The sequence below is a fragment of the Rhinoraja longicauda genome, chromosome 6, assembly GCF_053455715.1.
Source record: "Rhinoraja longicauda isolate Sanriku21f chromosome 6, sRhiLon1.1, whole genome shotgun sequence".
NCBI lineage: Eukaryota > Metazoa > Chordata > Chondrichthyes > Rajiformes > Arhynchobatidae > Rhinoraja > Rhinoraja longicauda.
Window position 1 is genome coordinate 39,077,080 of NC_135958.1, and position 118,062 is coordinate 39,195,141.

General features: G+C 42.0%; 2 protein-coding genes across 3 annotated transcripts; both read right to left on the minus strand.

Annotated features, from left to right (window-relative positions):
• Nucleotides 1–8,558: 8,558 nt before the first annotated feature.
• LOC144594399 (mitochondrial inner membrane m-AAA protease component AFG3L2-like) lies at nucleotides 8,559–50,240 on the minus strand. The gene is made up of 17 exons (XM_078400841.1): nucleotides 49,927–50,240; nucleotides 44,640–44,724; nucleotides 41,744–41,806; nucleotides 41,047–41,150; nucleotides 38,653–38,802; nucleotides 32,566–32,637; nucleotides 29,537–29,661; nucleotides 27,789–28,059; nucleotides 24,452–24,589; nucleotides 23,175–23,328; nucleotides 21,763–21,870; nucleotides 20,453–20,578; nucleotides 19,299–19,409; nucleotides 15,742–15,857; nucleotides 13,182–13,382; nucleotides 11,478–11,672; nucleotides 8,559–9,915 (listed from the first exon to the last, which is right to left on the minus strand). The coding sequence occupies exons 1-17, from the start codon at nucleotides 50,005–50,007 to the stop codon at nucleotides 9,700–9,702; spliced, it is 2,316 nt and encodes a 771-aa protein (XP_078256967.1). The 5' UTR covers nucleotides 50,008–50,240; the 3' UTR covers nucleotides 8,559–9,699.
• Nucleotides 50,241–52,096: 1,856 nt separating this feature from the next.
• def8 (differentially expressed in FDCP 8 homolog) lies at nucleotides 52,097–93,399 on the minus strand. Of its 2 annotated transcripts, XM_078400842.1 has the most exons (12): nucleotides 93,118–93,393; nucleotides 90,278–90,406; nucleotides 86,362–86,456; nucleotides 81,100–81,249; nucleotides 72,895–73,036; nucleotides 70,558–70,722; nucleotides 64,651–64,778; nucleotides 62,619–62,732; nucleotides 59,643–59,723; nucleotides 59,338–59,478; nucleotides 56,760–56,869; nucleotides 52,097–54,887 (listed from the first exon to the last, which is right to left on the minus strand). In XM_078400842.1, exons 2-12 carry the CDS (start codon nucleotides 90,393–90,395, stop codon nucleotides 54,794–54,796), a joined length of 1,338 nt encoding a protein of 445 aa, XP_078256968.1. In that variant the 5' UTR covers nucleotides 90,396–90,406; nucleotides 93,118–93,393; the 3' UTR covers nucleotides 52,097–54,793. The 2 variants fall into 2 exon arrangements, with proteins under 2 accessions (XP_078256968.1, XP_078256969.1); XM_078400843.1 differs by lacking the exon at nucleotides 90,278–90,406 and having other exon boundaries at nucleotides 93,118–93,399.
• Nucleotides 93,400–118,062: the final 24,663 nt, after the last annotated feature.

The window sequence follows — 118,062 nt, forward strand, 5'->3', positions numbered from 1 at the left end:
AAGAACAATGTTCCATTTTATTGAGTTACTGTGTGGCAAATAATCTATCATAACAGAATTTTAACAAAACAATATACAAGATGACTAGAACTTCAACATTATTTGCAAGTCTTAAAACGTTTAATTTAAAACTTGCAAAGACATTAAAGAACTTTCCTAAATTCAGACAGTTTACCACAGTCAATTGTTTGATCATTAATTCATTAAATGGGATAATCACGGCCAATGAGAAGCGTGAGTTTCAATTTATTCGTTTATTTCAAAGATTTTGGGAAGTATTTTCCCAAAAGATAAACCATCCTCAGAACCAAAAGCTGCCGACATTAAAGGTAAATTACTGTTTATGTTGTGATTCTCTAATGGGATGTATCATCTGCCTGTAGTACCATTTCTAATTCCAGTATTGTTTTGCTGCTGATATTGAAATGGTTACAATTTTAATCATGCAGCCTTTTCAGCCATTTCATTATTAATTCTCGGGTTCTGAGTGTTATTGGCAAGGCTGCTCTGGATGCCCGTTCTTAGTTTCCCCAATAACATAAATGAATGGATTCCAAGAGCAGTTAAAAGTCATCCACTTGATGTAGAACATGGCAGGTTTCCTTTCTTATGGGATATTAATAAATCATTTTTAACAGTTCCAAGGCTTCATGATAATTTTTGTTGAATCGTTTTTTAATTCCAAATTATGCTATCAGTATAATATGGCCCTCCAGATCACTAATGAAAATGTAATTTATATATAGTCATACTTGTACAGTATTTATATACTTGTACAGTATTAGTTCATCCTACTATTAGATCACCTCTGCTCACAAACACCAAAGTGAGAAGTGAACTGCTTCATGACAGCAATAACTAAAAAAAGGTTAATAAATGAAGAACAAGTGGCCTCATCAGCGAAGAATAATTATGAAAGCTAATAAATTGTGCACCATGTACTGCAACACTTTGAAAGCCTAGTAGTGGTGATGTCAACATAAAGCATATTTACTGCTCATATTGTAAATAAATCAATATGTTCAGCCATTTCTCTAGCACTCACTTGCTGGGCCCGATCATCCTGGAGGATGGAGATATTCTTGGAGACTCCTCTGCCAGTCGATGTTTATTTGCCCACCACGTCCAGATGAAATAGGAGTACAGAGTCCTGTCTTCAGGTGTTGCAGATTCATGAAGCTGGCGCCACAATAGTTTCAGACGTGCCTGGAGCGGTCCCTGGCACTCCTCATTGAACCAGACCTTATAGTAACGGTGAAGTGAGGGATGTAGCAGTTCATGGGCTTACAGTTTGTGGATAAATCTTTAAAAGGTTGAGGTCTTAAGATGAGAGAATTACCACATGTAGGCTTTTATAACTGAAAACTGCGCACTAAAGATGTGCAAGGCAGGTTTTCTTTTCACAATGTGTGCTAGGTACCTGGAAGATCGGAAATGGGGATTCCACAATGATCATTTCCATTTGTAACTCCTCATTTAGAGAAGTGGTTGATGGTATGCATTCCATGACAACATTTTGCAAGAAATATGTCCAGCCACACCTCCTCACAGACCTCATGAATGGGTTGGAGTCATAGTAGGGCACATTGAGAGGTATACAGGAGGCAGAAACTGTTTTAGTTAGTAGTTTCAGGGAAGTGGTCACACTGCAAACTGTGTCAGGTGGAGATGGGTGACCTCCAGAAGGGATAGGCAGGCAGGTAATACAGGAGTACATAATGGTTAACTCCCTCAAACAAATATACCAGTATGGATAATAGAAACATATAAAATTATAAAAGGACTGGACAAGCTAGATGCAGGAAAAATGTTCCCAATGTTGGCGAGTCCAGAACCAGGGGCCACAGTCTAAGAATAAAAGGGAGGTCATTTAAAACTGAGATGAGAGAAAAAAATAATTCATCCAGAGTTGTGAATTTGTGGAATTCTCTGCCACAGAAGGCAGTGGAGTCCAATTCACTGGATGAATTTAAAAGAGAGTTAGATAGAGCTCTAGGGGCTAGTGGAATCAAGGGATATGGGGAGAAGGCAGGCACAGGTTACTGATTGTGGATGATCAGCCATGATCACAATGAATGGCGGTGCTGGCTCGAAGGGCCAAATTGCCTCCTCCTGCATCTATTTTCTATGGATACTGTTAAGAGGGCTGGGGAGAGAGCCAGCAAGGGGAACATGGCAGCAGAAGCAGCAGCCGAATCACTGATACATCTGGTTCTGCTCAAAAGGAGGGTAGGGTAAAGATAAGACAAGCAATTGTGATAGGGGACTCTTATGGTCAGGGGCATGGACAGGTGTTTATGTGGCTGGCAGCAGGAGGCCAGGATGATGTGCTGCCTCCATCGTGTCAGGATCAAGGATCTCTAGGAGCGGGCACGGGACATTCCAAGTAGGCTGAGCCGCCAGAAGTCACAGATGAGATTGTGCAGAGAATTAGGGGAATTCATTGAAAAGCAGGATCCTGCTCCAAGGGCGAGTGAGGCAAGGAACAAGAAGATCGTACAAATAAATACATGGCCAAGGAGCTGGTGCAGTAGGGAGGGGCTTCAAGTATATGGATCATGGGCTCACCTCCAGGGAAGGTGGGACCTGCACAAGATGGTCAGGTTGCACCTGAATTGGAGGGGAACCAATATGCAATGGGGAGATTCACCAGTGCAGGACAGGAAGAAGCTTAAACTTATCTTTCAAGGAGGTGGGACCCAAAGCAATTATGTGGCAGAGGGGGAAATAGAGTGTGATATAGAAGTTAATAAGTTCATTAGGGAGGACAGACAGGGGCACGACAGGGAGCAAGGAAGGTTTGAGAGACTAGACTGTATTTATTTTAATGCAAGAACCCTCAAGGGTAAAGCAGGTGTACTCGGGGCATGGATTAGTACAGGGTCTCGGATATTCTAGCCATAGTGGAAACGTGGATGGGAACGAGCAGGACTGGCAGCACAATATTCCAGGGTGCAGATGCTACAGATAGGAAAGAGTGATTAAGAAGATATACGAGCAAGTGAGCAACTTGCTGGAGTCGCTCAGCATTACTAGAACTTCATCAACATTACCAGCAGTAATATGTAACAATGTTGTGAAAAGTCAACTCAAAATCCAGAGATTACGGTAATTAAATCATCAAAATCAGCCTTTTACTTCAACAGTGTAATACCTACTTAATTCAAAATTAAAAGAATACTAATAATGACGTTGCATCACATCTTCTGTAAACAGCATGAAACAAGCTTTAACAGCCGAGTAGCTGAGCTTTCCAGGAAGGCAGGGATCGATCCCTAGAATGTGAATTAGCTGGAGTTAAATGGAGGTAGAGGTCTTCTAATTTTTCTGTGTCCTTACTGTGGATTACAGAAAAAAATCAAGGTTCTGCTCAGTAAGCATCATGTGAGCTCAAATGGATGCATGTTGATAGAGCTTGGCTTTTCCTTTGGAAATGGCTGTCATTATCTGCTACAGATTAAACAGCAATATATTTTTTAAATCGACTAAGTAACTAGGTGAGGTGGGGAAGGTCACCTCAGCCCACAAACAGCAAAGTGAGAAGAGAACTCCTTCATGACAGCAATAACTAAAAAAAGTTCAATAAATGAAGAACAAGTGGACTCATCAGTGAAGAATAATTATGAAAGATAATAAACTGTGCACTATGTATTGCAACATTTTGAAAGCCTAGTAGTGGGGATGTCAACATAAAGCATATTTACTGTTCATATTGTAAATAAATCAAGGTTCCAGATGAGTCATTTTCAGGCCATCAATCTGAACTGTTAACCATTTTTCTCAGTCACACCTGCTGAGCACATCCAGCATGTCCGATTGTATGTCGGAAAGAAAACTGCAGATGCTGGTTTAAATCGAAGGTAGACACAAGATGCTGGAATAACTCAGTGGGCCAGGCAGCATCTCTGGAGAGAAGGGATGGGTCACATTTCGGGTCGAGACCCTTCTTCAGACTGAAGAAGGGTGTTGACCTGAAACGTTACTCATTCCTTCTCTCCAGAGATGTTGCCTGACCCGCTGAGTTACTCTGGCATCGTGTGTCTATGTTCAATTTTATTCCTCTTTTAGAAATATTCCAGCTTATTATGTTTGTTAAGAATGAATATGCATTTGGGATTTACATTGAATTCACCAGACAATTTTCTGCAAATTTTGTCAAAGGCAATCCATTATGAACGAAATCAATTGTTCCAAAAAGTTTTTTAGGTCTTTCCAAAAAGGAGTTACCTTCGGACATGCCCATGTGGAGTGTAAAAAAGTACCCACATCCTGGTTGCAACTAAAACAAATTTCAGGTAAATTTGGATTTAAATTGTTTAATTTTTTCAGAGTTAAATATAGTTGATGTAAAAAATTGTATTGTATTTTTAATACTTTCTAAACATAATCTTTCCCAACTTGGTTCATCAATGCTAATATTCAGATCTGTTTCCCATCTTTGTCTTGATTTTTGAATTCCTGTCTTTGGACTAGATTTTTGTAACAATTTATACATTGAAGATATAATTTTTTTAGTTCCCTTGCCCTGAATCAGGGATTCAATTCCTTTAATTTGAAATAAAAACATTGAATTACCTAACTTTTCCCTTAAAAAAGATTGTAATTGACAATAGAAAAAAATACTATTCCCTGGAATTTGATATTTGTTTCTCAATTGAGAAAATGTCAAAAAATTATTTCCTTCGTAGCAATCTCCTATATGTTTAATACCCTTCTGTTCCCAGACTTATAATATTTGCCAAGCAAACGGCAGTAATCTATTTTTTACTAATGGAGTTTTAGCTGTTAGAAAAAATCTTTTATCATTAGCTTTAACTGTTTTCAACAATATATTAATTAAATGTTTTAGCAAAGGTGACTCTTGATCCTTAACTAATAGCTTCGCTTCCCATTTATAGATAAATTCTTCTGGGCACAGTTCTTTTATTTTATCCATTTCAATTTTAACCCATGCTGTTTTTCCACCCTCTTGATAAAAGGATGAAATAAAACTCATTTGTGTTGCCAGATAGTAATTTTTAAAATTTGGTAATTGCAGTCCACCTAATTCAAATTTCCATGTTAATTTTTCCATAGACACTCTTGGCATTTTACCTTTCCAAAGAAAATTTCTCACTATTTTATTCAATTCTTGAAAAAAATTATTTGGTAAAGGTATAGGCAGTGTTTTGAATAAATACTGTAACCTCGGAAAAATATTCATCTGAATACAGTTCACTCTCCCTAGCAATGTAATTGGAAGATTCATCCATTTCTTCAAGTCCTCCTCAATTTTTTTAATTAGTGGTTTATAATTTAGTTTATACAGATTATTTAACTTATTATCTACTTTAACCCCTAGGTACTTCATGCCTTCATTTTTGCCATTTAAACTGACTTTCTCTTTTACATTGATCATAATTACCTTCAGAAAGAGGCATTATTTCAGTTTTATCTTTATTAATTTTGTATCCTGATACTTTCCCATATTCTTCCAGTCTGAAATATAATTTTCTTAAGGATTCCAATGGTTTAGTAAGACAAATTAAAACATCATCTGCAAATAAAGTAATTTTGTGATTTTCCTGATTAACTTTAAATCCTTCAATGTCTAAATCTGATCTTATTAGCTCTGCCAGAGGTTCAATGGCCAATACAAATAAAGCCGGTGACAAGGGACATCCCTGTCTACTAGATCTTTCCAAATTAAATGATTGATGAATAAGACCATACCATTGGATTCAAGGTTGTTTTTATTGGGAGATACTAAAGGAATATTACCAAGATTAATTTTAGATAAATATCAGGAAAGATTTCTCAAAATAGCAATAGCAAAAGAATGTGTGGCGGTCACTTGGAAAGATCACAATGAAATAAGAATTGCAAGATGGTATGCAGAAATGCGTAGTTGTATCCCATTAGAAAAAGCTACTTATAATCTGAGAAATAAATATGATTTCTTTTTGAAACTTTGGAACCCATTCACTTTAAAACTAGGATAAAGAATTGGAAATATTTAATTTCAGGATTGTTTTGATACCCCTAAAAAGAATTTAATTAGAAATTAGCCGGAAGTGTTTCCTTCTTGTCTCCAGGTTTCCTTTTCTTTCTTTCTTTCTTTCTTTCCTTTTTTAAAAATCTTTTTTTTTCTTAATTTATTTTTAAAAATCTTTCTTCTTCTCCTTTTTCCTCTTTTTTCTAACTGGGGGTGGGGGGGAGGGGGGTTGTGGGTGGGGAGATAATACAGAACAATACAAGTATAATCGAATTTAAAATGTATAATTGAATTTATAATGTAGGTACCATCGCGTACTATGAGTTCATACATGTATTTGTTTTGTTAAAATTTAAATAAAATTAATGAAAACATTATGAACGAAATCAGAATAGGCTGTAGCAGTATGCATTATTACCAATAATTTTGTATCTGTGGCAAATGCACTCCTCAACTAATGTAAAGTGAGAGCCTTGGATAAGGTTAATATAGGTGTTGGCAGTAAAATTTGTGATAGAGAATTATGTTATTAGCTTCTTCAAAATGGCTGAAGTAGTTGGAGATCCGCTGCTCTAGATGTCAACTTCTTTACATTGGTGAAACCAAACGCAGGCTCGGCGATCGTTTCGCTCAACACCTTCGCTCAGTCCGTCTTAACCAACCTGATCTCCCGGTGGCTGAGCACTTCAACTCCCCCTCCCACTCCCAGTCTGACCTTTCTGTCATGGGCCTCCTCCAGTGCCATAGTGAGGCCCACCTGAAATTGGAGGAACAGCACCTCATATTTCGCTTGGGCAGCTTACAGCCCAGCGGTATGAACATTGACTTCTCCAACTTTAGATAGTTCCTCTGTCCCTCTCTTCCATTCCCCCTTCCCAGTTCTCCCTCTATCTTCCTGTCTCCACCTATATCCTTCCTTTGTCCCACCCCCCTGACATCAGTCTGAAGAAGGGTCTCGACCCGAAACGTCACCCATTCCTTCTCTCCTGAGATGCTGCCCGACCCGCTGAGTTACTCCAGCATTTTGTGAAATAAATACCGGAGAATTAATAAACATCACCGCAGGGTGTAATAGATTTTAACAGAGGAAAGAATTGCTCTAAAAATAGAATGATCGAAATTATCAATTTTAGAATTAGATATTAAAAATAAAATCAACGACACAAGAGACACAGAAATATTTAACACCTCATCAGTACTTTGAATCAAATTCAAACAGTCTACAGTGTTTCAGAAATTTGCAAAGTTTCCAAGGTTGCAATCACTGTTCAGGTTCTTTGACCTTTTTCTCTTTCTGGGAAGAATCTTGGGAGCAGTTCAGTCTAAAATTTGTCGGAAGGAACTACAAATGCTCGTTTAAACCGAAAATAGACACAAAATGCTGGAGTAACTCAGCGGAACAGACAGCATCTCTGGAGAGAAGGAATGGGTGACCTTTCAGGCCGAGACCCTTCTTCAGACTGATGCCATGGGAGGGAGATACATGGATAAGGAAGAAGGTGTGAAAACAGGACAAAGGGAATGAGGAAAATGTAGAATAGATCATTGTAAGTAAGCTGGGAGAAGGTAACAACATAGCAAACAAGAGATAAAATGTAGTCAGTCAGTAAGACTGGTCGGAGAACTGGGAAGGGGGAGGGATGGAGAGAGAGAGGGGGGAAACAAGGGTTACGAAGTTAGAGAAGTCAATGGTCATACCACTGGGGTGTAAACTGCCCAAACAAAATATGAGGTGATGTTCCTCCAATTTGCATTGGGCTGCACTTTGACAATGGAGGAGGCCCAGGCCAGAAAGGTCAGCGTGGGAATGGGAGGGGGAGGTTAAAGTGTTTAGCAACCAGGAGATCAAGTAGGTTTAGGCGGACTGAGCGGAGGTATTCAGCAAAATAATCGCCGAGCCTGTGCTTGGTCTCGCCGATATATAGTCCACACCTGGAACAGTGGAAACATTCCCGTTGTTCTGTTTTCACGCCTGGCACTTCCTTATCTAGGTTTCTCCCTCTCCCATGAAGTCTGAAGAAGGGTCTCGACCCAAAACATCACCCATTCCTTCTCTCCAGAGATGCTGCCTGTCCCGCTGTGTTACTCCAGCGTGTTGTATTTTTAAACAAAACCAGTTACTCAGGTTCAAAGAGACGATATGTTGCAGGTACTGCAAATGTCCATAGATACTGGATGAGCTGGCTTGTGAAACCACCAACAGTCGAATGTCCATTCACCAGAATGGTCCCAGTCTTTGAGAGCAAAGGCCTTATTAAATTATCATTTCAAAGAAACAATACTCTTATTGACATAGATAGAAAGTCAGTTGCAACAGAATCATCTGAGCTGTACAGTTAAAGGCAGTTAAGAGAATGCAAACAGTGGACGCCATTCTGCAGCTGAAAAAAATAAAATGTAAAAGGTCCATGTTTATGGTGGATATTGCCTGGGATGGAAATGTGACAACGTTTGGGCATATTATGGTTCACATTTCTTGCATTGAGAAAGGATTCCATGCTGCCTGCGAAATAAAGAATGACCCATAAATGGCCCAGTTCACAGTGTTTCTCAGACTATCTTTTGGAAAGAAATCAGTCATATACAATGTCAAAATATATATTTCACATTACAAAGAGACCTCTGTTTCACAAGGACACAAGAGGCTACAGATGCTGGAATCCTGAGCAAAAAAACAAAGTGCTGGGGGTACTCAGTGGGTCAGGCAGCATCTGGGATGGAGAAGGACAGCCAACATTTCATGTCGGGACCCTTCATGTCAGAGTCTGAAGATACTGCCGGACATGCTGAGTTCCTCCTGCACTTCCCACTCCCCTCATTGTTTCACCCTGGATTACAGTGCCATAAATCTAAATATTGGACATTACATAACATATGTATTCCTAAACATAAGCCAAACTGATCACTTTTGGATCAGCTGGCAATAATATATTAGAGTACCATACTGTCAAAGAAAGATACCAGCCATTGTGACAAGACATCAACAGTTACTGGAACATGGCTAGGTTGAAAAGAATTAGCCGCTGAACACACGTTCCTGTTGCACGCTCATATGTCACGTTGCATTTGCTTAGGTTGTATTTTGCTGCCCCCTATGCAAGTTGATGGATTGAACTGCAATTTGTAATCGGTCATAAATACCAGACCTGTCATTAATTCTTTCCTGGCTTAGGCCTGAGAAAATTATTTTGAAATAAAATGGACACTAAGCAGCATATTGTTTTATGTTATTAAATTTGTTATATATAGTGAAAATAATGCCAAAAAAAACCCTATAAATATTGGCAAATACAAGGGAAGAAAATATTTGTTCGCAGCTGAACATTCATATGTACGAACACGTTTTAAATAGAGCTAACAATCATTGAAATTTATTCATGTAATTTTTCCAGTTCTCCTTTATATTCACTCTTGCTCTTTCATGTGTTAATAGATACAGATCATATTCCCTCCAGAGAGAAATGGCTTTATCAGATTCAGCTTGAGTCCAGGAATCTAGCAGGCTCAGCAAAAACCTTCTATAATTGAGTCATAAATCAACGTCCGTCCCAGCTGGATCAATGCAAGATGGAACTGCAAAAACGGCTTCATACGGCCTTGGTCATCATGTAGTCTTAAATATGAGCTGCTCCAAACAGCGCATTTGTTTTCTCCTTGTATCAGCAATGCAATTTGGACAGCACCAAGCTCTCCAATAGTCCAAGGCAGAAAGCTGCTGAGATATTTCAGACTAGCTGCTTCTGTGGCAATTCTTCTTTACTCTCTTCCCTTTCCCGGTTCCAATCCTTTAGACCTTCAGGTAGAGTGGTGTCTTCTTCAAAGCTACCAGTTCCTTCTACAAACTCTTCATAGGTGGATTTTTCAGCAAATGGCCTTGGTCCCAGCAGATCAACCATGTCTGCTTTATTAAGAACTTCCCTTTCTAACAACCGTTCAGCCACCTAACAAAACGAAGAAAGAAAATGCATGTCTCAGTTCAAAAGGGGTGTGGTTATGAGAGTGATCTGGTACTACTGATTTCAGAAAGTTGTTTGGTGTCTTTGTGTGAACAAACATGAAGGTGCTAGTAATATCTAAAACAACTTTACATTTTGGCCAATTAAATACAAAATTGTTTTGTTCTGAATAGATGAATGAATGTTTATTGGCCAAGTATGTGCATATACAAGGAATGTGCCTTGGTGCTCTGCTCACAAATGACGACACAAACAATTAAGAATAAAGCATAACCACATCGAAACAAAGGTTCTGCAGCATGGCAATATTCTTTTATACAGCACAGATAATCAATATTGTTTCAGTGACAAAACTTTGATCTTCACTACTTTTATGTTAGGGGTCATTTCAAAATAAGTGGATGGACAACTAACATGATTTAAAATCTACTGTCGACAAAATCTTGGAATAGAGAGAATGTTTCACTTATTTTGAAGTTAGCAACATGGAAAACAGGTTAAAAAGAAGAAAGTTCGACATTAACATATGAATCTGAACACAACAGAGGAAAAAAAATAGGATGATATGACCAGTTGAAGAATTAATTCATTAAAGTGGTCTCAGTAACAAAAAGTACTTGTGTATGTTGCCAAGATTTTGTGTTTCCTTTCACTGCATACTTTAAAAAAAATTGTATATGAACATACAAAGAGTATATTGTTTTTATCCAAAACATAAATCAATATAATATTAATGGAACTGCAGATAGACACAAAATGCTGGAGTAACTCAGCGGGTCAGACAGCATCTCTGGGGAAAAGGAATAGGGTGACATTTCGGGTCGAGTCCCTTCTTCAGATCGAAGAAAGGTCTCGACCTGAAATGTCACCCTATTCCTTTTCTTCAGAGATGCTGTCTGATCCGCTAAGTTACTCCAGCATTTTGTGTCTATCTTCGGTTTAAACCGGCATCTGCAGTTCCTTCCTACACATTAATGGAACTGCATTATATTAATAAAAAATGATCTGTAAAAAATATAATCTCTGGTAATACAGGCAGTAATGAAAATATCAGAAAACTTATAAAGCATGGTAGAAGCACCAATTGAATGTTATGGATCGTGGCAACTCCAACAGCCTGGCCGCGGGAGAAGACAGCAGGGGAAGGGAAAATACATTCTGGCCTTCTATCACAGTGAGGAGGGGACTGGAGGAGACTCACTGTGATGGATGTTTCTTTTTTTTTTGTGTTGGTTGGGGTTGTGTAATTTGCTTATTTTATTGCTTTTATTGTTGGACTGTGGGTGACTAAATTTCATCCAAAATACTTGTTTTTTGGATGACAAATAAAGATATCCTGAATCCTGAATGAATGAGCATTGGGTGACCAATTAATGAAGAAAGCTTGGAATAGAATGACACAGTTTCAAAGTAATCTAGAATTTTGCAGTCTTCAAAAGAATATCTGACTGATGATAACAGAAACTGAAATACCCTTTGCAGTGAAGCAAGGTGGAGAGTCTGTCTGTGCAGAAATTACAATCTAACTGTATCATATAATTACTTACTTTTTCAACTTCTATTCGCTTTTCCTTCAATAATTCGAAGGTTCGCTGGCTTGCGGTACCAATAAGGGCCCGGACTTCCTCGTCGATAATCTGTGCTGTGGTCTCACTGTACGGCTTTTCAACCACGAAATCTCCTTGACGTGGAAGGTCAAAGGACACTTGTCCAAGTTTCTCACTCATACCAAACTGAACAATCTGATAAAGGGGATAGGGTGAGGGGAGATAAGAAACAAACAAAAAAATAGGCAAAAAAGATCAGATCTCCATGATTATGTTGAAATCGAGTAAATAACAGCTGTGTGGAGCAGGAGTGTTCTATGTCTGCTGCTGATCAGATGTAGATCCATAGTAACATACCATATATGTTTCCTGAAAGAGACCATACATGACGACAGGAATGTAATATAAATGTTGGGATGTTATATAGCCGCTTTACAAGATGATGTTACAAATCTCAAATTGTGGAGTACAGAGGCAAATAAATAAATGATGGGTCTTTGTCCCAAACATTATGGAGGGCATTGTGGAAACTTTGTCAACATTTTTTTTCCATGGAAGGAATAATAAAAACATGAGAGCATACTTTTTAAGATTAGAAAGAAGTAGGAGGTTTAAAGACGATGTTAAGAGCAAGTTTTTTTGTTAACATAGAGTGGTTGACATCCAGAACATGCTGCTGGTGAAGGCAGTAGATAGAATAAGATAAAAACTATTACATTTAAGAGACATTTAGAAAGACACTTAAATAGGCAAAGCATAGAAGAATACAATCCTAGTGTGGGCAAATGGGATGAGTGGAGATGGGATAAAGACCATGGTGGGCTGAAGGTCTTGTTTATGTGCTGTGCAACTCTGTGGTTCTCATTTCTTGGAGAAAGCTTCAATCATCATCATCATCATCATCATCATATATATACAGCCGGAAACAGGCCATTCGGCCCACCAAGTCCGTGCCGCCCAGTGATCCCCGTACATTAACACTATCCTACACCCACTAGGGACAATTTTTACATTTACCCAGCCAATTAACCTACATACCTGTACGTCTTTGGAGTGTGGGAGGAAACCGAAGATCTCGGAGAAAACCCACGCAGGTCACGGGGAGAACGTACAAACTCTAATCCTAATCATTTGATTTTTGGAGGACAGAGTAGAATGGGTAATGCAATTTAACTGGGTGGCTGGTACGGGTGAATAGACAGTTGAAGACAAGATTGAACGAGGTTGTTAAATAACATGAAGGAGAGATTTTTTACAGGAGATGTGTAAGGAAGTAGGATGAAAGGAACAGTGAGCAAATTTTAGAAGTCTGAAAATCTATAGTAAAATTAAGCTGTAAACATGGTGCAAGAGTATATATTCAGGAGCACATCAGTAAAATCAGAATGCTCAATAATTTGGAGCAGAAGAGAAGGGAAGCAACAGGGAGACTGAAGTCATCTCAAAGGAAGGATCACACGGTTTAGAAGGAAACGGAAGGAAGTTTGGAGGGTATTTTGAAGATAATTCTCTAGGCCAGTGAACACTGGAAAGATCACTGCATATACTCAATGCTGAGGTAGGTAGGTGGATTCCTGATCTTATTGAGGAATCAAGGGTAAAAGGGTGGAGCTGTTAAAATCAGATTAACCATGATCAACCATGATGTTAATGAATGGTGACTCTTGCTCTCAATTCACGCGCTCTGTTCTCAGAACAGTTTACCTGGGCATAAGCACTTTGTGTGATTTTTCTCAGATCATCCTGAGCACCAGTTGTGATACGATTAAAAAATATCTGCTCAGATACTCGCCCGCCAAGCATCATGCACATGCGATCAAAAAGTTGCTCTTTTGTGTAAAGATACTGCTCCTTAGGCAGGTATTGTGCATAGCCAAGGCCTTTCCCACGAGGTATGATAGATACCTGCAGAAAGAGATATATATTACATATTTAAGTATTCATAAAGCTCAATATAAAGTATTGGTAATATGCATTAAAGGTGACTTAAAATCTTTGCTATACTGAGCTCAAAGGTTCAAGAGCGTTCAAGTTCAAGGGTGGCACAGCGGTAGGGTTGCTGTCTTACAGCGCTTGTAGCCCGGGTTCGATCCCGGGTTCGATCCCGACTACGGGTGCTGTCTGTATGGAGTTTGCATGTTCTCCCCATGACCTACGTGGGTTTTCTCCAAGATCTTCAGTTTCCTCCCACACTCCAAAGACGTGCAGGTTTGTAGGTTAATTGGTTTGGTATAACTGTAAATTGTCCCTCGTGGGTGTGTAGGATTGTGTGGGGATCGCTGGTCGCTGCAGTCTCAGTGGGCCGAAGGGCCTGTTTCCCTGCTATATCTCTAAAGTAAACTAAAGCGTCAAAAAACAGTACAGGTAAAACTTAATGGTCCCTTTCATTCAAGTCTATTCTGTTAATTTAGCTTATTTTGTGTTATCTGTGGTAGACTGGGAAATAAAATACTGCCTATAGGGTACAATTTGGGAAAATATTTTGCTTTTTTTTGCTAACAGCTGTACAGTAATAGTCCAGCGCAATACAACCTGAATACAGCGAAACGCAAACATAGCTCAAAAATAAAACTCAATGTTCCCTGAAGAATTAGCACTATAAATAGTACATGACTACAGTACATGCCAGTGCATTGTTTTTATGCTTTTAATCTTCCTTCCAGCCTACAGGCTGACCTGGTGAATGCTGATATGAGAGAGCTAGGACGACTGCTGTGGCTGCCTCGTCAGGCAGCCCTTGTAGATCTTGGCAATGGGGTCAGCAGGGCATTAGAGCAACTGAGCAATTTCCTGCTGGTGTAGAGGAGAAATGGACTAGTCAGACGGCCCTAATTTGCCTGCTCTGGATCGAGCATGATGCAATGGAATAGTACTACAATACTAATAACTGCATCACAATGCACACCATCTGCTCACTGCTCACATAGGCCAATTTGTGAGGTTGTGAGATATAGCGCCAGAAACCTGGGTTTGATCCTGCAGCGCCAGAAACCTGGGTTTGATCCTGCTACTGCTGCTGACTGTACAGAGTTTGTACGTTCTCCCTGTGACCACATGGGTTTCCTCTGGGTGCTCCAGTTTCCTCCTGCACTCGAACGACGTACAAGTTTGTAAGTTAATTGGATGCAGTAAGTTGTAAAATTGTCCCTCATGTGTGTAGGTTAGTGTACGGGGTGATTGCTGGTCGACACGCACTCAGCGGGCCGAAGGGCCTGTTTCTGTGCTGTATCTCTGTATGTGTGTCTAGGGACTGATGGCAGAAACCTACGGAAAGATAACCAGCTGAACTACATCTGACCCATTATAGTGTACACCCAAAAGAATTACTGGGACATCATCAGCACCTTTCTTGTACTTAATTGGATTTACTTGCAGAAGTCTTTATATTCAGTACTGGTGCTGGATTAAACTACCGTTGAGTTAGTGAGGCACCACTATCAGACCTGTCACTGAAAATGAATGCCTTGTTATTGTCTTTGACATCTATGCTGCAGGTTGCTCCAGTGTTTTGGGGCTGGGAAATGTGTTGGTGAACCAGTACCAGGTTCAACATTTTGTAAGTTCAACAGCTGGATTGAAATCAATGGGAAGAAACCAGTGTCAGCAGGTCTTTCCGTCTGATTTCATTCAAGTAATTTAAAAGGCTTTAATTGTTCCGTGAACATACGAATTTAAGTTTTTGAAAAGTAATTTAAAGTTTTTAATATTTTGTTTAATGACTTCTGGTGTGCCATTGAAAGTCTGTGAAGAGGATCTCACTAACTAACAAAGCCATTCTATGAGAGCAGTTGCTGGGAGAGCTCACCATTGTGATAGACAGTGCTGAGCTGTGCCGATGTAGTCTCGTGGCAGAAGGCTGTATCTAAGGCCACAAGTGGAAGAAACATTCTAGTCTAAGGGGAGGTTGGCGGCCATTTCAGGGTCAGCAGATCTGCCCTATTCCTTATAAACTCATTTAACATTTATGACAGACTGCGCCATTTTGATTCATTTTCGTTCTTCTCGGTTACAAAGTTGTCTCAAATCGTTCCATGTCTTTGAAAGGACCAACCTGTTCCAATGATTACAATCATTAAGCAGGCAGTCAGAGATTATAATTTTAAACCCTGGATGAATCAGGAGTAGAAAACAACTGAACTGATATTAATTTTGAAATTATTTTGTCCACTGCTTCGTGTTTTCACTCATTTTAGTCAATGTTAAGAAATGTAATGAATATTTACCATGCAGAATAATTTATTCCCTAATTCCAACAAATGCTTACTTTAAGCAGGGGGTCTGCATGTTCCAGAAACCAACCAACAACAGCATGTCCAGCCTCATGATACGCAACAGTCCTTTTTTCGTCTGGCTGCAAAACCTGTGTTTTTTTCTCCAATCCTAAAAAAAGAACAAGAGGGACAATAACAACTGAAATAAGTCAATTTAAATTGAAGCAGAGACCAGTGGAAATTTGGGTTAGATGTTCAATAAATAAAATAGCCATTGAGGCTTAAATACTTCAGCTGCTTTGGTAAGGTATAATTTGAAAACCATGAATCATGAAAAGACAGATTTATTTCTGGCAATAAAAATCGAGAATATTGCAAATCTCCTACACACACAGAACGCAAAGAGAGAGAGGCTTTGGTAAGGTGTAGTTTGAAAACCATGAAAAGACAGATTTATTTCTGGCAATGAGAGAGAGGGAGAGGGAGAGAGGGAGAGGAAGAGAGGGAGAGAGGGAGGGAGAGAGGGAGGGAGAGAGGGAGGGGGGGGAGAGAGGGGGGGGAGAGAGAGAGGGAGGGGGGGAGAGAGAGAGAGAGAGAGAGAGAGAGGGAGGGGGAGAGGGAGGGAGAGAGAGAGAGAGAGAGAGAGAGAGAGAGAGAGAGAGAGAGAGAGAGAGAGAGAGAGAGAGAGAGAGAGAGAGAGAGAGAGAGAGAGAGAGAGAGAGAGAGAGAGAGAGAGAGAGAGAGAGAGAGAGAGAGAGAGAGAGAGAGAGAGAGAGAGAGAGAGAGAGAGAGAGAGAGAGAGAGAGAGAGAGAGAGAGAGAGAGAGAGAGAGAGAGTTAGTTAGAGAGAGAGAGAGAGAGAGAGAGAGAGTGAGTTAGAGAGAGTGAGAGAGAGAGAGTTAGAGAGTGTTGACATGATGGTTTAAGCACACAGTTTTCCAGGAAAGATTATGACAGCACTAGAGTGGTTACTGAGCAGACTTTTGAACATGTTGTCAGGAAAAATTGCAGAATATAACATTGCCACCTTTAGACCAAAGACTGAACTGATGCACATAACATCATGGAGCATCTAGATACAATTTAGAGATTATCTGTTTTCTGGTAAAGATGGGTCAAAAATTAGTGTTAACAGATTTAAAATTGAAGAAAGATTAGGGGGGAGCTGAGAATATATTTTAACCTGGAAGGAGTAAGAAATAAGAAACTCACTACTTTGAATAAAGGCTAGTAGTGAAAAAAAACCCTCACCATATTTAAAAGATAAAAGGGTGAACCTGTTTGGCCCAAACATCTCCTGCATTGGTCTACATAGAAACATAGAAAATAGGTGCAGGAGTAGGCCATTCGGCCCTTCGACCCTGCACCGTCATTCAATATGATCATGGCTGATCATCCAGCTCAGTAACCTGTACCTGCCTTCTCTCCATACCCCCTGACCCCTTTAGCCATAAGGACCACATCTAACTCTTAAATATAGCCAATGAACTGGCCTCAACTACCTTCTGCAGCAGAGAATTCCACAGACTCACCACTCTCTGTGTGAAGAAATGTTTTCTCATCTCGGTCCTAAAAGACTTCCCCCTTATCCTTAAGCTGTGACCCCTAGTTCTGGACTTCCCCAACATCGGGAACAATCTTCCCGCATCTAGCCTCGCCAACCCCTTAAGAATTTTATATGTTTCAATAAGATCCCCCCCTCAGTCTTCTAAATTCCAGCGAGCATAAGCCCAGTCTATCCAGTCTTTCTTCATATGAAAGTCCTGCAATCCCAGGGATCAATCTGGTGAACCTTCTCTGTACTCCCTCTAAGGCTAGAATGTCTTTCCTCAGATTAGGAGACCAAAACTGTATGCAATACTCCAGGTGCGGTCTCACCAAGGCCCTGTACAACTGCAGCAGAACCTCCTGCTCCTATACTCCCCTCCCCCCCCCCCACTCCCGCACTAACCCACTCCATCCCCCTTCCTCCCCTCACCCACTCCAGCCCCCCTCAACCCCGCCTCCCCCCCCACTCTCCCAATCCCCCCCCCTCAACCCGTCCCCCCCTGCCATTTACACCATCACAAAGTCGAAATATCGTAAGTCGAAGCATCGTAAGACACATCATAAATACACAAGAAATTAGAACAGATACAATTCTAAAATTCAAGACATTTTTAATTACAACTACACCAAGTGGACTCGTTTGGCCCAAACCTCTCTTGCATTGGTGCTGCACCCTCTCCTCCCCCTCCTCCATCCCCCTCAGCTCCCCTAATCCTCCCTCCTCCCCCACTCCCTCCCTAGGAGATAGATTTAAACTTTAAAATGTGAATAACTTTAAAAATATAACACCGATCTCAATGAAATTTCTTCCATTAGCACCAAAGGGACGAAGGTGAGTAAGGTGGGCCTAAAATTGTTGCGCTATCGTGTACTGTTTTGGCTGTAGTTCAGGAACAAACAAACAAACAAATGCGAGTTTTAGTATATAGATGTGTCATCAGATGTAGGAATTCTTGAAATGATCTGAAAAGATTCTTGTTTTTGATTGCAGCAGAATTTCCTGAATATAGTTTTCAGTCGTCTCCAGCTCCCTGAATTTTATTGCTTTCGGTCAGTAGGTTAATTCCCAATGGTGTTGACGTGACGTGCACTAACAACTAAAGTGATCATTCACTTCCCTGCATCTTCTCTGTTGACTAAATCTTCTCCTCAGACCTTTGAGCATTATTAGGAGCTACACAGCCCACCTGGCTCTTAAATACAGAAAAAAGTTTGGCATTCTGAGGATTACAAGCAAAGTAAATCCCCATATATGTTTCAAAAAGTAACAAAGCAGGAAATTATGAGTTTGATTAAAGTTCATGTATACATGTTGAAAATGAAGAATTCATGTGATCATGCTACAACAGATAAACTGAAAGAAAAATAAGGTGGCTAGAATAGGAGACAAGTATAAATGCTCATACCACAAGGCAAACTACACACTTCTAATGAAGATTTAATGCAAGTTGGTGGTTTATGGACTGGGTGGGCTCTGTGTTGCATCCCTCTTTGACTGCTGTCTATGTTCAGTGAAATGGAGGATTACTCATTCACGGTGAAAAACACAGGTATCTGATTTCCTTTTAACATGCACATGTACCTTCAGTTACCCGACTACCCAAATGGAAAAACTATATCGGCAAACTGAACAAAATACCCATGAGAGGTTTATCAGTGTACATTAGACAGTATTGCATTTATGTGGCTAAATGAAGAACATGCTAGGAGCCAGCCTTTGCACGAAAAAAATAGATACAAAGAGATATATAAATAATATAAACAGGAAAGGCAGGAAAAACCCAGGTCAGGAGATTCGTGGTAAGAAAATCAGTGAACATTTTGCTCTGGTGATTTTAGATCTATCTGGAGTACTACAAGCAGCTTGCCAAACAGGGAATAAACAGTATTTCACTGAGTATAAGAACTATTTCAAAACTCCTAACTAGTCTCCTGCAGTGCCTAATCAGGTATCACTATTATGAGAGACCAGTAATTTCTTATCCATGTAACAGCAAAGAAAACAAAAGCATCAGATACAAACAAAGATACCGAGTTTCAAGCAGCACAAATTGTGACCATACCTCCAATCACGCGTTCTATTGCCTGCTCAAAGTGTTTCACGTGGATTGAATCATTTAAATACCGAGCAGCAATCAGAGCAGCTTCATTACATACGTTGGCAATATCAGCTCCTGAAGTAAAGTAAAAATATTGCATCAGACTCAGGTGTATGTTACTAACATATTTTACTGGGATTTAGGGAGTCGCAGCAAAAGGGATTAAAAAATGTTTTTTTCTATTAGGTGTGAGCTTAAAGCACACCAAGGTCTAGAAAATGATGAAAATTAAAAAAAGAAAAGATGCAAAATAAAACTAATTCTGCACTAGCCCAGCCTTGGCAGTGTGTGGCCTCTTCTCTTGAATTTAGAGCTGACAGCAAATTGACAGTGATTATGTAGGTTAAAGCGACCAATTTCTTTTTTTCCTCCATATTTCTGAAGATCTGGACCCAGCACATTGATGCAATCATAAAGAAAGCCATCAATGCCACTACTTCCTTAGAAGATTGAGGAGATTCTGTACGTCGACGAATACTCTATTGAACTTCTGCAGGTGTATGGTAGAGAGCATATTGACTGGTTGCATTACAACCTAGATCGGCAACTCGAACGCCCAGGAATGATGGAGATTACAAAACGTGTTGGACACTGCCAGGTCTAACACAGGCACTGACCTCTCCACCATAGGAGGCTTCAAAAAGGCAGCCAGCATCATCAAGGACCCACACCACACTGCCCATGCTCACCTTTCACTCTTGCCATCGGGAAGAAAGTTTAGGAGTCTGCAATCCAGGTTCAGGAACAGCTTCTTCCCAACATCCATCAGGCTATTGAACACTACAAACACCAACTAAACTTTGAACTACGAACTGTCTTGGTTGCACCAGGGACTTCAGGTTTTTGTTTTGTTTTGCACTAATATTGTGTTTTTTAAAATTTATTTAACTTTTTTTGTTGGTTTTATTCTGTTATCTGTTGAATACTATGTTTCCAGGCCTGTTATCCTAATTAAAATAATTTAAACTGGGACACTCTTTCAACTTTTTTCTCATGAGTATTTGGGGACTATGAACACATATGCTTGGTAATAAATATGTGAGGAATACTTGATACTGACTGTACGCCACACAGAAGCTGCAACTTAACAAAGTTTACATTCTTTATCAGAGTCTCACCAGTGAAACCTGGAGTGAGTGCAGCGAGTTTACGTGCCAATGAATCTTTGCTGATACTGGAATTCATTTTCAATGGACTCAGGTGCACCTTGAAAATGGATGCTCGCCCTTTAATATCAGGAGGACCTGCAAATAACAATAACAAAGTAAGATCAAATTTAAGTAAATTATAAAACTGGCATCTTTACAGTAAATTATTGGCCCTATGTCTAACATTTTCACTTTTTTTTTTGAATGAAAAGAAATGAACATTAGATATTATATATTTATTTTGAGCTTGAATAATTCCTGCATTTTAGCTTGAAGTATGAAACTAGTGCCACAAATTTAAATCAATCTATCCGTGCCATAAACACTATCTACTAAAACTCTAACCTCCCTCTCTTTACATTAAAGTAGTTGTTCAACAATTGTTAAAAATTCAACAATCACATTCTTGTGACAACTTCAAGGGAAAACTATAATCTTGTATCAGTGCCTGATATTTAAGACTACCTTATAATTGCTTTTACGTCAACCCTGTTTCTCTTTCCACAGATGCTGCCTGATCTGCTATCCATCATTAGTTGCTTTTATTTCACATCACTCAGCATTTATAATTTTTTGATTTTCAATATTAGTTTTCTTTTACAAGATCAGCAGATCGTTTATAAAACCTAAATCCATGTATCCAAGATCCTAATAAGGGGAAATACCGACCTACCTATTTATACCAACTATTAAACAGTTACTGTCTCGACCTGGAATTTGGGTGCAAAACTAGCTGAAATAAATGCAGACACTACCCATTAAATAAATACAGAAATTCTAGTCATTTAAATATCGAAGATTTTAAGCACTGTGGCACAGTGCCTTACTGCAGTGCCATTGGCGCAGTGCCAGACACCCAGATTCGACCATGACTATGGTCATGGAGTTTGTACGTTCTCACCATGACCCGCATGGATTGTCTCCAGGTTCTCTGGTTTCCTCCCACTTTCCAAAGACGTACAGGTTTGTAGATTAAATGGCAATTGTAAAATTGTCCCTATGTGTAAGATAGTGTTAGGGATGCAATTGTAAAATTGGTACAATTGTAAAATTGTCCCTATGTGTAAGATGGTCTCTGGTCAGCGCGGACTTGTTGGGCCAAAGGGCCTATATCTGCGTTGTAACTCAGAACTAAACTAAACACTATTTTAAGAGTGTTTTTGTCACATTTTTTCTAATTTACCTCAACAGCTGTTTGATAAGAAATTTGTTGGCTGTTTAACTCACCTGCACATAACTCAAATTCAACTGGTTACATAATACATTAGCTGTCAACGTACCAATATAAATTTGTCTATCAAATCTGCCAGGTCTCATCAAGGCTGGGTCAAGAATATCAGGTCGATTGGTACCTGCCAGTACAACAACATTGGTACTGGTATTAAATCCTAAAAAGAACAATGAAGATGTTAACAATTGTCTAATCAGACAGTTACATACATTGACACGGTATTAATAATGATATAATTATAATATCCACCTTGCCAGCATCTTAGTAAATTTTCAAATTCTGAATGTTCAAAATGTTACTTCAAATTAACCATTTTATTCTAAGCCAACAATTTTCTGCTGAAAAGTCTTCTTGTAATTTTCTATAATGGAAATCTGAATCATTCAGCAAACATGTACTTTTAGTTGGAATTCCCTGCAACTGCAGTACTGCATCTTCACTCTCTCCATGAACTTTATTTCCCTTCCTCTGTTTACTCTCCAAGCAGATTATCTATGACTAACAAGCATTAATTTATTCTCTGAGATGCCTCCAAATTTAATTATGTCCACCTTGGTGAAAAATATGCCACACTTCCAGGGCAGATTGTTTGCGTTTGGATGTACAAGTATACAACTCAAGAGTAGGATCAGACCATTCGGCCCCACAAGCCTGTTTAATGGCAGATCCGATTGTAACCTCAACCCTGGTCACCTTTCAGCCCTTTGCTTATCAAGAATCTATCTACCAGTGAATTAACTATATTCAAAGAGTCTGCTCCCTTTTAGGAACAGTGTTTCAAAGGCTCATAGTCCTCTGGGAGAAAAAAATTACATCATTTTATTTTATTTTTTAGACAGTCACCCCCAAGTTCTCCTCCGAAAGACAGCACCATTGATAATGCAGGATTCCCTCATTATTGGAATGACATGCCAGTCTTGTTTAAATCTTGAATGTGGGTCTCAAGCTTCTCACTCTGGGTTAAGCGGAAACCACTGCTCAGGGTTGTGCAGTTTGCAATTTCCAGTTATTTTGGGGATTATATTCCAAAGCGAAAACCATAAATTATTACGTATCTTGCTTTACCTATGTATTTAACTTTGATCTTACAAAAATACAGAGACCATGGTACATGAAATGGAAGGCATTATTGAGAGATACAAAGGCAGACACCTTGCTGCACTGGAGATGGGAGATTATTTTTCAAGCTATTCAACTAGTTATTTGGCTAATAAACTAACCCTGGGAATATAACCATACTATCCCTCTTCTAGTGCTAGATTTAGCTTTCAATGCTTGACATGTTGGATGTTTTATTTATGGATGGTAGTTGCAAGTAAATTGGACAATATAACAAAATCTAGCTTCTAGACAGTTTAATTATTTACATTTTAATTACTACATTAAGCTACATTTTAATTGTTAGGCACATTAAATGGCATGTGTGGCATGTAATTGCGAACGTCTACTCTTGTCACTTACCATCCATTTCAACCAGCAGCTGATTTAAGGTGTTCTCTTGTTCACTCTGTCCACCAAAGTTTCCCCTTCCTCGCTTCCTTCCGACAGCATCAATCTCGTCAATGAAAAGAATGCAGGGAGAATTCTTCCGTGCCATTGCAAACATGTCCCTTACCTGGAAAGGAATCACCATGACAATAATAGGTAATGTTCCAATTATTGTTTTCTTACAAGTTATCTAATATAGAAATATTAATGGTGTATTGTCCTTGCAACAGAACCTTGTTCTTCAGGAATGCTGCCTGACCCGCTTGGTTACTCCAGCAATTTGTGCCTTTTCTTTTTGTAAACCAGCATCTGCAGTTCTTTGTTTCTGCTAGTCAAAATCTACTCAGATGTGTAAAATAACATCTTACACCTCCACAGATTTCCAGTCAAACAAGCATTCCCTGATTTTGTGAGCTGGTGCGTAAACAAACCTTTTAGCAAAGGAACAGTTTAAGGCCTGTGGTTGATCAGAAAATTAACAATATGATTACCCCACATCCTGACTGCATGAAGAAGAGGTGTATTTAATAGCAGTGAGGATATGTTAAACAATGCTCTTGAAGTTTGTTGTCCACAATTTACCGGACAAGCCTAAAAATGAATATGTTAGAGATCCCACATACAAATATTTCAAATTTCAAAGAGGAATAATGAGAATCTTATTTTCAAAATTCTGCAAGCTCCCTTCTTAGCTATCTCCCAAGACTGCACATGAATAGGGTGCAGTGCAGAATTTGCAATGCAAATTTTGGAAATCTTTTTTTCATTTTAGACATCAAAACAAACAAAATAATTTTTTTTTGATTTTTCCTTAAGGAAAGTGAAATTTTAACACAAATCTTAAAACAGGAGTAACTTAATGAAAGATGGATAACAATAATAATTTATATTTCAAGGAAGTAAAATTATTAGGCAAAAGGACACAAAGTGCTGGAGTAACCCGGCAGGTCAGGCAGCATCAGACTGATAATTCAGTCTGTATTAGGGTCTCAACACGAAACAATAGACAATAGGTGCAGGAGGAGGCCATTCGGCCCTTCGAGCCAGCACCACCATTCAATGTGATCATGGCTGATCATTCAGTTACGCACGTTCTCCAGGGATGCTGCCTGGTCTGCTGAACCAGCATTTGCAGTTCTTTGTTTCTACTGCTTCTGTCATTATTAGATGAGGGATAGAAGCCCGATGAAGCATAGTGTTGGCAGAGGATTAGTGGCAAAACAAATGGCATGCAAAATTATAGTTCTTACCCTGGCAGGTCCAACACCAACAAACATCTCTAGGAATTCAGAGCCATTCACAGTTATAAAAGGAACATTTGCTTCCCCAGCAGTTGCTTTTGCCAATAGTGTTTTCCCAGTTCCTGGTGGTCCAGACAGGATAGCACCCTGCAGCAAATGAGTATTACCACAGGCTGTTAGGAAATCAGTGAAGTTTCAATTTCTAAAATCTCCAGAAATAAGAGAGCATTTTTGATATGATTTTGCAAACATTATCACATAAATTGGGCATGCACACAACCCATACACTGAGCTTGTACAAAATTAGAAATGCTATAATCATACATTTGCACAGTGTAACTGTTTCCATAAGTTGAAAGGTAATTAAAATAATTTGGTTTTTTTTAAATGAATTAATATTCTATTTGTTAAGATCCATAAAATATCAAAATGAGGGAGTGACAAAATGAATCAATGGCATCAATACAGCAACTATCAGCCTAAGACATCATTGCATAGGAAGTGCTTGGGAGATACTTTAGAAGTATTAATAATAATAATAATAATGCATTACATTTATATAGCGCTTTTCATATACTCAAAGACGCTTTACAGGGATTTAGAGAACATAGCGAAGTGAATAAATAGATAAATAAGTAAACGAACAGAGAAAGGAGGCAGAAGGTGAGGTGACCTTCAGTGGTTGAAGGCAGTACTGAACAGGTGAGACTTCAGTGATGTTTTGAATGTGGTGAGTGTGGAGGAGTCTCTGACGGTTTGGGGTAGTGAGTTCCATAGGGTGGGAGCAGCGATGGAGAAAGCCCTGTCCCCCCAGGATCTGAGTTTGGTCCGGATGTGGGGGGATAGGAGATTGGCAGCAGCAGAGCGGAGGGTGCAGGTGGGAGTGTGCCTGTGGAGGAGGTCGGTCAGGTAGGATGGGGCCAGGTTATGGAGGGCTTTGTAGGTCATGAGGAGGATTTTGTACTGGATTCTCTGGGGGATGGGGAGCCAGTGGAGTTTGTAAAGGACGGGGGTGATATGTTCACGGATCGGGGTGTGGGTGAGTAGACGGGCAGCGGAGTTTTGAATGTATTGAAGTTTATCCAAGGGATATGGGGAGAAGGTAGGCACGGGTTATTGATTGGGGATGATCAGCCATGATCACAATGAATGGCGGTGCTGACTCGAAGGGCCGAATGGCCTCCTGCACCTATTTTCTATGTTTCTATGCTTATTCTAATCCCTCACTAGTAGGTTGAGGGTAAGCAGGCTGCATCTTGTGAAATTTTACAAAATGAGCATCCATAATAGAGCTGGAGTAGGCTAAACTTCAATACATTCAAAACTCCGCTGCCCGTCTACTCACCCACACCCCGATCCGTGACCAATCTCCTATCCCCCCACAGCGGAAGTGGCGGCGCCTAACGGCTGCGGCTCGCTAGCAGTCTGTTCGTCTTTTTTCCTTTTTATTTTGTTGTGTGTCGGTGTTGGGATGGTTTTTGTATTTTTTTTTGGTTGTGTATGTGTGGGGGGTGGTGGTGTGGGTGGGGTGGGGGAAACTTTTCTCTTCCTCACGGCGCGGGGTGCGGCTCGGCTGCGGGGCCTAACATCGCCCGGTGCGGCTCCGCCGCTGGACTTTACATCGCCCGGTGCGGCTTGGACGCTGGACTTAACAGTGCCCGGTGCGGCTCGGCCACGGGACTTTTCATCGCCCGGTGCGGCTTGGCCGCGGGACTTTACATCGCTGGTGCGGCTCGGCCGCTGGACTTAACAGTGCCCGGTGCAGCTCGGCTGCGGGGCCTAACATCGCCCGGTGCGGCTCGGCCGCGGGACTTTTCATCGCTGGTGCGGCTCGGCCGCGGGACTTAACATCGCCCGGTGCGGCTCGGCCACGGGACTTAGCTGCGCAAGGCTTGGTCGCGGGGCCTTTCATCGCCCGGCTCGGCCGCGAGACGTTTCAGCGCCCGGTGCGATTCGGCCGCGGGGACTTCCATCCCCTTGCGGGGACTGTGCGGGTCGGTCGGGGACGAGCTGTCTGTCCGTGGGCGTGGGGAAGAGAGTGGAAGTTTTGTTGCCTCCATCACAGTGAGGGGGTGTTTGGAATCACTGTGATGGACGTTTGTGTTGGGGTTATGTGTCTTGTGTTCTTTTTTTTATGACTGCTATGTAGTTTCGTTCGGTACCTCGGTACCGAATGACAAATAAAGCTCTGTTATACTGTTATACTGTTATTCCACTAGCCCAGAGAGCTCTATCTAACTCTCTCTTAAATCCATCCAGTGATTTAGCTTCCACTGCCCTCTGTGGCAGAGAATTCCACAAATTCACAACTCTCTGGGTAGAAAAGTTTTTTCTCACCTCAGTTTTAAATGGCCTCTCCTTTATTCTAAGACTGTGGCCCCTGGTTCTGGACTCGCCCAAAATTGGGAAATTTTTTCCTGCATCTAGCTTGTCCAGTCCTTTAATAATTTTATATGTTTCTATAAGATCCCCTCTCATCCTTCTAAACTCCAGTGAATACAAGCCTAGTCTTTTCAATCTTTCCTCATATGTCAGTCCCGCCATCCCAGCGATCAATCTTGTGAACCTACGCTGCACTGCCTCAATTACAAGGATGTCCTTCCTCAAATTAGGAGACCAAAACTGTGCACAATACTCCAGATGTGGTCTTACCAGGGCCCTATAAAGGTTTGTAACATAGTACAGGTTTTCACACAAGTTCACAAGTTATAAGTGGAATTAGGCCATTCGGCCCATCGAGTCTACTCCGCCATTCAATCATGGCTGATCCCTGCCCCCAATCCCATTTTCCTGCCTTCTCCCCATAACCATGGCCCCATAGCTCCCCTCCCCCCCAACCTTCTAAACTCCAGCGAGTAGAAGCCCAGTGCTGTCAAGCACTGCAAGGCCGACTTGGGGCTACTGACTATCCCGTGGTCTAGGCTTAAGCTCAGGGGTGACCGCGCTTTTGCGGTTGCAGCTCCTAGACTGTGGAACAGCATCCCTCTCCCCTTCAGAACTTTAAGTCCAGGCTCAAAGTTCTACTCCCTATTTCTACTCCCTAGCGTTTGAGGCCCTCTGAGGGGGCGCTGTGAATTGTTTATGTATGTGCTGTTATGTTTGTGTGCCATTGTATGTTCGTTCTTAGTTCGTGAACTGATGTACAGCACTTTGGTCAACGTGGGTTGTTTTTAAATGTGCTATACAAATAAAATTGATTTGACTTGACATTGAGGACACTAGAATCTCTACATATTTCGTAAATAAAGAGCAATGATTGGAAAATTCTTGTAAGAAAGAATCCGAATTTGCCTCGAACAGACTTTCGGTTACCAACATAGTTTTGTATAAAATCTTGTGATCATACCTTTGGGATCTTGGCCCCTAAATCTTGGTACTGCTTAGGGTTTTTCAGAAAGTTGACAAATTCCATTATTTCCAATTTAGCTTCTTCACATCCTGCAACATCTTTGAATTTGATATCAATCTCATCCTTCAGCATTTTTGCCGTTGTTTCCCCAACACTAAAGAGTCCGCCACTTCGTCCCCCACGACCAGCTGCCATAGAACCTCGCCGCAGTGTATAGAGTAAAAAACCAATCAGCAGCAGCGTGGGGAATATACTTAACATGAATGAACTGAAAACAGAACAAAAATGTACATTCAACAAAAGACCAGAGACAAAATGGTGGCTCTAACTTAAGCTAGATTTTCTGGCAATGAACTTTAATTTTAAAAATGTTTGAAATGCAAGGCAGGGTAGTCAGCATTTTTAAAGATAGTAGTCAAATCCACATTCCAGGAGTAACCTCTCTTCATCATAGAAGTATAAGAGGTGAGCACGCAAATCAATACAATTTGAAGAAGAAATGAAGGATGAAGGTGTGAAAAAAAGCGAGTGCAAGTGGAGGGAAAATATTACCAATGTTGGGGGAGTCCAGAATCAGGGCTCACAGTTTAAGAATAAGGGGTAGGCCATTGAGGACTGAGATGAGGAAAAACTTCTTCACCCAGAGAGTTGTGAATCTGTGGAATTCTCTGCCACAGAAGGCAGTGGAGGCCAATTCACTTGATGTTTTCAAGAGAGAGTTAGATTTAGCTCTTAGGGCTAAAGGAATCAAGGGATATGATGAAAAAACAGGAAAGGGGTACTGATTTTAGATGATCAGCCATGATCATATTGAATGGCGATGCTGGCTCGAAGGGTCGAATGGCCTACTCCTGCACCTATTTTTCTGTTTCTATTATGATATTAAAGAAACAAAATATTTGAAATGCACATAATGGAAGAGAAAACATAATTATTGTTCACTCGGACCTTAGAAGATCACCGGAGGGACCTGATATGGATGCCCATCCCTATTTATCCTTGAGAAGCCAGTGGAGCCAACTGAACATCCCAGAAGATGGTTTAAGGGTTAAATCACATTGCATTTTCAGGAATCAATTATAGATCCAACTGGCGAAAAGCAGAGAAAATAATCATTTAAGTGGTGACCTGAATGTTGTAGTGCATTGCTTCACGAACTCCCTGGGATGGCGGGACTGTCATATGAGGAAAGATTGAAAAGACTAGGCTTGTATTCACTGGAGTTTAGAAGGATGAGAGGGGATATTATAGAAACATATAAAATTATAAAAGGACTGGACAAGTTAGATGCAGGAAAAATGTTCCCAATATTGGGGGAGTCCAGAACCAGGGGCCACAGTCTTAGAATAAAGGGGAGGCCATTTAAAACTGAGGTGAGAAGGAACTTTTTCACCCAGAGAGTTGTGAATTTGTGAAATTCTCTGCCACAGAGGGCAGTGGAGGCCAAATCACTGGATGGGTTTAAGAGAGAGTTAGATAGAGTTCTAGGGGCTAGTGGAATCAAGGGATGTGGGGAGAAGGCAGGCACGGGTTACTGATTATGGATGACCAGCCATGATGACAATGGATGGCCTCCTCCTGCACCTATTTTCTATGTTTCTATGAGCCACTCTTTGAATAGTATGATGCCAGCTCGTTCACTAGTTCCATTTGATAATGCCCATATTTTCTTTACATACACCGACAGCGACATGCATCTTAAAGGACCAGAAGCAGCACAAATGTATATTTAATTTCCTGCTCACCCATCACTTTCTGTGTTATACACTACAGCAGCACGATTTGCAGGTTCGATTCCTATTTCCTGTTGCACAGTTTCCAAATTGCGCTCGAATGTATCCACACTTCCAATGTTAAACCATACGTAGCTCTGATAACCGACGACCAAACATTAGATTAGTAAACACTTCTGTAACATGTATATACATATAATACCCAATTTGAAAATATAATGGAATTTTACTTGAAAGAAATTACATCCAGCTATTTTGCTCCATTCTTTTCCAAATTCTTTTAAATGGCTTTCGATTTAAAAAGCTTAACTAGGATTAGATTATTCCCTCTACAACGATAGAAAGAACATCAGTTCTAAATAGGCGCTTTGATTCTCTTTTCAGGACAATCACAGAATTTGTTACAGTGCCGAACATTAAGCCTGTCAAATCTGTAATGGGTCTTTGCAAAAGAAATATACCTAGTCCCCCTAATTGACCCTCTTCCTTTAACCCTGTATTTTATTTCCTTTCAGCTCCTTACCAAGCTGCCTGTTAAATGTTATATTGCTTCCACTGCCTCCTGTGGCATTCCCTACCACAAGCACCTGCTGTGTGAATTTCTTTCTCCTCGTGTCACTTTATTTTTTTTACCGTGCAATCATTTTGCATGCAAAACATTTTATTTGATAGGTGCACACAAACTCAATCCCTTAAAATTTGAATTATTTTTCAAAAATTGAAGACACAGGATTTGAGGAAACTGAAAAATAGTCACTTTACACACTGTTCTTGAGATTTATGTCAAATGCCATTGCTTCATTAAGTCATGTTTTATATGAAACGAACTTGGGTAGCATCAAGGTGAATCCCAAAGGATATCCTTCCTTTTCTTTCTTAGACATCACTCATGCTGGATGACTTGCTTGCACTCCAGTTTTGTAGCTTAGCTAACAACCTTCTTGTTGTTTACTCTTCAGCAGATGGCGTATGTCAGTGGGAAGCTTGAGAGGTGATCTGCACCTTCTGCCACCAGTGCAGGAGTTCCATGCAAGATCTGTGGAATTCTCTGCCTCAGAAGGCAGTGGAGGCCAATTCTCTGAATGCATTCAAGAGAGAGCTGGATAGAGCTCTTAAGGATAGTGGAGTCAGGGGGTATGGGGAGAAGGCAGGAACGGGGTACTGATTGAGAATGATCAGCCATGATCACATTGAATGGCGGTGCTGGCTCGAAGGGCCGAATGGCCTCCTCCTGCACCTATTGTCTAACTCAAAGTTCTCAAAAATATCCCGAATACCCTTCTTCACTTACAGTGCACTCATGCTTCGGTGGAGACCTTGCACTTCTTGATAGAAACTTTGAGTACATCTGTCAATGCGCTATCTGGGATCATGTAACAGCAGGAGTGCTTGATGTAAACAAGCTTGAAAGAAATCCCCAGTAAAGCAGTATTCGTCATCTTGACTGCCATAAACTAATCAATACACCATAAGGAACAAGGGTCTCGACCCGAAACGTCACCCATTCCTTCTCTCTAGAGATGCTGCCTGTCCCGCTGAGTTACTCCAGCATTTTGTGTCTACCTTAGATTTAAACCAGCATCTGCAGTTCTTTCCAAAACACCATAGTTTGAACAAATCACATACAGTAAACCTCTGTTAATCAATACATTAGGGACTCTGGTGGTGTTAGACTGGTAGATCTTTTGCACAATTGGATGTCCTATTAATACCTCAATGCTCCTTTACTTTGCTTTTTCTGAAGAGGTGTAATAAATAGCATAATAATTTTTCCAGCAAACCCAGTAAGTTTAAAGGGAGGACAGTAACCAGAGCCCTGCAGAATTTCAAGGAAGTGCACAACTCAGGGTCCCGGCACATTTAAGAGAGTGCAGGAACTTGATTTGGAGAAAGGGAAAAAGAACAATTTATATAGGAAAATAACTGCAGATGATAATAAAAATCGAATGTATCACAAAATGCTGGAGTAACTCAGCGGGTCAGGCAGCATCTCCGGAGAGAAGGAATGGGTGACGTTTCGGGTCGAGACCCTTCTTCAGACTGATGTCAGGGGGGGCAGGACAAAGAAAGGATATAGGTGGAGACAGGAAGACAGTGGGAGAAATGGGAAGGGGGAGGGGAAGAGAGGGACAGAGGAGCTACCTAAAGTTGGAGAAGTCAATATTCATACTGCTGGGCTGTAAGCTGCCCAAGCGAAATACGAGGTGCTGTTCCTCCAATTTGCGGTGGGCCTCACTATGGCACTGGAGGAGGCCCATGACAGAAAGGTCAGACTGGGAGTGGGAGGGGGAGTTGAAGTGCTGAGCAACCGGGAGATCAGGTTGGTTAAGGCGGACTGAGCGAAAGTGTTGAGCGAAACGATCGCCGAGCCTGCGTTTGGTTACGCCGATGTCGAGAAGTTGACACCTGGAACAGCGGATGCAATAGATGAGTTTGGAGGAGGTGCAGGTGAACCTCTGCCTCACCTGGAAAGACTGGTCCTTGGATGGAGTAGAGGGGGGAGGTAAAGGAACAGGTGTTGCATCTCCTGCTGTTGCAGGGGAATGTGCCTGGGGAGGGGGTGGTTTGCGTAGGGACGAGTGGACTAGGGAGTTACGGAGGGAACGGTCTCTGCGGAAGGCAGAGAGGGGAGGAGATGGGAAGGTGTGGCCAGTAGTGGGATCCCGTTGGAGGTGACGGAAATGTTGGAGGATAATTTGTTGTGTATGCTGGCTGATGGGGTGGAAGGTGAGGACAAGGGGGACTCTATCCTTGTTACGAATGGGGGGGAGGGGGAAGGAAGAGCGGAGCTGCAGGATATGGAGGAGGCCCTAGTGAGAGCCTCATTTATAATGGAAGAGGGGAAGCCCCGTTTCCAAAAGAATGCGGACATCTCTGATGCCCCAGTGTGAAACACCTCATCCTGGGTGCAGATGCGGCGTAGAAATTGGGAGTAGGGGATAGACTTTTTGCAGGATACAGGGTGGGAAGAAGTGTAGTCAAGCAATAACAATTTATAGTTATCAATAAGAAAAAAAGAGAAAAAAGATTAGACAACTTACAGCATCACTTTTGGTTCCTGGGTTGAAAATCACTCGAACAAACTGCTTGTTGACAACTTCTAGGCGATCAACCTCAAATGAGAAATAAACTGATTTAAAAGACTCTGACAGTAAATTAAACTAAGATTTATTCCCACTACAAGAAAATGATCAAATTGAAATTAATATAATGCTTTAACATTCTGGAGAACTATAGTACCGAATATACTATAGATACTGGATTTAGAATTAAAATGCAAACTTTTCCAAGTTCCTGCATGAACCACCAAAAAAGAAACTGCGGAAAACTGTGTTGAAGGTACTTGAGTTTTTCTAAATGCATTGTTAAAATGCCTTTATTAACCGATTCTAAATGTCCGCATATGACAGATATTAAACTTACTGGCTTATAGTTTCTTGGTTTGTCTCTTTAAAAAAAAAAGTTACATTCACTATATATATGACGAATGGCACCTTCTCCGAATCTAAGGAATTCTAGAAATTTAAAACCAGTGCATCAACCACCTACAATATAAATCACAAAGTACAGATTTCAGCATATGTATTTAGGCTATTATTGGCTGGTTTGTCTATTGGCATGGCAAGTGATTACTTAACACCTTAATACTTTCATGAAAGTATGATAAACATACAGCTGTATTTACAGGTTCCAACCAACAATGTTACCACACCATTTACAATTTTTACATTCTAGCTTACAGTCTATTTTACAGCAATGGTAATATAGCTCAGTACAAGAGGAACCACACACGTGGACAATTGGTATATGTGCTTGGCCGAGCTAATGGTGTGAAGCAAACTTCCACAGGTTCCACAGACTAGATGCCTGTAGATCAGAATCCTGCCTAAACAGGATTATCAAGCTTTTGTTTCATGTGACCTGTTGGTATAATAATAAAATTTATTTGTCATATGTTGGTTGGTACAGGGTCAACTGTACAATGAAATGTATTTGACAAGACAACGGGTCACCTCAACAGTAATATTCCAAAGATAAATAAGATTTAAAAAATGACATTAGTAAGGTAAAAAGACAATATTAAAAATAGGTAAAAAGACAATATTAAAAATAATCAACATATATGATTTGAAATGTGTTCATGAGTTCAGAAGCCAGATGGTAGAAACTGTTCTTAAGTCTGGTGGTACACGCAGCCATACTCCTGTATCGTCTGCCTGACTGTAACAAGGAGAACAGCCTGCGTGCTGGGTGGCTGTGGTCCTTGATGATGCTGCGTGCCTTCCGCAGGCACCGCCGGTAGAAAATGTCCTGAGAGAGACAGTTGCCAGTGATGTGCTGTGCTGTCTTCACCACTCTCTGTAGTGATTTGTGGCTGTGGGCAGAACAGTTCCTGTACCTGACTGTAATGCAGCCCGTCAGCAGGCTCTCGATGGTGCATCTGTAGAGGTTTGTGAGGATGCTGGCGTTCATGCCAAACTTCCTCAGTCTTCTCAGGAAAAAGAGCCGCTGGTGGGCCTTCTTTGTTATTGTGTCCGTGTGCAGTGTCCAGGAAAGGTCCTCAGTGATGTGCACACCGAGGAACTTAAAGCTGCTGACCCTTTCAACCTCAGCATCACCGATGTGGATGGGGAGGTGTCCACTCCCCCCCGTCTCCTGTAGTCCACCATCATCTCTTTAGTTTTGCTGACATTGAGAGAGAGGTTATTTTCCTGGCACCAGCTGTTTAGTGCCTTTACCTCCTCTCTGTAGGCCGTCTCATTGTTGTCTGTGATGAGGCCCAAGATGGTCGTGTCGTCAGCAAACTTTAGGATGCTGTTTGAGCTGTGCTTAGCAGTACAGTCGTGCGTGAACAGGGAGTACAGGAGAGGACTGAGCACACAGCCCTGTGGTGTGCCTGTGTTGAGGATCAGTGAGGAAGAGGTGTGGCTGCCAATTCTCACCACCTGGGGCCTGCCCGTCAGGAAATTGAATATCCATCCGCAGATGGAGGTCTCCAGTCCAAGATCAAGGAGCATGGGGACGAGTTTTGAGGGAATAATAGTGTTGAATGCTGAGCTGTAGTCTATAAAGAGCATTCTCACATATGTATTTCCTTTGTCCAGGTGGGTGAGCGCAGTATGTATTGCCATGGCGATGGCATCGTCCGTGGCCCTGTTTGGTCTATTTGCAAACTGAAGAGGGTCCAAGGTGTCAGGGAGGGAGGAGCAGATGTGAGTTTTGACTAGTTGCTTGAAGCACTTCATGATGACTGATGTCAGTGCGACAGGACGGTAGTCATTTAAACAGGAGGTTACTGGTTTCTTTGGAACAGGAACGATGATGGATGCTTTGAAGGAGGTGGGAACCACAGACTGACTCAGAGAGAGGTTGAAGATGTTGGTGAACACCTCTGCCAGTTGATCAGCACACGCTCCGAGGGCCCGCCCTGGAATACCATCTGGTGCTGGAGCGTTGCGGCCGTTGACCTTTTTGAAGGATCGCCTCACGTCTGCCGTTTGTAAGGACAGTGTGGTAGTCCCTCTGCACACCTGTGGACTCATGGTGGGCGCTGTGTTGTCTGCATCGAGCCGGGCGTAAAAGGTGTTAAGCTCGTCCGAGAGCGATGCGGACGGCTGAACAGTGCTCCTGTTTTTCCCTTTGTAGTCTGTGATGCAGCGTAATCCACTCCATATGCGTCTGGAGTCCGAGCTGTAATAGTTAGATTCCACTTTGTTTCTGTAGTCTCTCTTGGCTTTCCTGATGGACTTCCGGAGGTCATATCTGGCTACCTTGTAGGTGTTGAGGTCGCCTGAGTTGAAGGCAGTAGTCCGTGCTTTAAGTTTAGCACGGATTTCCCGTCCGACCCAGGCTTTCTGATTTGGGTAAGTGCAGATGGCGGCTTTTGGAACCACATCATCGATGCACTTACCTTTGTAGCCTACGACAGAGTCTGTGTATTCGTTGATATTGCCTTCTGCTGCGTCTTCAAACATCTGCCAGTCAGTTGTGTCAAAGCAGTCCTGTAAGGCCTCATCAACCTCATTGTTCCATTTATATATCACCCTGGAAACCGTTTTTTCCTGCTTTAGTTTCTGCCTGTATGCAGGCAGCAGTAGAATGGAACAGTGATCTGCCTTACCAAAAGCAGGGCGAGGGAGGGGCTTGTAACAGTCTCTGAATGGGGGGTAACACTGGTCCAGGGTCTGCTCTCCCCTAGTGGGAAAAGTGATGCGTTGGAAGTATTTTGGGAGAACCTTCTTCATATTGGCTCTGTTGAAATCTCCCAGAACAATGAACGCAGCCACAGGATGGGAGTTCTCCAGCTCATTTACAATCCCATATAGTTCGTCCAGGGCTAGAGATTTATCAGCCTGTGGGGGGGGGGGGGGTGTAAGCAGCAGTAAGGAGGACTGAACTGGATCCATCATTGGATCACTTGGCTCCCATATATAGTTTAAATCTGCACTACCAATATTTTACAATATCATGAACTGCTGATATTAATATACTAGATTTCAGTTTTTATTGAAATATGTCAATTTTTATTAAAAGAGGCAACGGCGGAAAAAAAAGTTTCCTAATCTCCAGAGTCAAACAGACCAAATTCAAGAAGAAAAAAAAGCAAACAGGATGAGGCTTACCAGATTTCAAAAGACAAATTGCTTGTTATATTTCCAACCCCTTTGAGCAGAGACACTGACTGACGTGTTTTTCTAAGTGTTCAATTCTAAGGTATGAGTGCAGAGTGCAGCTTGAATTTTCTGCATGATGGGACAGGTTATTGAGGACCGAGATGCACGCAGTTCTACCTAGTCAATGGATTCATGCCTGGACCTCTTGCTTAGAGATGCACAGCCATCAACCCAACTCATTTTCAGCAGGAGGCTAATTATGCAAGTAATCAACAGGTCAATGGAGCCTTTAATGAGACAACTAAAAACACAAAACGCCAGTGATAGATTCCTCATTCCATCGACCATGAGAGGAAAATTAATGAGAAATAATGGGTTATTAAAAGGAAAGATAATAAATGTCCTCATTTAAATGAAAGGACGGAAATTAGTTCACCAGTTATATTAATTGCAGATTTCAGTTAATGTTCATTATTGTATAAGCAAATATCTTTTATTCACTAATATTCAATTAGAGAATAATACATGAATACTAACTATTCTTCAATTCACAGCGCCAGAGACCCAGGTTAAACCCTGATCTCGGGTGCTGTCTGTGTGGTTTGCATTCTCCCTGTAAACGCACCAGTTTCCTCCCACATCCCAAAGACACGTGGGTTTGTAAATTATTTGGCCCCTATAAAAGTGGCCCAATGTGGATGAGAAAGTGGCCTGAACTAAGGATTTCGAAATTTTTCAATTTTATTTAACATTTCATGCAAATCTTCTTTGATATTTTTATGAACCAGACTATTGATTATTAATCAATGTGAACAACAGAATCAGAGAGATGCTGTAGAGACATTATTTTGTTCTGTGGATCATGAAGATACATAAAGAATATGATATGTTCAGCATCATTCAAAATATTAACATTGATATTACTCAGAGTGCATCTATTTGGAAGGTACAGTTGAGTTCATGCCCTTGCTCTTTAGTAGGTTAAGTTTTTACCCTCATGCTAGGATTTGTTTGAATACATCACTTTGTATCTTAAGTGGAAGCTGATTATATGAATGTAAGCCACGGAGATAAGGAAACAACAGGACAAACATGGTATCTCCATGAAAAATAAAAAGATCTTCAAGTCTATTTAAAATGCATGGAGAAAGGGAATGTTTGGAAGGATCAAATGCTTTCTCAGAGGCAACACAGGCTCAACTAACCTAACAGTCTCCTTCTGTGCTGTGAAATTTGATAAAATGGAAAGTATTTGTAGGCCCTGGCACACCTACCTGTCAATGACTGCAGTGAATTGGCTCTGCGGACTCCATATCAGCTGCTTACAGATCTGTTCCACCTGCTGCAGTGACGTTTGCACCCAACCTGTACCATAGGGACAGCACTATCAGTGGCAGGCATGATTACCAGCACACTCAAATCTTTTGCTTCCATCTCTGCCCAGACTAACATATAAATTAACAGGACTACCAGTCAATATGCTGCCTGCATTGGTGTGGCACTATTAACTTCATACTTGCTTGAAATGAAAGAGTAAACCTGTCTGGTGCAAGTAATGTCCAAATCACCGGATTTTCTAAAGTACTTGGAAGTAGGGCTATGCCTTGGCAAATCTCCTACAATTTGTTGCTTTTAATGGTATGAGCTCCCAGTTAATAGAAGGAACTGTGCACATCACTGAGCCCGACCACCATTTGCTGCCAACCATATTGTAGTTCTGAGAAGATTGTCTCAGGGTGCTAAAGAGACAAACTTCTCTGACATAAAAGTAAAATTTGCTGAAAATGATCAGCAAGTCAGACAGTATCCACAGAGAAACAAACAGTTAACGTATCAGGTTCTGATCCTTCATCAGAATGTGAAGATAACAAAGTCAGCTTACACAGCAATAAATGCTGTCATGCAGAAGAGTGTTCAGGTACTGCACAAATCCATTACTTTGTCAGAGACACTATCACTGTCTTGTTACATCCTATCACTGATTTCTGTCAGACAAAACTTTGGCCCAAAGGATTTTCTACTTTTTTGCAGATTCCTTGCAACAATTAAGCCTTCGTAAAATTGTGCAAATTTTAATCTGCATGTTCTTTAATTGTACCAGGAGCTGATTTCTGGAAATTGAAATAGTAAAAATTTTATGACCTAGAAAAGTCCTATGAAATCATATAAAGGACACAATTGTAGGAGAGAGAAAAAAAGAAAAGGATTCATTCAAGTACCTGTCAGTTGAAATGGGTTCAAAATAGTGATTGATCCCTGTTGCACCCTTGCCGAAAATATACTTCGCAATCAGGATTAAAAGCAGGGACTGTGTGTAGTGAGATCACGCAGCTTAAATGAGGGGGAGGAAAGTGAACCTGGAGCCTCCTTATTCAAATGGATAAACACCATAGTTCATGATCTGCTGATCGTAAGTAAACAGGTGGGGGGGCGGGAGGGGGAATGAAAGTTGTACATATGCCATTATATCATGTACTTCTTGCAATGCAGAAGGCTGATTTTTAAATCACTTACCACACCTCGGGCCAGGTAGTAGTTTACAAAATCTTTCCAAGTTATCTCCCTGCCTGGGTCTCGGTAGTAGAAATACATGAACCCTGAGAAAAGGCCAGCTATTCCCACAGCCAAATAACGGAATTCCTTGTCATCCCATGGCATATCTCCCTATAATGAATCCAAAAATTAAAAATGTGACTCATGTCATCCATTCATGGAAATCAATGACAATCAAATCACTACAAGATTAGCTAAGTTTTCCGGCATGGAGACTTTTCAAATAATAAACAGTGAAGCCATAGTTAAATATCAAATTACAGTAAGGGTTGAATGCGTGAATCACTGTTGCAAAACGGCATTTGTTCTTCTCAAGAGTCACCTAATGTGTATTAATAGTGTGACCTAATTAATCAGGCTTGATGTAAAAAATAAAAACGGCACTACGTTGGAGTAACTCAGCAGGTCAGGCAGCATCTCTGGAGAAAAGAAACAGGTGATGTTGCGGGTCGGGACCCTTCAGCAGAACAACTGTGGTGGGACTGTGGAAGAAAGTTGGAAGATTGGAGGGGCAGGAGGAAGCCTGGTGAATTATAGTGGATACTAGACCAAGTGGACCCGTTGGGCCCAAAGCTCTCCTGCATTGGTGCAGCACCCTCTCTTCCCGCCCTCCCTCCTCCCCTCCCCTGCTCTCCCCTCCCTCACTCCCTCCTCCATCGCTCCCTCCTCCCCCTCCCTCGCTCCCTCCTCCCCTCCCTATCCTCGCTCCTCTCCCCCTCCCTCCATCCCCCTCCCTCCACCCCCCCATCTCTCCCTAGGAGATAGATTTAAACTTTAAAATGTGAATAACTTAAAAAATATAACAACGATTTCAATGAAACTTCTTCCATTAGCACCAAAGGGACGACGGTGAGTAAGGCGGGCCTAAAATTGTTGCGCTACCGTGTACCGTTTTGGCTGTAGTTCAGGAACAAACAAACAAATGATAGTTTTAGCATATAGATGAGGTTGGGGGGGCGGGGGGGGGAGCTGTGATAGGCAGATGGTTGGAAAAAGCCCAGGGATGAAGAGACATAAGGTGTGAGCTAAGAAGAGGTGAGAATCGTGAGGGCAAAGACAGGAATATCAGTGGAAGGGGAGGTCAGGAGAAGAAATGGATATGAGTCTAGGTAAAGAACAGGGAAGGGAGGGGGGGGGGGGGGTGGTTGGGGGGGAGAAGGGAGCTGTTCGGTAATAATCTACCCAAGCAGAATATGAGGCACAAGGCCTCACTCTGGCAATAGAGGAGCTCCAGAACTGAAAGGTCATTTTTGGTAATGAGAAGAGGAGTTAAAATGGTTAGCAATCTGGAGAACCAGTAGGCCTTGGTGGACCGAATGCAAGTGTTCAGTAGAATGGTTGCCAAGTCTATGCTTGGTCTCACCAATGTAAAAGAGGCCACAGTAGAAACACTGGATGCAGTAGATGAGTTTGCAGGATGTAAACATTTCACCTGGAAGGACTGCTGGGGTCCGTGGATGGATGTGAGGGAAGATGTACAATGATAGGTGTTACATCACCTGTGGTTGCAGAGGAAATTACTTGGGAGGGGGGGGGGGGGGGGGTTGAGTGCAAAAAGATGAGTGAATTAAGAAGTTATGGAGGAAATGATCTCTACGGAAGGTGGAAAGGAGTGGAGATGGGAAAATATGACAGGTGGTGGGATCACTTTGAAGGTGGTGGAAACATTGGAGAATGATGTGTTGGATGCAGAGACTGGTGGGTGAAAGGTGAGGACCAGGGCAACTCTATCCTAGTTCCATCTGGGGGAGAGGGAGCAAGAGCAGAACTACGGCATACAGAGAAGACACGGGTGAGGGATCCATCTATGACAGCCTGGGATACTACATTTACTAAAGAAAGTGGACATCTCGGATGTCTGAGAATGGAAAGCCTCATCTCGGGAGCATATGCGGCAGAGGCAGAGAAATTGACAGTAGAGGATTGTGTCTTTGCAAGAGGCAGGGTGGGAAGAGCTGTAGTCCAGATAACTGGAAGTTGGTGGATTTGATGCAGACATCAGTTGATCGTCTGTCCCCTGTAATTGAGACAGAGAGATCAGGAAAGAGGAGAGAGGTGTTAGGGATAGTCCATGAATTTGTCGGCAGGGTGGGAGTTAATTAAATCAATGAGTTCTGCATGGGTGCAGGAGGCAGCTCTGATGCAGTCATTGATGTAGTGGAGAAAGACTTAGGGGATGGTGGCAGTGTACTTTGAAACTAGGGCAGATCGACATAACCGCAAAATTGGCAGGCAAAACTGGGGTCCTTGCGAGTGTCCATGGTTACATCCTTAACAAAATAAGAGAAGTCAAAAGACAAGTGGTTGAGGGTGAAGACAAGTTAAATTAACTATGTTATTGCCCATAAAACAAACCTTCTGTACGCGGTTCCACCAGGTGGATTGTTCTTTTTTCCCGCTTTTCTTACTACTGCCTCCTGGTCCACCTGCAGTACTTCCTCCAGACTCCTTTGCCTTTGCTACAGATGAAGATATCACATTATAAAATAACCTTTGATCCTGAACAACAGTGGATTTATTAGTACTAAACATTCATTACAATCCAGGTAAAATAGGTACCTAATGGGAAGATCTAATAGTAGGATGAACTAATACTGTACAGGTATGATTATATAAATACTGTACAGGTATGATTATATAAATTACATTTTCATTAGTGATCTGGAGGGCCATATTATACCGATAGCATAACTTGGAATTTAAAAAACTGGATTCAACAATATTGATCATGAAGACTCGGGGCTGTTAAAAATGATTTATTAATATCCCATAAAAAAGGAAACCTGCCATGTTCTACATCAAGTAGATGACCTTTAACTGCTCTTGGAATCCATTCATTTATGTTATTGGGGAAACTAAGAACGGGCATCCAGAGCAGCCTTGCCAATAACACTCAGAACCCGAGAATTAATAATGAAATGGCTGAAAAGGCTGCATGATTAAAATTGTAACCATTTCAAATATCAGTAGCAAAACAATACTGGAATTAGAAATGGTACTACAGGCAGATGATACATCCCATTAGAGAATCGCAACATAAACAGTCATTTACCTTTAATGTCGGCAGCTTTTGGTTCTGAGGACGGTTTTTCTTTCGGGAAATACTTCTCAAAACCTTTGAAATAAACAAATAAATTGAAACTCACTCTTCTCATTGGCCATGATTATCCCATTTAATGAATTAATTAATATTACTGGTTACAATTTATCAGCCAAATGGGACTAAAGTAAGCAACACGATAGAACCTTCCAGGTTCATGGGGATTCAGACAGGTAGGGTGGAGAATAACAGGATTATTTATCTGGGCACATGTTCTTAACAAGAATGATGAAAAACCTATTGCACTTAACACCAACATTTTCCAAAAAATAAACAAAAACAAAAAACTGAATATGGCGGTACTTTTTTGATGTTAAGACAATTGAATGACAGAGCTACTCCAGCATTTTGTGAATAAATCGATTTGTACCAGCATCTGCAGTTATTTTCTTATACTACTGGTTGCTCCACTGCGATTTCTCTTCGAGGTATGTCCACTTTGAAGAAGTTCTCCTCCTCTCTTCGACGAGAGTTCAGTAACATGCTCTCTCGCTGCTCCCCCTCTGTGATTTCTCCTGCCCTCCTACTCCCAGATCTCCCTCTATCTTCCTGTCTCCACCTATATCCTTCCTTTGTCCCACCCCCGACATCAGTCTGAAGAAGGGTCTCGACCCGAAACGTCACCCATTCCTTCTCTCCCGAGATGCTGCCTGACCTGCTGAGTTACTCCAGCATTTTGTGAATAAATCGATTTGTACCAGCATCTGCAGTTATTTTCTTATACTACTGGTTGCTCCACTGCGATTTCTCTTCGAGGTATGTCCACTTTGAAGAAGTTCTCCTCCTCTCTTCGACGAGAGTTCAGTAACATGCTCTCTCGCTGCTCCCCCTCTGTGATTTCTCCTGCCCTCCTACTCCCAGATCTCCCTCTATCTTCCTGTCTCCACCTATATCCTTCCTTTGTCCCACCCCCGACATCAGTCTGAAGAAGGGTCTCGACCCGAAACGTCACCCATTCCTTCTCTCCCGAGATGCTGCCTGACCTGCTGAGTTACTCCAGCATTTTGTGAATAAATCGATTTGTACCAGCATCTGCAGTTATTTTCTTATACTACTGGTTGCTCCACTGCGATTTCTCTTCGAGGTATGTCCACTTTGAAGAAGTTCTCCTCCTCTCTTCGACGAGAGTTCAGTAACATGCTCTCTCGCTGCTCCCCCTCTGTGATTTCTCCTGCCCTCCTACTCCCAGATCTCCCTCTATCTTCCTGTCTCCACCTATATCCTTCCTTTGTCCCACCCCCGACATCAGTCTGAAGAAGGGTCTCGACCCGAAACGTCACCCATTCCTTCTCTCCCGAGATGCTGCCTGACCTGCTGAGTTACTCCAGCATTTTGTGAATAAATCGATTTGTACCAGCATCTGCAGTTATTTTCTTATACTCAATGAAGCTAACTGAGTGTGATTAAAGTATCAATGCAGGGAATGTTGGATGGGGAGATTACACTGATATTGGTTCTTTTTTATCTTCCAGCGTATTTTGAATGATTTTGCTGAGAAAGTGTTTGTAGAATTTTTCAAGTGCCAAGACGAGACTGTGGAGGATGGGTAGGATTCAGAATCAATTAGGACGCGTTGGGTGCTGCCTAGTTGACGATGGGTTTTGTGCCAGGACTGAGGTCTTCATCTTTAAACATCCTTTTCCCTTATCAACCAAAGGCACACTGAAGGCAATAGAGATTTATCATCATCAATGTCTGCCTCCAGCGAAAGACAGCTTACATTTTCCAGGGTCTCCATGGACAGTGTTTTGGATTGAAGGAAGGCTAATAGAGGGCAGCATGGTGGCGCAGCGGTAGAGTTGCTGCCTTACAGTGCGTGCAGCTCCGGAGATTCGAGATACCAACTATGGGTGCTGTCTGTATGGAGTTTGTATGTTCTCCCCGTGACATGCATGGGTTTTCTCTGAGATCATCAGTTTCCCCCCAAACTCCAAAGACATACAGGTATGTAGGTACATTGGCTTGGTAAATGTAAAAAAAAATATCCCTAGTGTGTGTAGGATAGAGTTAATATGCGGGGATCGCTGGTCGGCGCGGACCCGGTGTACTGAGGGGCCTATTTACGCACTGTATCGCTAAACTAAACATTTTGTCTTGTGGATTTTGAATGCAAGGCACAACCTCACGTATGCTTGAGAAAACAAGTCAACAATGGCTTGGAGCTTGGCCTCTAAATGTATTCAATCGCAATTATAGCGTTTTAGTATCTAACATTAGCAGGGTTACCAATTGCAGTTGATCGGAGTATCTTCCAAGGAGGAGTTGTGGGGAAAGGTGGTAGTGGGAGTACAGAGAAGGTTCACCATTTTCTATGTTTCTATGTTTCTAGTGACCAGTCAGAACACTTTTTTGCAGTACTTGATTTTATAGCAAGCATTCTATATACCAAATACTGGAAAGGTTATGTTGAGGCTATGCACTCAATTTCAAAACAAAAATAGTAATTAAAAAAAACCATGTACTCCTACCCTGAAATATCAATGTAAAATGCTGGAAGTACTCTGCAAGTTTGCCAGCATATCTTTGAAGACAGAATCACAGCCAATATATAAGCTAATCTTCTTTCACCAGATGTTGTGACGCAATGTATTCATTCCAAAAGTAACTCTTTCTCTACCCAGTGATGCTATCTAATGTGCCAACTCCTTCCAGTACTTTGTTTGTAATAAATTTAAAATAACTAATCTGGATAGATTTTAAATATAAAGAGATGTATTTATCATGTATGATCAGTCTGAAGAAGGGTCTCGATTCAAAACGTCACCCATTCTTTCTCTCCAGAGATGCTGCCTGTCCCGCTGAGTTACTCCAGCATTTTGTGGCTATCTTAGATGGAGTTAAACATTACCTTTTGGCTGTTTTGAACAGAATAAGCTAAAATTCAACATATTTTCTTGACATGAAGAACCTCTTCCAATGCACGGTCTGATAAACTAGATTAAGAAAAGAAAAATCAGAATTAAATTCGTGACATAGATTTCTAATTGAAGAATCAAAGACCAAGAGCTTAAATTTTAACAAAGTGCAGTCCCGAGCCTAATTAGAGCTAGATTTGATTGATTAGTAGGAATAGATGTTACAATCCCTAAGGTTTGCACTACAATTGACTGGTGTTGTTCTTGGGGGTAAGCACTAGGTAATGTTGCTACCATTCAGACACATCTTCAGTTGTGTACCTCAACGTCACTGAGTGTTTCGGCCTCTTATCACAAGACACCCTCAGTCGAGGCAGGCTCACCTCAGGGTGATCAGACCTGGGTGTGTGCCTTAAGGTTGGCCTCTAGATGGTCATGTGGCAGCCCAGACAGCATCTTTTCTTTTCAGCCACAGCCAGTGACTGCTCCGTTCGGCGGCATTTGCAAGTTCTTTGATTGCCCTCCTTTGGGCCTGCCCTCTGACTCCTACTTCCCTCAGGAGCCTTGCAGTGAAACTATTTGGAAATTGTATGCTGCATTTCCTATAAATGGTAAAATTTTCAACCTATCTTCCTATATATATTTAATTAGCTAGCATATTGAGACAAAAATAAAAAGATCTTTGTTGCTGGTATTTGTTTGCAATATATAAGAATTCAGTTAAAATAAGAGGGGAAAAGAGGGTATCATTTTTATTCAAAATTAGCTCCAAACACCAATTCAATGATACCAGCAGATTGTGTGAAAAATAATTTGAACTATGTTTCCCTAATTAATGATATATATATATATATTCTTCCAAAGCAACAGATATATGAAATTGAAATTTAAATCTTGTCATTTTCTTGGAAGTTTCTAACTATCTGTCCAAATGCTCTTATGTTGTCCACAAGACCCATTTCTTGCACCTTCAATCTTGTACTCATGAAACTGCTGACCATCTACTTTCCCCTTCTGGCCTTCATATTAGCTGATGTTATTAATTTATTAATTAATCATTTCAGCATGACCAAGCGTAGACTACACAACCGTTTTACCCAAAACGTATACTCGGATCTCCCTGCTGGATCCTCAAATCTGTCTGCTGGATCTTCCGTTTGCTAACCATTTTAATTCCCCTTCCCATTCCTAAACTGATCATTCCGTCCTGGGCCTTCTCCATTACCAGAGTGAGGCCACACGCAAACTGGAGAAACAGCACCTCATATTCAGCTTAAGTAGCTGGCAACCCAATGGCGTGAACATTGAATTCTCCAATTTAGATAATTAACCCACAAACAACCCCCCAATTCACACACTCCCCCCCTCCCCCAAATCTTCCCTGTCCCCGACCTATTCACACCCACTTCTCCCCTCCCCTGGAACCCTTCCACCATCATTCCTTTCTCTGGCTTCTCAATTGGTATCTCTTCTATCCTTATCTTACACTTTTTGTCTTTTCATCTCTGGCCTCTGTCCAAGCATTTGCCAATCAACCACCCTCCCCCTCATCTGCATCCACCTATCATTGGCCAGGCTTTATGTTGCCCCCCCCCCCCACCTCTCTATCAGCCTTCTCCTCCCACCCCCCTCAACACAACCAGTCTGAAGAAGGGTTAAGACCTGAAACGTCATTTATCCATGTTCTCCAGAGATGCTGCTTCCTCCAGCACTGAGTTACACCAGCACGGGGTGTCTTTTTTTGTAAACCAGCATCTCTAGTTCCTTGGGTTCCTGTTAATAAGCTCTACTCAGGCTCTGTTTGCCTAAGCTTCAAATGTCCAATCACTCACCCCCTCAAAACATTCATTCCTTCAAGCAAGCAAACTATTATTGTATAAAGTCTTTGCACAGGGATTCACAATATCTTTTCCACAACTCCATAGTTGAAACCAATTACACAGGCTTTCAACCCTGCCACAGTAGGGAAACAGATCATATCAATGCCAAAATTATTATGTTGTGTTGCTGTAGCCATGATGAACTATTGCTCATAATCTGTATACAGCCACTGTTGTGCTTGTTCCTAACAGCTCTCCTCTTTTACTCAGTTGATCCAAGTTCTTGCATGCTGTTGGACAAAGATACTAGAGGAACAAGATGGACCACCCCATTGAAATCGACTATACTGAAGTGTAGTACGCAAAGGAGCCATTTTAGTAGGCAAAACCAGCCGCTCGCTATGCCTCTCGCAGTGTAATCAATGTTTTGGGGGAACAGGCTTGTACATACTGGAATTTAGAAGGATGAGAGGGGATCTTATCGAAACATATAAGATTATTAAGGGGTTGGACACGTTAGAGGCAGGAAACATGTTCCCGATGTTGGGGGAGTCCAGAACAAGGGGCCACAGTTTAAGAATAAGGGGTAGGCCATTTAGAACTGAGATGAGGAAAAACTTTTTCAGTCAGAGAGTTGTGAATCTGTGGAATTCTCTGCCTCAGAAGGCAGTGGAGGCCAATTCTCTGAATGCATTCAAGAGAGCTAGATAGAGCTCTTAAGGATAGCGGAGTCAGGGGGTATGGGGAGAAGGCAGGAACGGGGTACTGATTGAGAATGATCAGCCATGATCACATTGAATGGCGGTGCTGGCTCGAAGGGCCGAATGGCATCCTCCTGCACCTATTGTCTATTGTAACAGTTTGTGTGATGATTCCATTAAAATGCAGAATATATCTCATCCATCAATGCACAGATTTTTGTTATTTTTCTTTTTAAATGTTTCTGCAGGTTTCTGCCTACTAAAATGGCATCATGACATACTACGGTTTTTAGGGTTGAGTGGTCTATCTTGCCCCTCTAGTATCTTTGCTGTTGGATTTCAATTCACATTGGCGTTACATGCAATAACTATTAATGAATTCTCTGCAGGTATCTATTCTATTTACACCTAAACTAATGAGATGTCTCCAAATAAACTATTCCTAAGATAATGGTAACAGCATCCGAAAACATCTCACACATATATTGCTGACTCCCAACGTAACTTTATCTTGATCTTCATGAAATTCTTAAGCCATTGCAAGTAACAATTTCATTGTTCCATTGTCAGTCCATAATACAATTGAACACTCCTGACTCACTGCTTTTAAAAGCTTCATCCTCTGATTCATCTTACTTGTTATTGAAAGTTCAATACTTGAGAAATTATTGTTTCCAATTATTGGAAACAATTGGTGGCACAGCAGTGGAGCTACTGCCTTACAGCACCAGAGGCCCGGATTTGATCCTGACTACAATTGCCTGCCTGTACCGAGTTTGTACATTCTCCCTGTGACCTGCGTGGGGTTTCTCCAAGATCTTTGGTATCCTCGCACACTCCAAAGACGTACAGGTTTGTAGGTTAATTGGCTTGGTATGAATGTAAAATTGTCCCTTGTGTGTGTATTGTGGTATTAATGTGCGGGGATCGCTGGTCGGTGCGGACTCGGTGGGCCTGTTTCCGTGCTGTATCTCTAAACTAAACTACAAACATAAAATGTTGTTAAGACCAATGCTATCAAAGTCAGCTCTTAATACTGATTTGATCTTCGTCACTAGTTTATGCCTGTTTAATTTTTCACAAAATTGCCATCCTAACTGAGTGTGAATTAAGCTTCAAATCCCATTCTATTCTACCACCAAAATTAACTCATGATCATAAAAATGATCTCAAGCACCCTCTTTCCCTTTCCACCTATATCCCTCCCTCTGGCTTTACGTTTCACACCTCTTTCCTCCATGACCTGGACACCTTTTTGTTTACTTTAATACTGAAAAGTGCAAGATGCTGCATTTTGGGAAGTCTGACCATGGCAGGATCTACAGAGTGAACAGCAGGGCTCTGGGGAGTATTGTAGCACAGAGGGATCTGGGAGTAGGTGGTTTTGGCACACTGGCCTTCATCAGTCAGAGTATTGAGTGCAGAAGTTGGAAAGTCATGTTACACTTGTATAAGACATTGGTGAAGCCACATTTAGAGTATTGTGTTCAGTATTGGTCACCCTGTTATAGGAAAGTTGTTTTTAAGCTAGAAAGGGTGCAGAGAAGATTTACAAAGATGTTACCAGGTCTCGAGTGCCTGAGCTACAGGGAGAGGTTGAATAGGCTCAGACTTTATTCCTTGGAGCGTAGGAGGATGAAGGTGCTCTTAAAGAGGTGTATAAGATCATGATAAATATTCTATCACTCCTCTAGCGGGTTTTGAATTTTACAGTCCAGAACTTGACTTTATTCAAAATTGCTCCCACCACCTCCACCTCCCCTATATTGCTTTTAATACCTCACTCCTTGACCAAATTCTTGGTGACCTAACATTGGGCACTATGCCAACTAATGGGCCATTATGAGAGAAAGCTTCAGTGAAGAGCATGGCAGCACTATAACGGTGGAATGAAGACCCTTTCTCAAAGACAGGTCGTGGTTTGAGAGAATGAGGGTCTGTGCAGTTGAACATCCATGGCACTGAAAGACACCTCCATCTGCTCGACTAGGGTATCAAATATTGTCATAAAATGCTGGAGTAACTCAGCGGGACAGGCAGCATCTCTGAAGAGAAGGAATGGGTGACGTTTTGGGTCGAGACCCTTCCTCAGACTGAGAGTCGGGGAGAGGGAGACACAGAGAATGGAAAGGTAAGGTGTGAAAATGACAGATCAAAGCAGATAAAAGACACCTCCAGCTGCTTGACGCGGATGTTCTCATAAGGCGTAGGAAAGAACTGCAGATGCTGGTTTAAATCGAAGATAAAACACAAAATGCTGGAATAACTCAGCGGGTCAGGCAGCAACTCTGGAGAGAAGGTATGGGTGATGTTTCGGGTCAAGACCCTTCTTCAGGCGAAACATGGTTTGAGGAAGGGTCTCGACCTGAAACGTCACCCATTCCTTCTCTCCCGAGATGTTGCTTGTTCTCAAGGTCATAAGTGATAGGAGAAGAATTAGGTCATTCAGCCCATCAAGTCTACTCCACCATTCAATCATGGCTGATCCAGTTCTCCTTCCTAACCCCATTCTCCTGCCTTCTCCCCATAACCCTTGACACCCGTTCAACTCCCAACCACCCCTGTCCCGCTGCTAACCCCCTACCCGCCCAATAGTTTTTGTACTACTCTACGTGCCTTTGTAAATTGCCAAATAAAAAGTGTTTTGAACTTGAACTAATCAAGAACCGATCTATCTCTGCCCTGGAAATATCCATTGACTTGGCCTCCACAGCTTTCGCACGTTAACTAACTAAGGCAAGTGAAAGATTGCTTCTCACCCGCCAGCAGGCCCGTTGTCCCGGCCACAGTTGGCTCCAGGGAGCGCGGGTGTGGGTGAGGAGCCGCAGGATGAGCGCCATGGCCCAGGCCCAGGCCCAAGCCCAGGCGGAGGTCAGGCCGCAGCCGCCCGCTCGCAAACTCGCTCCGTCTGTCCGGCCGCTGTCCGCAACCCACAGCGCCTTCACTTATACACAGGGGAGAAACCGCTTGATTAACTCTTCTTTCTGCAAATTTTTTTTAAAGAGTCCGAAAAGCAAGCCATCAAATTAACTTCCCGGCCCTTCAATGAATTAGCTCCGGCCAGAAACCCGTCCCGTCGGCAGAAGGTTCCGGGACGAGCTCCAGTAATAAACAAGGATAAAATCAAACAACAGCGCTGCCGGAAATGTGCAATAAAAACGTCTCTGCTCTGATGACGAGACTTTCCACAACAGTCCCTCCGAGATATCTTCCCCCTCTCCTTGATCATGCCTGTCTCACCATAGATCAGGGTCCTCCCATCTCATCTGTTTCGTCACGTATCTCTGTTCTCCATCCCTACACTTCTAACAAAAGCAAGGATGGAGTTCCCTGATCCCCACGTTCCACCTTTCAAGCCCACCACGTTTAATCATCCTTTGCAATGTCCATAATTGGATCCAGCTTCCCCTCCACCGCGGCTTTGTATTTCAAAGGGGATTATTCCTATTGTAACTTTCTGAGCCACTCTTTCTTCTCTCACAATTATTTTACTGTTTATGCAACTGCAGAAAATGCAACACTTGTTATTTTACCTCCTCCCTTCCCACCACCCAGTCAGCAACAATTCATTTACCAGAGTCGCTGCCTCAGAAAGGCAGCCAGCAGAACCAGTGACCCACACCAGCCTGGCCACACACTCATTTCACCCCTGCCATCATGAAGAAGGTACAGGAGGCTGAAAACTAACGTCCAGGTTCAGGAACAGCTTCCCTGCAGCCACTCAGCTATTAAACACTGCACCCTCGAATAAGCTCTGAACTACATAGACTATTATTGTTATTATTGCACTATTATTGGGGTTTTTTTGTGTGTAGGTATGTGTATATATATATGATCTATATATATTTGTGAGTATGTATATATACACACACAGATTTTTTTTTTCTCATTATATATTTTACAAGTTATAGTAGAATTAGGCCATTCGGCCTATCGAGTCTACTCCACCATTCAATCATGGCTGATCTCTGCCTCCTAATCCCATTTTCCTGCCTTCTCCCCATAACCCTTGACACCCGTTTTAATCAGGAATTTGTCTAGCTCTGCCTTAAAAATATCCACGGACTTGGCCTCCACAGCGCTCTGTGGCAATGAATTCCACAGATTAACTACCCTCTGACTAAAGAAGTTCCTCCTCACCTCCTTTCTAAAAGAGCACCCTTTAATTCCGAGGACCTCTGGTCCTAGACTCTCCCACCAGTGGAAACATCCTTTCCACATCCACTCTATCTATGCCTTTCATTATTCTGTAAGTTTCAATGAGGTCCCTCCTCAACCTTCTAAACTTACAGTGTACTATGTTTACATATTCTGTTGTGCTGCTGTAAGTAAGAATTTCATTGTTCTCTCTGGGACATATGAGAATAAAACACTCTTGACTCTTTTCACCTTTTCCATAGCATTTGTGCTCCCAATCTGGTCTCCAAATGCAGATCACAAAACATCTCAATTAATTCACACCAAAGCAGTCAACTGCCATTACTTAAGTAACGCATCATCCAAGAACCCCCCCCCCCCCCCCCACACCAATTTAAAACCAATACGAACTCTGCAACTTAAAAATGGCATTTTTTCACACTTCATCTCCTTAAATGGCTGTATCAAATTTTGGTCATAATGCAAAGATAGACACAAAATGCTGGAGTAACAGGAAGCATCTCCGGAGAGAAGGAATGAGTGACGTTTCGGGTCAAGATCCTTCTTCAGACTGGGATTTGGTGATACTACATTTCGACATTTTAATGCCTTAAAGCCTCCACAAATACGTCTTTATTACTTAAATCATAAATTATAACTCAATGTTTATCTTTTGACAGGAAAAGTCTAATAAATTCAAAGTTAATATATATATATCTGCAACAGATGTGATCAAATGTTTCAGCTTTTATTCAGATTTGGTAAAATCTTTAAAGTACAGAATCTTGACAGGGTTTCTATGAAAGAAATAAGTTTGAAATTAATACATTTATTAATTTAAGATTACAAGATGCAGTGATTAGTGTAATTAAAGAACCATATAAATAAATTAAAGAGTTGATCTTGTGAGAGAGTACATCATGGCATTCTTCAATTATGCACATGCAAACAAAATAATTAAAGATGTCAGATTGTAATTTTTGATAGTTTACACTGACAATTTACAAACATTTCCAGAGCCATCATCATTTCCTGAAAAAATGTGGGTTGAATTAAGCACAGAATTTTTTTGTTCTCCCAACAGACAACTTTATGTACAAGAACTGTATACCGTACATAGAACTATAAAGTTGGAATCACTAAACAAATCAGATACTGTAAATGGATAAAAATAATCCCCATTTCTTTCCTGCCTAGTGCATAAAGGGTTAAAGAAAAGGCAGAACATTTTACACTGAACAAAACGTAACATATCACTGTTTGAAACTGCCAAAGACCACCCATCAGGTTGTTGTTATGCCAAGTTATAATAAAGAAGCATATGTTACAAAAAAAAGTGCACAAAATAGTTGATACACATTTAGGTGTTTCAAAAAGTAACACTTAGGTAGGTAAAACTTTACAAAAAGTACATTACTTAAAGTTCGGTGCTTTCAAAATGCAGCATTTGAAAAACATCAATTAGCAGCGTTTAAAAAAAACCGTAGTGGTGCTGAATAAATTGAGAAAAGGACTCCACCATTTTAACCATCAATTTTTTTTTCAGGATTCATTAAAGATGGGGAAAGAGTGGAATGGGGCAAAGCAGCACCTCATTAAGACAAATTCAATAAGTGCATTTAGGAATTCTCCTCCCCTTTGATCACACCAAGTCTCAGCAATAAACCAGATTACATGTAATTTTGTGCATTGAGACAAAGATATTTCTTTTTGATTTTTTTCCAGATTATACTATTCCACATGTCTTTTTGTTTACTTCCTTTTCAATGATTATATCTTTCAGAGACACTATCTAAATAAAACAGATTGCATCATTACCAAGTACCGTCATTCAACTCTTCAAAAGGAAGGAGGTGTTATCTCAAATCATTAAAATAAGCATATTTCAAACTCCATCAGATTGTCATAGTCGATAATGGAGCAGTCAAAGAATAGACTGGAAAATTGCCTGAGAACATGAATATGCCAAGTTAGCTTTTATATCTGTTGGCATCTATCTTGCCTATTGAACTGGATAATTTACCTCTGGACAAAGAATGCTGGTTAAAACTACCCCACAAGGGTAAATGTTCAGAGTATTCGAAACTGTTGCTTCAAATTCCAGTTGCTTGACGTGAAGAAACGGATCACAGATCACATTTTCAAAGACAAAGTCAATAGACAAATTCAACTGTATTCAATATGGTGGTCTTGTAACAAGTTTGCAAATTCCATCAGGAATTTGAAATCTTTCCACTAAAAGTGCAACAAATCCAACAATGTAACTAAATTTGGTTTAACAAGATGAATTGGCTTTTGTAGCAAGTTTCAACTTAAAATCCATTCATTTCATAATGAATGTAGCAAACCAAAGAATAAATATTTTATACCACAATGACTTGTCTGGGCCCGTCAGATCTACAATATTCAAAGACTGATCAAGACATTATGGAGTGCTGGAACTATCACCAACAACTAGATGCTTCATATATTAAAATAAAAATGCCCTAACATACTCATCCTTAGTTGCTTGGTTTGAAGATTCTTTGTACTGCAATGGGTTTTCTGTTCTTCAAATGTGCAAATTTTAAAAAAATTAGTCTTCAGAATAACATGACAATGATCAGATCAATAAATTTAAACTAGTCTGCACCTATCACGTGGCATTTTAATCCTCCTGAAACAAGGCTGGAAATATTCCTGCCTTAGTGCATATATTTGTTCTTAATCTCCACGATCTTTTACACGGTAGTGTTTCAAGCTTCTCCAATTTAAAAAAATCTTAGTTATAGGCCCAGATCTACAACTATTTGCCAATTTAAAGTTATGATTTACAAACCTTGCAGATCGATTTAGAAGATCTCTAGCTATTGTAGAATAGCAGTTACTTCTTTGTCAATTATTGCACCAATGCCAGTGAGCAGGAAATAGAAACAAATGGCTGCATTAACATTTTGATTTCTTCTCAAACATTTTACAAATTGCTACATATTTGAGCTTTCTCTCACTTAAACCTGTTAATGGTGAGAATACGGTTCTTATGATCCACCTAAATTGTGAATTTGTCTGCAATATTACAGACTAAATGCAACTACAAAAGTAAATGATGCTTAAAAAGAAAGTGCTCTGGAGGAAGTGTATATAAAACTGCAAACCTCAGCATTACAGCAGTTGGATTATACGGATCGTCTAGATCAGAAGATCTCGGTCCACACCTTTCTATGGTTCACCTATTATTTATGCAACAACTATTTGGACTTACAGAATTTTCTCCTTTTAACCATACATTAACTGTTTTTAATATCACTTTAAAAATTCAGTTATTTTTTAACCTTCTTGTAGTCACTTAATCCCAAGTCTGAATACATTTTAATAGGTCACTGGTTGACTTGTACTCCACTGTTAATATTTACATTATATTCCCACATAATTCAGTTTTGTCAACCATCAGGAATTAAATAATCAACACACACGAAACTCCACTTGATAATGCTTCACTTCGATCTGGTTTCAGTCTGGATGAGTTTGTCCTATTTGAGACTGTTTTCTCATTGACAGCCGTGGACATCTTGGACACGTTGTAGAGTTGTCATAATAACAATCTCTGTAAATTAAACAAGAATATAACATGTTAAAGAAATTCATATTACAACATACCGATAGATTAAACTAATTTCCTTGATTTGCATGCTACAAGCACGAGAATTTGGACCTTGGTGTTATAAATGAAAAGAAAGAAACGTCAGAAATAATGATGATTAATTTGTGTCAATGTTCCATTTGAGGCAGAAATATTAATGTAACCAAAATAATTGTAATGAAGAAAATAACTACACTAAAGGAGGACAGACCTCTAAAAAATAATAAAACATTCTGCAGGTTTAAAGTATGCAACAAAACTGCAAATCCCTTGCCAATCGCTTTCCATAATGCTCAAAATTCAGGTATATTCCTCTTGATGAGCATGAGCACATCAATCAGCTATTAAAGAATGTAGGAAACAATGTAGGATACAGTAGTTAACATGAAAGCTTACGAGAAATTGCTAGATTTTAGTGATGGAAGAACTTTTAAAAAATTGATCCAAAGAAAAACAGCATCCTTTTATAAGGAATATGCAACACCTGATGAATCAACAAGTCTTTTTGAAAAAGTGACTGAAGTAGGGTATAATGAATATTGGTGTAATATTTATTGATGTAACATGATCTCTCAGAAGACACTTGATAAACTGAGAATGTTTGAGGCAATTGAGAACTATATTCTGCACTATGATTCTTTCTCTTTGCTCGACCAATTGTACTCAAGTTTGGCATGATTGTGTTTATGAATAGTATTATCCAATTTGATTGGATAGCATGCAAAACAAAGCATTTCACCGTACCTCGGTACACATGATGATAACAATAAACCTAAACCTAAAAGGACAGAAAGTTCTGGAGTAACTCTGGAGAACATGAATGGGTGACATAGAAACATAGAAAATAGGTGCAGGAGTAGGCCATTCGGCCCTTCGAGCCTGCACCGCCATTCAATATGATCATGGCTGATCATCCAGCTCAGTAGCCTGTACTTGCCTTCTCTCCATACCCCCTGATCCCTTTGACGTTTCAGATCAAGACTCTTCCTCAGATTGAAGAAGGTCTCGACCAAAAACGTCGCCTATCCATGTTCCCCAGAGATGCTGAGTTATTCCAGCACTTTGTGTCTTTTTGTATATTAACCAGCATCTGTAGTTCCACGTTTCTACCACCTACCCCTGGAGTTCATCTAATCATCAATTAGCCGAGATTGAAGTTACTGGAGTTCACGGCCCATCGCTGAGATGGCTAGAATAATGGCAGAACACAGTTGTAACGCTTGGATATGTTGTGTTATGGTCATTGGAAAAGTTGTATTTCATGGTTCTAATATTTAGTATATATTTGGCCTGATGATTGAATAGATGGAAACATAATAATGCTGTAATATTAATGCTCTGCTGAAGCTTACGCTTGTGGAGGTAGTCAACAATGAGCTCATGCCAATACTTCGTAACCCTCTCCTCTGTTCGTAAGGCCACTGTACCAACTTTATCAGCATCAGCAGATGTGTCCCATTTAGAAGTTTATGTGGAAAATGTTATATCTGTAAAATTCACCAAGTTGTACAGATTTTTTTTAAATCCAAATGTATTATGTTGAAAACCCAATAGTGATTCTTGGTTGCAATTAGCCATCATTTGTTTAGTATGAAATTGGAAGCTTTTAAAACCATAACTAACTTGCAAGTTTAGGGTAGTATAATAATTTTTGTTGAGCTATTTATTCCAACTATATCTCTAATCTGTTAAAAATTCCATGATCCACAGCCTTAAACAGATCTTTCCCCATAAATCAAGCATTAAATTTAAGAGCCTATAATTACAACTTGTGTAATGTGTACAAACCATGTAAAATCAACTAAACGGTGAAACAAACTGGACATCCCTACTAACCTGTGGAATACCGCAGAACAATCCTGGCACACAGATGTGTGGCTGTCAAATGGAAAAAGTACATCTCCCTCTTTGCACAACTCGCACACAAAACCTTTAGCCTGACATCGCTGCAAATGGAGTCACAAAAATCAAACTGATTTACAGCTATCTATATATAGTTTTCAATCTAACCAGCAGATTAATTCCAAACATAGATAAAACAGTTGTTGGAACAAACATTTGTTATGTTGTCTTAACAGTTTTTATTTTGACATGCAAGTACACATTAAATTATACAGTATTTTAACTGCACATTTTATGTGGAATACTAGAATTGAAACGTTTGCTCAATCAATGAAACACGAATCAGTACACAATTGCGGCATTAATAGTTACATACAAGTTAAAAGTAAAAACTCAAAAGGTTGCAAGATAATTAGATAATTTAGTTGCAAAAAGAAATTAAGCAAAACTAATACAGGTGATCTGCTTGGGCAACGGAAATTCATCACCTAACAGAATTCACAAATCACCTGCGATATCCAGAATAAAATTTGCCCACATGGAATTTCTGTGACGTAAATATACCCATTTCCCCTCCCAACTTGTTTCTCTACACATGGGTAGATGACGCAGTTCTGCATGATGGAAAATAGTGATATGACCATTTCCTGGGAACACAAGCCACAAACTCCCGTCATAACACAGGTCATTTGTGTATAATTATGTGCTAACCATTCAATTTAATAACCCCATTGAGGTTAGGTTAAGAAAATAACTGCAGATGCTGGTACAAATCGATTTATTCACAAAATGCTGGAGTAACTCAGCAGGTCAGGCAGCATCTCGGGAGAGAAGGAATGGGTGACGTTTCGGGTCGAGACCCTTCTTCAGACTGATGTCGGGGGTGGGACAAAGGAAGGATATAGGTGGAGACAGGAAGATAGAGGGAGATCTGGGAAGGAGGAGGGGAAGGGAGGGACAGAGGAGCTATCTGAAGTTGGAGAAGTCAACGTTCATACCACCGGGCCGCAAACTGCCCAGGCGAAATATGAGGTGCTGCTCCTCCAATTTCCGGCGGGCCTCACTATGGCACTGGAGGAGGCCCATGACAGAGAGGTCAGACTGGGAATGGGAGGGGGAGTTGAAGTGCTGGGCCACCGGGAGATCAGTGGCGTTAATGCGGACCGAGCGCAGGTGTTCAGCGAAGCGATCGCCGAGCCTGCGCTTGGTTTCGCCGATATAGATGAGTTGACATCTAGAGCAGCGGATGCAATAGATGAGGTTGGAGGAGGTGCAGGTGAACCTCTGTCTCACCTGGAAAGAATGTTTGGGTCCTTTGATGGAGTTGAGCGGGGAGGTAAAGGGACAGGTGTTGCATCTCGTGCGGTTGCAAGGGAAAGTGCCCGGGGTTAGGGTGGTTTGGGTAGGAAGGGACGAGTGGACCAGGGAGTTGCGGAGGGAACGGTCTCTGCGGAATGCAGAGAGGGGAGGGGATGGGAAGATATGGCCAGTGGTGGGGTCCTGTTGTAGGTGACGGAAATGTTGGTGGATGATATGTTGGATCCGCTGGCTGGTGGGGTGGAAGGTGAGAACGAGGGGGATCCTGTCCTTGTTGCGAGTGGGGGGATGGGGAGCAAGAGCGGAGCTGCGGGATGTAGAAGAGACCCTAGTGAGAGCCTCATCTATAATGGAGGAGGGGAAGCCCCGTTTTCTGAAAAACGAGGACATCTCGGAAGCCCTAGTCTGAAACACCTCATCCCGGGCACAGATGCGGCGTAGACGGAGGAATTGGGAGTAGGGGATAGACTTTTTGCAGGGGACCGGGTGGGAAGAAGTGTAGTCCAGATAGCTGTGCGAGTCGGTGGGCTTGTAATAAATGTCCGTCACTAATTTTTCTCCTGTGATGGAGATGGTGAGGTCCAGAAACGGGAGGGAGATGTCAGAGATAGTCCAGGTATATTTAAGGGCAGGATGGAAATTGGAGGTGAAGTGTATAAAGTCAGTGAGTTCTGCATGGGTGCAAGAGGTAGCACCAATGCAGTCGTCGATGTAGCGGAGGTAGAGTTCGGGGATGGGGCCAGTGTACGTCTGGATAGGTTAGGTTATGCAGCATAATCCAGATCATGGATCATCCTGGGACACAAGTGGTCTACTTGACTCAGATTTCCATTGCTTCATTCAAATGAGCAACCGAAGGAACATGTTTCTTTGAAGAAAATGTTAAAAATGGTCTAGAAGGCAATGCAGCAAAGGCAGCTACAGAATTGTTTTCATGTAATGGAAAAATATATAGTTGTTAAAAATTTCTGCACAATTGATGCCTGGGCTGGTATCTGTAGATAATTACGTAGCATATAAGCAGTCAAAGAGGTTCGAGATGCAACTCCAATTTTTATTCTTAATTGTGAATTACATTACTTAGGTGAATTAGGCAACAAAATCATATTTGGATTTGGCAACTTTTCAAATGCAAAATATTCCTATTGTAGGGTTAGGAGCATGCCAAGTGCCACCAGAATATTTATTCTCCCTTCACCCTGGAAGCTGAAGTAGCCTTAAATAATTCTTTAAAATGTACAAAATGTGACCATACCTCACAATCCAGTTTGATGTGTTTAGCAAAGATGGTGTGAATTTCAGTTAAAGTGCAGCTCAAGCGCCCTGTGGCAATGTCAATTAAATCCTGTAAAGAATACATTTCATCGTTTTCCACAAAGTGCTGCCGATCCTGTAACTACAAATGCAAGTACTTAGATAGGCACTAAACACTTCTACCGTAAAGATCAATAAAATGCATTTTTTAATCTGCAACGCTAATGGCAAATTGGGAACTTGTACCAAGGTATTGATTTTGAATAAATGTCAAAAATCAAATTGTCTCTCCTGCGCATGTCTAACCTGCAACAAGAGTCTTGCCTCCATTGCCTCCTTACAAGTGATGAAGTATGGCTTCATTAACAAGATATCTTGTCGGAGTTTCTGCAGGCAGAAACAAAAGAAACTGAATTAAATTACCTTTAAATAATTAGCAATTATATTTCACTCTAAAGATGAACTCTTAGTAAGATTCAACAGGAATTACATTGTAAAAATGAAGATTAAATTATCTAATGGATGGCAGAATATTTTAAATCAAGAACAATTTCTATTAGGTTTACATTTCAGCATGGTAAAAATATTCAACGTCAAGGATGAAGTTTCCAAACTGGCTGAATTCACTTTTACTTCGATTAAACAAAAAACGGGGCTTGTTTTTTGATGAAGCCATGCATTTTAAAAACTTAACTGAATAGATTCAGTATATTTTAAAATTTCCGGAATTCCAATACGCTAAATTAAAATGCAGAATGTCATCATGGACATCATTGAAGCACAAAGACAGACTGTTGATTATTCTGTTTCAATTGCAGACCCTTATAGTATAGGAGGTAGATACTTTCTTCACTGGAGCCAACCTTTAGAAGAACCAGTCCCCTGCTCTTCCCCATTCAGTAGGAAGGCATTAGAGGATCTAGAAAGGATGTTTCAGGTACAGTTCTACGATAAAGGACTGCAGTAACAATGATAGATTAGAGAGAGGCCAAGACTGTCTTCCTAGAAGGAAACAATGGCAGGAAAAGATCGACAGAAGCATATAAAATTGAGGATCTGGGCAGATGGAATTAAGGAGGCTTTTTTTGTTGGTGCATGATTATGAGAGGTTCTAGATATAAAATGAAGTGTAACAGAATCAAGAATGACAAAAGGAAAAAACTTTTGATGAAATGTGTCCTTAGAATCTAGAATGTACTTGGCTGCAGATATGGAGGAGAGGAGACACAAAAGTCTACAGATGCTGGAACAATGCAGAGTCATACAGCACAAAAACTTTCCTATCCATGTATCTGTCCAAACGTCTTTTAAATGTTGTTATAGTACCTGCCTCAACTACCTCCTTTGCCAGCTATGTACCCACCACCTGCTGTGTGAAAAAGTTGCCACTCAGGTTCCTATTAAATCTTTCCCATCTCACCTTACAACAATATGCTGTAGATCGCTATTCCTCCACTCTGGGGAAAAGACTTCGTTCATTTACCCTATTTATTCCTCTCGTGATCTTAAACACCTCTCATAATATCACCACTCACCCTCTTGCAATCCAAGGAATAAAGTCCTAGCCTGCCCAACCTCTCGCGATAGCCAAGGCCCTCAAATCCTGGCAACATCCTCAAATCTGCTCTGCAGGGTGCATCCTACACCAGAGTGACCAAAATTGAACATAATCCTCCAAATGCAGTCTCACCAATGTCTTCTGTGACCGCAACATAACATTTCAACTTCTATATTTAATACTCTGACTGATATATGGCCAATATACCAAAAGTCTGCTTGACCACCCTATCTACCTGTGATGCCATTTCCAAGCAACTATGTCCCTGCACTCCTAGATCCCTCTGCTCCACAAAACTCCCCAGGGCTCTGACATTCACTGTGAAGGTCCTGTCCTGGTTTGACTTCCCAAAATGCAACTCATACTTATCTGCAGTGCACTTGCTCAACTGATCAAGCACTTTAGTGTAATCTGCAAAATTACTAATCATGCATTCTACATTCACATCCAAATCGTTGATCACTAACAGCATTGGGTCCAGCACCAAATCCTGAGGCACACCACTAATCACAGTCCTCCAGTCTGAAAAACAACCTTCCACCATCACCCTCTGCTTCTTTCCACAAAGCCAATTCCCTATCTAGTCAGCTAGATCTCTCTGGATCCCATGCGATCTAACCTTCCAGAGCAGCCTACCATGCAGAACCTTATCAAGTGCCTTAAGTGCATTTCGACAACATTTACAGCTTTGCCTTCATCAATCTTTTTGGTTGCTTCTTCAAAAATCTGATTCATAAGATACAATTTCCTACTGACAAAACCATGCTGACTATCCCTCATCAGCCCTTGTCTATCAAAATACATATACATCATATCCCACATATCCCTTTTCAAAGGCTTTGATGTGTAGTGCACAGAACTGGAGAAACTTTTTAAACACTTACTTTGCCTTGTTTAGGGTTGTTGCAGTGTAATACTTTGATTTTAAACTCTATTCTTTCATGTGGAATTTATCCTTAAAAGTTCTGCCATCTTCAAAGACCTGAGTGCATACACACTTAATCTCTTTTCCCACACTTTCTTTTAAAATTATAGGATTTAACTGATGTGGCTTTGATTATCGAATTGTATTTCAATGCGCAAAATTTGCAGATTTGCCAACATACAAGAATATACCAAGTCTTCCGTTACTTGGCAGGATAGATTGAGTGATGATGTTCAATGACTGGAACCAGGGTCACAGTCACAACATGAGAGATCGGCCATTAGGGACTAGGATATGAAGCTAAACCGAGGAAAGCAGAGCTTATAGAACAAAGAATGATGAGTTTTTGGATATTAATGAAATCAAAGGAAATGGGTTTAGAGAAATATCATGAAGGTACAAAACAAAATTCAGCCATGTTCTTATTGAAGAGCAGAGCAGGTAGAGGGGCTAAATGGAACATTCCATGTCCATTACTTAAAATATTTCATCTGAAAATATGCATTGTAAACCATGTGAATATTCTTCATTACTTCAAATAAATAATGAAGTTAATTAAATAGAATTTGCTCTTAACAAGTCAATGCAGAACCTCCAATTACTTTAGAATTTTGCAAGTGTTCATTATTTTCATTTGGTTTATAATATCTAGCAGTTTCTCCATGCTTTAGGCTGCTGCTGGCTTGAAATTTCTTGCTTTCTCATTCTTCTTTAAAGACAAAAAGGAGTGACGTTTACAATCTCCAGTTCTCCAGTCACCACTCTCACATCCAAGGAGGATTATGAGATCTAGGCATACCCGAATTTCCACCAGTTCTTCCACGTAATTAAAGAGAAGCGGATTAATTGCTCGAAGTTTCAGTACTGGCCGAGATATCATCAGTGTGAGATACCTCATACTATATCGACACACCTGATAACAAAAAAAAATAAAATTAGACTGTCCCAGTATCAACACTTACTGAATCACAAATAAACTTCTATTGTATCGTATTCTATCGTATTTGCAGGTGTCGGGTTTCCTGTTGCATATTGAAGCAATATACATGTCCTTCTTCCTCAAAATCTAACTAAACAGCGCACATTAATCAATTTTAGCAATATTTCATTTAAGAGAACCAGGTTACAAACTCCATTGGTGCAAATTAAAGCTGATATATACTTAATATATTCATTGTATTGTGAAAGAATAGAAAGCTTCTTCTAAAGGATGACTGTTAGATGAAAATGTTGCATTGGAGAAAGGCATGTGTTGACCAAGGTGTTTGTGTCATTTTAAATACTCATTCCTAACCATGTGGAATGATGAACAATTATCACATGGTGGAAAACAATCAATTCATTAAACCACTGGACTTTAAAAAAAGATGTAAATATTACGTTTACCAAGTACTGTATACCGATTTATGTGTGACCATGAAGGTCCTTATATAGGGAACTTCCTTAACTCCAATTCTGACTTCAAAGCAAGCAGAGAGAATCAATCCTTGCTTTACCAAGGAGCAAACAATGCGAGGATAGTGAAAGAATGTGTCTAATTGAATACTAAAGGGTACAAAAGGGCATCAAATGGTCAGGGATTTAAAATGTTAACATATAGTGGTGCTCATTTGTAATACATACGTTACAAGAATTATTGTTCATTGCACTGCCTGCTATCTCATTACCCAGAAAGAAAACATTTTGACTCTTGGACAACACAAGTTTACCTGTGGAAGCAGATTTTGTATGTTGGGTAATTGAAAACGAACATGGAGGAGAGGAAATATAGCTAGAGACTATGTGAGAATTCATGAATAGAATTCATGAACATGCTAAAATTTACAAAGACAGTTCTATCAATAATCTATTACACTCTGAACTAATTGATGAGTACATATTTTTACATTTTAATTTGTATACCAATTTAACATTTCAAGAATCTGCAGGGAGAGTTTATATATCTGAAAATCATAAAACCATGATGGGTTTAGATAAGGTGAATGCTCATAGTATTTTTCCCCAGGTAGGGGAATCGAGAAACAAGAGGGCATAAGTTTAACGTGAGAGGGGAAAGATTAAATAGGAACCCAAGGGCAACTTTTTCACCCAGAGTGTGTGTGGAACAATCTGCCAGAGGAAGTAACTGAGGCATGTATATCAACATCTAAAAGTAATTTGCACTGGTACATATATAGGAAAGTACACCTTGTGCATTGTGGGTTAAATGCAAGCAAATGGGTCTAGCTTAACATCTTGGTTGGTATGGGTGAGCTGGGCTGATGGCCTGATTTCATGCTCTATGACTTTATGACTAATTGCAGGACATCCCTGTTGGAGGAAATTGGCTGTTTGACCTGTACCCTGAACCCATACAGCTCAGATTGGTACAGACACAAAGAATATCTCATAGAACAGTGGTGAGGGTCAGTTTATTCAAGGTCTTAACAAAATATACTGGGAAACACTCAGACAACCCAAAGGCCTTCAATGATTCACAACACCCATAGCCTTTTTATATTCTTGTGATACCCATTGCCAGGGGTGGTGGTGGAGGCAGATATGATAGATAGGCATGTGGAGGTGCAGGGAATAGAAGGATGTGGATCATGTACAGCCAGTTGAGATCGGTTCAGCATGTTTGGCACAAACATTGTGGGTCGAGGGCACACTCCTGTGGTGTACTGTTCTATGTTCTATATGGATTCTATAATATAGGTTTAAGTGCCAACATATACATATACCAGAATTTGCTAAACAAAAAAATTCCACTTTCTATTTTCATAGCAGCTACTAGATTTTCTTGTTCCCTAACTGCAAAATGTTCTCTACTTCTCTTCAATGGCACCTACCTTATGTACTTCAAAGTCCCAATTGTGTATGACACGTGCAGGAATGACTGCTATATCGTTCCAGTGGCAGCTGCTGCAATAATATTGGCCTGTGTAGTCACACTTCCGTGCTTCAGCAGGCACACCACCTGAAGTACAAGTGAGAAGGGCAGAGGTAGAGACCAATAGAGGCAGAGACCAAGAAACAAAAAAGCGAGATAAACGGAATGTGTAAGAAGGAAATGCAGATGTTGGTTTACACCTAATATAGATACAAAATGTTGGAGTAACTCGGCAGGACAGGCAGAATCTCTGGAGAAAAGGAATGGGTGACGTTTCTGAAGAAGAGTCTCGACATTTTGTGTCTATCTTCGAGATAAGTGGAATATTGTGTCCAGTCCAATGCTAAAAGCCACGAGGGGCAGCAGATGGTCAGATGTTTGAAATGGGTTAGCCTGCAATGGCACTCGTTTCCAATAACAAAACTCTGTTTGCATACCTAACCAAACAAAATCTCAAAGTCATTACAATCCTTTAATACCTTTGACAAATTAGAAGGTTCCAGTTAAGGGTTATAGACAATAGACAATAGGTGCAGGAGTAGGCCATTCGGCCCTTCGAGCCAGTACCACCATTCAATGTGATCATGGCTGATCATTCTCAATCAGTACCCCGTTCCTGCCTTCTCCCCATACCCCCCGACTCCGCTATCCTTAAGAGGTCTATCTAGCTCTCTCTTGAATGCATCCAGAGAATTGGCCTCCACTGCCTTCTGAGGCAGCGAATTCCACAGATTTACAACTCTCTGACTGAAAATGTTTTTCCTCATCTCCGTTCTAAATGGCCTACCCCTTATTCTTAAACTGTGGCCCCTGGTTCTGGACTGCCCCAACATTGGGAACATGTTTCCTGCCTCTAACGTGTCCAACCCCTTAATAATCTTATATGTTTCGATAAGATCCCCTCTCATCCTTCTAAATTCCAGTGTACACAAGCCTAGTCGCTCCAGTCTTTCAACATATGACAGTCCCGCCATTCCGGGAATTAACCTAGTAAACCTACGCTGCACGCCCTCAATAGCACGAATATCCTTCCTCAAATTTGGAGACCAAAACTGCACACAGTACTCCAGGTGCGGTCTCACTAGGGCCCTATACAACTGCAGAAGGACCTCTTTGCTCCTATACTCAACTCCTCTTGTCATAAAGGCCAACATGCCATTAGCTTTCTTCACTGCCTGCTGTACCTGCATGCTAACTTTAAGTGACTGATGAACAAGGACACCCAGATCTCTTTGTATTTCCCCATATCCTAACTTGACACCATTCAGATAATAATCTGCCTTCCTGTTCTTACCACCAAAGTGGATAACCTCACATTTATCCACATTAAACTGCATCTGCCATGCATCCTCCCACTCACACAACCTGTCCAAGTCACCCTGCAACCTCATAGCATCTTCCTCACAGTTCACACTGCCACCCAGCTTTGTATCATCTGCAAATTTGCTAATGGTACTTTTAATCCCTTCATCCAAATCATTAATGTATATTGTAAATAACTACTTATTCACAAAATGCTGGAGTAACTCAGCAGGTCAGGCAACATCTCAGGAGAGAAGGAATGGGCGACGTTTCGGGTCGAGACCCTTCTTCAGACTGATGTCAGGGGGGCGGGACAAAGGAAGGATATAGGTGGAGACAGGAAGACAGGGGGAGATCTGGGAAGGGGGAAGGGAAGAGAGGGACAGAGGAACTATCTAAAGTTGGAGAAGTCAATGTTCATACCACTGGGCTGCAAGCTGCCCAGGCGAAATATGAGGTGCTGTTCCTCCAATTTTCGGTGGGACTCACTATGGCACGGGAGGAGGCCCATGACAGAAAAGTCAGACTTGTAAATAGCTGCAGTCCCAGCACCGAGCCTTGCAGTACCCGACTAGTCACTGCCTGCCATTCTGAAAGGGACCCATTTATCCCTACTCTTTGCTTTCTGTCTGCCAACCAATTGTCTATCCATGTCAGTACCCTACCCCCAATACCATGTGCTCTAATTTTCTAAGGCAGATTTTCTAAGTTGTAACAGAACAAGATAAGATAAGATGTTGAGATATTTCCACTAGTGATAGAGTCTAAAATGAGGAGACATCATTACAAGATAAGGTTGTAGTCAAACCTAAGATGCAGATGAATTTCTTCTCAGGAATCTCCAATTCTCTATCCCAGAAAGTTGTGCAGATATTTTTAAAAGATAAACTCTTGAAATGTTGGGTAATTAAACATAGAAAATAGGTGCAGGAGTAGGTCATTCGACCCTTCGAGACAGCACCGCCGTTCAATATGATCAGTATCCCGTTCCTGCTTTCCCCCCATATCCCTTGATTCCTTTAGCCCGAAGAGCTAAATCTAACTACCTCTTGGAAACATCCAGTGAATTGGCCTCCACTGCCTTCTGTGGCAGACAATTCCACAGATTCACAACCCTCTGGGTGAAAAGGTTTTTCCTCATCTCAGTCCTAAATGGCCTACCCCTTATTCTTAAACAGTGACCCCTGGTTCTGGACTCCCCCAACATCGGGAACATTTTTCCTGCAACTAGCCTGTCCAACCCTGTAAGAATTTTATATGTTTCTATAAGATCTCCTCTCATCCTTCTAAATTCCAATGAATACAAGCCCAGTCTACCCATTCTTTCATCATATAGAAAACATAGAAAATAGGTGCAGGAGGAGGCCATTTGTCCCTTCGAGCCAGCACCGCCATTCATTATGATCATGGCTGATCATCCACAAGCAGTACCCCATTCCTGCCTTCTCCCCATCACCTGTCTCTGACTATAAGGGAACCCACATTTGTCTTCACTAATCTTTTCCTCTTTACATATTTAAAGAAACTTTTATAGTCAGTTTTTATATTCCCTGCTAGCTTTCTTTCATGCTCTCTCTCCCCCCCCCCCCCCCCCTTAATTAACCAGTTTGTCCTCCTCTGTTGAATTCTAAATTTCTCTCAGACCTCCTCTGGCCAATTGGATTTAACACTATCCCTCGTTAGCCACGGTAGAGCCGCCTTCCCTGTTTTATTTTTTCGCCAGACAGGGATGAACAATTTTTGTACTGCCAGACAGGGATGAACAATTCCACCCATGCGATCTTTAAATCTTTGCCATTGCATCTCCACCGTCAACCCTTTAAGTATCATTTGCCAGTCTATCCTAGCCAATTCCCGTCTCATACCACCAAAGTCTCCTTTCTTTACGTTCAGGACCGTAGTCTCTGAGTTAACCGTGTCACTCTCCATCTTAATGCATAATTCCACCATATTATGGTCACTGTTGCCCAAGAAGCTTTGCACATCAAGATGCTAACTAATCCTTCCTCATTACACAATACCCCGTCTAGGATGGTCTGCCCTCTAGTCGGTTCTTCTACATATTGGCTTAGACAACCATCCCGTATACATTAAAGTAAATTCTCTTCCTCAACGCTGTTGCCAATTTAGTTGGCCCAATATATGTAGATTAAAATCTGTTAACTGCTAACTGCTGTACCATTGCTACACACATCCCTAATTTCCTGTGTGTGATGCTATCCCCAACCTCCCTACTGCTGTTTGGTGCTCTGTATACCCAGAACAAGCATTTTCTGCCATAGACTATTTCGCAGTTCTACCCATACAGATTCTACAACATCCAAGCTAATGTCTCTTCTTACTATTGCATTAATCTCCTCTTTAACCAGCAGTGCCACCCCACCTCTTCTTCCTTTCTGTCCATCCTTCCAGAATATTGAATAAGCATGTTGAGCTCCCGGCCATGGTCACCCTGGAGCCACGTCTCCGTAATCTCAACTATATCATATCTGTTAACTGCCCATTCAATTCATCCACCCTATTACGAATGCTCCTGACATTAGAAACATAGAAAATAGGTGTAGGAGTAGGCCATTCGGCCCTTCGAGCCTGCACCGCCATTCAATATGATCATGGCTGATCATCCAGCTCAGTAGCCTGTACCTGCCTTCTCTCCATACCCGCTGATCCCTTTAGCAAAAAGGGCCACATCTAACTCCCTCTTAAATATAGCCAATGAACTGGCCTCAACTACCTTCTGTGGCAGAGAATTCCACAGACTCACCACTCTCTGTGTGAAGAAATGTTTTCTCATCTCGGTCCTAAAAGACTTCCCCCTTATCCTTAAGCTGTGACCCCTGGTTCTGGACTCCCCCAACATCGGGAACAATCTTCCCGCATCTAGCCACTCCAACCCCTTAAGAATTTTATATGTTTCTATAAGATCCCCCCTCTTATAGAAAGCATTAAGGCACAAAGCTTTCTGGTTCGTTTGTCTTTTCTCCCTTCTACTTTTTGCTTCTGTCCTCATTTTACAGCCCTCTGTCTCCTTGCATTGGTTCCCACCCCCCTGTCCTAATAATTTAAATGTGACCTTTCCGACACTCTCTTTCCCCTTAACTTCACACACATATATGCTTCCACGTTGTTGACCGCCCCCCCTACTATTTAGTTTAAACCCACCCGTGTAGCCCTAGCAAACATGCCTGCCAGAATGTTGGTCCCCCTCCAATTAAGGTGCAACCCATCCCTTTTGTACAGGTAACCCCTGCCCCAGAAGATATCCCAGTGGTCTAGAAATCTAAATCCCTGCCCTCTGCACCAACTCCTCAGCCACACATTCAGATCCCCATCTCCCTATTCCTATCCTCACTAGCACGAGCTACTGGAAGCAACGCAGAGATAATTGAGAGCAGTGTGGAACTAGCACAGAAGTAAGAATTTTAATTGAATTTTAATTGAATTGAAAGATACGGCATAGAAACAGGCCCTTTGACCCACTGAGTCCATGCCGACAATCGCTTACCCATTCACACCAGTTATCCCATTTTTGCATCCGCTCCCCAAATTTAGGTTTTGGTTTATTATTGTCACATGTACTGAGGTACAGTGATAAATTTTGTTTTTGTTTTGCTGCTTTTCCAATTTACAGAGGCCAATAAACCTTTCGGCCGTGGCGCTGTGAGGCAGTAGCTCTACCAGCTGGTACAATGTTACTTTCTCAAACACAGTTGGTCCAGACAAGTTGAAAAGTACGAATGTCAGGGTGTTGTAATGGAAGTGTCAAGAGCTATAGATTTCATGTGGGTACTACCTTTTATACAGTTTATACATATATCTGTAGCACTGTTCTTTCCAATAGCCAATACTGTCTACGTCCAACTAAGAAGCCCAATGAAGTATTAATCATAGTATTACTAAAAAGCCAACCCGTAATGCTCAGCCAATGCTTTAAAATTCGAAAGATTTCTTTGTAAAGTTTTATTAAACTAGTTAGACACAAAAAACTGGAGTAACTCAGCGGGCCAGAGTCATCTGTCATCATACATCAATGATGAAGGAATAAACGCCTTCACTGCAATAAGACACTCTTACCACTGCGGCACGGTGGCACAGTGGTAGAGTTGCTGCCTTACAGTGAATGCAGCGCCGGAGACTCAGGTTCGATCCTGACTACGGGCGCCGTCTGTACGGAGTTTGTACGTTCTCCCCGTGACCTGCGTGGGTTTTCTCCGAGATCTTCGGTTTCCTCCCACACTCCAAAGACATACAGGTATGTAGGTCAATTGACTGGGTAAATGTAAAAATTGGCCCTAGTGTGTGTAGGACAGTGTTAATGTGCGGAGATCGCTGGGCGGCGCGGACTCGGTGGGCCGAAGGGCCTGTTTCCGCGCTGTATCTCTAAATCTGAAAAAAAATCTAATCAGTCAATCATGTTCCTAAGGACTACAAGTCAGATACATTTACGTACAAAATGTATCAGATTATTCAAAAAAACAAATTGTGAACTTTTTATTCATGGGGTAGCTCCAAGTAATTTTTAAATTTGTTTAGTCTTCAAAGCAGCTTATAACAGAATACTTACGAAGGGATATTGGCTGTCGACAGTCTGCACACCGATAATCTTGTCTGTCCAGTCCCACTTCTGGGCAGATGCTTAGTTCAAACTCAGACTGGTGGCTAACCTTTGACCTGACACAAGCTTTGGTAATTTGGTTCAAGCATTTACTATGGCAGCGGTAGTAACAACCTGCCAAAAAAATTAAAGATTTAAAAATGTTCACATGCAACTTAATACACAGAAATCACACGTTCACAAGCAATTGTGTTTATTCTTTTGGAATGCATCTATTTCTGCTCAAGAATGCGTTGTTTCAGAAGATACATTTTTCACTGAGTTGCCAGGGCACCGATCCTTCAATTAACACAAACCAAAAGAAATTATTTTGCTGCTCCAGATTAATGGAGCTGCATTGTAATCTGGTATTGTGCAATTAAATTGATGTATTAAGGCATACATTCTGTTTAGTCTGATGATCATTATTTGCTGAATACATCTTGCTTACAGCAAAATGTATTTAACTATCTTCTGAATAAATTCTCAGAAGATAGTTAAATACATTTGGATATGCAAGTTTAATCTGGCATTTTTAAACATTCCAAAGAGTGCTTTGCTTTGTTCAAAGTACATGTCACCCCCAAAAGATTGAAGATGAATTTTAACCACATATTCTTCTTATTCCAATGAAATACACAATCATTTGAATATGGATCAAAAGCATTTCAATTTGATCGGCAATCGATGTTACAATAATGTGAAAAAAATAGATCAGGCATACTTAAGCTATTCTTGATGAAAGTTTAAAGAAAAACAGTGAAACATAGAGGCAACACAGTGTTGCAGCTGGTTGAGCTGCTGCCTCACAGAACCAGTGACCCGGATCCGATCCTGACCTCGGGTGCTGTCTGTGTGGAGTTTGCATGTTCTACCCTGTGACGTGAGTTTCCTCAGGGTGCTCCAGCTTCCTCCCACATCCGAAAGATGCACGGGTTTTTAGTTAATTGGCCCCTATTAGATTGCCTTTAATGTGCAGGGAGTGGATGAGGAAGTGAGATAACACGGAACTAATGTGAACGGGGGATTGATTCTCAGCATGGAGTCAGTGGGCTGAAAAGCCTGTTTCCATGCTGTATCTTTAAACGAAAGATAGCTGATCTTCACGATAGCAGAAAGGAAAAGGCGTATTTTTTTCTGCATTAGCTAACATTTTATCATGGTGTCAAGGATAATCTATCAATTTGAAACGAGACATAGTTTAAGAATAATCCATTTATGGTCCACTTTCATACTACTGGAATCACTGGCCACAATGTCCTATAGATTTTAACAATAAAAAAAGTCTAAATAAAAATGAGAAACCATTTAGAATAAAATACATTAACAATTTTAAACACATCAAATCCTGCACAGGTAGTTTGATTTAAAATGATGCCAGTGATCACATCTGGTACAGTTTCTATAATATAAGAAAATAACTGCAGATGCTGGTACAAATCGAAGGTATTTATTCACAAAATGCTGGAGTAACTCAGCAGGTCAGGCAGCATCTCAGGAGAGAAGGAATGGGTGACGTTTCGGGTCGAGACCCTTCTTCAGACCCGAAACGTCACCCATTCCTTCTCTCCTGAGATGCTGCCTGACCTGCTGAGTTACTCCAGCATTTTGTGAATAAATACCTTCTGGTACAGTTTCAGTATCTTCGGTCATCAACTGAGGATCTGCCAAGATGGCTCTACAAGATAAATTTGTCTCAAAACAAAAATTCAAGCTCTGATTTCACAGATTCATTTTTTTCAATTAACTTAAAAACAAACATACAAAAAAAAGAGCAATTGATTTAGTTTAATTTAGAGATACAGTGTGACAACAGGCCCCAAGGCCTACTGAGATGCATCCACCACGATCGCCCGTACTCTATCCTACATTCAAGGAACAATTTACAGAAGGCAATTAGCCTACAAACCTGCTAATCTTTTGAAATGTGGGAGGAAACTGGAGCACCCGGAGGAAACCCACGTGGTCGCAGGGAGAACGTACAATCTCCATACAGACAGCACCCATAGTCAGAATCAAACCCGGGTCTCTGCGCTATAAGACAGCAACTCTACTGCTGCATTACTGTGCCACCACTGCAAGTTAAATTGATTAAATGGTTTTGTTTCTTGTGAGTAACCAGCATGATAATCATACAAGTGAATTACAAAAATACCTGCCATTTCTTAACATATATTTTACTAAAATAGGGCGGATATTCAAATATTAGGTGGATATTCAAATATTAATAGATTACTTATGATTACTTACAATTGTCATTTAAAAAAGTACTACGAAAATGAAAATCGATAAACGTTAAGCATTCACCTGTGCAGATATACCAGGTTTGAAGCAAGCCCCATATAATGGTGCTACACTTGTCACAGAACTGTTTGACACTTTTGCTTTTCTCCTTGTAGAATCGGTGCTCAAGCAGAATTTGAATATTTGGCTCATCCTCATCAGGGTCCTGTAAAGGATATCAAATGGATTTTCAAATACATCTTGATTAAAATGAAACATTCAGGGGTTTATTATTGTTGGGAGTTTCTGGATTTAGGCTAAGCAACGAAGGGCTGACAATATATTTCAAGGTCTGAATAGTGTGCAATTTGGAGGGGAATTTACAGATGGCATTGTTGAAATGCATCTGATCCCCTTATCCTGTGTGGTAGTGATAAAAGATTTGGTACTACCAGAATAACTGCAGTGCTTTTTGCTGATTGAACACAATGTAGTCAGAATGTGCTGGTGGTTTAAAGATTGAGTATTTTGGGTGGTTGTAATGGCAGTCAAGTGAACTGTATTGTATTGAATAGCATTGAGCTTCTTGAATGTTTTTGGTGCTGCAATCATTGGGCAGGTGATGTGTAACCATCATACTCCTCAATTGGGTCCTGTACACTAGGAAAAGGTTTTGTGGTGTGTCGGGAGAGTATCTAACTTTCAGCATGATATTTATGTGGCAGGTCAATGATGAACCATGGATATTGATGATGAGGCACAAATGTTATTTGTCACTTAACGCCCATGTGCAAATGTCTATTGAGATCTTGAGACCAGGCATGGTCTGCTTCATTTGATGGGGAGTTGCAAATGAAATGGAATATAGCCTGGTACAGCCCAGGAACAGGTCTTTTGGTCCACAATGTCCATGGCCAGCATGATGCCAAGTTAAGCTGATCGCCATGCTCCACATCACTCCATTCCCTGCATATCAATGTGCATATCTAAATGGCACTATCCTGCCTCCACCACCAACACCCTTGTTCAAGTCACCCACCATCCTCAGCTAAAAAAAAGTCCTAACACCTCCTTTAAACTTTGCACTTCTCACCTTAAAGCTATGCCCAGTCCTCATAATTTTATTGCTCCAAAAAAAAAAAAATTGTTTACCCAAACTCTCTTTATAGCCAATACCCTCTAATCCAGGCAGCATTCTAGTAAATCTCTCCTGCACTCTCGCTAACACCTTCACATCATTCGAGCGGGGGGGGGGGGCGATCACAGTTCCACACAATTCTCCAAATGCAGCCTAACCGAGGCCTATAAAGTTCAACATGACTTCCTGACTCTTATACTCACAGCCCCAATTGAAGAAGAAAAGCACATGATACATCTTCTTTACCATTTACCTACTTGTTCACAAGACACACAAGCAGAATTAGGCCATTCAGTTTATTGAATCTGCACTGCCATTCAATTATGGCTGATCTATCTTTCTCTCTCGATCCCATTCTACTGCCTTTTCCCAGTAACTTTTGACATCCTCTTATTATTCAAGAACCTATCAATCTCTGCTTTAAAAATACCCAGTCTTTGCCTCCACAAACATCTGTGGCAATGAACTCCACAGATTCACCGCCCTTTGGCTAAAGAAGTTCCTCCTCATCTCCATTCTAAAGGTATGTTTACCTTAGCAATAAACTTGACTGGACCGAAAATATCAATGCACTGTACAAAAAGGGGCAGAGTAGACTTTACCTGCTGAGGAGACTCAGGTCCTTTGGAGTGCAGGGGGCACTCCTAAGGACCTTCTACAACACGGGAGGAGTTGGCTGCGCCTAACGGCTGCGGCTCTCTGGCAGTCTGTTGTCTTTTTTTCTTTTTTTTTGTTTGTGTCGGTGTTGGGATGGTTTTTGTTTCTGTGTTTGGCTGTGTATGTGTGGTGGGGGTGTGTGGTGGGGGTGTGGGGTGGGGTGGGGGGGTGGGGCGGGGGGAAACCTTTATTTTATTAGGTCTCTTCCCCGGGGCGCGGCTCGGCTGCGGGCCTTAACATTGCCGGCGCAGCTCGGCTGCGGGACGTTTCAGTGCCCGGTGCGGCTCGGCTGCGGGCCTTAACATTGCCGGCGCAGCTCGGCCGCGGGACGTTTCAGTGCCCGGTGCGGCTCGGCCGCTGGACTTAACATCGCCCGGTGCGGCCGCGGGACGTTTCAGTGCCCGGTGCGGCTCGGCCGCGGGACGTTTCAGTGCCCGGTGCGGCTCGGCCGCGGGACGTTTCAGTGCCCGGTGCGGCTCGGCCGCTGGACTTAACATCGCCCGGTGTGGCCGCGGGACGTTTCAGTGCCCGGTGTGGCCGCGGGACGTTTCAGTGCCCGGTGCGGCTCGGCCGCGGGACGTTTCAATGCCCGGTGCGGCTTGGCCGCTGGACTTAACATCGCCCGGTGTGGCCGCGGGACGTTTCAGTGCCCGGCGCGGCTTGGCCGCTGGACTTAACATCGTCAGCGCTGTTCGGCCGCGGGACGTTTCAGTGCCCGGTGCGGCTCGGCCGTTGGACTTAACATCGCCCGGTGTGGCCGCGGGACGTTTCGGTGCCCGGGGCGGCTCGGCCGGGGGGGCCTTCCATCCCCTTGCGGGGGCTGTGCGTGTCGTTTGCCTCGGTAGGGGTCGAGCTGCCTGTCCGTGGGTGCGGGGGGAAGAGAGGGGAAGTTTTGTTGCCTCCATCACAGTGAGGGGGTGTTTGGAGTCACTGTGATGGATGTTTGTGTTGGGGTCGGGTGTCCTGTGTTCTTTTCTTTTTGCTGTATTTTGTGACTGCTGAAATTTCGCTCGGTGTTGTGCCGAGTGACAATAAAGTGTTGTTATGTTATGTTATGTTATCTCAGCAGCGGAGGGGAAGAGACTTGACAAGCTGGTCAGGAAGGCCAGCTCTGTGCTGGGTTGCCCCCTCGACTCAGTACAAGCGGTGGGAGAGAGGAGGATGATGGCAAAGATAACATCGCTGCTGAACAATGACTCCCACCCCATGAAGGACACTGTCACTGCACTGAGTAGCTCCTTCAGTGACAGACTCCTTCACCCCAAGTGCGTGAAGGAGAGATATCAGAGGTCCTTCCTTCCCACTGCTGTGAGACTGCACAACTAGCGCTAGTCCCAGCAGACCAGTCAACAGACCAGTCAACAGTAAAGGAAAAACACAGTAAATGATGACAATTATCCTTATCTTATTTTTATTTATAATGAATGTCTCTTGTTATCTACTTTGGTGCTGTAACACTGCAAATTTCCCTGGTGTGGGACAAATAAAGGAATATATTATTATTATTATGTTGCTTTATTTTGAGACTGTGCCCTCTGGTCCTTGACTCTCCCACTAGTGGAAATGTTTTCTTCACCTCCACTCTATCCAGGCCTTTCACTATATGACAAATTTCAATGAGATCCCCTTCATCATTTTAAACTCCAGCAATTACAGGCCCAGAGCCTTGAAATGATCCTCATACATGAAGAAGGGTCTGAAGAAGGGTCTCGACCCAAAACGTCGCCCATTCCTTCTCTCCTGAGATGCTGCCTGACCTGCTGAGTTACTCCAGCATTTTGTGAATAAATACCTTCGATTTGTACCAGCATCTGCAGTTATTTTCTTACTCATACATGAGCATCTGCAGTTATTTTCTTACTCATACATCTGCAGTTATTTTCTCACTCATTCCCGGGATCATTCTCGTAAACCTCCTCTGAACCCCTTCCAATGCCAGCACATCCTTCCTCAGATACGGGGCCCAAAACTGCTCCTAATACTCCTAATGCAGTCTACTCAGTGCTCAAAAGAGCATTAGCATTACATCCCTGCTGTTATATTCTAGTCCTCTCGTAATTAATGCTAACATTGCATTTGCCTTCCTTACTACTAATTCAACCTGCAAATTAACCTTTTGGGAACCCTGCACCAGCACTCCCAAGTCCCTTTACACCTCCTATTTCTGAATCTTTTCCCCAGTCAGAAAATAGTCTAAGCCCTTATTCCTACTACCAAAGTGCATGACTGCACACTTTGCTATGCTGTATTCCATCTGTTGCTTCTTTGCCCACTCTCCCAACCTGTCCAAGTCCTTCTGCAGAATCTCTGTTTTCTTTACGCTACCTGCCCCTCCACTGATCTTCATATAATCTGCAAATTATTCATAAAGCCATCAATTCCATCATCCAAATTATTAACATATAATACGAAGAGTAGCAGATCCAACACTGACCGCTGTGGAACACCATAAATCATCGGTAGCCAACCATAAAAGGCCCCCCTTTATTCCCACTATTTGCCTACTGCCAATCAGCCAATCTTCCATCCAGGCTATATCTTCCCTCTATTACTACGGGCTCACATCTTGTTTTAGCAGCCTCACGTGTGGCACATTATCAAAGGCCTTCTGAAAATCCAAGTAAATGTCGTCCATTGACTCTTCTTTCTCTATCCCATTTCCTTCCTCAAAGAATTCCAACTGATTTGTCAGGCAAGATCTCCCCATCACAAGGCCATGATAACTTCAGGCTGTTTTATCATGCGCTTTTAATTACGCAGAAACCACCCTAAATAATGGGCTCTAAAATCTTACCAGCTATCAGAGCATCGAGTATAGAAGTTGGGATGTAATGTTGAAATTGTACAGGGCATTGGTGAGGCCGAATCTGGAGTATGGTGTGCAGTTCTGGTCGCCAAATTATAGGAAGGATGTCGACAAAATGGAGAGGGTACAGAGGAGATTTACTAGAATGTTGCCTGGGTTTCAGCACTTAGGCTACAGAGAGAGGTTGAATAGGTTGGGTCTTTATTCTTTGGAGCCTAGAAGGTTGAGGTGGGACTTGATAGAGGTTTTTAAAATTTTGAGAGGGACGGACAGAGTTGACATGGGTAGGCTTTTCCCTTTGAGAGTGGGGAAGATTCCAACAAGGGGACATAGCTTCAGAATTGAGGGACAAAGGTTTAGGGGTAACATGAGGGGGAACTTCTTTACTCAGAGGGTTGTGGCTGTATGGAATGGGCTTCCGGTGGAAGTGGTGGAGGCTGGCTCGATTTTATTATTTAAGAGTAAATTGGATAGGTATATGGATAGGAGGGGATTGGAGGGTTATGGTCTGAGTGCAGGTAGATGAGACTAGGTCAGGGAGAATGGTCGGCGTGGACTGGTAGGGCCGGACAGGCCTGTTTCCATGCTGTAGTTGTTATATGTTATATGTTATATGTTATTGAAGTCAGGCTAATCAGCCGATAGTTTCCCCTCTTTTGCCGAGCTCCCATCTTGAATAGAGTAACATTTGCAATTGTATTTGTATAGCTGTTTAGGGAGCTAAGGGCCTAGACACAAAGATCCCTCTGTATGTCAATGCTGTTAAAGATCTTACCATTATCTGTGTACTTTCCTCTTGCATTTGACCTCCCAAAGTCCAACACCTCATACTTGCTCGAAATAAATTCTATCTTCTATTTCTCCGCACATTTCTGTAGCGGATCTATATCCTGCTCTATACTTTGACAGCCTTCCCACTGTCCGCAACTCCACCAATTTCAGTTTTGGCTGCAAACGTACTCACCAACTCTTCTACGTTTACGTCCAAGTTGTCTATAAATCTTGCAAACTGAAGTGTCAGCACAGAAACCTGTGGAACTCTACTGGTCACAGACCTTCAGCCAGAATAATGGCCTTCCACCATAACAATTGACTGACCCCGAGGTGGAATCAGGCTGCTTCTGACCACAATATTGCACTTGACCATAAATTAAGCATCCAACCTTGTAGGTATCCATTCTCTTGCACAAACAATTGCCAACCTATCTCTTTGGTTGGATAGCTGAACATTTGGATAGTAGTAACAGGATCATTCTGAGTCAGCATGGATTTACGAAGAGGAAATCATGCTTGACTAATCTTCGGGAATTTTTTGAGGATGTAACTAGGAAATTGGACAAGGGAGAGCCAGTGGATGTAGTGTACCTGGACTTTCAGAAAGCCTTTGATAAGGTCCCACATAGGAGATTAGTGGGCAAGATTTGAGCACATGGTATTGGGGCTGACATGGATAGAAAATTGGTTGGCAGACAGGAAACAAAGAGTAGGGTTAACGGGTCCCTTTCAGAATGGCAGGCAGTGACTAGTGGGGTACCGCAAGGCTCGATGCTGGGACTGCAGCTATTTACAATATACATTAATGACTTAGATGAAGGGATTAAAAGTAACATTAGCAAATTTGCGGATGACACAAAGCTGGGTGGCAGTGTGAACTGTGAGGAGGATGCTATGAGGATGCAGGGTGACTTGGACAGGTTGTGTGAGTGGGCGGATGCATGGCAGATGCAGTTTAATGTGGATAAATGTGAGGTTATCCACTTTGGTGGCAAGAACAGGAAGGCAGATTATTATCTGAATGGTGTCAAGTTGGTGACAAGGATATGGGGAAATACAAAGAGATCTGGGTGTCCTTGTTCATCAGTCACTTAAAATTAGCATGCAGATACAGCAGGCAGTGAAGAAAGCTAATGGCATGTTGGCCTTTATGACAAGAGGAGTTGAGTATAGGAGCAAAGAGGTCCTTCTGCAGTTGTACAGGGCCCTAGTGAGACCACACCCGGAGTACTGTGTGCAGTTTTGGTCTCCAAATTTGAGGAAGGACATTCTTGCTATTGAAGGCGTGCAGCGTAGGTTCACTAGGTTAATTCCCGGAATGGCGGGACTGTCATATGTTGAAAGACTGGAGCAACTAGGCTTCTATACACTGGAATTTAGAAGGATGAGAGGGGATCTTATTGAAACATATAAGATTATTAAGGGATTGGACACGTTAGAGGCAGGAAACATGTTCCCAATGTTGGGGGAGTCCTGAACCAGGGGCCACAGTTTATAAATAAGGGGTAGGCAATTTAGAACGGAGATCAGTCAGAGAGTTGTAAATCTGTGGAATTCTCAGAAGGCATTGGAGGCCAATTCTCTGGATGCTTTCAAGAGAGAGTCGAGATAGAGCTCTTAAGGATAGCGGAGTCAGGGGGTATGAGGAGAAGGCAGGAACGGGATACTGATTGAGAATGATCAGCCATGATCACATTGAATGGCGGTGCTGGCTCGAAGGGCCGAATGGCCTTCTCCGGCACCTATTGTCTATTGTCTACTCCTGCACCTATTGTCTATTATCTTTTCCCCATCTACTCGGAAAAACACTTACCTGTGACCAGGGTCAATTTCAGACTAAACTATTCCAGTGTTTGCTTTGGCTATGTTGCCATCCTTTATCTGTTCTGCTCATATTCTAGTCTATATAAAGTACTGAAGACAAATTTTCCCTATCTTCAATCTCCATTGGCTACCAGTTCCACAAATTAAAATTTCCTTCAATCTCCATTACCAGTAAAGCTATTCCTCTCACCCAAACCGCTTGTGCATATTCATCCCCATCCCACTTGAGTGATGCGGGAGTGGCCAATCCTCAAATTCCCTGTACAAATTACTCACTGCACTTTCTTCAAAGACCCTTTTGAAAACCTCCTTGATGATGAAGCTTTTGGTCACCTCTCTATATTACTTCTTAAACTCAGTTTTACTCTTTGCACTACACATTGTTAGCAAAGTGCTGCATTCTTTTTATGACAAACATATAATTACACAATCCAAGCTGCAGTTGAAAACTGCTGGAAACACAATACTTGATAACACCACACTGAAATTAGTGCCAAGAAATGCGATTTGTTTAAGCAATATCGTTTTCTGCAGACCCGATAGTAAATGCTTCCATTTCCATTACTTACCAAATACTTCTCGGAAAAGTATCACCCTTTTTAAGTGTAATATTTCATGTCACCTTCATTTGTTTTGTCAATTAAATTTAATGCAAACTATTTGGTATTGGAGCTATAGCCACAACTAACACTCATCTTATTTCAGTAGGTCACAGAGCATCTTGCCACAAGCGCTCCATGATCTGCATAATATTAACAGCATTTAATTCACCTTATTTAGTCACTCAAATCCTTCATGATTTTTAAACATTTCCAACCAACTTCTCAAAGAGAATAACTGGAGTAATCTCAAATCACTCCATTTTTTCCACTGTCTTTTCATTGATCCTGCCAAATTCTAAATATTTGAATGCATATTTATGGATATATCTGCTCCTATATCCTATTTAAACTGTACTGTTTAGTATGAATAATACACATCATAAGCTATCAATTATTAATCTCTCAGTTTTCTGAATTAAATTTCATGCTGCTCACTTCAATCTGTTTAAAATTGCATAGATTATAATATTTCAATGCACAATCCCAACCTTCAATTCTTGTAGTTTAAGCCGAAGATGAATAAGTTTTACAACAGCATCTTTCTGCTTCTCAGAATGTTCAGGCAAGTCTAAGATAACTTGCTTCACTTCATCAATTGCACGCTTTAGATTTTCAATATCAAATGCCACAAACGATCCCTGCATAATACAAAGACAGCAGAAAGCAAACACTGATCAAAGTGAAAATATCAAATTACTTGCATTTGGTGTCTCAGAATTAGAAGCCATCCATCAACTCTTAAATTCTTGCACAGGTAATTCTGCTATCATGCAATATGTCCGTTCCTAAGAAAACTTGTGTCATATAAAATTGGGTGAGGAAAATGATCGTGTCAATCGAGTAAAAGGGGGTGAAGAGCCAAAGAATATTAGACTTGCAATAACAAAGTTCCCTCCCCTGTCCCCAGCAGGATTTTCAAAATAAAAGATCAGTTTTATAGCTTTGAGTTTATTTTTGTTCCAGCAAACAAAAAGTACTGAAAGCTACATTTAACATTGTGTAATACAGTATCATTGCACAAGTGTCAATAGAAGCATTGCTTGCCAATTGCAATTATCCAGTGAAACTGACAAACTGTGTTCTTAAGAGGCAATAAAGTCCTACTACAGTGAGGGGGGGGGGTTATATAGAAACAATTTTATTTTTTTCTAATGTCTTTTTGCAAGAAGCCTTTTCTGTTCGTCAATTTCTAAGGTAACTTTTAAATAGTTCTTTGTTTCCAGATCGAAATCAGCTCACGTAACACAAATAGTGCTCCCCACTTTATCATTCACGTTACATCCAATTCATGGTATGGACACACACTTTATAGCAGGACTACCTGTACATTTATAGATTTTTCAAACCAACAGCTAGATGCAAATGTCAAACTTTAATCAACCCTATAATCTCTCACTATAGGCTTGAAATTAGTGCACTCTACCAGATGCACACTTGCTGAAACAACTTGGAACACCATTACTTGAGCTTCATTAAGGAGTGGATATTCTGGTGCATCAATCTTTTCCAGATAGGGAACACTCGATTGATTTATTTTGCACACATTTACTGATGCAGTCTGCGATGGCAGCGACATACTTATTTAGGTTGGCCGCTGAGTATTTGAATATGGACCAGTCCACTGACTCAAAGTAGTCACATATGAACTCATCTGTTTCCTCTGACCAGCACTGTGGGACTTTCTGAATTGCATCTTCACGCTTCAGTTTCCGCCTGTAAGCAAGGAGTGGGAGCACAACCTGATGTTAGCTTTTCTAAAGTGAGGGTGGGGAAGGACACAGCTGTGGAAGGAAAAGCTAAAGAACAAGAGGAAACTTGCAGTCACAAACTCCACACAAGCAGCACCAGAGGCCAGGACATAACTTGGGTCATTTGAGCTGAGAGACAGCAGCTCTGCTTGCTGTGCCACTGTGCTGGGATAAACGAGAGTCAATGGATGTACTCAGAGCTTTGGTAAGATTGTGTAATAAATAGTTACCATGAAAAATAAAAAACTCATTATGTAGTAGACAACATATTGGCACAGACAGAAGATTCACTAGCAAGCAAGAGACATAGAGACATAAAATGTCTGTTGGCAAAATGTAATATGCAGTACGTCAGAAATTTGATCCTGCAGCCTCAACCTTTTACTCTTTATACAAACGACTTGGACGAGGGAACAAGGGAATAGTTATTCATTTGCAGACAGCATGAAGATCGATTGGAAAATAAGTTGTGAAGAGAATAAGGTGGCTATAAAGGGATATGGATAGAGGACAATGATCATGCACATAGAATACGATGTCAAAATTGTTTATTTTGCAGAATTTTGTTTTAAATAGGCACATTATCTAAATGGCGAGAGATTTCAGAACTATGAAATACAGATGAATTCCAATTGTCTTGGTGCAAATAAATCAGAAAGTAAGCAAAATGATATCACTTATTACCAGGTGGGTGAAACAATGGTAGCAGGTTATATTTGAGTTATATCAGGCATTGGTGAGAATTGCAATTGTTATTCAAGAAAGGATGCAGTTCAGAGGCTTATTAGTCTAATACATGGCATGGAAAGTTTGTCTTACAAAGAAAGGTTAGATATAAGAAACTTCTATCAGCTCGAGTTCAGAAGAGTCATAGATTCATACAGCATGGAAACAGGCCTTTTGGCCAACTTGCCCATGATGACCAAAATGTTCCATCTACACTAGTCCCACCTGTCCATGTTTGGACCATATCGCACTAATTTTTGCTATCCATGTACCTGTCCAAATGTCTTTTAAATTATGTTTTAGTACCTGTCTTAACTACATGCCCTGGCAGCTTGTTCCATATACCCACCACTCTTCATGTAAAAAAGCTGCCCCTCAGGTTCCTATTAAATCTTTCCCCTCTCACCTTAAACTTGTGTCCTCTGGTTCTTGATTCCCTTACTCTGCAGGTGTCTCCTAAAATGCAACACCTTGCACTTATCTGCATTAAACTCTATTAACCATTCCACAGACCTTTTGCCCAACTGATCAAGACCCTGCTATAATTCTTGATAACCATCTTCACTGTATATACCACCCATTTTAGTGTGTAGGAAAATAACTGCAGATGCTGGTACAAATCGAAGGTATCACAAAATGCTGGAGCAACTCAGCAGGTCAGGCAGCATCTCAGGAGAGAAGGAATGGGTGGCGTTTCGGGTCGAGACCCTTCTTCAGATCACGCCAGCATCTCTGGAGAAAAGGAATAGGCGACATTTTGGGTCAGTCCAAGAAGATTTCCGCACAAAACATTACCAATTCCTTTACTCCAGAGATGCTGCCTGACCCGCTGAGTTACTCCAGCATTCTGTGTCTATCTTCTCTATCCAGTCGGCTAGCTCTCCCTGGATCCCATACAATCTGACCTTTCAGAGTAGCCGATCATACGGAACCTTATCAAATGGCTTACTGAAGTCACCCCTCTAAACCATTCCTATCCATGTACCAGTCCAAGTGTCTTTGAAGTACTCTTTATAGTAGCTGCGTAAACTACCTCCTCTAGCAGCTCGTTCCATATACCCACTATCCTCCACATGAAAATATAGCCCCTTCGGTTCCTATTAAATCTCGTCCCTCACACATTACACCCCTTGTTCTCTAGTTTTTGATTACCCCAAGTTGGGTAAAAGACTCACCCCATCTACTCCAATCATGATTTTATACAAGATCACCCCTCAACCTCCCGTGAACATAAAGTGTGAAAATGAAATGACGGAGGAGTAGGGGCGAGGTAGTGGGGAGGCCGAGACCTCTTGAGGGAGAATTTAAAGCTATTGGCTCACTCTTAAAAAATAAAGGGGCCACCATTTAATACAAATTAAGAAAATGTTTTCTCTGCTTCTTTGATGAATGGAATATTTTGATATTGGTTAAGGCTGATTTAGATACTTCATTAGTAGCGGTGATTAGCCAGGGGCGATTATAAAATTCTGAGTCGATTTTGCAAAGAAGCTATCCATGATCTTATTACATGGCACAGGAGGCTTGAGATGCCAAGTAGCCTATTCCTGCACCCAAGTTGCAGGTTTTTAAAATCACCAATTATTTTGGATCTAGTTTAGCGTTGATTCCTCTTCTGATGCCAATGCTATCAATGGCATTAATCTGGATAGGTTGCCAAATAGATTGATTGAAATTCAAGGGTTTGAATTATAAGGAGAAGCTGGATAGGCTTTTATCTCTGGAGCGTAGAATGCCATGGGTGAGCTTATAGAGGTACACAAAACCATGAAAGGCATAGGTAAGGCGATTGGTCGTACTCTTTTCTCCCCAGGGGAGTGGAGTTCAGAACTACAGCATATAGGTTTAAGGTGAGAGGGGAAAAGATTTAAAAGAGATGTGAAGAGCAATTTCTTCATTCAGAGTGAAGAATGTATATGGAATGAGTGTATATAGTGCAAGTTGCCAGAGAAACCTGGAGAGGCAGTTGCAATTAAGGCTGCTCTGATTAATCAGTTATTCAAAATAAGTGATTCATGATTAACCACACATGATTAATCGATTAAAGTGATTATATTTCCAAACTCTCTCTTCTCTATAGCTAGTACTAGAATAGGATAGTATGAGAATTCCTTGTTTTGTAAATAAATGTTTGATAGCTTTTCAGCTAGTTTATCCAGTAAAGCTTGGGCAGCTGACACACCCCAGCAGTATGAATATTGACTTCTCTAACTTCAAGTAACCCTTGCTTTCCCTCTTTCTCCATCCCAGATCTCCGACCAGACTGACTGTCACCAATTACATTTTATCTCTGTTTGCTTTGTTGCCACCTTCTCCGAGCCAACAATGATCTATTTTGCATTTTCCTTGATCTTCGTCTCTTTTGATGTCAAGTTTTCATACACTTTTCTCTTCCTTATCGCTGTGTCTCCCTCTACCCTGACTGAGTCTGAAGAAGGATCACGACCTGAAACGTCACCCATTCCTTCTATCCAGAGATGCTGCTTGTTCCGCTGAGTTACATTAATATTTTGTGTCTATCTCTCTGGATAGATGATGTTTTGGGTCAGGACCCTTCTTCAGGCTCTCAGTTATCCCAAATATTTGTAAAGAGATTTCTAATGTACCATTCTTAATTTGGATGGAAAATAGATCATGCTTTATAGTTGCCATTCAAGACATAAAATATAATGTAGAGAATAGTTTCCATAAAAATACAATGCAGCCATTTAAATTTGAGTACTATTTACATTCAATGGAAGATTATACACAATAAATGTTTTAGACAAAGGAATCTCATTACATTTTGGTGACATCAAACATGACATAAAAATCATAAAATCAAGATCATTCAATATATTTGACAGCCCTGCGATTACAGGTTATGCTTAGAATTTCACTATTTCTCTCCAAAAGCTTTATAAAGTAACAATTTAGGTTTAATCACATTGTATATCTGGATTATGGGCAGAGTGGATTTTCCTCCTGTATTACGAATGACCTGATTTAGGGAAATCCAACTTTAGGCAAATTCGCCTATACATTTTTACGGCATATTCAAGCTAATAATATAGTAATATTTCATGATAATCATTAATGACTTGAAACAGTACATATTCCATTTATTTAATTATGCAGTGTATGCCTGATTAGTGAATGAAATGAAGGAATTATAGCAAGTGTATGTACAGTGACAAGACATGGATTATGATAGAAAACAAAAGTTTCTGATTTGTGGAAGAATCGATTTATGGACAGTTGTCAGGAAGGGTCCCATACATAGATATCAATGCTCACCACTGGTTTTGAGAAATGATCTTCTGCCAAGCCAAGATCCATAACTCTGTCTGCATGTTCATTAACCTTTCTACACAAGTAATCTACATGGAGTTCTGAAAGAAAAACAATTCATTAATGGAAATAGAATCAAATCATTAATGGAAATTGAAAATGACAAGTAGATACTTAAAACATTTCAAACAAGTTTACCTTTAAAATCTGTGCAGTTTTAAGGAATTTTGTGCAAATATCATTTCCCCGCAAACATTTGAGAATTATTTTCCACCAGCTTCACGTAAATTTCACTGGATAAGATTCAATGCCGATTCATTGCTAAACTATTAATTGCCCATAAAATAAGGAGGCAAACAAAATTTAACGTGAATTTGTGACTCAGATCATAATTTTAATTTGAATTCATTTAACTCAAGTCTATCTGCAAAATTAAAATGATTGAAAGGGAACTGCTTTGTCAGTTTTTAACAAAGCTGAAAACTGCTTTCTTAGTTTACTTTGTTAGTAAAACTAACTTTTTATAATTTATACATCATTTATTTTATCTCATATCTTTCTTAGGATCATGAGATTTACTAAAGCTTTAGTTTTCTTTTTAGTTTAACATGCGGCCCTTTGTTGCATCACATACAACTATGAAAAAATAGATGCCGAAAGAGAAACAACTCTGCAGGTTAATGGAACCTGCACATTTTAAAGCTTAACTTGACCATTATTCAAAAATGACATTGTTTAAACATTTTCATCTTTTCTTCTGTTAATCACCATTCCCCAGCTCCATTACAACCCGACTGCCTGGAAATTCATCAGATTTCCTCCACACACAGTGACAAAATAGTTACAATGTAACCAGCAAAATATTGTTGGCAGATACAACAGAAAACCACCATTGCAGAAGTTAGGAAAACCACTGCAGAAGCAACCACCAGTTTCACAACCTCCATCATCTTCTAATGGAGAGTCGGCACTGTATGTTCAAAATTTACAGATGGAAAAGTTTAGGAAGATCAAGCAGTGCCAATGTGAATTTTACTGGATAAGTATCAGCACCAATGGGGAGAGAAATTGAAAAAAAAAAGATATAATCTACCCTGAAGATAGGAAATAGTGGAAATAACAAGATTATTTGTTGAAAGTAATGAGGAATTAGCAATCTGCTTTCAATGAAGCAAAATTAATTGCAATTTTGTAACTAATCATGTCAATTTAGTTAGTCATTCATGCTACAGAAAGAATGCATATCTAACAACTGGCTACAAATCATTACTGTACATAGCAAACATGACTAAATCAATTGTACTAAAATATACGGTTCAAAAAGATATGACTGGAGATGAAATCTTTTGGAATAAAGGGCATAATATAAACAAACTTACATTTATATAATGTCTTCCATGTCTTTCAGCTAGTCAATTACTTTTGAAATACATTCACTGGCAATTCATACATAGCAAGCGCTTCCAAATAATTTTAGGATCACTAGATAATATGTTTTTCTGTTATCCACCTAGATCCTGGGAATAATTCCCCTGATCATTTTCAAATAGGCCATGGAAATGTTTAATTCCCACAAGAACAATTTAATATCTCATCCTTAAGATGGTACAGCACTCGATAGTTCACAGGAACATCAGTGTGTTCATGTCCCTGGATTTCAATCTGCTCACTCAGAAATGAGCTGAAACCATATTAGTAAATACAATATGCACCCTACCCCCAGGTTACATTGAAGTTCTATTCCTGAGCTGTTCATCGGTCAGAAATTAACAAAAATGGTGTGCGGGGGATGATTATGCAAACATCTGTGAAGGGAGAGCAAATTGGCAAAGAAAATTTGTTTGCCAGCCAGCCTTACTGCCTCAGTTGAATGAGTGAGTGAATCTGCTCAGCTCGCTCGACCCAGCCTGATTTTTGCAGCTCGGGGTGGAGGGACGGGGTGGTTGAGAAAAAGGCGTGGAAATACCCATCTCCACCCAGTTGAAAATGTCTGCAGCGCAACAGTTGCCCACAAACCCATCCCCATAAATCCCACCAATAACCTAGGGAAGGCCTTGTGTCGCTTAAAAAATGATTGAAATATGCAATCACGTGTAAAGAAAAAAGACAAATAAACTGCAAGGACCACATGCATTTTTGAATGATCCTCGCACATAAAACCATCCCCGAAAGCTTCACAAATCTGTAATTTGGGCAAATATCTCTCAAGCTATTGTCCTACAAAGTAGTAGACACAAAATACTGGATTAACTCAGTGGGTCAGGCAGCATCTCTGGAGAGAAGGAATGAATTATGTTTCGGGTCGAGACTCTTCTTCAGACCGGACTTAAGTAGCAATGTTACAGAAACAATTAATACTACCTGAAAATTACAGATCTATCCTGCCTTTGACACATTTAGTCTTTCTTCACTGTTGGATTAATATCCTGGAACTTTACTTAACACCATTCTGACTGTCCAAGGTTTAGTTTAATTTAATATAGTTTAGAGATACAGCGCGGAAACAGGCCCTTCGGCACACCGTCCGCGCCGACCAGCAATCCCCGCACATTAACAGTACACTACACGCACTAGGGACAATTTACACTTATACCAAGCCAATTAACCTACAAACCTGTACGTCTTTAGAATGTGGGAGGAAAACAAAGATTTCGAAGAAAACCCAAACGGTCACGGGGAGAACGAACAAACGCCGTAGTCGGGATGGAACCTGGGTTTCTGGCGCTGCAAGCGCTGTAAGGCAGCAACTCTACTGCTGTTCCCCCTGTGCGTAAAAGAGTAATTCAAAGTAGTAGGTGATTAGCTGCTTTGGCCAAAGATGTCATACCCTTGTGGCGGAAAAAGAATCCTGAAACCAAAAGACAAGTGGCTGACACTGCCTTTTCCCCTTTTTCGGTTGTGAAAGAATTGTTTCCTGAAAGTGATGACAACCCAAATTTTTCTCAAGTCTGAAATGAACAGAAACAACAGTGACAGGAGAGAGAGAGAGACGATGAGGCCTGCCTGCTTCACCGATACAGCAAGTGAGCTTGCTTGATGTTCCTAGCTCTGTTTGGCTCAACGCAGCCGGATTGTTGCTTTACATTCACATGTATGGGTGCCATAAGTTGAAACTCATAACCTGAGGAATGCCTGTGTTCTGCTTCATTCAAACAGCATAAGCACAGAAACCAATAAATATTGAATTTTCTTCTTTGTCATCCCACTGATTAGAACACCAGGGGTGGATGAGTGCATACCCAAAGCCAGTGCTGCAGCACTGCACTTTGAGAATTGACCAGATTGTAGGAACAGTTTTATTTTGTTATTTGTAATGATATGCTTTTTTGAAACAATTACTGGTATAGACCACCCAAAATAAATCACTCCCTTTAAACTGAATTCTACTGAATTGATCAATTTTCCCTAGAGTAAAAGTGATATCACTATATGGTAAGCTCGAGGAAAAATGTTTTCACCCAGAGAGTTGTGAATCTGTGGAATTCTCTGCCACAGAAGGCAGTGGAGGCCAATTCACTGGATGTATTCAAGGAGTGTTAGATTTGGCTCTTAGGGCTAACCAAATCAAGGGATATGGGGAAAAAGCAGGAACAGGGTACTGATTCTGTGTGATCAGCTATGATCATATTGAATGGCTGTGCTGGCTCGAAGGGCCGAATGGCCTACTCCTGCACCTACTTTCTATGTTTCTAAGCTCTTTGGACAGCAAGAGTATATTGCAGTAGCATGATCAATTTCTCTTACTACCAAATCTATTCCCCAATATTCACTAACGCTTAGGAAATAATTACCTGTGGACTGTTAATAATTCAAACTTGGATTACTGTGTGTACGGTACATAATGGAAGATCAATGAGAAACTAGTCCGCTGCCACACAGAGTGATGTTAACTCCCCATATTTCCAAACTCCACCATGCTGACCTTTTATGGAGAGATCATGTTCGCCCTCATCACCTTCTGTCAATTTTTCACCTGTATCTTTATTGAAGGGATTGAGATGACCTTGTCGAAACCGTGCCAGTTTTTCATTGTATTCCATGTCAGTCTGACCTGAACCAAGCAAGATAATTTTTTTTTTAAATTCTATAATCTGTAATTGAAAATTATTTTAATTCCTCATCACATATTAATTGGAATACAAAATAAATTTCACGAAGCGTCTTTTTGTATTCCAGTTTTTAAATGCAATTTGTTTTGAGCTTTAAATATTTCTGAGAACTACTTTACATGATAAATACATTTTATGGCAAAAGTACAACTTTTTAAAAATAAATTGCAATGCTTTCCCTGGAGATTAGGAACATGTGAAGAAAAAAAAGTCACAAATGAATATGCACATAATAAACAAATGCCCACTTTTTCCATGGTAAATAAAATATAAATTATAATATACTGGAGAATGTATGTATATATAATATATATTAGACATATCATAAGAATCCAAACTAAATTTATGGAGTACTTCATAACTTCCCTTCATTTGAAAACAGTAATTTTAATTAATATTTTCTAGACTGATTAAAACCAAGTATGTCACTGTTGAATGTACAAAATGCAAGAACTATTGTCTACATCTGGGGACTTCAAAGATGCTGCAAATGTCACCATTAAGGAGAAAAGTGGTAATTTCAGATGGGATTCTGTGCAGAGTCAGCCATCCCTAGTCGGCAGTGAAAGATTTCAACTGGCAAATGTTAGGGTTAGTCTTCAACACAGGGTTCTCACACCGTCTGAAGACCTCGACCCAAAACATCATCTGTCCATTTCCCTTCACAGATACTGCCTGACCTGTTGTGTTCTTCCAAGTTTGTATTTTGCTCAAGATTCCAGCATCTGCAATCTCTCGCATCTCTATTTTCATCCCACTATTATGACACTATTCCCCATTATTATGACAGTGGATGTTCATGTTAAAAATGTATTTAGGTGTCTTGTTGCTCTTTTGTTGGTATGACTGGATGGCAAATCAAATTCCTCGTATGTTGCAAAACATACTTGGCTAATAAAGTACTATTATGATTATTATTATGATTATATCCTAACTTTATTGGACAGCCCAAATCTTCCTACATCAATGCATCACCTCACACCTCTCAGGATTAAATTCTATTTTCTATTGCCCTGCCAATTTATAGATCATTGTTATTCTGCAGCCAAAGATGACCTACCTTGCCATCAACAATTTTCACATAATCTGCAAATTTACAAATCACAATATAAAATCATTGTGTATAAAATCATGAGAGGAATAGATCGGGTAGATGCACAGTCTCGTGCCCAGAGTAGGTAAATTGAGGACCAGAGGACAAAGGTTTAAGGTGAAGGGTGTCAAGGGATATGGGGAGAAGGCAGGGCATTGTGGGAAGGTTTTTAAGGTGATGGGGAAAAGATTTAATAGGAATCTGATGGGTCACTTTTTCACACAAAGGGTGGTGAGTGTATGGAACAAGCTGCCAGAGGAGGTTGTTGAGGCAGGGACTATTCCAACGTTTAAGAAACAGTTTGACAGGTACATGGAAAGGAGAGGTTTGGAGGGATCTGGACCAAACACGAGCAGGTGGAACTAGTGTAGCTGGGACATGTTGGCCAGAGTAGGCAAGTTGGGCCGAAGAGCCTGTTTCCATGCTGTATCACTCTATGACAACATACAAAACTTGAGTCTTTAATTGAACCATTTTAGCTTAATTGGTGTATATTAATCACCTTAATTTTTTTCATGTTCAGGTTAAAAACTTAACGATTGCCTCCTGTGTACCACCCCCGTACAGTTCGAAGAACTTTCTTAACTTCCAGTACAGTACTTCAATATGGAGGTGTGGCTAAGTATGTGGTTACGGCTTCTTTAAAAACGATTTTTAAAGCAACATCCAAGATTAGTGACTCAAAGTATTAGGTGACTTAAGTTTAAAGTGACCCATATTCCACATTGGCTCAGCACAATTAAAACAATTTTCGCTGTTGTATCAGCACAAAAATGTTTTAAAAATCGGACACAAAGTCCATTCTGTTCTAAATCTGAAGCGTTGTATTTCGAATCTAACTTGCTCCATCTGTACAAATAATGCGATTTAAGATCACGCCAATTCCCCCCCCCCCCCCCCTCACATAATCAAGAAAACATGAATGCAGCTAAATCTAAAAGTAAACTACTGCATTTAGGTCGATTAAGACTTTAATAGAGTGAGAAACAATTCTCATTTTCCTTCACTCGATTTTCAGGACATTTCATATTTGCAGTTAAAAAAAAAAAATTACAGTGATGATAGAAACTAAAACCAGCAGTGCAGAACAACGACCCGTGCAGGCAACACACAAATATGATCCGAAAGGAGTGGCACGTAAATAATAGAATGGGGTTACGTTTAACGTAATCTATAACAACCCTCTGATTATGAACCATATACGTTCTTTTCGCATCGTTTTTGGATCGCGGCGTTGCCACTATCAGTGACAACTAGAAAGATTTAAATGATGGGAGGGAGCAGGATACTAGGATAGTGTAGGAAGGAACTGCGGATGCCGAAGATAGACACAAATATGTTGGAGTAACTCAGCGGGGCGGGCAGCATCTCTGCCGGAGAGAAGGAACGGGTCTGAAGAAGGGTCTCGACCCGAAACGTCACCCGTTCCTTCTCTCCAGAGATGCCGCCAGTCCCGCTGAGTGAGTTACTCCAGCATTTTGCGTCTTATCTTCCAGGATAGTCACTGTCTGCGGCACGAAAACAACAGCGCTGGGAAAGGCAGACACACACACACTGTACCTCATCGTGACGGTCTGGGTGGCGGAGAAACCAGCGGGAGAGACAAATCAGACAGCGTGATGCGTGTGGTCGTGCCAGCACCACAACATAGTGACCCCCTCGATCTGAACAGGTCCAAGCCGCGGTGGGCGAACGGCCCGGCGTCAAGGCACCGACATGGCGGCCCGCAACCGCGCTGTACGCCGGGATACTGGCGGACTGGCTGCAGCCGCGCCAAACCCGCGAGCGGCGTCCACCACCTCGTCAGCCTGAAGAGAGACCCCGTTATCAGTTTCACTTTAGTTTATTGTCACGTTTATCGAGGTACAGTGAAAAGCTTTTGTTTGCGCGTGCTATCCAGTCAGTCTGAAGAAAGGCACAAAATGCTGGAGTAACTCAGCGGGACCGGGGCCCCCAACCCTGACATCAATCTGAAGAAGGGTCTCGACCCGAAACGTCACCCATTCCTTCTCTCCTGAGATGCTGCCTGTCCTGTTGAGTTACTCCAGCATTTTGTGAATAAATACCGTCGATTTGTACCAGCATCTGCAGTTATTTTCTTACACTCAGTCTGAAGAAGGGTCTCGACCCGAAACGTCACCCATTCCTTCTCTCCAGAGATGCTGCCTGTCCTGCTGAGTCACTCCAGCATTTTGTGTCTACCAGTCTGAAGAAGGGTCTCCACCTGAAACATCACCCATTCCTTCTCTCCAGAGATGCTGCCTGTCCCGCTGAGTTACTCCAGCACTTTGTGTCTATCTTCAGCGGAAAGACAATACCTAATTCATAGTGTACGGATACATCATAAGGGAATAACATTTAGTACAAGATAAAGCAGGCAAAGTCTGATCAAAGATCGTTTGAGGGTCCCCGATGAGGTAGATAGTAAGTAGTTCAGGATTGCTCTCTGATTGTGGTAGGATGGTTCAGTTGCCTGATAACAGCCCTGAAAGAAACTGTCCCAGAATCCGGACGTGTGCGTTTTCATACTTCTATGGAGCCCTTACACGGCAGACGAGGTCACGGCCCCTGACACGTACTGTTGCCACGCAACACCTTCTGGAGGACAAGCGGTGTACTGGAGGCAAGCACTTACTACGACTGCCAGTATAGTGGGACCGTCTTCTGTCCCAGCAGCCGTTGAATTGTCGTTTTTTGCCAAAATTCTGCCAGAGACTCTGAAGCCAAAATCGCCACTAAACTTACAACACCTCAGTCCCAACCAAAAATCTTTATGAATGGCACCAAATAATTACACTGCTAATCAGATCAGGCTGCTTAACTTCATCCCAATAAACTTAGTACAGCTGCAAACCTCACGCTACATACCGCAACGTGCATACATTGCCTTTTGAACCATGTCAATCTCACCACCCCAGTATAATCCACAACGCTTCCTCATTCTGGTAGAAGACAAGTTTCTGCAATTAGAGGTAGCAAGAACTAATGAAAATGGAAGACTTTCCTGCAGGGCCAGACCCCCATGGAAGATACAATGTTGGTCATTGTCAGAGAGACATTAGACAGGGCTGGATGAACATTTGAATTACCAAGGCATAAAAGACTATAAATGAAGTACTGTAGATGAGATTAATATAGCTAGGTTGTTGCTGATCGGTAGGACATGATGGCCAAAGGGCCTCTTTGGTGCTATATTCCTCTAGGATTCTATGAAATGCTACTTTGACTGCTGAGTGTTCTCACGGTTCTTTATTTTTTGTTTCAAATTCTGTTTTTCTTCTTTTTCTCTTTACAGTGATATTTAGCAGAATGTTAACATTTTTCTAAATAAATCTGTTTTTGTTTTAATTCTTCGTATCAAAGTAAATAATTCATCTCATCGCTGAAAATAGACAGGATATATTCCTCAATATTTCTCTCCTTGTGAAGCAGACCTTTTTTAATTTCATTTTTCTATTTTGTTTCCACCTTTCTGGAAATGACTTATGGAATATGGTGTTCTCTGCTCCGGTTCTGAGCTCTGGCTCTGAGCTCTGTTATTTTCTCCATAACCCCCAGCAACTTCTTTCCTACATTCTCCCTACCCTTACTCATTGATTGGGTGGACTAATTTGTCCTTGTGTTATTTTGTGCCATTTGTCGTAGCGTTCTTTGGGACCTCTTTCTATGGTGAAGATGATATTTGTTTAAGATGCTCTTTTGATGACAGATGATAAGCCAGATACCAGCTGCAGAACTCACAAATCACTGTTCCTTGGGGCTTGTAATAACAAGGAACTGCAGAAGCTGGTTTATACCAGAGAAAGACAAGTATGCCAGAATAATTCAGCAGGTCAGGTAGCACCCATGAAGAACGTGGATAGGCGATGTTTCGGGTTGGAACATTTCTTCAGACTGATCTGAAGAATGGTCCTGGCTAAAAACAGTCCTGGCAGTTTAATGTAGATAAGTGCGAGGTTATCCACTTTGGTGGTAAGAATAGGAAGGCAGATTATTATCTGAATGGTGTCAAGTTAGGAAAAGGGGACGTACAACGTGATCTGGGTGTCTTAGTGCATCAGTCACTGAAAGGAAGCATGCAGGTACAGCAGGCAGTGAAGAAAGCCAATGGAATGTTGGCCTTCATAACAAGAGGAGTTGAGTATAGGAGCAAAGAGGTCCTTCTGCAGTTGTACAGGGCCCTAGTGAGACCGCACCTGGAGTACTGTGTGCAGTTTTGGTCTCCAAATTTGAGGAAGGATATTCTTGCTATTGAGGGCGTGCAGCGTAGGTTTACTAGGTTAATTCCCGGAATGGCGGGACTGTCATATGTTGAAAGACTGGAGCGACTAGGTTTGTATACACTGGAATTTAGAAGGATGAGAGGGGATCTTATCGAAACGTATAAAATTATTAAGGGGTTGGACACGTAGAGGCAGGAAACATGTTCCCAATGTTGGGGGAGTCCAGAACCAGAGGCCACAATCTAAGAATAAGGGGTAGGCCATTTAGAACAGAGATGAGGAAAAACTTTTTTAGTCAGAGAGTTGTGAATCTGTGGAATTCTCTGCCTCAGAGGGCAGTGGAGGCTAATTCTCTGAATACATTCAAGAGAGAGCTAGCTAGAGCTCTTAAGGATAGCGGAGTCAGGGGGTATGGGGAGAAGGCAGGAATGGGGTACTGATTGAGAATGATCAGCCATGATCATATTGAATGGCGGTGCTGGCTCGAAGGGCCGAATGGCCTTCTCCTGAACCTATTTTCTATTGTCTATCATCTGTCCATGTTCTCCTGGGTTGCTGCCTGACCTGCTGAATTACTCCAGCACTTTGTGTCTTTCCTCAGGGCTTAATGAAAAAGAGCTTACTGATATTTTACAGTTCCTTTTTCTTGCTTTGGTACACAGGAGACCAATTGCAGTGGCTCTGGTTAGATTTCAAAAGATATTCCTGCAAAGCCTTTAAGGTTAAGGACACCAGTGGTGGACGGATTTAAATCAGCTCACTTAAATGCTGGAATTGGAAGACAATGGAGACAGGGAGTGTAGCCAGGCTGGATGTAGTTAAGGAGAAAAGGATGGCCAAGGGTTTGGCCTGACAAAATAATATAGCGGAATCAGCGAGGGGGAGCAATGAGAGAGGATGTTGCTGAACTCTCGTTGGAGAGAGGACGAGAACTTCTTCAAAGTAGACATACCTTGAGGGGATTTTGCAGTGGAACAGACTAAATATGTAGACAATGGACAAGAGGTGCAGGAGGAGGCCATGTGGAGATCTGTCCTTTTCCTTTGTTTCAGCCACTATATTCCGCATAAGCTTTGCAGCATTGTGTGCTAGGCACATGCTAGAGGCTCTCTCACTTTCTTTCCCACACCTGCTTGAGGCTACGTAATCACATAAATGCTGAGCTTGCTAAAGCTAGTAGTAATCAGTAGCCCTAGACCGCAGAATGTTCCAGCTCGTCTTCAGGAGACAAAAACACAAATGTATAAAGAACATAAACAATAAACACCACACCAACTATAAACCTTGAACAATAGCATGTTAGGACCTTATATGGGAAAACTGACTTTGTTCCAACTCTCAGCCATATAAGGGAAAACTGACTTAATTCCAATATTGATTGGTTGTGCTAATTGTAAATAACTGTATTCTGCGGTTTGGGGGATAAAAGGGGCTTCATTCTGGGGGCTGGTGTGACATGTTTCCACTGGCCCCGGAGTCCGCAACTCTGTGTGTGCTTTTAGAAACTTGTCCGAGATATCTCTAATAAAGTAACAGGTAAAGACTGTGCCGTTTCTGATTATTGTCATCCAACTGACTGCGAACGAGAAGTCGAACTCGACATTTGGTGGCAGCGGTGGGATTCCACAACAAAGATCGATGCATAGTGGCTGAGACTTGAGGGCACGAGGATCGAAGAACGGTGGAATTGGCCAGTAGAGTGAGTATTTTATTTGGCCACTCTATTTTCCCCGTCTTTGTGACTCCTCTATGACCCACCGATCACCACTGATGTGTTAATCTGCGTGACGGAATTTCGGGGGTCAGTTGGACGGACAGGTGGGTAAGGATTTTTAGGAAGGATCGTTGAGTCTAAACGGTAAACGAGGGTTAAAGGCCCTGAGGTTTCAATCTTCTAAAGATTAAAAAGGTCTAACGCGTTAGCAGCTAATAAGGTGTCTCATTAGGGGACATAGAATAAAAAGTATAATAAGACTCAACCAATAATGATCCTCGGGTAAGGATAGAGCATAAGTGTGTTAATTATAGAGCATAAGTGTGATTTGTGTATTGTGTGTGTTGTATGTAAAGAGTTAAAATGAAAGAGTTGTATATCAGGACAAGGGAGTACTTCTCTGCCTAACACCCAGCCTTAGACCGGTTGTTAAGAGGGGAAATCCCCCACGCGAAGGTCAGGACCCTGAAGTGGGCTGCCAAGGCACGAGAGGAAACTCAGGGAATATACAACTCCTTTTACAACTCCTTTTACAACAACTTAATTATAGAGCATAAGTGTGATTTGTGTATTGTGTGTGTTATATATAAAGGGTTAAAATTAAAGAGTTGTATATCAGGACAAGGGAGTACCTCTCTGCCTAACACCCAGCCTTAGACCGGTTGTTAAGAGGGGAAATCCCCCACGCGAAGGTCAGGACCCTGAAGTGGGCTGCCAAGGCACGAGAGGAAACTCAGGGAATATACAACTCCTTATGATTATACAAATGGGGAATGTAATAGATACCACCTCGGACGACAGGTCCCCTCTTAGCCTTATATGTGATAAGCTCCCGGAATATGCTAAACGATTCCGACTATTATCGGGGGCCCTCAATAAGAAACTAGGACCTACTGTGTGGCCATTAGGGGGGGTCAGATGACCTGGAGACTGTCCAAAAAGCCCAGGATCTTATCTGGACCCGAAACCGCAGTAAGGAAGCAAAACTTCTGATCCAAAAGTGGCGGGAGTTTTGCCAAGAGAAAAGGGATAAGGAGATTTTATCTAGTTGGCAGGACAACGCCGTAAAACTGGGCATTAAGTTGACAGACGAAGGAAGCCCTAAAACTGTTGATATTTTAGAAAAGGAGGTGGGAGAAGAACGGAAACGTGCGACCGTAACTAAACAAAATAAAGATGTACAATTAAAAGAATTGCGCAATTCAATGGCTGGCATAGGTATTGGGGAGGATGACGACTCCATATGGGACGAGGGTCTATTGTATCTCACCCTTACTAGCCAAACACCACCTCCGGTTTTGAGACTCCCAACCGGTGGCGGGCTTCTCTATCCCAGCCTTAGAGGTTTCCAATCAGGAATTCAGGACCATGCTCAGAGCCCCAGTGCACCCCCTATATATCCTACCGTTGATAGCCCCCCTCCACCTGGCTATACAGATGTGACTTTTCACCGAGGACCATGTGAGGGGACAAGGAGTAAAGATCATCCGAAAATGACTGCAGATTCGAACACCGCACTCCCGCAGCATGTACAGTCTAAACGATCGATACGTCCCAGATCAGGGAGCCACTCTCATAAGGGGGATACGGACACAGACTCGTCTGGGTCTAGTGATGAAGAAGATACTAATCGGCAACTCCCTGTACGTCATGTGCCAAATCCAAGAGCCGGGGTAGTTCCGCCCGGTGGAGGTGCAGCAGCACCCAATACCATAGAAGTGTACATTCCTTGGAAACCGCATGAAATTGTTTCCCTCCTTAATGGTGCTCCGGACAGAAAAAAATCCCCCCAGGCATTCTGCGACTGGCTACGTACTACAATATCGGTGTATCAGGCTGATAGCAGAGATTTATGGTCCCTGGTCAGACAGGTCCTGAATCGAAAGGAATGGCTGAAGTTTGTCGAGATAATAGGGGGGCATCAAGATCATGCGGCTATGGCAAATGTCGGTAATGCCCCAAATATGAGAGAAGATACCATCATTAACGCCTGTCATGGGGTCCTCAGAAAACCCATTGATATTAATAAAATCCTGGACACCAAACCAAAAAGAAATGAGCTGACTTTTAAATATTGCTCTAACATCAATCCTGCTACATTTCTCGAACAACCACCTCTCGAACAAGTAACCTCTGACCATGATTGTCTCCAGTTGATCCAAGAAGACACTAGCCCGCGGGCTGATCTCTCCGACACACCGCTCATCAATCCTGATCTGGTCATGTACACTGATGGCAGTTCCTCCCTGGATGAGCGCGGTCAGCATCTCTCTGGCTATGCAGTAAATACCGACAATAATCGCCTTTTAGAATCTGGGGCTTTTGATCTACCTGTGTCTGCCCAAAAGGCCGAGCTTTATGCCCTGATTCGGGCTTGTATTATGGGGGAGGGATTAAGCGTTAACATATATACAGACTCTCGATACGCTTTCGGCGTGGTGCACGATTTTAGCCAACTTTGGAAGAACCGGGGATTTCTCACTTCCTCAGGCACTCCTATTTCTAATCAAGCCCTCGTTTATACCCTCCTCTTAGCCATTCAATTGCCCCTAAGTATCGCTGTTATTAAGTGCTCTGCCCATACCTTTGGCATATCCCCCGTCGATCTCGGAAATCAGAATGCTGACCTTGCAGCCAAACAAGCTGCAAAAAGTAGGACTAATGTTGTATCAAAAATGATGAGATTGTCCAATAACCCCCCCAAGGGACGGTCAACCTCTGAAAAACCTATGCCAACCATCCAAGAAGTACTTCGGTTACAGGAGGACGCTCCTGATGTAGATAAGGATTTATGGGTCAATTCTGGTTGTAGAATTGACGAAGTGACGGGGCTATGGACCACACCTGTGGGTCAGACCTGTATGACTGATACAATAGCCCTATGGGTGGTTGAATGTATCCATCTGGCCATTCACTGCGGGGCACAAGCAACAAGCTCATTGCTTCTTAACACCTGGTGGCACCCTCAGCTCCAAGAATTGGCATCCCGTGTGAGTGCACGGTGCCTTGTGTGTCTCCGCCATAACACGGGTCAAGGGGCCCCGTGTTCCCCGGGCAAGACCCCTCTGCCCGAGGGTCCCTTTGAGACCCTACAGATGGATTACATTGAACTTCCACGGTGTCAAAGTTATAAATATGTACTTGTTATAGTTGATGTCTTTAGTAAATGGATCGAGGCTTATCCGACCTCTGATACAAAGCCTCCACGGTGGTTAAAGTGTTACTTAAAGAAATCATTCCTCGTTTTGGCATTCCTGCTCGCCTTAGTTCTGATAATGGTCCACATTTCATTGCAGCAGTTAACAAGGAAATGTGCGCCCAGCTGGGCGTACATCAGCAACTACACTGCGCGTACCGGCCACAAGCTGCTGGCCTAGTCGAACGAGCTAATCAAACTTTAAAAACCAAACTCGCTAAACTAATTGAACAAACTGGTTCTTCTTGGCTAAAACTATTGCCTGTAGCTCTTTTTCAGATTCGCACTACTCCCGCAGGTCGGACTGCCCTCTCGCCTGCGGAGATCGTTTATGGGCGGCCTCTCCGCACTCCTTGGACTGATGCTCCTCCGGCGCCGGTGCATTTCCACCATATGACTGACGAAATGACCACTTATATTATTGCCCTAACTAAAGCTTTGTGTTTTGCTTCTTCACAGGTTCGCGCTGCCTTTGGTACTCCATTTGTCAATACTCCCCCTTCTCCAATCACGCCTGGTTCTTATGTCCTTATTAAAAATTGGACTAGGAAGTTCCTTGACCCATGGTGGGAAGGACCTTTCCAAGTACTTCTTACAACCCCCACGGCTGTCAAGGTTGAAGGACGATCGGCCTGGGTGTATTTACATCACTGCAAATTGATTGGACAGGCCGATCAAAAGGAGAAGGAGGAAAAGTCTATTGGGAAGGATGGGAATGTTTAAGTCAATATATCTCCTGTTTTGTAAGTTCTTGTTTATGAATTATAAGTTTTTGTGTTTTTGAATCTTTCTATGAGTCCTTTGTCTTTCAGACTAATCCAGATTAACATACATAATTATGGGACACAAAGTTTTATGTGGCCTCTTGGGGTTCGCCCAGATTATGAGTATGGCCGGGATACTCTGGCGATGTGATCCCGGACGTAGCAACCGAGTTTTCCACCTTTGTAGAAACGATGTGATGATGTGTGATGACGATACACCAGAGGCTACGGGATCTTGGAATGTCACCAAGTATAATTACTGTAACGGAGTCCTACACCAGGATACCAGGAGAGTACTCCTGAGATACCGCAACAGGTGGGATTTGCCCTGTTTGTTCCAGGAGTGTCGCTTCGACTTCATTTGTCCACGGGACGGCGACAAAGAGACCGGATCATGCTCTCATGAAGCCTCTAACCAAGACCCCCTCTTGACACCCCACCCGGGGGCACGACGAAAGAGAGAGATGGATGATGCTCAGAACTTATTTATAAGGGCTCATGATTTGATGTACTCTCCCAAATCTGTTGTTTGTTACCCCTCCACTTCAGTGGTGGGCCTCTTAACTCCCACCCCAGTCTCGAATCCCAGTTATTTTATCCAAGGATACTACCTCCCACCTCCTGATAAGAACATTACCTTCAGATACTCTACAAGCCAGAGCTATCCGGCAACATGTATAAGAACCTCTGGGCCCGCCCAGGGGTACCCCAATTGCTGGAAGGGCATGGGACAGGGATGTGCGATGGTGCGGGTTGCAACCACTGTTAGATGCCTTACCACCAAAGATACATACCGGTGTAGCCACAGTAACAGTGCCGGGACGATTACTTGTTATAATTCCAGTCAATGTATCGATCTTGAGCGAGGATGGCAAACGGTATGCGGGAAGGGAAATAAAACTCACCTGTCTATTGAAGAACACACCTTCCCTATCCTTCCCCGCTTCGGGCCAAGTGGAGACTCTCTAGAGCCCTATATGTACCCTATAATATGTTCTGTGGATAAAAATTCAAGGTTCCCCTGTAATGATAATTGGAGCAGTGATGGAAAAGTCTCTCCTGAGGATGGAGGGACTCCAGGGGTAATTTATACCAAGTCCGGGTACTACTTCTTGGGACACGGGATAGGAACAAACTTCCTGGTAACAAAAGGGAAGGATACCCCGGCCGCAGTAGCCATAGGCATCCTCACCCCAACAACTATACCCTGCCCAATACAATGGAGTTTAAACTCTCCTGCCGGTGGACGCAGAACCAAACGGGGGGTCTCTAGGGAGTTCTGTGCAAACTGGATGGAACCGATCACGATCGGAAGGAGCCAGGGACAGTCGGTTGGATGGGGGATATTGAATACCGTAACCTTCGGGGGGTCCGAGGAACTATGGCAGCCAATAATCGTAACTACCTCATCTGCGGACTCACTTTCCTGGGAAATAAGACAGTAGCGGCCATAAACGAGATAAAGGAAGGTCTATCTGACCTGCGACTGTTCACAATGCAGAACCGGTATGCATTAGATTATTTACTGGCCCGGGAAGGGGGTGTATGTGCCATCGTGCAGGGAAAATGTATTATGGGAGTTATGGACAGGAATGCGAACCTAACGAGAATTAAGGATGACATTCAAACCATCCTGAATGGGATGACCGAAGGAGTGGATTGGGGGGATTGGGGTTTGGGCACATGGTACAACTGGTTTATTAATATTGCTATATATCTCGGTATTATTTTAATATGTGTATTTGTAGGCATTGCAGTAATTAAATGTATAATTGCGAGACTTGTGCGAACGATGGAGGGGATTGGAAATGCCCACAAAATGCTGATGTTGAGAATAGAGGAAACAGGGGAAACATGTCCCATGCTGAAGGAGGACGAAAGTTCAATGGGAGGACTCACGAATGATCAGCTGAATGAGCAGGTGGCAGGAGAGCTAGTGGGAAAGGATTACATCCGATTAATTGTTCTGGGGAGAAACCAGAGCTATGGGGATGTTTACCACTAGTCTCCATGAGGGGTTAGGGTATAAGAATCCGACGGAAGGAGTAGGGACTAGAGGCGAGATTAGACAGCCTAGGAATAAACTCTGATGACTCTATAAGCTCGCCTCTAATGAGCCTTCCGTTTGATTTATACCTTTATAGTTATCATAGAATGATAAAAGGGGGGAATGTGGAGATCTGTCCTTTTCCTTTGTTTCAGCCACTATATTCCGCATAAGCTTTGCAGCATTGTGTGCTAGGCACATGCTAGAGGCTCTCTCACTTTCTTTCCCACACCTGCTTGAGGCTACGTAATCACATAAATGCTGAGCTTGCTAAAGCTAGTAGTAATCAGTAGCCCTAGACCGCAGAATGTTCCAGCTCGTCTTCAGGAGACAAAAACACAAATGTATAAAGAACATAAACAATAAACACCACACCAACTATAAACCTTGAACAATAGCATGTTAGGACCTTATATGGGAAAACTGACTTTGTTCCAACTCTCAGCCATATAAGGGAAAACTGACTTAATTCCAATATTGATTGGTTGTGCTAATTGTAAATAACTGTATTCTGCGGTTTGGGGGATAAAAGGGGCTTCATTCTGGGGGCTGGTGTGACATGTTTCCACTGGCCCCGGAGTCCGCAACTCTGTGTGTGCTTTTAGAAACTTGTCCGAGATATCTCTAATAAAGTAACAGGTAAAGACTGTGCCGTTTCTGATTATTGTCATCCAACTGACTGCGAACGAGAAGTCGAACTCGACATTTGGTGGCAGCGGTGGGATTCCACAACAAAGATCGATGCATAGTGGCTGAGACTTGAGGGCACGAGGATCGAAGAACGGTGGAATTGGCCAGTAGAGTGAGTATTTTATTTGGCCACTCTATTTTCCCCGTCTTTGTGACTCCTCTATGACCCACCGATCACCACTGATGTGTTAATCTGCGTGACGGAATTTCGGGGGTCAGTTGGACGGACAGGTGGGTAAGGATTTTTAGGAAGGATCGTTGAGTCTAAACGGTAAACGAGGGTTAAAGGCCCTGAGGTTTCAATCTTCTAAAGATTAAAAAGGTCTAACGCGTTAGCAGCTAATAAGGTGTCTCATTAGGGGACATAGAATAAAAAGTATAATAAGACTCAACCAATAATGATCCTCGGGTAAGGATAGAGCATAAGTGTGTTAATTATAGAGCATAAGTGTGATTTGTGTATTGTGTGTGTTGTATGTAAAGAGTTAAAATGAAAGAGTTGTATATCAGGACAAGGGAGTACTTCTCTGCCTAACACCCAGCCTTAGACCGGTTGTTAAGAGGGGAAATCCCCCACGCGAAGGTCAGGACCCTGAAGTGGGCTGCCAAGGCACGAGAGGAAACTCAGGGAATATACAACTCCTTTTACAACTCCTTTTACAACAACTTAATTATAGAGCATAAGTGTGATTTGTGTATTGTGTGTGTTATATATAAAGGGTTAAAATTAAAGAGTTGTATATCAGGACAAGGGAGTACCTCTCTGCCTAACACCCAGCCTTAGACCGGTTGTTAAGAGGGGAAATCCCCCACGCGAAGGTCAGGACCCTGAAGTGGGCTGCCAAGGCACGAGAGGAAACTCAGGGAATATACAACTCCTTATGATTATACAAATGGGGAATGTAATAGATACCACCTCGGACGACAGGTCCCCTCTTAGCCTTATATGTGATAAGCTCCCGGAATATGCTAAACGATTCCGACTATTATCGGGGGCCCTCAATAAGAAACTAGGACCTACTGTGTGGCCATTAGGGGGGGTCAGATGACCTGGAGACTGTCCAAAAAGCCCAGGATCTTATCTGGACCCGAAACCGCAGTAAGGAAGCAAAACTTCTGATCCAAAAGTGGCGGGAGTTTTGCCAAGAGAAAAGGGATAAGGAGATTTTATCTAGTTGGCAGGACAACGCCGTAAAACTGGGCATTAAGTTGACAGACGAAGGAAGCCCTAAAACTGTTGATATTTTAGAAAAGGAGGTGGGAGAAGAACGGAAACGTGCGACCGTAACTAAACAAAATAAAGATGTACAATTAAAAGAATTGCGCAATTCAATGGCTGGCATAGGTATTGGGGAGGATGACGACTCCATATGGGACGAGGGTCTATTGTATCTCACCCTTACTAGCCAAACACCACCTCCGGTTTTGAGACTCCCAACCGGTGGCGGGCTTCTCTATCCCAGCCTTAGAGGTTTCCAATCAGGAATTCAGGACCATGCTCAGAGCCCCAGTGCACCCCCTATATATCCTACCGTTGATAGCCCCCCTCCACCTGGCTATACAGATGTGACTTTTCACCGAGGACCATGTGAGGGGACAAGGAGTAAAGATCATCCGAAAATGACTGCAGATTCGAACACCGCACTCCCGCAGCATGTACAGTCTAAACGATCGATACGTCCCAGATCAGGGAGCCACTCTCATAAGGGGGATACGGACACAGACTCGTCTGGGTCTAGTGATGAAGAAGATACTAATCGGCAACTCCCTGTACGTCATGTGCCAAATCCAAGAGCCGGGGTAGTTCCGCCCGGTGGAGGTGCAGCAGCACCCAATACCATAGAAGTGTACATTCCTTGGAAACCGCATGAAATTGTTTCCCTCCTTAATGGTGCTCCGGACAGAAAAAAATCCCCCCAGGCATTCTGCGACTGGCTACGTACTACAATATCGGTGTATCAGGCTGATAGCAGAGATTTATGGTCCCTGGTCAGACAGGTCCTGAATCGAAAGGAATGGCTGAAGTTTGTCGAGATAATAGGGGGGCATCAAGATCATGCGGCTATGGCAAATGTCGGTAATGCCCCAAATATGAGAGAAGATACCATCATTAACGCCTGTCATGGGGTCCTCAGAAAACCCATTGATATTAATAAAATCCTGGACACCAAACCAAAAAGAAATGAGCTGACTTTTAAATATTGCTCTAACATCAATCCTGCTACATTTCTCGAACAACCACCTCTCGAACAAGTAACCTCTGACCATGATTGTCTCCAGTTGATCCAAGAAGACACTAGCCCGCGGGCTGATCTCTCCGACACACCGCTCATCAATCCTGATCTGGTCATGTACACTGATGGCAGTTCCTCCCTGGATGAGCGCGGTCAGCATCTCTCTGGCTATGCAGTAAATACCGACAATAATCGCCTTTTAGAATCTGGGGCTTTTGATCTACCTGTGTCTGCCCAAAAGGCCGAGCTTTATGCCCTGATTCGGGCTTGTATTATGGGGGAGGGATTAAGCGTTAACATATATACAGACTCTCGATACGCTTTCGGCGTGGTGCACGATTTTAGCCAACTTTGGAAGAACCGGGGATTTCTCACTTCCTCAGGCACTCCTATTTCTAATCAAGCCCTCGTTTATACCCTCCTCTTAGCCATTCAATTGCCCCTAAGTATCGCTGTTATTAAGTGCTCTGCCCATACCTTTGGCATATCCCCCGTCGATCTCGGAAATCAGAATGCTGACCTTGCAGCCAAACAAGCTGCAAAAAGTAGGACTAATGTTGTATCAAAAATGATGAGATTGTCCAATAACCCCCCCAAGGGACGGTCAACCTCTGAAAAACCTATGCCAACCATCCAAGAAGTACTTCGGTTACAGGAGGACGCTCCTGATGTAGATAAGGATTTATGGGTCAATTCTGGTTGTAGAATTGACGAAGTGACGGGGCTATGGACCACACCTGTGGGTCAGACCTGTATGACTGATACAATAGCCCTATGGGTGGTTGAATGTATCCATCTGGCCATTCACTGCGGGGCACAAGCAACAAGCTCATTGCTTCTTAACACCTGGTGGCACCCTCAGCTCCAAGAATTGGCATCCCGTGTGAGTGCACGGTGCCTTGTGTGTCTCCGCCATAACACGGGTCAAGGGGCCCCGTGTTCCCCGGGCAAGACCCCTCTGCCCGAGGGTCCCTTTGAGACCCTACAGATGGATTACATTGAACTTCCACGGTGTCAAAGTTATAAATATGTACTTGTTATAGTTGATGTCTTTAGTAAATGGATCGAGGCTTATCCGACCTCTGATACAAAGCCTCCACGGTGGTTAAAGTGTTACTTAAAGAAATCATTCCTCGTTTTGGCATTCCTGCTCGCCTTAGTTCTGATAATGGTCCACATTTCATTGCAGCAGTTAACAAGGAAATGTGCGCCCAGCTGGGCGTACATCAGCAACTACACTGCGCGTACCGGCCACAAGCTGCTGGCCTAGTCGAACGAGCTAATCAAACTTTAAAAACCAAACTCGCTAAACTAATTGAACAAACTGGTTCTTCTTGGCTAAAACTATTGCCTGTAGCTCTTTTTCAGATTCGCACTACTCCCGCAGGTCGGACTGCCCTCTCGCCTGCGGAGATCGTTTATGGGCGGCCTCTCCGCACTCCTTGGACTGATGCTCCTCCGGCGCCGGTGCATTTCCACCATATGACTGACGAAATGACCACTTATATTATTGCCCTAACTAAAGCTTTGTGTTTTGCTTCTTCACAGGTTCGCGCTGCCTTTGGTACTCCATTTGTCAATACTCCCCCTTCTCCAATCACGCCTGGTTCTTATGTCCTTATTAAAAATTGGACTAGGAAGTTCCTTGACCCATGGTGGGAAGGACCTTTCCAAGTACTTCTTACAACCCCCACGGCTGTCAAGGTTGAAGGACGATCGGCCTGGGTGTATTTACATCACTGCAAATTGATTGGACAGGCCGATCAAAAGGAGAAGGAGGAAAAGTCTATTGGGAAGGATGGGAATGTTTAAGTCAATATATCTCCTGTTTTGTAAGTTCTTGTTTATGAATTATAAGTTTTTGTGTTTTTGAATCTTTCTATGAGTCCTTTGTCTTTCAGACTAATCCAGATTAACATACATAATTATGGGACACAAAGTTTTATGTGGCCTCTTGGGGTTCGCCCAGATTATGAGTATGGCCGGGATACTCTGGCGATGTGATCCCGGACGTAGCAACCGAGTTTTCCACCTTTGTAGAAACGATGTGATGATGTGTGATGACGATACACCAGAGGCTACGGGATCTTGGAATGTCACCAAGTATAATTACTGTAACGGAGTCCTACACCAGGATACCAGGAGAGTACTCCTGAGATACCGCAACAGGTGGGATTTGCCCTGTTTGTTCCAGGAGTGTCGCTTCGACTTCATTTGTCCACGGGACGGCGACAAAGAGACCGGATCATGCTCTCATGAAGCCTCTAACCAAGACCCCCTCTTGACACCCCACCCGGGGGCACGACGAAAGAGAGAGATGGATGATGCTCAGAACTTATTTATAAGGGCTCATGATTTGATGTACTCTCCCAAATCTGTTGTTTGTTACCCCTCCACTTCAGTGGTGGGCCTCTTAACTCCCACCCCAGTCTCGAATCCCAGTTATTTTATCCAAGGATACTACCTCCCACCTCCTGATAAGAACATTACCTTCAGATACTCTACAAGCCAGAGCTATCCGGCAACATGTATAAGAACCTCTGGGCCCGCCCAGGGGTACCCCAATTGCTGGAAGGGCATGGGACAGGGATGTGCGATGGTGCGGGTTGCAACCACTGTTAGATGCCTTACCACCAAAGATACATACCGGTGTAGCCACAGTAACAGTGCCGGGACGATTACTTGTTATAATTCCAGTCAATGTATCGATCTTGAGCGAGGATGGCAAACGGTATGCGGGAAGGGAAATAAAACTCACCTGTCTATTGAAGAACACACCTTCCCTATCCTTCCCCGCTTCGGGCCAAGTGGAGACTCTCTAGAGCCCTATATGTACCCTATAATATGTTCTGTGGATAAAAATTCAAGGTTCCCCTGTAATGATAATTGGAGCAGTGATGGAAAAGTCTCTCCTGAGGATGGAGGGACTCCAGGGGTAATTTATACCAAGTCCGGGTACTACTTCTTGGGACACGGGATAGGAACAAACTTCCTGGTAACAAAAGGGAAGGATACCCCGGCCGCAGTAGCCATAGGCATCCTCACCCCAACAACTATACCCTGCCCAATACAATGGAGTTTAAACTCTCCTGCCGGTGGACGCAGAACCAAACGGGGGGTCTCTAGGGAGTTCTGTGCAAACTGGATGGAACCGATCACGATCGGAAGGAGCCAGGGACAGTCGGTTGGATGGGGGATATTGAATACCGTAACCTTCGGGGGGTCCGAGGAACTATGGCAGCCAATAATCGTAACTACCTCATCTGCGGACTCACTTTCCTGGGAAATAAGACAGTAGCGGCCATAAACGAGATAAAGGAAGGTCTATCTGACCTGCGACTGTTCACAATGCAGAACCGGTATGCATTAGATTATTTACTGGCCCGGGAAGGGGGTGTATGTGCCATCGTGCAGGGAAAATGTATTATGGGAGTTATGGACAGGAATGCGAACCTAACGAGAATTAAGGATGACATTCAAACCATCCTGAATGGGATGACCGAAGGAGTGGATTGGGGGGATTGGGGTTTGGGCACATGGTACAACTGGTTTATTAATATTGCTATATATCTCGGTATTATTTTAATATGTGTATTTGTAGGCATTGCAGTAATTAAATGTATAATTGCGAGACTTGTGCGAACGATGGAGGGGATTGGAAATGCCCACAAAATGCTGATGTTGAGAATAGAGGAAACAGGGGAAACATGTCCCATGCTGAAGGAGGACGAAAGTTCAATGGGAGGACTCACGAATGATCAGCTGAATGAGCAGGTGGCAGGAGAGCTAGTGGGAAAGGATTACATCCGATTAATTGTTCTGGGGAGAAACCAGAGCTATGGGGATGTTTACCACTAGTCTCCATGAGGGGTTAGGGTATAAGAATCCGACGGAAGGAGTAGGGACTAGAGGCGAGATTAGACAGCCTAGGAATAAACTCTGATGACTCTATAAGCTCGCCTCTAATGAGCCTTCCGTTTGATTTATACCTTTATAGTTATCATAGAATGATAAAAGGGGGGAATGTGGAGATCTGTCCTTTTCCTTTGTTTCAGCCACTATATTCCGCATAAGCTTTGCAGCATTGTGTGCTAGGCACATGCTAGAGGCTCTCTCACTTTCTTTCCCACACCTGCTTGAGGCTACGTAATCACATAAATGCTGAGCTTGCTAAAGCTAGTAGTAATCAGTAGCCCTAGACCGCAGAATGTTCCAGCTCGTCTTCAGGAGACAAAAACACAAATGTATAAAGAACATAAACAATAAACACCACACCAACTATAAACCTTGAACAATAGCATGTTAGGACCTTATATGGGAAAACTGACTTTGTTCCAACTCTCAGCCATATAAGGGAAAACTGACTTAATTCCAATATTGATTGGTTGTGCTAATTGTAAATAACTGTATTCTGCGGTTTGGGGGATAAAAGGGGCTTCATTCTGGGGGCTGGTGTGACATGTTTCCACTGGCCCCGGAGTCCGCAACTCTGTGTGTGCTTTTAGAAACTTGTCCGAGATATCTCTAATAAAGTAACAGGTAAAGACTGTGCCGTTTCTGATTATTGTCATCCAACTGACTGCGAACGAGAAGTCGAACTCGACAGCCATTCGACCCTTCGAGTCAGCACCGCCGTTCCTGCCTTCTCCCCATACCCCCTGACTCCGCTATCCTTAAGAGCTCTATCTAGCTCTCTCTTGAATGCATTCAGAGAATTGGCCTCCACTGCCTTCTGAGGCAGTGAATTCCACAGATTCACAACTCTCTGACTGAAAAAGTTTTTCCACATCTCAGTTCTAAATGGCCTACCCCTTATTCTTAAACTGTGGCCCCTTGTTCTGGACTCCCCCAACATTGGGAACATGTTTCCTGCCTCTAACGTGTCCAACCCCTTAATAATCTTATACGTTTCGATAAGATCTCCTCTCATCCTTCTAAATTCCAGTGTGTACAAGCCTAGTCGCTACAGTCTTTCAACATATGACAGTCCCGCCATTCCGGGAATTAACCTAGTAAACCTACGTTACACGCCCTCAATAGCAAGAATATCCTTCCTCAAATTTGGAGACCAAAACTGCACACACTACTCCAGGTGCGGATTCACTAGGGCCCTGTACAACTGCAGAAGGACCTCTTTGCTCCTATACTCAACTCCTCTTGTTATGAAGGCCAACATTCCATTGGCTTTCTTCACTGCCTGCTGTACCTGCATGCTTCCTTTCAGTGACTGATGCACTAGGCCACCAAGATCTCGTTGTACATCCCCTTTTCCTAACTTGACACCATTCAGATAATACTCTGCCTTCCTATTCTTACCACCAAGGTGGATAACCTCACACTTATCCACATTAAACTGCATCTGCCATGCATCCGCCCACTCACACAACCTGTCCAAGTCACCCTGCAACCTCATAGCATCTTCCTCACAGTTCACACTACCACCCAGCTTGGTATCATCTGCAAATTTGCTAATGGTACTTTTAATCCCTTCATCCAAGTCATTAATATATATTGTAAATAGCTGCGGTCCCAACACCGAGCCTTGCGGTACCCCACTAGTTACTGCCTGCCATTCTGAAAGGGACCCATTTATCCCCACTCTTTGCTTTCTGTCTGTCAACCAATTTTCTATCCATGTCAGTACCCTACCTCCAATACCATGTGCTCTAATTTTGCCCACTAATCTCCTATGTGGAACATGTAGGAAAGAAGTGCACATGCTGATTTAAATCAAAGGTAGACAAAATGCTGGAGTAACTCAGTGGGACAACCAGCACAAAAACTTACCATTTTGACGGTATTTCCGGGTAGGAACGAACGTGTTGCATGTGTGATGAGTGTATGCCGGAAGCTTGCTTGTCCTCCAGAATGCTTGAGCGACTCCATGCGTCATACCCTTTGACGTTATGATCATACTTGCATAGGCTCTATATCTTTTGCCCGATGCGAGAGGGGAGAAGAGGTAGTTGCCAGGGTGAGACTGGTCCTTAATTATGCTGCTGGTTTTGCAAGACTGCGTGAGGTATAAATGGAGTCAATGGAGGGGAGGTTGGTTTGTGTGATGGTCTGGGCTACGTCCACAATTCACTGCAATTTCTAGTGGTCTTGGATGGAACAGTTTCCAAACCAGGCTGTGATGCATCCCGATAAAATGCTTTCTACAGCGCATATGTAGACGTTGGTGAGAGTTGTTGGGGACATGCTTAACTTCCTAAGCCTTCTAAGGAGGTAGAGTCGTTGGTGTGCTGTAGTTAGCTAACACTTAGTCGGCAAGGAGGTCATGTTGTCGAGGAGGTCGGATCGTCGAGGAGGTCGGGTTATAAGTTTGTAAGTTATAGGCATACAATTAGGCCATTCAGCCCATCGAGTCTACTCTGCCATTCAATCATGACTGATCTCTGCCTCCTAATCCCATTTTCCTACCTTCTCCCCATAACCCTTGACACCCATTCTAATCAAGAATTTGTCTCTGCCTTAAAAATTTCCACTGACAGTCTCCACAGCCCTCTGTGGCAATGAGTTTCACAGATTAACTACCCTCTGACTAAAGAAATCCCTCCTCACCTCCTTTCTAAAAGAGCACCCTTTAATTCTGAGGCCATGACCTCTGGTCCTAGACTCTCCCACTAGTGGAAACATCCTTTCCACATCCACTCTGTCTATGCCTTTCATTATTCTGTAAGTTTCAATGAGGACCCCTCTCAACCTTCTAAACTCCAGCGAGTAGAGGCCCAGTGCTGTCAAGGGCTCATCATATGCTAACCCACTCATTCCTGGAATAATTCTTGTAAACCTCCTCTGGACCCTCTCCAGAGGCAGCACATCCTTCCTCAGATATGGGGCCCAAATTTGCTCACAGTACTCCAAATGCAGCCTGACCAGCACTTTGTAGAACCTCAGCATTACATCTCTGTTTTTGTATTCCAGTCCCCTTGATATAAATGCTAGCATTGAATTTGCCTTCCTTACTACCGATTCGACTTGCAATTTAACTTTTTGGGAGTCCTGTACCAGCACTCCCTTGCACCTCCGATTTCTGGATTCACTCTATTTAGAACATAATCTACTGTACGCCTTTATTCTTATTACCAAAATGCATGACTCCGCACTTTGCTACACTGAATTTCATCTGTTACTTCTCTGCCCACTCTCCTAACCTGTTCAGATTCTTCTGCAGAGTCCTTGCTTCCTCTACACTGCCTCCCCCTCCACCTATCTTAGCATCATCTGCAAACTTGGCTACAAAGCCTTCATCAAGGAGGTCGGGCTGGCGGTCGATGAGGGTGCCGTTGGTCAAGGTCGGGCCAGAAGTTGTTGAGGAGGTCGGGTCGGCAGTCTATCTGACTTTTCCCTTCCAGTTCTAACAAATTAACACTGACCAGAAATGTTAGGTCTGCCTCTCTTTCCACTTATACTGCCTGACCTGTTGGGTATTTTCTGTGTATGATGTGTCCTGAGACTCAACCCAACTCCCCTATTTATTGTCAACATCTAATCTTCTGATTGCCAGTAAAATCAAAGGGCATCCATGACAGGTATTCTTGTAGCCATTCTCCTGTGTTGTGCTATCACAATTATCCCATGTTCAACAAGCCAATTTAAAATACTAGAGCAGGAACTCTGTTTAAAGCAGTCCACTAAAAGTTGTACAGTATGTGACAGTATGCAGTATAGTGACCAAACTCACAATAACTATATCAAGGTTCATAAGAAAATGTAAGAAAATCCTTCGATATCAAGGTTCATGTCAGTTTTTCAAGAGCAAATTCAAATAATTTAGAGCATGGGATCAAATGTAATTTATCTCAGTCTGTTGAAGGTATAAAGCTGGATGGCAGTTTGGGTTGTGAGAACGATGGATAAATGGTTCAAAGGAAGATAAACAGGCCAGGTGCATGGAAAGGATATCGCAGAAATATAATGTGGCAAGATATAAAGTAATTTTGAAAGAAAAAATGACATAAAAATATATATATTTAGAGATCAAAAGATGTTGGTATTCAGAAGCATGTGGATGATCTGATTATATAAATCATGAAATATTAAAGATGGACCGAAAGTGCTGGAGTAACTCAGTGGGTCAGGCAGCATCTCAGGAGTAAAAAAAATAGTGATGTTTCAAATTGGAACACTTCTTTGGACTGAGTGTGGAAGGAGGAAGAGGGAGGGAGGGGAACTGGAGGTAGGAAAAGGATGGAGGTTGAAAAAGAACAAATCAGGGCCGGCAACAGATGACCAAGGAAGGGTGGAGCCCATAATGGTCCATTGTTGGCTAGGGAAAAGGTGATAACGAACGGATACAGGGATGCAAACAGTGGAACTAGTAGGACAACTAGGGTGAGGGAGAGGAGAGGGAATGCAGTGGTTATTTGAAATTAGAGAAATCAACGTTGATACTGCTGGGTTGTAAGCTGCCCAAGTGAAATATGAGGTTCTGTTCCACCAATTTGCATATGACCTCACTCTGACAATGGAAGAGGCCCAGGACAGAAAGGTCAGTATGGGTAGGAAGGAACTGCAGATGCTGGTTTACATCGAAGATACACACAAAATGCTGGAGTAACTCAGTGGGTCAGGCAGCATCTCTGGAGAAAAGGAGTAGGTGACGTTTTGGGTTGAGACCTTTCTTCAGACTGTGAGTCAGAGGAGAGGGGACCTAGAGGTATGAAAAGCTACAGAACAAATTATAGCCAGCACTGATGACCCAGGAAATGTGGAGCCCACAATGGTGCATTGTTGGCTGTGGAAGAGGCAATAATGAAGGGAATAAAACTAATAGGACGACTAGGATGGGGGAGGGATGGAAAGAGGGGGAATGCAGGGGTTACTTTAAATTAGAGAAATCGTTATTCATACCGCTGGGTTGTAGGCTGCCCAAGCGAAAAATAAGGTGCTGTTCCTCCAAATTTGCATGTGGCTTCACTCTATGACAGTGTAGGAGGCCCAGGATAAGTGTAGCATCTGTCCATTCACACCCTCCCTGCTCCCCCTCACAATCATCCAGAGATCTAACCAGCCTTTCCACGTGTAGTAGAGGTTCACCTGCACAGAGGTTATCCAGGCCATAGCTCCCTGAAAGTGGCAACACAATTAGATAAAGTGATAAAAGATATTTGGTATACTTGCCTTCATCTGTCAGGGCAATGAGCATACGAGTTAGGAAATTATGTGTAGGAACAGCAGATGCTGGTTTACACCGAAGATAAACACAAAAATGCTGGAGTAACTCAGCGGGTCAAGCAACATCTCTGGAGAAAAGGAATAGGTGATGTTTTTGGTGTCGAACTGAAATGTCCCTTGTTCCGTTTCAGTCAGGAAATCATGTTGTGGTGTCATAAAAATTTAGTAAGGCAACTTTGAAGTATTGTGTGCTGTGCTGGGTGCCCCATTACTGGAAGAATGTGGAGGCCTTGGAGCAGTACAGAAGAGGTTTACATGATTGCTGCCTGGATTAGAGGTTGTTAACTAAAAGGAAAGGTTGGGCAAACTTAGATTGTTTACTCTGGAGCCCGGTGGCCGAAGAGATACCTGATATAAGTACATTACATTATGAGAAGTACAGAGAGGGTACAGTGAGAACCTTTATCCCAGGGTGAAAATGTTAAAAGACTTCAAGATCAGAGGGGAAAGTTTAAAGATGTGTGGGGTTTTTTCAGAGAATGGTGGGTGCCAGAAACATGTTATAGTGGAAGCAAAAACATTAGTGAGGTTTAAGAAGTTTTTAATAGGCTCATGGATACACAGGGAATGGAGGGATATGGATCGTGTGCAGAAATTAGTTCAACTTGGCATCATGTTTGGCACAGACATTGTAGACAAAGGGTCGGTTCCTGTGCACTATTGTTCTGTTTTATTTTCGACAACCTGGTCTACTGCATTAGGTAGTAATGTGATGTGGCCTCCTTTACGTTGGTGAAACTAACTGTACATTAGCTGAATATTTCGCAGAACACCTGCGATCTGTCTACAATTGCTATTTTAAGCTTCTGGTTGCATATTATTTTAACTCTCCCATTCCCACACAAATCATGTTCTTTGCATTTTCCATTGCTATAGGGAGGCCAAATGCAAGTTGGAACAACATCTTATATTCCACTTGTGTTTCTTACAACCCAATGGTTTATACATTGATGCTCTCTTCCTCTCAACTGTCCACCTAGTTTGCTCCTTCCTTGTTCATTTCTTCCATCCACCCACCTCTCACCTCGTTTCACCTGGCCAACATCCCTTCCCCATCTGGCATTGGTGTTGATTTATTATTGCCAAGAGTATGGAGATGCAATGAAAAGTTTTGTTCTGGCTCCACTATCACCTACCAGCCTCTGTTCCACTCACCTTCCCCACCTGTTTTCATCCACCCTTCATTCACTACCTATGTGGTGCCACTTATCACCTACCAGCCTCTACTGCACCCTCCGACATACTGCTATATGCTGGCAATCTTTCCTGTTTCTTCTTAGTCCTATTGCAGGATCTTGACCAAAAATGTAAACTTGCATCCTTTGTCTCCATAGATGTTTCTTGAAACACTAAGCTCAACCGGTGTTTTGTGTTTGTCCTATCCTTCTGTTCAAGAATTTAGTGATATTGAACTTGCTTATTGACCAGAGTCTTGATCTCAGAATAATTACTACAAACATCATAAAGGCAAGAAAGTCTGTATTTAATCTGATCTGTTATCTTAGTCTTTCTTTGTTTAGATGACAACCAAGTATATTTTTATTCAGGTTGCAGAATATCTCAGTTGCATGAGCATAGATTGAAAGGGCTAGCAAAGTATCAAAGTAGTAGTTTGTTAGCAGATTTTCTTTAATGGTTGGACTAAAGAAATGGATTGAAATGTGCTTCCCTCTGGCTTGCAGCTTGGTAGAGAACCTCTGTTCCTGTCCTCCTCAAGGGTCAACTCAAACATTGAAATTTAGACATCGGGGTCAGAATCCAGTGAAAGAGCACAAATGTATTGAGAGGATTTTACATCTGATCCCTTAGATGGTGCAACCCATTACATTGGACTCAGCAACTTTGAGTAAAAAGAAAAGTGGAGGTAATGTTTTAAATATATATTTTTTTCCTGTAGTTTAGGCTATTTTATGAAAATTTAATAGTTTTTAAATGTAATTTTTAAGCCTAGTGGAACTGTTTTTCCAATGACCAAGTATCAGGATAATTTAAAGACAGTTGACACCAGTGCGCTGTCAAATTACAAAAAAGGACACAAAGTGCTGGAGTAACTCAGCGGGTCAGGCATCTAACTGTTTTGCTTCAATTATATTTGAAGGATAATTGTTGGCAGGGACACTGATGAGAATAGCTTGATCTTAAATTGTGCTCTGGGATTGTTTAAACCAATTGAGAAGAGATGAGGCACTATTAATAAATTTAATTTGTCAGCCTGGACTGCAGTCTCTGGAGTGAAGCCTGAACTCTCACTGTTCTGATTTAAAGAAGAATGCTACTATTTAGCCAAGGTTGTTGTCAGCATAGATAGAAATGTGACTGAAGTTGTTCTGTGTGAAGATTGAAAACATGGGCACAGGTCGAGAAAGCAGAGATAAGTGATAGGTGGCAAGGAAAAGAGAGGAGAGGTATAGAAGAATAGAATTGAAAGAGGGAATACAATTTGTAAAGTGGAAGCTG

Excerpts from the sequence above, each read along its gene's own strand:
- LOC144594399 (XM_078400841.1), bottom strand. The coding sequence starts at position 50,007 with ATGGCGCTCATCCTGCGGCTCCTCACCCACACCCGCGCTCCCTGGAGC. Across the intron at positions 21,871-23,174 it reads GCTGCTGGTTGAAATGGATG|GATTTAATACCAGTACCAAT; the intron begins GTAAGTGACAAG and ends TGTTCTTTTTAG. Across the intron at positions 11,673-13,181 it reads CACAAAGTGCTTATGCCCAG|ATTGTTCAGTTTGGTATGAG; the intron begins GTAAACTGTTCT and ends CCCCTTTATCAG.
- def8 (XM_078400842.1), bottom strand. The coding sequence starts at position 90,395 with ATGGAATACAATGAAAAACTGGCACGGTTTCGACAAGGTCATCTCAAT. Across the intron at positions 73,037-81,099 it reads TTAAACTACAAGAATTGAAG|GACCCTGATGAGGATGAGCC; the intron begins GTTGGGATTGTG and ends TATCCTTTACAG. Across the intron at positions 62,733-64,650 it reads GGGACTTTGAAGTACATAAG|GTGTGTCGATATAGTATGAG; the intron begins GTAGGTGCCATT and ends TTTTGTTATCAG.